The sequence below is a fragment of the Mesoplodon mirus genome (assembly GCF_964341445.2).
Source record: "Mesoplodon mirus genome assembly, chromosome: 15".
In the NCBI taxonomy this organism is placed as follows: domain Eukaryota; kingdom Metazoa; phylum Chordata; class Mammalia; order Artiodactyla; family Ziphiidae; genus Mesoplodon; species Mesoplodon mirus.
This window is the reverse complement of record NC_138991.1, coordinates 1,757,881-1,862,335: the sequence shown is the minus strand read 5'-3', so window position 1 is coordinate 1,862,335 and position 104,455 is coordinate 1,757,881. Positions and strand designations below refer to the sequence as shown.

At 57.2% G+C, this 104,455-nt stretch overlaps 5 protein-coding genes and 1 long non-coding RNA gene across 16 annotated transcripts; 3 read left to right on the top strand and 3 right to left on the bottom strand.

Moving 5' to 3' along the window:
* The first annotated feature begins 10,058 nt into the window (after positions 1 to 10,058).
* Positions 10,059 to 21,762, top strand: LSM14B (LSM family member 14B). Of its 4 annotated transcripts, XM_082644794.1 has the most exons (10): positions 10,060 to 10,406; positions 12,262 to 12,425; positions 13,515 to 13,650; positions 14,417 to 14,533; positions 16,717 to 16,884; positions 17,078 to 17,155; positions 17,353 to 17,514; positions 17,873 to 18,023; positions 19,734 to 19,919; positions 20,513 to 21,762. In XM_082644794.1, exons 1-9 carry the CDS (start codon positions 10,280 to 10,282, stop codon positions 19,903 to 19,905), a joined length of 1,275 nt encoding a protein of 424 aa, XP_082500920.1. In that variant the 5' UTR covers positions 10,060 to 10,279; the 3' UTR covers positions 19,906 to 19,919; positions 20,513 to 21,762. The 4 variants fall into 4 exon arrangements, with proteins under 4 accessions (XP_082500923.1, XP_082500920.1, XP_082500922.1 ...); XM_082644796.1 differs by lacking the exon at positions 14,417 to 14,533; XM_082644795.1 differs by lacking the exon at positions 17,078 to 17,155.
* Positions 21,763 to 23,852: 2,090 nt separating this feature from the next.
* On the bottom strand, positions 23,853 to 29,891 carry PSMA7 (proteasome 20S subunit alpha 7). The gene is made up of 7 exons (XM_082644798.1): positions 29,663 to 29,891; positions 27,501 to 27,627; positions 26,491 to 26,615; positions 25,718 to 25,840; positions 25,120 to 25,239; positions 24,422 to 24,484; positions 23,853 to 24,080 (listed from the first exon to the last, which is right to left on the bottom strand). The coding sequence occupies exons 1-7, from the start codon at positions 29,756 to 29,758 to the stop codon at positions 23,988 to 23,990; spliced, it is 747 nt and encodes a 248-aa protein (XP_082500924.1). The 5' UTR covers positions 29,759 to 29,891; the 3' UTR covers positions 23,853 to 23,987.
* Positions 29,892 to 30,107: 216 nt separating this feature from the next.
* On the top strand, positions 30,108 to 57,234 carry SS18L1 (SS18L1 subunit of BAF chromatin remodeling complex). Of its 2 annotated transcripts, XM_082644616.1 has the most exons (11): positions 30,108 to 30,326; positions 43,017 to 43,093; positions 43,638 to 43,722; positions 44,307 to 44,451; positions 44,957 to 45,154; positions 45,931 to 46,092; positions 46,263 to 46,367; positions 47,182 to 47,274; positions 53,308 to 53,427; positions 54,924 to 55,051; positions 56,836 to 57,234. In XM_082644616.1, the coding sequence occupies exons 1-11, from the start codon at positions 30,258 to 30,260 to the stop codon at positions 56,860 to 56,862; spliced, it is 1,209 nt and encodes a 402-aa protein (XP_082500742.1). In that variant the 5' UTR covers positions 30,108 to 30,257; the 3' UTR covers positions 56,863 to 57,234. The 2 variants fall into 2 exon arrangements, with proteins under 2 accessions (XP_082500742.1, XP_082500741.1); XM_082644615.1 differs by lacking the exon at positions 56,836 to 57,234 and having other exon boundaries at positions 54,924 to 55,218.
* On the bottom strand, positions 55,036 to 57,353 carry LOC309816839. Its single transcript, XR_014296064.1, has 3 exons — positions 57,226 to 57,353; positions 55,212 to 55,794; positions 55,036 to 55,116 (listed from the first exon to the last, which is right to left on the bottom strand). It is a non-coding gene; the product is annotated as an uncharacterized lncRNA (long non-coding RNA).
* Positions 57,354 to 59,753: 2,400 nt separating this feature from the next.
* On the top strand, positions 59,754 to 76,233 carry MTG2 (mitochondrial ribosome associated GTPase 2). Of its 6 annotated transcripts, none has more exons than XM_082644619.1 (8): positions 59,755 to 59,951; positions 62,018 to 62,199; positions 69,515 to 69,723; positions 71,707 to 71,854; positions 72,867 to 72,982; positions 73,444 to 73,662; positions 73,840 to 73,978; positions 74,706 to 76,233. In XM_082644619.1, exons 2-8 carry the CDS (start codon positions 62,190 to 62,192, stop codon positions 75,098 to 75,100), a joined length of 1,236 nt encoding a protein of 411 aa, XP_082500745.1. In that variant the 5' UTR covers positions 59,755 to 59,951; positions 62,018 to 62,189; the 3' UTR covers positions 75,101 to 76,233. The 6 variants fall into 6 exon arrangements, with proteins under 6 accessions (XP_082500748.1, XP_082500745.1, XP_082500743.1 ...); XM_082644617.1 differs by having other exon boundaries at positions 59,755 to 60,040; XM_082644620.1 differs by having other exon boundaries at positions 59,755 to 60,040; positions 69,499 to 69,723.
* Positions 76,234 to 85,546: 9,313 nt separating this feature from the next.
* Positions 85,547 to 89,003, bottom strand: HRH3 (histamine receptor H3; the record flags this gene model as incomplete). 2 transcript variants are annotated; one of them, XM_082644925.1, is made up of 3 exons in its annotated part: positions 85,547 to 86,482; positions 87,525 to 87,691; positions 88,745 to 89,003. In XM_082644925.1, 3 exons carry the CDS (start codon positions 89,001 to 89,003, stop codon positions 85,547 to 85,549), a joined length of 1,362 nt encoding a protein of 453 aa, XP_082501051.1. The 2 variants fall into 2 exon arrangements, with proteins under 2 accessions (XP_082501051.1, XP_082501052.1); XM_082644926.1 differs by lacking the exon at positions 87,525 to 87,691 and having other exon boundaries at positions 88,749 to 89,003.
* Between the last annotated feature and the right edge of the window lie 15,452 nt (positions 89,004 to 104,455).

The window sequence follows — 104,455 nt, the reverse complement described above, 5'->3', positions numbered from 1 at the left end:
AATGACCGATAAGAACATGAAAAGATGCTCAACATCTGGGTAGGGCCCGGTTTCACAGGAAAGGGCCAGGACCATGCCAGTCTCCCAGAGGGAGTATGTTACTCTCCACAAAACAGCCCAGGGTGACAATGCTGAGGGCTCTCCGCGGAAGGGATGGATTCCACAAATACTGACACCATCTCTGTGCAGATGCGGAGGTGTGCTGCTCAGAGCCCCTCCAGGAAAGGACCGCTGCCCAGCTGCAAGAAGCAGGGTGAACTAACTGGGAGCCTCCAGCCATTAGCTTCAAGCCCAGGTCACACTCTTCTCGGGTGATCCCAGCGACTGCCAGCAAGGTGGTAGGTGGGATGAGGACACCTATTTCCACTCGGCGTGGGACCCCCCCCATGGGCAGGTGCTCCAGAGCTGCCCGCTGGGCTGGCACGTTGCGGTCCGTAGTTCCTCCTGCCCAGTCCTGCTGCCCCCCTTTTCCCCCTTGAAGGTGTTTCTTCCCAAGAAACCCCCGCCTCCGCATCTACGTCCTGGAGAACAAGCTGGGACTCGGAGTGGAGCAGTCCAACAAAGCAGGCAGCAGGATGGAATTGCAGACCAGACCACTCACCACCGGGGCAGTGAGGGAAGCCCATCCCTGGCCCGGGGCCCAGCTGCTAACACTTTCCCTGGGGATAACTTGGGGGACGGAGCTGGCGGACCGGCTGGTAACAGGGGCCGCACTGGCCAGCAGTCTGCCCAGTGTCATGATCCAAACTGATCTGGTTGCTTGAAAGGCAGAGGAGTGGGGGTGGGGGGTGGGGGGGGGAGATGGAACCGGAGGCTCGTTGACTAAGTTGCACTGACTTATAGACGATAATGACAAGCTGAGGGCACTTAAACGATTGAGAACCATGTGTGGGAGCCAGCAGTCTCATTAGCAGCTTCAAAGAAACTCAGGCAGTAAAGCAGCAAAAACTCAAGCTCACATTCAGACCTGATGGCCAGAGTGGCTGAACTTCACAGATGGTTGATTGCTCAGCCGAGGCAGGACTGCTACCGATGTCAGGACCCTGCTTGGGACCCCTGGGGACCCCGGTGGGTGGAGACCTGAGTGTGTGCATGCAGAATTTGATTCCTCAGAGGCCTTCAGCCACCTGAGCCTGCAGACGTGGCCCCCCTCCCCAGCTACAGCCAGCCGGCCCCGGGGGAGACGATACAGAAGTCTCTTCCCCATAAGGCAACAGGTGACTGTCCCCACACCCTCTCTGGGCCACCAGGCCTGTCAGAATTAAGTTCCAGTGTAGCTGGGACGATACTGCAGGAAAAGGGCTGCAAGGCTCGGCCAGCACATATTGCCAAGACCGGTGGGGCTGGCTTCTGAGGGTGCTCCTGGCGCTGTGGTGACTTACCGTGAATGGACAGAGCAGCACCCCAGCCTGAGACGGTTCAGCAACCAGGGGCTCAGACCCTCCTGGATGAGGACATGGCTCACACTCCCAGGAAGGCCCCCAAGATCTGCAGAGGTGACAGCTGAGGAGGGCTGTAGGCTGGAGAGTGGAGGGGCCCCGAGACCCGCTGCAGCGGCGGGGCCTCGCCCACCTTCCTCCCTCCCTCTTCTAAGTCTCCCCCAGGAAGAGAGGCTGGGGTACCCCTGGAGGAGCCCCCCATGTGCAAGGGAGGGAACCTGTGGGCACAAGGGGTGGACTGTGGTCACACAGATCTCCCTTCCAAAAGAGACTCACTGCCTAACACAGGAGCAGGGCTAGCGGACTGCCCGCAGCCATTAGAGGCTTAGGGTCCACCTCAGATTTCACTGAGGTGGTGCCCTTCTCAGGGTGGCCCCAGTCAGCCCGAGCAAGGCCGTGGTCCGAAGGCCTGGCCATTTCTGCCCCACATGAGACTCCTCCCCTGGACTCCAGAGCTCCTGCTCGGCAGGCAGACTTGGTCAGGTCCCAGCCCAAGCTGACTTCCTCCACTTTTCCCCTCACAGGTGTTAGCCCCCTTAAACCCTTTGTACCCTTACTTGTCTCAGCACTTTCTTCCCGGAGACCCTCACACTTGGCCTTTATGTGATGACAAGCAGGACGGCCAGGGAGGGCTGGTTTATTAGCTCAGCAAATATTTGGGGAGGATGTGTAATAGCATGCTGGGGGCCAGGGCGTCCCCAACCTGCGTTTGCACCTGGCTCTGCTAGGATGGTAGGTACGTTCCTCAACTGCCCTCATCCTCGTCCTCCTGTCTGTAAAATGGGATGATTATAGAGCCCCACTCAGAGCGCTGCTTCAAACATCAGATGTGTGCGTGTAAACTGCTCAGCACGATGCCCAGCACACACTCAACTGTGAATTTCAATTGCTGTTCTTCTTTTTTCTCTGAGCACTCCTTCAAGGTGTTTGCTGCATGGGCCTTATTTTTCTCTGCAGAAATTAGAATGCATAGCCCGCATTCTACAAGCATACGTTGTTTTATTATGCTTTGCTTTATTGCACTTCCCAGTATTGCATTTTTCACAAACATGTTTTGTGGGAACCCTGCGTTTAGCAAGTCTATCAGCACCATTTTTCCAACAGCATTATTTTAAAATTAAGGTACGTACAATGTTTTCCAGACACAATGCTACTGCACACTTAATAGACTACAGCGTAAAAATAACTTTTATACACACTGGGAAACCAAAAAAATTCATGACTCACTTTATTGTGATATCCGCTTTATTGCGGTGGCCTGGAACGGAGGAGCGGCAGATGAAGCTTGGCTCACTCGCCCACGGCTCACCTCCTGCTGTGCGGCCTGGTTCCTAACCGGCGCGGACCGTTACTGGTCCGAGGCCGGGGAGTTGGGGACCCCTGTGCTACATGACTGACTGGGATAAAAGGCTGCCTGCTTGTGCAGCAGCCCCAGTGCAGCTTTCCCAGGAGCAGCCCGCCAGTCCTCTCCCAAGTCCTGTGGTAAAAGAAACCTCTACCTGCCCTGCTCATCTGAGTATGGAAGCCGGCTCCTTGGGTGACTGCTGACAGCGCATGTGGACGCCTGGTGCCAAGGCACTCCTCGGAGCAGGGAAATGCCTTTCATCCCCAAATGAAGGAACAGCCCTGCTGAGACATGGACACCCTGCCCCCAGAGAGCATCAAATGAGGACCAGGCTCCCGTCACACGCTGCTGTGGGAATATAAAGACGTGCAGCCACTTTGGAAAACCGTCTGGTGGTTTTTCACAATGTTAAACATAGACTCACCATATGAGCAGGCAATTCTACTCCGAGGTATATACCGGGGGAAATGAAAACATACATCCACACAAAGCCTTGTACACAGTGTTTACAGCAGCATTATTCATAGTAGCTGAAAGGTGGAAACAAACCAAATGTCCATCAACTGATGAACACGTAAACACCAGCATACAACAGAATGTTATTCAGCTACAGAAAGAAACAAAGTACTCATACGTGCTGCAACCTGGATGAGCCTTGAAAACATTCCTAAACGTACGCATAGTGAAAGGAGCCAGTCACAAAAGACCACATAGTGTATGATTCCATGAATGGGAAATGTCCAGAACAGGCAAATCCATAGTGGTTACCTGGGCCTTGGGGGACAGGGTGGTGGGGAGCGACCGCTAGTGGCTATAGGGTTTGGGGAGTTGTGATTGGAATGTTCTGGAATTACACAGTGGTGATGGCTGCACAATTCTGTGACTATACTAAATACCACTGAGCTGAACACCTTAAATGGGTGAATGTTATGGTATGTAAATAATACCTCAGTAATGTTGCTAAGCAAACAAATAAATGAATAAGTGTGAGTTCAGTCCAGCCCAGCGTGGAGAGAGATCAGACTCGGGACCACTGGCCCCGAGATTCCAGGGAGCATGGTAAACGCCACTTGTGAAAACACTTCCATGAACCCAGGGAGACTCCCAAGGCAAACGTCGTTCTCATGTTTGTTCCTTGGGAAAGACAAATATATACTTCTGGAGGTCTGTGATCGCTTGTATGAGCAACATGAGCCATGGCAATGTGTTTTTGGTGCCGTCCGCCCCGTCCAGCTGCTGAAACCTCCTGGAAAATCTGGAAGCAGCTCTGGACCGAGGCACCTTCCTGGAGGAGAACTCGCTTCTCAGCCCGGCCCGCATGCTGCCCCTTCTGTCACACATGCCCCCGCCCGTCCGAGGGTGTCCGCATCACGACAAGCGTCTGCCTCGGTGCCCAGGCTTGGCCACCAAGCCTTTGCGTTCAGGGGGTTAAGGCAGCCACAGAAGGGAAGGTGTATGGTGTTCACAGGGTGGACCTTCACACTTGCAAAAACACCCATGTGCCCGGCGGGATGCTTTCCATCCACACTCTAGCCTCTCGCCAGGTAAGAATGTCAGTACACAGACGAGGGGTCCTCACGTTGGCTCCCGAGCACTGCCAGGTGACCACAGGCTTTGGGAGGGCTGGATTGTCTCCACCACTTCTTTATTTTATTTTTTAATTTTAATATTTAAAATAGTAAATATTTAAAATATTCAATATTTAATTTTTAATATTTAATATGCAGATCTTTGTTGCCGCGTGCAGGATCTTTTAGTTGCAGCAGGCGGACTTTTAGTTGTGACATGCGGATCTAGTTCCCTGACCAGGGATCGAACCTGGGCCCCCTGCGTTGGGAATGTGGAGTCTTAGCCACTGGACCACCAGGAAAGTCCCCCACCCCTTTATTTACACGACTTCATTCCTGGGGCTGCGGTTTTGCCAGGCCGGTGCTCGTGCACCATCAGGCAGGTGCAAAGACCAGCGCCCAGCCTCGGAGCTGACTTGGAGCTCACAGCCTAGGACGCTCCCCGGGTAGGCCTTTGGGTTACTGTGGCAACTCCCTGGGATGCCTCCTGCATCCTTTGCAGGGGGTCAAGAGAGGACAAGGTGAAGAAACTCTCCCCGCAGTGCCCAGCTGCGGCCTCAGGACAGTCCGCAACCGGGGCACCTGTACAGCGTGCGTTCCTGGAATGAAGAAGCCGCATCTGGCATCTCCCCCGCGGCTGAGCAGGGAGCGCCATGAGGCAGGGTGTCCGGGTCAGCAGCCTGAGACTCACATCAGAATCCCAGGTTGGCCACTCAGTGGCCGTGTGACCCCGGCTGAGCATCTAGCCCAGGCTGGTCTCTTCACCATTAGGCCCCGGGGGGCCGCCATCCTGACCTCTAACAACCTGTGTACGTTGCGGGGGCCGGTGACTCTGTACAGGGCATATACTCTCTGTTTATCTTTCCCTCGTGGCCCTGTCTGTGCGGCCAGGGTCTGCTCATGTGCGGTGCCCAGACTGACCCAGTCTCCTGCTAGAGGTCATGGGTCGTGGGGGTCTCCAGCTCTGCTGTGAAAACGCTCCAGTGAGTGTCTGCTGCCAAAGAGACACACGCATCACCATTGGGCCCTTAGAGGGATCTTCTGTCGATAAATATAAACGACCCTGACTGTGCAGGTAATGCGTTCAGGGGAACACAGGGGACCCTACAGTCCCCTTCCCCCCTGCCCACACCCCTTTTCCGACCTCCTCTCGGGACCCACCAGGAGGCAAGGTGCAGGCGGCTGGCACGGAACGCTGGCAGAGCCCCTGTCTAGGGCTCTCTCGTGGCCCCCTTCAAGGTGAGCCAAACAGCGATGGTGCACCTGCCTCGTGCCAAGCTCTGCGCTAGAACCCGAGGCCAGCGTGGAAGCTCTTAGGGTGTGAGGGCAGGTCACCCTGAGCCGCTGGCCTCCCTGTCACCGTGGCTGCTGGCACCTTGCCCCAGGAGAAGCTGGGCCGGAGGAGACGCCCGAGGCACACAGCAGAGGGGGAGGCGGGAGGAACCAGGAGCGGCCCCGCATACTCTGCCTCTGGGCAATGTCCTTCTCCCGCTTGAAACCTGTCTTCGTCCCACTCCGGCTCCCAGCAGCCACCCCTGCCGGTCTGGCGGGCTGGGGGGAGCCAACCCCTCCCCACTGACTCTCTGACCTGGACACCTCTTCTTCCCTAAACGAGGTGGTGACGGAACCCAGGCAGCGGGAAGGGGTGAGGAGGGCCTTGTGGGGTGGGTGAGGGTGGGCCCAGCTGGGGATGCTGAGGGCCCAAGGGACCTCAGCCTCCCTCAACCCTCCCTGTGTGCGTGGTAGGCCCCGGTCGCTAACTACCTTTCCTATCATTCGGCTCAGGGAGGCCCCACACATGCAAGCGGACGCTGGTGACCCAGGATGAGGGGTTATGAGGGTCCCTCCCACACGCTGGCCTGGTGCAAACAGCTCGCTTGCACTGTCCATCCTCACAGCACGAAGCACAACCTGGGTCTCACTTTTCATGCTGGAGGCACAGCCAGGAGGCTCTGGGGCCAGGGTGCCAGCCAGGTCTGCCTGACCGGCCCTGGGTGGTGAAGGTGGCTAAGGGGTCCCAGGAATGTGCACCCTAAGCTGTTCCTGAGCTCTTAAAGCCCTCAGCATCGAGGGGCTTTCCAGGAGAGGAAAGCCGACTGGCCTGTCCATCTTCCTGTTCCCAGGATGTTCTCTAAGTGTTTTCTCTCTGTATTTCTGAAGGGCCGCCGTGTTAGAATCTGACTCTCGGGGACCTAGTGTCTGGGGCTGCCAGAGTCCCATCAACTTTGCTTACCTCTCCCACCCAGCTGGGCCTGGAAAGGTGGGCCGAGGCTGCTCAGCTGGGTCTGGGTCCTAACACACTTCTGCTTACTTCCCACAGCACGCCTCATCACCAGAAGGCTCAGCTGGGTGGGCGGCCGGGGGTGGGGGGGGGAGACGAGGAGTGGAGGTAGGGAAGGGGGAGGGGGAGGAGGGGGAGATGGAAGAGGAAGGAGGGGTAAAGGAGAAGGGCGAGGAGACGAGGGGGTCCAAAGAGGGGGAACCTCACGCCACCAGTGCTCACGGAGCCTCCAGGGAAAACAGCCCTGCAGGCCCCGGGGACGGGGATGGATTCCCACCGGATTCACAGAGAGCAGAGACCTCGGGGAGAATTCCTGGCCGTGTGGGATCAACCCTGCTTTTCTTGTCTTTACTCCCTGACCACAGAGGCCCTGAACACAGCCGCCCGGGCCTCCCAGCCCTGTGACCTGCCTGAAAGGCTCCTGGTACGAGTCACCTTCAAAGCCAGCCGTGCCCTTGGTCCCCCTCCCGCCTGCAACCCTCAGCTTCCTCCTGGCTCCTGGCTCTCTCCGGGCAAAGGCTCCCTCCTAGCGGGTGGACGTCTGCCCCTCTCGTGCGTTAGGTCCCGAAGGAGAGGAGGGGACAGGCAAGGTCACACCCTGCTGGCACGTCCCCTGCTTCAGACCCCAGACTCGATTTCTGTTTTATCTGTGTCCACCTATTACTAATACGTCTTTGAATCAACTCACCTGTTTTGTTTGGCTCCTGCTAAGCAATGATGCCTGTGAGATCAGGGGCTGGGCCCGTCGTTCTTTCTCAGGTTCACATCAGTCACAGAGTGGCCTTCTGTGGCCACGTGCCCCTCACCTGCTACAGGACAGGGGCTGCGATGGAACCCTGGGCCGGGTCCTGGGTCCTTATCTTCACACGCATCCTTAATAAGGGACGCTGTCCTCCAAACACACAGGGCTTGGTACGTGGCTCGTGGGTGCAGTGGAAACCCAGCCAGCCGCTTCTGTGGTCCTCTGCAGGGACCACCGTCTCCCATGCACAGGCCCCTAGCGCCTCTCAAAAGCCCGTCACAGGCATTATTTTCTGGGGTCCTCACATCCAGCAGTGAGATGGGCAGGACAGCTGTCTTCTCAACCTGGCAAAAGGAGAAACTGAGGCAGGGAGTCCAACCTGCCCAGGGTTTTTCGGCTTCTCAGCTCCCCTCTCTACATCCCCAGGCTCAGGAGTCTAAGGCTTGGTGATGACCGAGCGGGTGGGCACTGTGGACAGCTGTTGAGGGTGGAGGTGATGTTCAGGGAGGGGTGTGCCCTCGCATGGAAAACAGACACCAATGGACTCCCGGGCCAAGTTGAGGCTCCACACAACTGCTCCCCCTCTCAGACCTTTCACAAGTGCCCTCCACTTTGGGCAGGACACCAAGGAATGAGTGGCAGGGCCAGCCTTCCTGGACCTGTGCGCCACATATATTTTTAGCCTCTGCCCTGCCCGGGCATTTGCAGTGACCGATGTCCTCAGGGAACCACCCAGCTGTACACCCAGGGGCCCGGTGGGCTCTCAGAGGTCCCCGGGAACTGCCCCCTGCCCTGATCCTGGAGCTCAGGATCCAGCTTCCCCTTCCAAGGTAGAATCGGCTCCAATTGGGGAGGAATGCGTCCCCACCTCCAGTACACGCAGAAGATTGTGGAGAGAGTTCGGAGGCACAGAACCTGTTGCCTTAGGCAAGTCGTGTTCTGGACCTGGGAAGTGGGGGACAGGAGGACCTCTGCTGTGCAGGGGGACCACCAGGCCAGATGGTCGCTGAGGTGGTCAGGAGACCTGGGGTTGCACCAACGCCACACAGGTGCACCCTGGGGAAGACTGTGTTGTGCTGAGAGAGAGTCCTGTCTCCTGACCAAGGGCAGGATGCCCCGATGCCTGGAGACCTCTCTTACTGGAGCTGGGCTAACCCGGGGGCCACGCTGTCCACCCTCTCCTCACCAGCGCAATTCTCCAGGAGCAGAGATGCACTGGTAAATCTTGGCAGATCTATTTAGAAGACTTTTCCATCTTCTTTTCTGCTCCTCTGTGCTTCCTTTTCTCCAACCCAATACTGTTCTCTTACTGTTGCCGGGTGCTGGTGGAATGGGGTGATTCACAAAGGGCAGGCGGGGCAACTGTCCTGTGCTGGGTCTCAGTTTCCTCTGTAAAATGGGGAGTCAGAGCCTATGTGCAGGTTGCCGTAAGGTGTTCTCCGCAGCGGCTTTCATTTTTCGTTTGGCACTTATTGTAAGAAATACACTTTACATCTTGATCAAGTACCCACTTAAATACGTGTAAGTGAAATAAATGCTTCAAAGAGCAAGAGCACTCTGTGAGATGCTCTCTATCTCATTCTGTTTAATTTCTATAAAATGCTGGTCACCACTCACCAAGTTTTTTTCAGGACCTAATACTAGTCGCTAATCTGAGGTCAAGAGGGAGAGACAGGCAGAAAGCAAGCGCAGACACAATCACCAACCGAGCAAAGGGCTGTGCAGGCAAGAAGCGGGTCTGGCGAACAGGAGGGGGCGGCCCGTTTCTCCACTTCACAGCGAGGCCTCCGAGCCGGAGCCAGGCAAAGCGGCAAGCAGGCCAGGTCAGGCGGGTCTCGGAGGCCCTGGTGGCCGGCTGGGATTTATTTTAAGGGACGCGGAACGCCACCGCAGGTTTGGGGGGAGGGGAGGGATTAAAAGAGAAGATGCGCTCAGCACCTTATATTTAGCGGCTGACGCGCCGGAAGCGCTCGTTACCCGCAGTTACTACTGCGCCCCACGCGCGGAGCGCGGCCCCCACCTTCACCTCCTGGGCAGTGACCCTGGTCCCCGCCTTCGCCCCCGGGGAAGAGACCACCCCCCACCCTCCGTCTTCACTCCGCGGGCAATGACCCCGGCCCGGACCCCTGCCTTCTACCCCGGGGAAGAGACCTCCCGGCCCCAAACCTTCACCCCACGGGCAGTGACCCCGGCCCCCGTCACTCTCCGGGGAAGGGACCCCCAGCCTTTGCCCCTGGGGAAGGTGACAGTGGGGCGCATCCCAGCCTTCCGGCCCGGGACGGGGGAAAGCGTCTGTCACGCTGCTGTAGCGGGGAAACTGAAACCGGGAAACACGATCCACAGGTTCCCCGCACCCGGGTCCTAAGAAGGGCGGCACGCGCGGCGGGCGGAGCTTTGGCGCCCCGCCCCCTCCCTCACACGTGCGCCCCCGCCCTCCCGCGCACGCGCGCTCCGCCCCGGTCGATTCCCACCCCTCCTCCAGGCCCGCCCGCCGGGTCTCGTGCTCCCACCCCGCGCGGGGCCCGCCGGGAGCCAGCCGAGAAGTGGGGCGGAGAGCAGGGGAAAGCCCGCTAGGTCAGGCGGCGCTTGATACGCAGGCGCGGAGCGCGGGCCCGCCCCCAGGCCGACAGCGCGGCCATATTTAAAGGGAGGCCGGCGGGGCGAGCCAATGGGTGGTGAGCGTGCGGGGGCGGGGCGTGGCGGCGCAGGACCCGGATGTGGCTGCTGCTGCGACCCCCTCCTCCCCCGCGGTCCCCTTAGAGACCCCCGGCCGTGCGCGTTGCTCGCTCTCTGGTCCCCGCGCAGGCCCTCGAGCGGCGGTGAGGCGGCGCAGAGGCGGAGGAGCGGGCGGCGAGGCGACCGCGCGGAGGCGAGCGGGCCAGGCCCGGCCGGGCGGCCGCCGCCATGAGCGGCTCCTCGGGCACCCCGTACTTGGGCAGCAAGATCAGCCTCATTTCCAAGGCGCAGATCCGCTACGAGGGCATTCTCTACACCATCGACACGGACAACTCCACGGTGGCGCTCGCCAAAGGTAGCGCCCCGCGGCCGCCCCAACCTCCTCGCCCCCGCCAACAGCCGGGCCCGCGCCGCCTCCGCCCTACCCGCCCCGGGCGCCCCTCCGCAGTCCCGCCTCGCCCCCCGGGGCGCCCCCCACATCCTGCCCGCGCCCCCCACATCCTGCCCGCGCCCCCAGGGGCGCCCTGGGCCTCCGCGCCGCTCCCGCCCCTGTCCTCCGGGGCTCGGCTTGCACAATGGGCTCCCCGCGCCCCGGCGGCAGCGTAATTGTGCGCGGCCGGCCCGCCCTGCCCGAGGTGGGGGCGGGTCCAGTTCCCGCGGTGCCGCACCCCCCACCTCTGCGGCGTAGCCCACCTCTGCAGGTGGGGGGTCGGCGTTGCTAGGCTGTTTCCTCCCCAGCTGCCCGAGGGCGGAGGGGGCGGCTGACGCCGAGAACCCAGTCCCTGTGGGGGAGGGGTGGGGCTAGGGGCCCGGAGTCTCCCCGGGGCCTCCCCAGAAGTCTGGAGAGCGAGAAAACGCGACTCTTGCAAGCCCTTCTGGAACCTATTAAGCAGCTGGGGCCTTGAGCCTGAACAAATAACCACGTTTTAATGGATTCTCCTGTCGGGGTAGGAGCATCGGTTGGCGGCTCCATGCTCCCGTTTAAAGCGTCTTCCTACTCTTAATTCAGACGTTTCAGTCCGTGGGTTTGCCCTTTTGTGACAGACCCCTCCGTGCGGGCGCTGGTAGCCACACTGAAGTCCCTGGGAGACCTAGAGAAAGATGGCTGTACTGTGGCTCTGCCGGAGTCCAGAGCCTTTTCTGAGCGTGTTGAGGCAGGAGGTGGGCCCAAAGTTTCTTTGTCTTCGTCCTCCAGGGACGATGACTAGTGTCCTTCCCCTGCCTCTTGGAAGTGCTGAGTGCAGCCAGGTCTGCAGAAACCCTGTTTGTTTGATTGGTCTTGTTAGGCTGGAGACACTGGGCTGGGCCTCTAAGGGTCAAGGCGCAGCTACGTGCTCCTGTGTTAGAGGGAGCCCCCTCCATCCAGGTCGCAGTCAGTTCCCAGCTCTGGGAGTAGCTCCTTTGAAAGCCTAGTATTTAAGTTTTCCGATAGATGTGTTGCTCCAGGACATAGTTTGGTACTGTAAGATTTTGTGGTCATTTGTACTCTTGGCTTTTGGCTACATTTGGCCTGAGACCCCCCTTGGAAAAACTGAGGCCCAGCGTAGTCCCTGGTCCTCAGCGGGAGTTGTGCTAGGATTAGATAGAGGCTGCTTCAAGCCCAGGCCTGCCTCAGAGACCTGAGAAGGAGGCACTTGCTTGGGTGGGCTCCTTGAGCCCTGCCGGTAGGGGTTAATCCCCTAGGAAACCCCTCCGGGAGACACAGACGCTCGTGGTGTGGGTCCACGTTCTGGGCCGCTTTCTCCCATTGTTTCTCTACCAGCAGCTCCTCCCAGGCTGGTCGTGGGCAGAAGGGTGGGGATGACACTCAACCTGCTGGCTTTTCTCAGAAGAAAACAGACTCCCCAGGGGTGGAGTGTTGCGAGGCTTCAATCAAAAAGCAGCTTTGGGGCTGTTTAATCTGCGAAGTCAGATGTGAACGGGGCGGGGGGGCGGGGGGGATTTGCAAAGCAGACGTCGTTTTGTGGGAGCGCTGGCCTTCCGTGTTTGGAAGGGAGACTGTCAAGCTCTGAATCGTTCGTGGTCGTCTTGTGACCTAGAACTTTTTGGAGCTTTGCCAGCTGGAGTCTTGCAGGTATTGTCCGTTGATAATCAGGGGTGGAGCAGTTGAGACTGGAAACTGCATGCTGTGGATGGCCCCTACGGGAGGACTGATTGAATGCACTTGGCTGAGGATGACAACATAACCCTTCTTTTTCTCAACCCCTGAGTGAGGTCCTTTGGTACTGAAGACCGTCCCACAGATAGGCCTGCCCCCCCTAGAGAGGAAGTTTACGAGTACATCATCTTCCGGGGAAGTGACATCAAAGACATTACCGTGTGCGAACCTCCGAAAGCTCAGCACGCGCTCCCTCAGGACCCTGCTATTGTGCAAGTAAGTGCGCTGCCCCGTTTCTGCCGTGGGCACCGTCTCTAAGAGGCGCTGGCTTCCAGAGGGAGCCGGGTGTCATCTGGCCAGAGCGCTCAACTCGAGGAATAGCCTTTTCATGAAAAGCAGTTTAACTTTGTTTAGCTATTGGCGTTCTGTGGGAGGCCTCATCTGTAGAGTGAGGCCGGCCCCGCGTGTTGGGCGGTGCAGGGGGCGGTGCTCTTAGTCTTGCCGGCACCTGGCGTTTGTCCTTTGTCTCGGGTGGGTAAGCCTGAAGCCCCGGTGGCACGCCGTGAGTGAGAGAGGTGCTAGTAGGGACTTGGGACCGCAGGGCTCGCTCTCCCGGCACTGTCCCGACGATAAATTCAGCGTTGTGAGATGCTGAAGTTGCAGGTGGCACGCCGTGCGCCTGCCTGCTGTGTTATGGCGTGTTCTGCCCAGGATTACTAGGGAGTCCAGGCTAATATCTTCTTGGCTTGTAAACCTCGACTTTCACCGACTCCTGCGGGGCTCACGCTGCAGGAGGCGCCGGGACAGAATGTGCTCCCTGCGGGGTGGGGCTTGCACGCTGGGCTGTGTGGGCACGTGGAGAAGCCCCGGGCCGGACTTCTGAAAGGTTTGAGGTGAGCGGCCTTGGGAACTCCAGAAGAGGGAAGTGCTCGAGGCAGGCCTTGAGGGACGAAGGGGCCTCCCGGTAGCACGGGGAGCTGGAGAGAGGACGCCGCATGGAGGTAGTTCCATGGCTACACAGCCATGCCCCAGCGTGTTGGGGCCAGGGCCCAGGTGAGGACGCCATCCTCGTCCCTGGCAGAGCCTGGACTCCCTGACTACCGGCAGTGGGGCCACTAGAGGGGTTCATGGAGTTAGGAGAAGGTCGTGTTAGAATTACCTGGCAGGTGGAGCTGGGGGTGAACGTGGAAAAGGCAGCTCTGAGCCCCTTAGGCCACCCTGGGGGCTCATGCGCCCCCCAGTGCCGCCTCAGCCTCCCGGAGCAGGCTGACGAATCGGGCTGCCTTTCCCGATCTGCACGGTGCTCTCCAGGCAGGGTGACAGGAGGGCCTTGAGCTGCTCTCACCTGTGTGTCTCATTGCTCAGTCTTCCCTGGGCTCGGGCTCGGCCTCCTCCTTCCAGCCACACGTGCCTTACAGCCCTTTCCGAGGGATGCCGCCCTACAGCCAGCTGGCCACCAGCTCCCTGCTCAGCCAGCAGTATGCCGCTTCCTTGGGTTTAGGTGAGTAACCCTTTTTCTACCTGGTAAAGTGCTTGTGCCGTGACATCCAGGAGCGGGGCCAGACCCTGGTGGTGGGGACGCTGTGTTCGTGTCACGTTCAGCTGGCAGTGCACGCTGAGCACCTTCTTCGGTGGCCCTTCAACTAGTTAGAACGCTTAGTAACTCCGCAGTTGAGTGGAAGCAGCAGCAGGGTGAGTTTTGGAACAGATGTATCGACTCAGAATTCATTTAAAGCGTCAGCCTGTGTCTGGGTGGAAGTTGTGATGAGTCTGCTTCAAAGAAGATATAACCGATGTGTGTAATGACAGATGAGTTCTAATCATTTGCACATTTGTCAGCCTATAAATATAAAAGTTATATGCAACGCCCACCTATCCTATCCTTTTACCATTCTCGTGTCAGTGCTTTGCTCAAAAATGAAGTTTCCCCTAAGGCCGAGTAAGGTTCGCTTCTACACGCATGGAGTGCGGGTCCCCCTGGCCATAGGTTGCGGCGCGTTCAAACCGCAGAGTCGCAGGCGTCACTCCCTTCACTCACATGAGTCACGTGCTTCTAATAGAAGAACTTGTCTTGATTGCTGCTCCTGGGGTTCAGGAGCCCTTCTCAGCTTGGCTCCCCAGTTCTAGATTAGGCTTGTGTGAGCAGTGTGTCCCGTGAGATGGCTGGGCTCTTTCCAAGCCTGCTCTACACAAGACGAGTTTCTCGTTACTTATTTGTGCGCCTTTTTTTTTTTTTTTTTGCTCTTCTCTCCTTTGTCTTCCTTTAGAGAAGTTGGGAAGCCCTCCAGCCTCGGCCGCGGCTTCCAGCCCTAGCTCTTCTCCATCTCCACAGCCCGTTTCAGAGCTTGACATGTCCTCAGAGTCACATCAGCTCACTTCCAAGGGTAACAGCAGTTTTGCAGAACTGCATGCTGTCTTGCGAGCCATCCTAAGAGCGATGGGGTAAACCGGTAGACCAGAATGACAGTAGCTGTAGCAGATAATTTGCCAAGCCCGTGGATCGGTTAAACTGCGTCTGTGTGTTTCTGCACGTAATCCTGGCTTAACTCTCAGGCTTTAAAGAGGGTGTTAGAAAGAGCCAGCAGTTGCACTTTGTTCGCTCTCCTGGGTCCAGGGTCTGTTTTGACCTGTACTGTGATTGCCACGTATGGGAAACGTCCCTCTGCACAGAAGGCCACTTCCCGGGGTTTCTGCTGGTCCTAAATGCAGTGCAGGTGGCTGGGTAAGACTGCAGGGCAATCCCCCAAGTAACAGGCATGCTGCTCCAGGATCCGTGTGGCACATTCCTCACCCATCCAGGGCATTCAGCATCGGGGGCCTCGGGTGTCTTTGTATAATGAAGCACCGTTAAAATTGGGTGGCTAGCCTGAGTTGTGGACCGGGTGAGCAGTGGGCCTGATGACCGGCTTGGTAACACTGGTTTGTCCCACCTGTCTGCTGGGTGCCGCACCTGTGGGCGGTTTCTTTGCCCTTTCTGGGCCTTCTCCTTTCACCAGAGGTCTGAGGTGAGAGCGCCGTGTGCGCCGCCCTCACCTTTGCAGAGACTCTGTCCAGCATGGTACCTGGGGCTTTCGTTATGGCACACAACTGCTGTCAGTCTGTTCCTTTGCATGTGTTGCTTTCCTGCACGGATGCCAGTGGATCTGAGTTACAGCGGTAGTGAAGTTTTCTCCCCACTTAAAAATTGCACAAGACAGTTCATCGTCCTTAGGATCATTTACATAAAACTGCTCTTAGAGCAAGATAGTTTGACTGATCTTTTTTTATGAAAAGCAAACGAGTCCAAGATTCTTGCCCCATCCAGTTACAGCGTGAGCAGGAAGCAGCGGTCTCGCTCAGGGAGGGCTGTGCTGAGTGAGGCGCTAGGCTGCAGAGAGTGGTCTAGGTCAATGAATGCCCATCGCAGAGGACGCTTAAAAGTGCCAGTAGGGGGGGCTTCCCTGGTGGTCCAGTGGTTAAGAATCCATGCTTCCACTGCAAGGGGCACGGGTTCAATCCCTGGTCGGGGAGAACTAAGATCCCACATGCCGCACGGCCAAAAGAGAAAAAAAAAAAAAAAAGTATCAGTATGTAGGGCTTGCCCTTTGAGTACTTTTGATCCGGTTGTGAGGAATTTCTCAGAGTAATTTCTGACAATAGTTTCTGTTCCATGTTTAAAAACAAAGGTAGGCTGTCCAGTCTTCACTGTGTTGGGCTGCCCCTCCGATAATAGTGACTCCGTGGCTAGGGCTCATTTTTTTCTGTCTCAAAAGTCTGTGCACGTCCACCCAGTCCTCAGCTGTCCTGTTTAAACAGCGCCCACCGGAACGTGGGAGAGGGAAGGGAGGAGACGACCTGGCGTGTGCGGCACACCCTTCTCTGTCCTCTTCCTGCGGCAGAGGCCCCTCTCGTGAGGGGGACCTCCACCGAGGCAGGTTCTGAGCACTCCTGCGCTCAGGCGTGATGATGCCGTGTGGTGGGAACAGACCCAGTGCAGCGCCGTGTCCAGGGGCAGCCGGGGAATCCTTCGTTTCTTATGATGAGCCTTCACCCAGAGGAATGCAGGCTGTTATTTCTCTGTAGTCAGCTCTCATCACTTCATCCTTTTTGGTTTTATTGTTTCTTAAGCAAAACAACAGTGTTCTAGAATTTTAACTTCAAAGGCTGAGCACTGCGTTTTGTGGAAGATGCCAGACTGGGATGGTTCTTGTCCAGCATGGCCCAGAGCGAAACACATTCTCAGACTGTGAATTCACCGGCATCTCGGGACTGTCGAGCCCCCTTGGGGTTAGAGCTTGTGTGGTTTGGGGGAAGCTTTTTCTAAGCCGCTTGAGAGGTGCTTATTGTGCTGGGGTGTTTTTCCCTCCTCCGGATGCCCTAACTGGGGGAGCCTGCTGGCTTTTTTGCTGCCTGGGCTAGACGCAGAGGGGATGGTGTGGGGTGGGGGCTTTGCCTGGGTTCGGTGGAACCTCTCCAGGCGGTTGCCTTCCTCCTGCCGCACAGCCAGCTGGACGAGGCGGGGGTGGTGGTGGTGGTGTGTGGCCTTCTCCTTGTCTCCATTATTAACCTCTCCTCCTCCTCAACTCAGGAACTGGCTTTCCGGCTGTCTCAGTCAGCAAGAGCCCCATGGTGGAGCAGGCTGTCCAGACTGGTTCTCTTGATAACCTGAACACCAAAAAGCTGTTACCCGGCAAGGGCACCGCGGGGATGCAGCTCAACGGGCGCCCAGCCCCGCCAAGCAGCAAGGCTGCCAGCGGTACTTAAATACTCACTCCCCTGGGGTTTGTTCATGTTCTCAGTGGCACAGCGCTTCCTGGGGTTCTTTTTTTATCCTTTAATTAGACACCCCCACCCCCCGCCCTGTGGGCTTTTGCAGGGCCGGCTCTGGCGCAGTCCCCGGGCTCTGCTTTTGCGGGCGCTTTGCCTTACTCTTCCTTTTTGCGCCTTAGATGTAGCTCAGCCGGCAGCTGGGCAGACTCAAGGGCAGGTGAATGACGAGAACAGAAGACCTCAGAGGAGGCGATCAGGTAACGGCTGTTGCCACTTGAGTTCTGGGGAGCCAAGAGCCACCCAGTCGCACTCTGCTTACCGCTCCTGCCTGCTGCTCCGTGGGTGACGGTCTCAGGGCGCTGGGCTCAGCGGCAGCTTCAGGGCGCTGTCTCACGCCGAGTCATGCGGAGTTAGCGGCTTACCAGCCAGGGCCGTCCTTTCCTTCTTCTCACAGGGAACAGACGAACAAGGAATCGCTCCAGAGGGCAAAGCCGTCCAACTAACGTCAAGGAAAACACAATCAAGTTTGAAGGCGACTTTGATTTTGAGAGTGCAAATGCCCAGTTCAACCGAGAGGAGCTGGACAAAGAATTTAAGAAGAAACTGAATTTTAAAGGTTTGAAAATCTGCCCCACCCCAGGAGTGTCCACAGCACAGGTCGAGGAGAGCCGGGCAGGGGCGGGGGCAGCTGGGATGGTGGTCAGCGGGGAAACCACACAGTCTGAGGAGTTCCCAGAAGGGAGAGGAGTCTGGGGGGAGGCCCGTGCTCGGGGGATGAGGAGCGGATTGCAGGGCCCAGGGGGGGGACGAGGCAAGCGGCGAGCAGCCGGAAGAGCTCTCCGCTTAGTGCGGGGCGCTCCCGGCCGCTTCCCTGAGGCCCGAGGACGGTCCCTGAGTGGCCCAGCGAGGACCTGTCCTGGTGGGAGGTGCTGTGTTCGCTCCTTGGCATCTCAGAGCTCTGCTGCTCTGTGTAGACGACAAAGCTGAGAAAGGGGAGGAGAAGGACCTGGCGGTGGTGGCCCAGAGTGACGAGGCCCCTGCTGAGGAGGACCACCTGGGGCCCAACTGCTACTACGACAAGTCCAAGTCCTTCTTTGACAACATTTCCTCTGAACTCAAGACCAGGTCAGGGGGCTGGGGGGCTGGGCAGGGCCTGGGGAGCTGCGGGAAGACACTCCGCCCCCAAACGCTGAGACTGGGGCACGCCCTCTTGGAGACCAAACCCAGATCTTAGGTTCAAGGCAGATCTCTCAGGCTCACGTTTTTACCGCAATAGGTACGTCAGGCCCGGTGGTGCCAGCGGTAGGTGGTGGTGTGGGAAGCCCTGGCAGTCACAGGCACCTGAGGGATCTGACCCAGGTCCCGGCCCCGCTCTGCTCAGCTGCCCCTTTCTCATCAAGGTTGGGCTGGACCTCCCTCCCCACCGCGTCGATGTTCCCGTCCTATACCACCTCGCCTGGGCCTGCTTCTTGGTCTGACCTTGGTGGCCTGAGGCCCTTGCTACCTGAGGCAGCTGGCAGAGGTGTCCACAGTATTCTTTCACCCACCTGATTGCTTGAGGCCGGGGACTCTGTCACGTGCTTTGTTTTTAGCAGCCAACAGCTGGTGCTCAGATGTTGCCCGAGAACCAGCTAGACAGTAAACGAAGTCTACAGAACGGGCATGGTGTGGAAACTCAGATCCATTCGTTTGCAAATGGAGTAGCAGACACATTGCGGGCACTGGGTGAACAGCAGAAAGCAAGCCGGGAGGTCCCTATTCCCGCCCCCCCCACACCCCTCTTACGTTTTGGCAGGGGAAAGATAACAAAAAACAGGCGCACGAGATAACACCTAGCGGTGAGGCGGGAGAGGTTGGGGCGTGTGTTGGGTGTGAGGGGAGTGGATCGGCCAGTGGGAGGGTGAACGCAGGACGGGGTGCAAGGCAGGCACGTGCAGCTGCTGTGTGGCTGGAGCGGAGCCTGGGGGCGGTCAGGGAGGAGCGATGAAGATGGGATGGTCCCTGCCGGGCTTTGTAGGTCACGGTGACAGCTGGCTTGGGGAGAGCAGTGCTGTCTGAGGTTTCACTGCTGCTTTGTGGAGAGTGGGCGGAGGTGGGGCAGGCATGGAAGCTGAGTGGTCACGTCGGAGGCTCTGGGGTCGTGGGCAGTGCTGGAGGAGGGGAGAGAGGCTTGGCCTCTGACGTGCCCTGAAGGTTTGCTGATGGGCTGTGAGGAGAGCCTGGCTGGCTGAAGGCTGCGGTTGCTGCTGCTTGGAGTGAGGAGGTCTGAGGGGGCAGCGGAGCGGGGGGCCGGGCTGGGTGTGTTGCGTGTGAGCTGCCTATAAGCAGCCTCGTGGCACGCAGTTGGACACGGGGGGGTGCTTGCTGGAGGTGCAGAAACGAGTGTTGGCTGCGTTGTTGCAGCGTCCGCACCTCCCCCAAAGCGTACGTGTCATAGCCTTGGGGACCCTGCTCCGTTTAGCCCAGTCCCCTCCTCATCTCTGGAGACTCGTCTGGAGGGGTCCGTGATCTGCACGGGCCCTGGGCCTGGCAAGCAGGGAGGGCTTTCTTCGTCGCACGCTGCTGTCGCGTGCCGGCCTTCGATGACGCGGGTGTAAGAGCCCCGTCCAGTGGGAGACAGGCCTGGGTGGAAGTTGGGCTGGGAGCCCCTGCAATGTTGAGTCTCAGGCTCCAGGGTCCTGATGGGATTGCCCTCCCAGTGGCTCCAGTGACGGGTCACCATCCGTCCGTCTGTGCTTTCTCCCTCCCCCCGGCTGTGTGAGGCTGGGGCCTGGCTCAGAAGGCTGTGAGGAGGTGCCCGCTGTAGTCGGTCTCATGTTCCTTGTCTTGGTTCAGTTCCAGGCGGACGACGTGGGCTGAAGAGAGGAAGCTCAACACCGAGACCTTCGGGGTGTCGGGAAGGTTTCTCCGTGGCCGTAGTTTCCGGGGTGGATTTCGAGGGGGCAGGGGCAACGGTGCAACCCGTCGTAACCCGACGTCCCACAGAGCTGGGACCGGCAGGGTGTAAGGAGGCAGCTGAAGGTGAGTGAGGGGAGCTCTGGGGTCATTAAGTGGGAGGGCATCCGGACGGGGCTGCCCAGGTAGGAGAAGCCTCTTCAGGAGGAGCTTAGAAGCCAGTGAGCGTCGGTATCGAGGCCAAACTGAGGCCCCGACCCTCTGAGTGAATCCCCCGGGGGCTCTTGGGGACGGTGGGACCCAGGCCCCGGGGCTGTCAAAGTGAGGGTCCAGGTGCAGGAGGGCTGGGTGCTCCCCACTCCGGTGTAGTCAGGGAGGAGAGATGGTTACAAGCCAGGCCTCAGCTCCAGCCTGGCCTTGCACTGACCTTGAGTCTGCATTTTTAACTAGGTCGAGGGTGACGTGCGTGCCCCTTAGGGGCTGGGCGTGAGTGGGCTTCGGCTGGGACCTGGAGCTGCCCCCGCCCCCCACCCCCCACCCCCCACCCCCCGTGTGAACAAAAATGATGACTCGGGTTGTGACGGGGGAAGGTCTGGGAAGCCCCAGCCTGACTCGGGGCGGGAGGGAGGCTGAGCAGCCCCCGGTCTTCATTCACGGTGCTGGGCTCGGGCTGGGAGCTGCCTGGATGTGCTCACAGGTGTTGTGTCTCCTCCTCGCAGGCTCTTGCTGAAGCGGCACAGATGCCAGACTGTGTCTACGAGGATGTTGGAAAACGCTGCACTTACTGCGGGAGACGTGGGTCACTTTGTTTACTGAGTTTGGAAAATTCCCATGCTACTGCTTATGTTTTGGACTGAACTGAACTTGGACACTGTCTGAGTTAGAACCACTTTTTGGGGGGGACGTGTATATGGGAAACCTCTTTGAGGTATCTTGGCCTATTTTTCCTTTTTAGTTGTGCACAGCCTGATTCTAAGGTTTTGGTATTTTGCAGAAAGGTTTCTAGAGCGAAAGCGTGATTCTCACTTTGTGACCTTTTTTGGACAGCTTTGATTTTTAACGTGGAACCAAATCCCATTTGGCAAATGCAGCAGCCAAGCACATCTCTGTAATCCAACTGGCCGCTGGTGCTGCTGGCCTGGCATCCACTGCCACAGGTGGGGCCTAGGAGCCAGGCGTGGCCAGCATGGGGGCATGGGGGGGCCTAGGGCATGGAAAGTGGGGTGTCCCACGGATCATGTTGTAGAAGCAAACCAGACGACCCTGACATCCCGAGCTGCGATGTCAAGGTAGAGGGCTGGCGGGGTCAGGGGTCAGGGGTGCTGGAGGCTTAGGATGGGGCCCTGAACGGGAGGGAGCTGGGAGCTGTCACCTGGAGTGTGGCTTCCATAGGAATCCAGGCTGGGGGTGAGCGCCCAGGACAGGCTCCTCTGCGGCGTCCCTCTCCCTCCTGCCCTCTCCCTGCCAGTCCCTGGCCCAGGCCAGTCAGCGGTGGGCTCCGGCCGGACACTGTTCCGTGTCTCATCCACTTGGAAATGAGCCAGTCTTTTTTTTTTTTTTTTTTTGCAAGGTCGGTTGACCAAGAGCATATTTCCTCTCAATTGTAAATAGTTCTGTGTTTTTGTTTTACTGGTGGGTGGAGGGAGGGTGGGAAATATAAATTTGTTGCATGAATAAAGGGATCAGACCTTCAGTAGAAGCATGCGTCCCTCTGACAGGGCATCGTGGTGAGCATAAGCACCTTGGTAACTAAATCCCTTTAAGTAGGCGTAACGGTTTTAGTTCTGTATCGATTTAAGTTACTGTAAAAGCTTAGGTTTATTTTTGTAGGAATTAATGGCTAAGAATTAGAACATAGCAATGCGGCTGCTCTGTTGGAGCAATGTAAACTTGTAATTATAAACAAACATGCAAACCTTTAAAACTCTCTTCTTCTCTGCTCTGAAAATAAATCATCCTGTTGACTCTGTTGCCCGAGTTACATCATGGCTCACATGCCTGTCCCAAGGTAGGTGTTGTGTGCTGTTCAGATTTGGGGGACATCTGGCACTCTGGAGTGAGACCTGGCCAGTCTGGGTACAGGGCAGTGAGCCAGGGCCTAGGTTACTGAGAGCCACCCTCCCGGGGCGAGTGGTGCTGCTTTCCGGATACTCTGGACACTAGTTTAGAGAACCTGCTTCAGAAGTGGCCCCTTTGCTGCCATAATACAGCGTCCAAGCTCCCCAGAACTTTCATGTTGTTGATGCCTTAGAACCTGTTACAGGGCTGGACCCTGGGACTACAGAGAAAAGCCAAGACTTGGCTGGTCTCAGACTGAAAGCATGTAATTTCACTGCAGTCGGTTTCCAGGCGATTTTTTTTAATATAAATTCATTCATTTATTTTTGGCTGCGTTGGGTCTTTGTTGCTGTGCGCGGGCTCTCTCTAGTTGCACTGAGCGGGGGCCACTCCTCGTTGCGGTGCGCGGACCTCTCGTTGTGGTAGCCTCTTCTGCTGCGGAGCACGGGCTCCAGTAGTTGTGGCATGTGGGCTCAGCAGTTGTGGCACACGGGCCCAGTTGCTCTGCGGCTTGTGGGATCCTCCCGGACCAGGGCTCAAACCCATGTCCCCTGCATTGGCAGGCAGATTCTTAACCACTGCGCCACCAGGGAAGTCCTCCAGGTGATTTTTAAAAAGCAAGCTCAGGACTAAGGCCCACCTGGCCATCTGTGAGTGATTCAGGCTGAGAGGAGGACCAGACAGCAGGCCAAGTTGGCCTGTGACATCTGGATGCAGCCTTGTGTTCTGGCCAGCTTCCTTTTCCCGGCTGTCTACCACTCTCCAACAGATCCTGAGCACTGCTGGTAACAAACTCTTAGCAACTTTCCATTTTTTTGCTAACATCTTTGACCAATTAAAAATAAAAACCTTTCATAGCTGACCTGCCACATGCAACTGGCCTTAGCACTAATTCTAAACTAGGTAGGTGACACAGCACTCAGGCTAAACAGGTATTTCTCTGCTAGAGATTCTAAATATAGTTGTCACAGTTTACCACCTATGACTAACCTTGCTATTAAAACTTTAAACTGAGTCATTGTGACGATTAGACACTTTAGGCTAAGTTTAAAACGTATCTGGGCCTCTTTACCCCTATTTATTTTGGCCGCGCTGCGCGCCGTGTGGTTTATGAGATCTTAGCTTCCCTACCAGGGATTGAAGCTGGACCCTCAGCAGTGAAAGCACCCAAGTCCTAACCACTGGACCGCCAGGGATACGCTTTAGTCCTCTTCAGAAGCCTAACATATATATGCCATTGAATGCGAACCCAGTACAAGAGAAGCTGTAGACAGAGAGCAGAGCCCTGGCGTTGGAGTCCTACCAACCACTGTGGTTGGAAGAGACAACCAGCCCAAGGACTCTTCTAAGAAGCCTTTTGTGATTTCTCCTGGGGCAAAGGAAGCCAAAAAGCAATGCCATCACCAGGGCTGGCGGCAGGGCCTCATGAGAAGCAGCAGAGTTGTGCAGGAGAAGGGTGGTTAGGATTTTTCTGTAAAGGCAAATCTTAGGACCATGACTCACCCTGCTGTGGACCGGAAGCTAAAAGAAGGGTAATCTTTCTGGCTAAAGTGTGAGGGAGGGTAGGAAATAGCCAGCACCAGAAGCCTTAAGGTTAGAGACAGGAGGAGTGTTGACTTGATCTACTAGAACCAGAAATTCAAGACAAGTTCCACAGCTACTGCTCTGCAAAATGAGCTCAAGATGTAAACTGAGCAGTTTGTCCTCGCGTCCTGACATCATACATTCATTAAGGACTCGAACAAAGGCCTAAGAAGAAAGTCATTCTGTTCAGAACTCCTGAATGGGAGAAACCCTGAGTTTCTACAACCACAGCACCTGTCTACAGCAGTGTGGACCCCGTAAAGCCTTCCCACAAACCCCAAGGGAGGAGCCCCACTCGGCCGTTGCCTTGTCTTAGAGCCTGGCGAGGGGCTGGAAGGAATTGCTCCAGAGACCCAAGGCGAGCAAGCTTTCTAAAGAGCTATCAGTACAGCTAAAGGATACATTAACCCCTAAAAGAAAGATTAAAAAACAGGGAAGTTTATTGTAGGACACTTGGACAGTATGGATAAATGGGATAGAAATGCCTACGTGTCATTTGGAAAATCAGCCATGATTTGAATTTAAAAATCGCTACAGGCAAAATTTCATTCATCATGATGCTTTCTTTTGTTTCTTCTTTTCATTTTCTTCTTTTTCTTTTTCAATCTCAGCAACATATTTCTCAATTTCTTCAGGATTTAAAATCTATCAAAGGAACAGTGTATGGTTAGCCACACAAGGGCCCCCGAACATAGGCCCCAGATGCCCCTTCCAGCTGCTTCTACAGGAAAGCAAGGCCACATGTGCCTGACCCAGGGAACAAGCTGGAACTGATGTGTACGTGATAATTATAAAGCAGAAGCAAACGTGTACAGCTGAGGTTTTCAGCACGCGAATGCTTTCTTTTCGACTCATTTGTGGAGATCCTTGGAAAGAACCTTTCTCGGGGCTAAAGCCACAGCAGAATGGTCCTGAACGTGCACTACCCCTGCCCTGACCACTGGGAAACTCCATAGGTAAGGACAGCAAACCAACTCGGTGATTACCTTGAGGGGCTGATCTCGTCTCATGACAGCAAGTTCTATGTTTTTGCCGCCTGACTGAACCACCTGGGAGGGGAGAGAAGAGCATTAGATGCCTCACCCACCTCAAGACCAAACAGCGCCCTTATGTGCCCTGTGAGCCTGAACCCAGCACTGCCACACCAAGGGGAGGCGGTGCGACACTGGGGTCCCAGTACCCAAAGCGTGTGTCCTAGCTGCACACTGATGTGGCCAGTCCTCTGCGATACCCTCCTGTCTTGAGGCACCTGGATTTGGGCGGGGTTGCTGGTCCCTCCTCCTGCACAGCAGGTATGCTCACGGCCCTCCCATCTGTTCACAGCCTTTCCCACCACTAAGCCCGGACGTCTGGACCCCCTCTGCCTCTTTGGCTTCACCCCCTAGCACCCCTAAGGATGGCTTCCACCCATTATTCCCAGCGCTTCTTAAGTCCCTGACTCTATAGCAGTAGCTCAAGCCTCAGAAAGGCTGAGCGCTTGGGCAAGCCACCTAGCCTCTCAGTGCCTGGACTGCCCAGACGTATGAGGAGCTGATACAGCCCCAGAGCAGTGCCTGGTGCTACGGTTGGCACCCTCACCAGCTCGTTGCCCACACATCAGCGGCTCCATTCTGCCCAGCCCAAGTACCACCACCACGGCGTGCGCGTCTTCAACATATCGCCCATATTTCAAACACAGACTTACTTCCAGGAGGGCCTTGATAACCAGCTTAATAGTCAGGTCGTCTGTTTCAATGGCTTCGTCAGTATAATTCTTCTCTAGAAATTCACGCACTGACTTGGCACCCCTGCCTATAGCGTTGGCCTGAAACAGGGATGGGTGTTACACGGCACAGAGTATGACAATCCAGAGCCAGCCCAAGAAAACGACCCCCCACCGCCACTCCCGTGGCCCAGCCAGTGCCACCCTGCTCCCATGTGCTATGGTGAGTGGCAGCCTGGTGGGAGGCGGGCCTGTACTCCAGGCCCTGCCCCAAGGCTTCTTTTTGCAAAGGGCTATTTGGAGTTGGTGCTGATTCCTACCAAGAAAGGGATTCTACTGAAAGAAACGCGGGCAACTTGACTATGCCGCGTATCCTTACACCTCGCTGTCCTTTCCTCCCAAAAAGCAACGCTTAACGACTTCTCAGGTCCCATGTGACAAGTGTGTCGCGGACACACTTGTGTATGTGTACACAGCTATCTATAGGATTAGGCCAGCTCAAGGTCCCAATGGCCTCCAAAGCTGCTTCTACTGGCAAGATGGCCCAAAACAAAGCCCCTCTGTTTTGACAGGGACTCACCTTCCAGGCATGGTACGTGCCCGAGGGGTCAGTCTGATAGAGTCGGGGGGTACCATCAAAGTCAAAACCCACAATGAGGGCAGAGATGCCAAACGGCCTGCGCCCGTTGCTCTGTGTGTAGCGCTAGTGGAAAAAGAGACACGGTGACACTGCTGCCTTGGCACGAAGGCCCCCCAGAACCTGCCGTGAGTAAAATGCACATGTCCCAAGCAGCTGTTAATGAAGGGATGAAAATAAACTAAGCCCACGTTCAGGTTATTTGCAGTTCCGGTGAGAAATGAAAGGAGCCCGTGGTTTTCAGCGTTCCTCCTCCTCTTGCTGCGTTTCCATTCTCAGACCAGAATCGCATCATGAAGCACAGCTAAGGGCTACTTGGAATTACTCTGACAGCAGAGGCGACCTGGCCACACGTTTTGGTTCACAGGTGACTAAGACTTCACCAGAGTGGGCATGGCCTTCAGCCCCCTCCCAGCTGCTTGGTGACTGATCGTTCAAAATGACAAGACAAGAACTACATCATTTCCCTCTGGAAATACGAATCTGGACTGCCCCATGCCACTAAATAAGAACACAACAAATGCCACTTAAAAGGATAAATGATGGTAAAATTACACACAGAAGTCAAGGCTAGGACCACGTGCGTGGAACAGGTATGGTCTCCTAATCTCCCCACTGTGATGTGTGCGGCCACGTGAGGTAATGCGGCAGGACACGCCACGACAGAGCAGCGACTGCTCCTAACTAGCCGAGCCACGGCAGGCAGACACACCCACCTGCTTCAGACTGGCGATGTACCGTGTGATGTACTCCACGGTGACCGGGTCCTCCACGGTCAGCCGGTGGCTCTGGCACTCCACCCGCGCCCTATTGATGACTATCCTTGCGTCAGCAGTGAGGCCTGCAACGAACACAAAGAGAGCTCCCCCTGAGCCACCCCTCGTCCGGCCAATCGTCGAGGCCAGCGCAAATCACATGAGTGGACAGCAATTACCCTTGGCCGGTCCTCTGATACCCAGCACCGAGACCATTCTGAGTGACCAACAGCGGAACCAGCAGCCTCTGTGAGCTTCTCTGAGAAAGCTGCGTGTACGAGGAGCTGTGTGTATTTACACAGGCTGTAAACACGCTAATTTTTTGACAACGCAAGTCCATCTCTAGTTTAGGTAAACTGACCTCCCCGCTGAGGAAGGAAATGAATGAAAACCCAGAAGTGCAAGAACGTACGGCGCGTCCCGAGAGCAGGGTGCTGCCAGCGCTCCCCACTTGCCGGGCGCACAGTCAGCCGTGACAGCTGACCTTTCTCCTGCCAGCAGCAATGGAGGCGGCGGCACGGCGCCTCATCCCGGGGTGTTTAATCATTTGGCCCCTATGCTTCAGCCTCCTGGGGAGGACCTCCCCCTGCAACTGTGGCCAGCCCTCTTCTTGAAGGCCAGCCCTTTCTTTCTTTCTTTTTTTCTTTTTTTTTTTGTAGTACGCGGGCCTCTCACTGTTGTGGCCTCTCCCGTGGCGGAGCACAGGCTCTGGACGCGCAGGCTCAGCGGCCATGGCTCACGGGCCCAGCCGCTCCGCGGCATGTGGGATCCTCCCAGACCGGGGCACGAACCCGTGTCCCCTGCATCGGCAGGCGGACTCAACCAGTGAGCCACCAGGAAAGCCCCAGCCCTTTCTTTTGAATGATTTCAGGTTACCCAACTTTCACGTCCCTCAATAGCCCTTCCCCCAGATTAACCTCCAGAGCACTGTCCCAGGAGACCAAGAAATACAGCACGGGCCCCAGACTTACCCGCGAATGCCATGCAGACATTCTCGTCCAGAGCACAGATCTTCCGCACTGTTCTTTCATCCTGCAGTTTGGCCACTGACTTCTTCTCCACACCAAGAACAACAATGTCTCTTCCTCGGACACCAACCTTCAATAAATGGCAACACTGCACTTGAGGAGCTGGCACGAGGTTCTGCCACCAGGCACAGGGCACTAACAGCAGATGCTAACGTGGTCCTGTGAACACCCTCGGGGTGGCGCGCACACCCTGCACACCGTGGGTCTCGACCCACTTTTGGCAGAGCTAGTCCAGGTATCACAATCTAGGTGCCTTGTCTTGTGCCTTAAAATACTGACACGTAGTTTCAGTTACAGCACAACTAAGGAATAATTGTTATCACTGTGTATGCGTACACGTGTCATTTCAACCCAGTGAATCAAAGAGTCTCTGGAAGGCTTGAGTGTGAGTCCCTAACAATGAAGTCAGGTGTCCTGAAAGCAGTGTTGATGTGGTTGTAAAACTATACCAAAACATTCCCCTCTCTTGTGCACTTTTTTTTTTTTTTGGCCACGAGGCTCGTGGGATCCTAGTTCTCCAATGAGGGACTGAATCCAGGCCATGCAGTGAAAGCGCCGAGTCCGAACCACTGGACCGCCAAGGCACTCCCCCCTCCTGCACTTCTGAAACCAATGTGCACAGCGGTGGGGAAGTGCCTGATATGGCATCAGGTGGACAACGTGTCAAGTATTACTGGGAGGCCCATGGCTCTCTGTTTACGGCTGACACTAGCACGGAGAAAAATGTATTAAAAACATGGGGGGGAAAAGTCACTGACTGCCAGTTAAACCCCTCAATCGAAGCAGCAGCAGACACAGATGAGACAATCACTTGGAAAAGCAACCTCTTCTCTTAGTTTAGAGCAGGGTCTCTCAGCCTCTGCCCTACAGGAACCTGGACCAGCTAATTCGTCAATGTGAGGGGCTGTCCCTGCGCACTGTGGGATGTTTAGCATCGCCCCAGCCTCTACCTCTATAAGTCTCCACGTGGGGTGCAGAGAAGCACTGGTTGGCAGTGCTTCAGATTTCAAGGAGCTTTCTCGTGAATTGTCTTCCACGGTCTTCAAACTTCCCAAGGGAAAGAAGGCCAGGCCCAGAGACAGTCAGGTTAACCCTGGCTGACCCACGGTAGTATGGGGATGGGGGTGTCAGCTGACCCCAACAGTCTTTAAGCTGAGGCAGGTCACAAGATGTATTTGGGGCCTTAATTTCAAAAAAGATTCAAGAAACGAAAAACACTTCAAAATTTACAGAATCGTGTGTGCTTTCTCTCTGCCCACTCAAACCTCTAAAACACCAGATAAAAGATAAACCATCATCCATTTTGACCAATCAGCAAACTGACATGTGTCTTGAGGACAGCATGTATTTATTATATCTGAAGCACTGGTCTAAATGAGAGGCGCGCTCGGGTGCAACGGGACATGGGTCTGGCGCAGTGACCAAAGGGGTGGAGGACTCAGCAGTTGGACCCAAGACGGAGCCTGCCCGCCGCGCCGGCGGCCCGGGAACTGCAGGGTTGATGCCGACACCGGCCGCCCTTTGTTCTCGAGGCCGACCCGGACTTTGAGGGCAACTGCTTTCCGCGGGGGTTGGGGGGTAGTTGGCTACCTGGGAGCTGTCCAGACACAGTTCGCGGAGTCACTTACTCCCTTAAGCAGCTTTCCTGAGCGGGCAAGGGGCGGGCCCCGCCTCTCGGAGTCCCGCGCCCCGGCCCCGCCCGGCCCCCAGCCCCCCAGGTCCACGCGAGGGCCCCCGCCAAGATGGCGTCGGCGCCAGGCGCGCGCACGGCTCCGGACACGGACGCGGGGCACCGAAGCCAGCGGCCTGCAGAACGCCTGCCGAGCCACGAGCCGCCCCGCTCGCCCGGACGTGGAAGCCGGCGCCCGGAGAGCCGCCCCGCCTGTCCTCACGTCTCCCGCACGCGGCTCGCAGCGCCCCTTCCCCGCAGAGACGCCCACGTCGCGGCTTCCGAGTGCGCCCCACACCATCGTGCCGCCCCAAGCCCCGCACCACCTCGCGCCCGTCAGCGCGGATCCCAGGGAAGCTGGTCGGCAAGACGCGCCCGGGCCCCACCCAGCCGCCCGGGCCTCCGCCTGCCCCCGGAGCTCGGCCTCCCCGCTCACCGCGGTCGAGCCCTTTTTCACGGCCTCCTGCGCGTACTCCACTTGGAAGAGGTGGCCGTCGGGCGAGAAGACGGTGATGGCGCGGTCGTAGCTCATGCCGGCGGGCAGACGCGATCAGGACCGGGAAAAGCGCACACTCACGGCCGCGCAGGCCGCGATTCACAACGACCCTCCGCCCGCACCGCGCGCCCGCCCCCAGCGCCGGCGACTGCGCTGCCAGCGTAAGGCGGTGTCCGGAGGCGTCAGGCGGCGTCAGGAGGCGTCGAGCGGACGTGCGCGCGCGCCGGGGCGGGGCCGGGCGGAACCACTGGCGGCCGGGTGCGGGGGGCGGCAGGGTGGCGGCGGGCCGGGAGCGGGGCGCAGAGCGGCCGCCCGGGGGCGCCGTGTGGGGCTCGTCCTCGGGCTGAGGCGGTGGGCGGGGCGGCGGCGTGGCGGGCCCGAGGGCGACGCGGCGGCGCAGGGGCGGGCGAGCCCACGGCGCGGCGCCCCCCTGCCCCCCGCCCCCCAGCGACTGCGGAGAATGAGCGCCTCTGGCCGCCGAGAGCAGCCGGAGAATAAACCCCGATGATCTCGGGCTGATCCCGCACCCACGACCATGTCGGTGGCCTTCGCGTCCGCCCGGCCGAGAGGCAAAGGGGAGGTCACGCAGCAAACCATCCAGAAGGTGGGATGGGGGCCGCGGGCCGGGGCTGCGGGGCCGCGGGGTGCGGGCGGGTGCCGGGCCGGGTCGAGGGCAGCCGGCGGGCGCGGGGCTCGAACAAAGCCGGGGCGCAGCCGACCGCCGCGACCCCGCCGTGGCCCGGCGCGCGCTTCGCGGCCGGTGTGCGCCAGCCTGGGCGGGGGCGTGGGGCGGCCCTCGGGGTGGTGTCGGCGGAGCCAAGCCGTGAACGACCCCGGGCCGCGCCGGGCACAGTGGGGACCCGCCGCTTTCGGGACCAGGGTCTGCGGGCAGGGGCGCAAGGCGGCGGGACCGGGTGCCCGCGGGGTGGTGTCCGCTGGCTGCTCGGCGCGCTAAGGGGACCCGGCTGGCTGGCGAAAGCCGTGGCTCTGCGAGGTGGGCGTCCCCGGTCCCTGCGCGCAGCTTGACTGGTGGAGGCGCCACGGGGCGCATGGGGAGACGGGGACCCGGCCACGCCCGCCGCCTTAGGTGTTGGCAGTCCGAGGCACAAAGGGGCGCATCCAGAGTGTGGGACGACGTTCCAGCAGACACGCAGCCCTTTAAGGAGCGCGCGACACCTCGGGGCTGACCTGCTGGCCAAGCTTCGCCGCCCTTATTCGCGTGTCAAATTGTTTTTCAGCATGACACCTGGCCAGCCTTCTCACCTAACAGAAACTTTACAGATTCGCTTTACAGCCTTGCCCGCGTTCTGTAAGTTTGGCCTCGTGGTTTTCTAGAGATAACCTTCTCCTGGGTTTGGGGGCACCTTTAACAAAGTCTTAAGTTTTGAAATTGAGATTTAAATTTTCCTACTGTTTGTGTTTAAAAGATAAGCTCAGAAGAAAGGGGGTGTTAGTCGTTCCCGTTTGAATTTTCTCAGTGTCTTTGGTAGCTAAGTTGTTTTCTTTTCTAATCTGGGGTCCTTGGCAGTATCCCTTGGTTTCCATGAGCCTCCTTTTTCCCCAAGGGACTCACCTTGATGGTCATAGCCCTTCTTCCTTGATGACGTGACAGGACCTGGGGGACTTGTTCTCAGCCTCTTGGCTATTTTGAGACTACTTTTGCTGTGACTGGTTTTGACAAATGAGAAGCCTCAGTAAACGCTAAATAGGAAAGAGATGACTTGAGGAGCAGGAGAAATACAGGTTTAAAAGTGGGGTGTTTTTATTTGTTTAGTCAACACTTATGGGGTGCTTACTGTATACCAGGCCTTATTCTGAGGGCTTTGCAGGTCTTAGTTCATTTACTTGCTTGTGGTGGTTATCGTCATGCGCATTTTATCAATCAGGGAACAGGTATAGGGAGGCTGAGTGCCCACTGCCAAGTGGTGGAGCAGGAGTCAAACCCAGACAGCGGCTCTAGGGTCTCTGCCCCGACAGTGACTTCCGTGTGGGACAATGGGCTGGGCGGAGTCAAGCATTGTGGCTCAGATGCACACGCTGGCAGCCCGAGGGCCTCTGCGAACCCTGGTTTTTGGAGCTTAAGTGTGATGAGTGTAGTCACTGTTCCTGAAGGTGCCTTGGCGTCAACATTCATCCAGTTATTTGCACTTTGCTCTTTGCACCCAGCCCCTATTAAAGCTCCCCGAAGTCTCCAGGCAAAAGTGTGTGTTGGAGCACTGCTTCCAAACCTCAGATCAGAAAGACTGCATCCCGGGGCAGAAAATCTGCCTGCTGACCTTTGGAGATGGGTCTTCACCTTAGGCTATCACCTGATTTGACCTGATAGGGCTCGCAGTCTGTGTACTCACCTTGGTGTTTTGTCCGTAAATATACAGACCAGGGGCTCTTTTAGTGGTGTCCTGAGAGGGCATGAGAGGTCCGTGTTCTACACTCTGTGTCCACAGCACGTGCTCATGCTCAGAGCATGGAGAAAAGCCAGGGGTTCCTTGGAAGCACGCAAGGTAGTAAGAGAGCAAGAAGTATACTCATGTCCTTAGAGTATGTTTGGATAGGAGCCTGCCCGGCAAACTCCTACTCAGCCTTCAAGGCCCCACTGAAATGTCCCCTCCTCATGCCCCCTTGGCAGTCATGTGGTGAGTACAGCACTTTGACACATCACTTGGGCTCCCAGGTTTTCCTGTCGCTGACCTGTTCTTGTTGTGTCCCCAGGTTGGCACAGTGTCCGGCATAGTCAGTGTCTGGTACGTGCTGGAGCATCTGTGACACTGGTTCCATTAGTGCAAGTGTTTGGGATAGGCAGTTGTATTCGCTTCCTGTGGCTGCCGTAACAGATGACCACAAACGGGGTAGTTTAAAACAGCAGAAATTAATTTTCTTACAGTTCCAGGGGCCAGAAGTCCGAAGTCATGGTGTTGGCAGGGTTGGTTCCTTTCTGGGGTTCTGAGGGAGGATCTGTTCCAGGCTTTCCTCTGAGCTTCTGGGGTTTGCTGGCCGCCCTTGGAGCTCCTCGTCTCGCAGATGCGTCCCCCCCACCTCTGCCTCCATCTTCGTGTGGCCCCTCTTCCTGTGTGTGTCTCTGTGTCCAATTTCCCTTTTCTCATAAGGACACCAGTCACAAGATTGAGGGCCCACCCGAATCCGTGTGACCTCAAATGTAAGTTGATTACATTTGCAAAGACCCTATTTCCAAATAAGGCCCTGATCACAGACACTGGGAGTTAGGACTTGAACGTATCATTTTGAGAGACACAGTTCACTCGTAAAAGAGGATGCGTGGGGGAGGGGTGTGCCAGACAAGGAGAACCAAGGAGCAGGGGTAGGAAGGGTCCCAAAGATTGAGGAAGTCTTGGGTGGTCCTGCTTTTGGTCTGCAAGGAGCAGGTACAGGCGCCAAAACTGGGGGGGCTGGGAGAGCCAGCCTGATCTGGGGCGCCTGGGCTGCGTGCTCAGGTGGTTTTGCTTGTGGTGACCAAGCATAGCATTAGTGCAGGTGCGACGCAGGTGAGAACCACAGGGGATGTGACTTTGCCAGAGGTCCTGAGGTGGAGGTGAGCCGTGTCTCAGCAAACTAACTCCAGTGGCCCTGTAGCTGGCCAGCTGGCCTGCAGGCTGGAACCTGCCCTGCGCTGCTCGCCCTGGTTTGGGACCAGAGGCCGTGCTCCAGACACCACCGGTGGGGGTGGGGCTGCCGCCGTCTCCGCGGGCCGCACAGCTGGGCTGGGGCACGTTGGAGGGGCCCCCGGGAGTGGGCCTCGGCTGCCATGGGGGGGCCTTGTTGCCGCGTAGCACATAGTATTTGCTTAATAAATGTAAGTTTTGTCATTACTGTTTGTATTGGTTTCCTTAATTTGTTTCCTTGGCCGGAGAGCGGGAATGGTGGCTTGTCCCTCTGTACCCACAGCACCTCGTGCAGGGAGAGACAGGCTCCACGGGAGCTGCGGGACAGGTGGGCAGCTGGTATGGGTCTGGCACGGGAGAGTGAGACCAACAGGGCGGCGGCCTGGCCCCCGCGTCCTCTGTGCCCAGGGGCAGGGGTGGGCGCACAGGGGTAAGGGATGGCCATCTGGGTTGCAGGGGGATGCCCTGTGCTCTCTCAGACCTGAAACTTCTCTTAGAGAATGTGGGACAGGGGCTTCCCTGGCGGCGCAGTGGTTAAGATTCCTCGCTCCCGGTGCGGGGGGCCCGGCTTTGAGCCCTGGTCAGGGAACTAGACCCCGCATGCATGCTGCAACTAAGGAGCCCACGTGCTGAGACTGAGGAGCCTGCCTGCCGCAGCTAAGACCTGGAGCGACCAAATAAATATTAAAAAAAAAAAAAAAAAGAATGTGTAGGCTAATTCGTAAGGGAGGTAAATTAACCATTTAAAATATTCGAGCTGGGCCTCCCTGGTGGCGCAGTGGTTGAGAGTCCGCCTGCCGATGCAGGGGACGTGGGTTCGTGCCCCGGTCCGGGAAGATCCCACATGCCGCGGAGCAGCTGGGCCCATGAGCCATGGCCGCTGAGCCTGCGCGTCCGGAGCCTGTGCTCTGCAACGGGAGAGGCCACAACAGTGAGAGGCCCGCGTACTGAAAATAAATAAATAAATAAATAAATAAATAAATAAATAAATAAAATATAATATTCGAGCTGCTTTCACAGTTGAGGATGGCCTGGGGACTCTGAGAGTCCCACGAACTTGGCTAATTAATCATTTCTGAAAGCGCTTTCTCCCCAGTGAGCAGAACCTGGGAAGGGTCTTCAGGGATGGCAGTGATGGTGTCCCTTCACTCTGGTCCTTGGGCCCAGCCCTGGGGAGGGGCGGGGACCCGGGCCAGGGCGCTGCCCCTGAGCACACTTGAACCTGCCCCGAGGGCTCTGAGTGCAGCCCCTGCGGGTGGGGAAGTGTATCCTCCGGGAGGGAACAGCCACCGCCAGGCCTCTGTCCCCTCTGCCCAGTGAAACCTGGCACAGAGCCCTCCTGCAGGTGCTGCTCCAACACAGGTGTTGCCCTGGGTGCCCTCTGGTGGACAATGGAAGCACCTGGGTAAAGTCCACCCATCCCTTCCTAAAGCAGTCGCCTGCCTCTTCCAGGGCTGTGTCTGTGTTCCAGAGTCTGGAGGCGGAGGGAGGGGCCGCAGTCAGGGGCCCTGTGACACTCACTCGAGGTGTCCCCACTGCCCGGCCCTGTGCCCCTAGCCTGTTCCCTGGGCCAGTGGTCAGGGCCTGGGCACCGGCCTCTGTGCTGGGAGTCACCTGCGATCCCCGGGCTGCGAGTAGGAGCTGCCGTCCCACCCCCGGAGCGAGGGGGGCCTGGTGCCGATGTCCCCAAGTTGCAGGACCTGGGCAGAGTCGGGCCAGCCTGGACCTCCTGATCTGTGGCGGGCACCACGACTGCACACCCTGCCGCGTGAACGTGACAGGAGTCAAAAGGCTCCAGGGAGAAGGTGCTAGATGTGATGTTTGTGCAGCAAAGGCTCCTGAAACGTGGTCCCGGTCCTGAGCAGATGGGCGATTGCACCGGGGCTGCTCAGGGTTCTTTCTGTTGCAGGGGTGGAGGATGGGCAGTGGGCCGTGGGCCCTTGGGATGGGGTGAGGGTGGAGTCCCGTGGAGCTGGGGGGGCGTGGTTTCCTGGGTTCAGACTCTCATTCAGCTGTAACAGTGCACAGCCCAGCCCCTTCTGGGCCTCAGGTTCCTTGTTTTAAGGAGGATGATGTCGTCGTCGTCATCATCGTCGTCGCGCTTGCGGTTAGACGTGATCACTTGGCACAGGATGGCACATGACCTTGCAAGTGACAGTCTCAGCCTTTTGATTGGACCCTTGACTGGAAGTGATGAGTGGATTCTGAAGGGGAGGAGATTCCAAACCACAGGAAACCACATGGAGTCCAGGGTCGTGTGAGGAGGCGGAGGAGCCGCACTCTCGGGGGCGGAGCGGTGGTGACCGAGACAGGAGGTGGCCCCGAGTCGCTTGAGGAAGGTGGACATGTGTTTGCAGTTGTGTCCACGTTAACGTGTCTTAGAGTCTTTGGAAGTTGAACACGTGTGTCAGACACAGGTAGGACCACGAGGCGGGGGCCAGCCCCTTCCAAGGACACCACGGGAGTAACGTTTGGGGTTTTTTGAAACCCACACACCTGCTTTACGGATTCTCCAATCAGGTAAATGTTCGAAGGGGTCCTGTCAATGTCCATTGCTGAGTCTGCGGCGCAGCTCGTACGTCCCCTGCGGTGGTGGCTGCCCGTGTGCTGGGGAGAAGAAGCCGTGATCGACTAGCAACGTCGGCCCTGAGAGCTGCGGTGGGAAGAAGGGTTGAGCCACCTGGTGACGCTCACCCCACTCTCCAGCTGGCCCCGGGCTTGTCCCTGTCATGCCTCGGGTGGTTCCCAGGAATGATCTCACGTGGAGTCCACCCCGTGTGGGGGGGGGCATGCACTGTGGCCTTGTTTGTAGCTACAGAAGCCGGAGACCGACTGAGTACCACGTGTTTGTCTGTTCCGTGGAATTCTCTGGAGCCTCGGAAACAACGAGGGGGGCATCTTTGTGGCTGAAACGGGACAGTCTCCAAGATATCAGGGAGGATGGGAGACCAGCAGGACGGGGATGTTCCCTGTGTGCACACAGCGGGGGCGGGGGGCAGGGGATGCTTCCAGAACTATCCGAGGTTGGCTGGAATGGCAGCCGAGGGTGGGAGGTGCAAGGCCCACCCTTCCCTTGGGGCTGCTTGGACTGCGGCCAGTCCTGAACCTCTTCCCGCTTAAAGGACAGCAACCTTTGTTAATTACAAAAACAGCCACAGGGAGGTTGTCAAGGGTCTTTCTGCCCACTGTGGGGTGACCTGAGCCCCCCTCAGCAGCAAGCCTCAGGGCTTCCAGGCCCCTCTGTGGCCCCTATTCCAGGGTTGTCATGAGGGGCCACTCCCCCTTCAGAGGTCGTCACCCAGGTTCCCCCGGTGGCCCCAGCCCAGCTCTTTGTGGTCTCTGGGACCCCCAGTCCCTCGCCCTCCCAGTTCCCTGTCATCCTCACTCCCTCACCCACCCAGTCTGGACCCCACATGTGGCGCCCGCAGCCCCAGACATGTCCCCTGAGCCGGGCCCTGCGTCCTCGCCTGCGTGTCCTCACGGCCAGGCAGGCCCATGGGCAGCGGAGCTCTCACGTTGGTCATCAGTTCCCTCACAGCCGAGTCCAGTCCCTTGTAAAGCCTGTGGTCGATTGTCACAGAAACAGCAGCCAAGGAAGGACACCCCCCGGGTCTGCACCCGTGTTCCCGCCCCCATGGGGACACCGGGCTTGGCTTCGTGATGCTCTGACCACTGAGATGTCCGCCAGCACGACGGAGGCTTGGTGTGAGGCCTGTGCTTTCGGGTGCCCTCTCGGAGTCCTGAGACCACCAGGATGGCCGCGTGCAGAAGGAGCCCCGAACTGACCCCAGTGCTGAGCCCGTGTGAGACCCGCAGCAGACCCGCCCTGACAGCCCAGAATCACGAGAACTAAGGAACTGTTGCTTTCACCACAGCACATGGGGATGTTTGTAATGCAGTAGCGGGTAACGGATGCGCCCATGTGTGTTGTGACCTTGGGCCTATCAGCCTCTGCAGTCAGCCCAGGCTGAGGTTCAGAAAGTCACCCTCTTTGCTGGGCACAGGACTCCCTGTCCCCCAGCTGCCCCACCGTTCCCCGTCTCCGACGTGCCACACCCTCTTCTCCAGGTTCCTGGAACTTTGTCTCCGTTTTTGGACGCGCCCTGCTCCACCAGGCCTCTTACCTGTGCTGTCCCCTCCACCTGGGCTGCGCTTCCTCTCACCTCCACCGGCGCATTCCCAGTCAGCTTTCCAGCCACGGCCCAGATGCCGTCCCTGGGTGCCCACCGGGGTGTCCGCTGCTAAAATCATGATCGACACGCTGCCGCCTGTGGCACCAAGCAGACGTGTGCCCACGGCCATCTCTCCCCAGCTCCGGCCGCCTGCCACCTGCTCCGCTGTGAGCGTGAACGGGGTCGGGCCGCCTCTCTGCCATGCTTGCCTGGGCCTAGGACGGGCCTTCAGAGATGGGGATCTCACCACCACTCGGCAGCTGTGGCCCTCGATGCTGAGCTCCAGCTCTTCCAGATGGTGTGGCCACCGTCTCTACTCTCTGCCCCCAGCATCCTCGCCTCCGGAGGCCCTGGGCCACGCCTGGCGCTTGGGTTTCAGCCCTCAGGCTTCAGAGCCTTTCTCTGCGACATCACCTGCCCCGTCACCCCCTGAATCTATAGAAAATCAGGCTTCCCCAAGAGGGCAGAGAGTGAGGGACGTGCCTTCTGGTGCAGGAATACACAGAATCACCTGTGAGAAAGCTCAGGAGACAGCAATAAGTACATGAAGAAGTAGATTGTTACTCTTCCCGTCAGTGTAAGCGGTGTCTTTATTTTTCAGCTATGTACGAGGGATACACATTTTTAGACACACACCAGGTAGAGAGAAGAGTAGGTAAGCCCTTGGACCCACCCAGCCCCGGCAATCCCAGACACTTTGAAATCACCTTTTACACAATATTGTAAATCAGCTATACTCCAATATTAAAGAAATAGAAAAAAGGAAAAAAATTTTAAAGATCAAAAAAAGAAACTTTAAAAAAATAATAATAATAAAATCACCTTTTAAATGATAACAGTAACAAATGCCTCTCTTAGAAATTTCAGTGAACACAAATGCATATAAGAAGTAAAATCTGTATTTGTAATCTCCAATCTGGAGAGAGCCAGGGTTTCCCTCCTGTCACGTATTTCTTGTTTTTAGGTTAGATGAGGTTACTCATCAAAACCCTGCCTGCACATACAGAATCAAATAGTGCTGTGGAGCTTGTATTACAAATTAGGGTCATTCTTCCACCCCTGTGCTGTTCCCCACCTCCCAGCAGCACCCTCTGGCTCTCATCATTACTAAACCAAGTGGCTACTTCTTGAATGCTTTTAGCTTTAAGCATTGTCTGTTGACTTAATCCACTCAGGCTATGATAACAGAATACCATGGACATTCATTAGTCACAGCCAGGCGGCTGGAAGTCCGAGACCAAGGTGGTGGCAGAGTTGATTCCCAGCGAGGACCTGCTCCCTGGCTTGCAGACCGTCATCTTCTCGCTGTCTTCACACAGCAGACAGAGGAGGCTCTGGTGTTGTCTCCTTCTCACAAGGGCAGTGACCTCCTGATGGGGGCTCCACCCCCGTGACCTCATCTGAACCTAATGACCTCCCAAAATCCATAACATTTGTTGGCCTCACATAATGATGTTGGAAAAGGGGGCCTTGGCTCATTAGCATGCCCCCCCCACCACACACCTGTGCTCCCATTGCCCCAGTATGACTTCCTGGTGGTTGGGATTAGATTCACCTCTGGCTCTGATGATAAAACTGTTGTTCCAGGGCTTCCCTGGTGGCGCAGTGGTTGAGAGTCCACCTGCTGATTCAGGGGACACGGGTTCGTGCCCTGGTCCGGGAAGATCCCATATGCCGTGGAGCGGCTGGGCCCATGAGCGCTGAGCCTGCGCGTCTGTAGCCTGTGCTCCGCAACGGGAGAGGCCACAACAGTGAGAGGCCTGCGTACCGCAAAAAAACCCCAAAAAACTGTTGTTCCATGCGGGATCACATAATCATTTTTCCTGCCCAGTCTTTTCTTTTCCCTGCAGTTGGCAATCTCACTTTTTTAAAAAAAATTATTTATTTATTTTTATTTATGTATCTTTGGCTGCTTTGTTTCTTCATTGCTGCGCACGGGCTTTCTCTAGTTGCAGCGAGCGGGGGCTACTCTTCGTTGTGGTGCACAGGCTTCTCATTGCAGTGGCTTCTCTTGTTGCGGAGCAGGGTCTCTAGGCGCGCAGGCTCAGTAGTTGTGGCACGCGGGCTCAGGAGTTGTGGTGCACGGGCTTAGTTGCCCTGCGGCATGTGGGATCTTCCTGGACCAGGGCTCGAACCCATGTCCCCTGCACTGGCAGGGATTCTTAACCCCTGCGCCACCAGGGAAGCCCCCTCACTTTCTTTTGAATCACTTCTCGCTAGTTTATCCCAGACTTTCTTCCAGCCATGGAAGCCTCCTCAGCTCAGGTAGTCTGTCAGTCTTTCTCCTCTGAAAGACACCTTTAGTCAGGTTATCCTTTTCAGAAAGTCCCTGTCAGAATTGGCTAATCCTTCCTCAGGAAAGCTCTCTCAGGATGGGGTCATCCCTCCTCAGAACCTCCCCCACAGGATCGGGTCATGACTTTTCCGAAAGTCTCCCTCAGTGTCAGGTCATTGTCTTCAGGAAGTCTCCCTGGGGATTGGGTCGGGTCATCCCTCTCAGAAAGTCTCTCCAAGGATAGGGGTGTCCCTCCTTAGGAAGCCTCTGACTGATTCGGGCCATCCGTCTTCAGGAAGTCTCCCCCAGGATCGGTTCATCCCTCCTCAGCTTTGCACCATCCCTCCTCCGGGGTCTCTCTCGGGATCAGGTCACCCCTCCTCCGAAAGTCTCCTTCAGGACCAGCCATCTCCCCCGTGAGGTCTCTCTCAAGTCCTGTCATCCCTCCTCTGGAAGTCTCTCGAGGGTTTGGTCATCACTCGGGTTCCTGCTTTTGATCCTGCTGTCACTCCTGTAGAGTCTCCCTCGCAGTTGGGTCACTGCTCCTTGGCTGCCCGAAGCTTCTGTCCTGTGTGGAGGCGCTCAGTACTGTGCTTTTCACTCCACTCATTTTTAGGACCTTTCTGTGACCCAGTGTGTCTGTCAGGCTGGGCCCTTTGAGAACCTTTCCATCTGGACGCTCACATCCTTCAAGTTCTGAGGAAAAGTCGTGAACAATTATTTTTGATTTTTATACATTTTATTTATTTATTTTATTTTTTTGGCTGCATCGGGTCTTAGTTGCGGCATGCGGGACCTTTCATTGTGGCGCGGATTCTTCGTTGTGGCGCACGGGCTGCTCTCTAGTTGTGGTGTGCAGATTTTTTCTCTCTCTAGTTGTAGCATGCGGATTTTCTCTTCTCTGGTTATGGTGCACGGGCTCCAGAGGGCATGGACTCTGTAGTTTGCGGCCCGCAGGCTCTCTAGTTGAGGCGTGCGGGCTTAGTTGCCCCATGGCATGTGGGATCTTAGTTCCCAGACCAGGGGTCGAACCCGCGTCTCCTGCATTGGAAGGCGGATTCTTTACCACTGGACCACCAGGGAAGTCCCTTGAGCAATTATTTTTGGATGACTTTCTTCCTTCCTGTCTTTCTGAAAGTCCTAGAAGAATTGTTTTTGGCCATTTGGATTGTTCTTCAACTTCATTACCCTTTCTGTTTTCTACATCGGTCTTTTGCTCCGCTGTCTAGGAGTTTTCTACTACTTCATGTTCCAACTCTTCTGTCGACTTTTTTGCTGTGGTCGATTTATTTTAAATACCCCAGAGCTCATTTTGTTCTCTGTTCTGTTTAATAGCATTTTTTTAAAATAGATCCAATAACTTCTTTTATCTTTGAGGACGTTAATAGTGGTTGGGTTTTCTTTCTTTTTGTACTTTAAGTTTCCTTCTTGCATAATCTTCGTCTCCCCCAGCTTTTGGCCTCTGTCGCTGGTTTTGCTGGATCTAATTTGCAGGCTTCCGGGAAACGCTGGTGCGGGTCATCCATCTGAGGTCTTGGCTAGGGGTGTCCCCCTGCTCTCGATGTCTGGCACTTTCCTCCCGGGCTGGTCATTTTCCCTGAATCCCCCCTTGGGGACTCCTGCCAAGTAGCTGTGGGGAAGGTCCCAGAGTCTCAACCCTCCCAAGCCTGGTGGGTCCCCAGTGTGGGTCTGTGTCCCATCCGGCGCCCTGGGTCCTGCTAATTCAGTTCTTGCTCTTCCAGTTGCTTCCGCTTCTAGAATCCTGCTGCCTGCGGTGCTACCTCAGCTGTGTTCACTTTGTCCTGCTGAAGGGTTACTGTCTTCATCCCTTTCCCACCACCCAGGTCTGGGAGGGTTTGGACCTCAGCGCACACCCAGCCCGCCATCCTCCCCGCAGCGTGTCCTGGTCTTTTTTCCATAACTTCACCTCAGTGAAGTTATGGAAAACTTCATCTCAGTGAAGTTAGTACCTTGCTTAAAAAAAAAAAAATCCTAACAGTGTAACATTTTCTCCTGCTTGTAAAAACTACAAAGACTTTCGTAATGTCTGGTTAACAACTCATCCTGTGGTTTCCTGTCATTGCTTAAGTCATCCCGTCATTGAGCATTTGGCGTCCCCCCTTTTTCGAGCTGACACGAATGACGCTGAAATGGACATCCGTGCGTGCCGAGTGTGTGGCCTTGGGAGAGGATTCCTGCCAGGCATCGTGAGGCCAGGAGGTAGAGCCCGTGGAGCCTTTTAAGGGTGGCTCTGAGAGGGAGAGGGCATGGCCTTTGGTGGTGGTTTTCCTTTCTTAATTCATCTGGGGAAGTCTTCCTGGACAAACGGCCGGGATGCCCAGTCCCCCTGGGTTTGATCGCCTGCCTATGGGTGGGCTCCACCGGCAGCCCCAGCCCAGAGCGCCCTCTGGTGGTTCCGTCTTGGGCCGGCTCCTTGGCCAGGGTGGGGAATGGCTGAATTTGGGCATCCATCTCCACAGTGGGGAGAAAACACTCAAGCATAGAGGAGGAGGTTATAACTAAAAAAACCCGAACAAGGGAAATCAACCCTGAAGGCTCAGGGGCTGAGCGGGGAGGGAGAGGCGAGCAGGGCCGTGACAGGGCAGGCCCTTGGCGCTTGGGTCCCCCCACCCCCTCCCGCGTCCAGGTGGGGAGTGTCCACGCCAGGCCTCCTGGCCGGCCATGTGCGGCCCCTCCCATGCTCCCACGCGACCTTCCTCCCTCTTCTGCAGCTTCTGTCCCCTCCTGGTCTCCGTGGGCCACCCAGGTGCTGTCGCCAAGTGGCCGTCCTGGAGCAGCAGCTTTGTGGGTCTAGGAGATGCTCGCAGGGGTGCAGGCTGCCCCCCCCCCCGGAGTCCCCACCGTGTGGCCGTGATTTGTGGGCCTCACACTCCAGACTCCGGGTCCACCCTTGCTGGACAGAAGCACCGGGGCCAAGGGCCCTAGAAAACGGGTCCTGCAGGCTGTGGGTTTCCTGTGCGGAGTGAGAACCTGGACTGAGGGCGCAGGGCGGGGGTGGGGGGGAGGGATGGGCCCTGGCGCCTGCAGGGCTGCGTGCTTGGCACAGGGATGTGGAAAGTGCTCGGCCCTGCTGGCTGGGGCCGTGAGGGGGCAGTTCTGCTGACGGGCACCGCTGGGCCTCGTGAGCCGTGAGCCGAGGCTCACGAGCCCCGCAACGGGCCGCCCGCGGACGCACCGTGTTCCCCCGCTCACGTCTGCTTCTCCTTCAGATGCTGGATGAGAACCACCACCTGATCCAGTGTATCCTGGACTATCAGAGCAAGGGCAAGACGGCTGAGTGCACCCAGTGAGTGGCCGTGGCTGCCCGTGCCCCTCCCGGCTGCCTCTGGGGCTTGGTGGCCTGAGCGAGTGGGGCCTCGGGGTCAGCTAAGCTGCTGGGTCAGCTCCCCTGGGTGGCTCCTCAGGGAGAGGTGGGCAGGTTTGGAGGGAAGTGGGAGTGTGGGGGAGAGGGGACCACTGGGGGGGCCCAGGCCAGCCGCACCAGGGGACAGCAAGCTCCTCCAGGTGGGACCTCGTGTGATCCCAGGGCCGGGCACTGAGTGCCTCTGCAGGGGCTGGGGTATCCAGTTAGCTCAGTGCCGGGTCCGCCCGAGGAGGCTCGTGCCCTGGCAGCCCCTCCTGTGTCCCCTGGGCCCGCCCCCCCGACCCGCCCCCCATTCTCTGAAAAGACCCGGTAGCCACTCCCCCTTGGCCACCAGGTTGGGGGTCTCCCCCCACCATCCTGGACCGCAGAGCACTGTGCCACCTGCCCACGCACCCCCCTCCCCGGGGAGGGGCTTGGCTGCAGGGCAGGGCAGCCTCCTCCCCCTCAACTGCGCCTTCGCCTGCAGGTACCAGCAGATCCTGCACCGGAACCTGGTCTACCTGGCCACGATTGCGGATTCTAACCAGAACATGCAGTCCCTGCTGCCCGCCGTGAGTGCCTGCCACGGGGTGGGGGGCCCAGGTGTAGACAGTATTGTCCAGACCTTCGGGGCTGCTCTTTGGTCCAGATCTGGGAGATGAGGTTGCCAGGGGTCACTGGTAAGCTCCATCTCCCGTCTGCCTCCTGTGATCAGAGGTGGGCTTGGGGGTGGGGGGGGTAGCACCCTGGAACCTGGTGCTGAGGTACAGGACAGGCCGTGCAAGTGCCCTGGTGCACAGCGGGTGTGAGGGCCAGAGACGGCTGGCCAGCTGAGACCAAGAGGGGTGGGGACGGGTGTGGGCAAGGTGAGGTGGACGCAGCTCCCTGAGTCCCAGGAAAGGGGGGCCCGGCTTTGAACCTCCAAGTGTGTGTTGATAGCCCGGGGAACGCTTGGCATAGCATTTCCGTCTTGGCCTGAGGTGTCCGGGCCGGCCGTCGGTGGCGTCCAGCCGCGTGAGGGTGGCGTCCCACCCTGGAGGTGCTGGCCGGCGGCCGTGGAGTACGGCTGTGGGTCTCAGGGTGGCTGAGCCCCTGGAGCGGCTCCTGGTGGCCACTCTCCACGCTAACCCTCTCGGTGCCCTTCCCGCTGCCACAGCCGCCAACCCAGAGCCTGGCACTGGGCCCCGGAGGGCTGTCCCAGAGCGGCTCGGGCCAGGGCCTGCACTCCCAGGGCAGCCTCAGCGACGCCATCGGCGCGGGCCTGCCACCATCCTCCCTCATGCAGGCCCAGATCGGCAACGGTGAGCGGCCCTGGGTGCGCTGGGCTCTGGGTTGGTTCCGGGGAACAATGGGGTCACCGACTGGGCTCCCGGGCGGCCGGCCGCCGCGGTGGGGACCCTCTCCTCCCGGAGGCCCTGCTGCAGGCGCACGTGCTCGGGGTGACACGCGGAGGGATAAGGCCCCTATTCCAGGTCCCCTGCGAACTGGGGCTGCGTCACCTCAGAGCGCGGGCTTCCGTGTGGGGCTCCTGTCCTTGGGTGGAGAACCGCCACTAGCCGTCGGGAACCATTGATAAGGTAACGGGGAGGAGGCGGCCCCTCTGCGCGCTCAGCACATGTGTGCGTTTCCTGGTCACGTGCCCGTGTCCCTCGCCCGTTGCGCCCTTGACTGTGGTCAGCCTCCCTCCCCACAGCCGCGTGAAGGAAGCTGGCCCGGGGGGGCGGGGGGGGCACCCTCGCGCGAGGCCAGGGCTGCCGTCAGAGGTGGTCTTTGGTGGGTTTCAGCACCCCCCCCCCGCCCTGGCAGGTCCGAACCACGTGACCCTGCAGCAGACGGCGCAGAGCACGCTGCCCACCACCTCCATGAGCATGTCCGGCAGCGGCCACGGCTCGGGGCCCGGCTACAGCCACTCGGGACCGGCCTCGCAGACCATCCCCCTGCAGGGCCAGGGCGCCATCAGCAGCTACGTGTCCCGGGCCAGCATCAACATGCAGTCCAACCCAGGTACTGCCCCCAGAGGCCCCGCCCCCTCCAGCGCAGGCCAGTGTGGTCCCCAGGGCCACCCTCCTCCGGCAGCTCCCGAGCGAGGGGCGAGGCGGGGGCTGGGCGGCTTCAGGGGAGGCTCTGAGGAGGGGCGGCAGCCGCCCCGCTGGGAGGACTGGGTGGCGGCCAGCGCACAGGAGTGGGAGGCTATGGGGCAGGTGGGGCTGTGGGGCCTTGAGCACTTGGGAAGCGTCAGGTCCCAACCGGGGTGTCCCACGAGAGTCAGGCGCACCGGGGTTCAAAGGCTTAGAACAGAAAAAGAGAATGTGAAGTGTCTCCTTAGCTCTCGCTACGTTAATTACATATTGAAAACAATCTAGTTTGGATATATTGAGTCAAATAAAACGTCCCTGAAATAGATTTTCCCCTGTTTCTTCTCATTCTCTGACGTGGCTCACGTCCCCCTGTGCTGGACGGTGCTGCCCTGGAGGGTCCCGAGCAGGGGTGGCAGGAAAGGACAGGCAGGCGGGGCCCCCACCGGAGCCGGAGCCTTCGACACCCGAGGCTCGGGGGAGGGCGAGGCGATAGGCTCCTCTGGTACTAGCCTTGGGGAGTTAGGGGCGTGGGGGCCGGCCTTTCACATTTTATGAGTTGCCCAAAGGCGCGTTGGCAGGAAGGGTGGCGTGGCCTCGCGGGGCGGAGCTGCACAGGCCCAGCCCGGGAGGAGGGCTCAGGCGGGTCTGCGGGGTGCCGCCCGGGAGCTTCTTGGGTTACGCGGGGTCTGTCGTGTCCCCCAGTGTCCATGATGCACCAGCAGGCAGCCTCGTCCCACTACAGCGCGGCACAGGGCGGGAGCCAGCACTACCAGGGCCAGTCCATGGCCATGATGGGCCAGAGCGGGCAGGCGGGCAGCATGATGGGGCAGCGGCCCATGGCGCCCTACCGGCCCTCCCAGCAAGGTGAGGCCCCGCCCCCGGTGCAGGGAACCGGTGGGGAGGGGCGGTGTGTGCAGTGCGTGGGGCAGGCCTCCCTGTGTCCCCTGGCGGGCCTGGTGGAGTGTCCTCTGATCGGGGGGCCTGTTGGGGAGGTTCTGGGGCTCGGGGAGGTGACGTCCGGCGCTGTCCCCTAGGCTCGTCCCAGCAGTACCTGGGCCAGGAGGAGTACTACGGCGGCGAGCAGTATGGCCACGGCCAGGCCGCCTCGGAGCCCATGAACCAGCAGTACTACCCTGACGGTGAGGCTGCAGTGGCTTCCGTCCGCTGCTCGCTGGTCGTTCCCAGTTCAGACCCCAGAGCCCCCGACGTCCGCCGGCAAGGCACCCAGAGTCCCCTTTGGGGGGGGTGGCTGGTCTCTGCTGAGAGAAGCTTCCGGCACTGGCCCCCCTGGGGCTGGGTGCGCGGTCCTGAGGATGGACACGAGCTCATTGTGAGATGCTTTCAGGAAGGTGACAAACATGAGCTGACTGTCTCGTAACACTCTCCTCCTGGCTGCTCAGTTACAACTCCTGCAGCTTATTTTCCTTTTCCGTGTCACCTTTCAGGCATCTCTAAATGGCCCCAGGGTTTGTGGAGGTGGCGTTTAACATGGCCACAGAGGACGGGTGGGATTTGGGGAGGACCCCCCAGGCAGGGGTGAGTGAGCAGGTCTGGCGCTGGGGAGGTGGCCAAGACCAGGGCAGGGCAAGCCGTGACCCCTCTGTGGAATGGTGGCCGGGCCTCACGAGGTGTCACGCACTCCGAAGGGAGCCGGCGCGGGGATGGTGACCGTGTAGCGACATTAAGAGCTGACGTCCACGTGCGTGTCACGCGTCGGGCACCGAGTACACTCTGTAAACCGTGGCTAGTTGATCCTCACACCGCCCCGAGGAGCAGGCGGCCGTCTGCACTTTAAAGGAAGGGAACCGGGGCAGGAAGTGCCCCCATGGGTTCCGTCTAGGGAAACTGGACCGCGCCGGGGTCTCCTGACCCGACGGCTGAGTTCACGCGGTCTCTCCTGGGTCTGGGCAGCCGGGGCCTCCGCTGACTGCAGGGCACCCTGTTTGCTTGCAGGACATGGCGATTATGCCTACCAGCCGGCGTCCTACACAGAGCAGAGTTACGACCGGTCGTTTGAGGAGTCCACGCAGCACTACTACGAGGGCGGTAAGGCGACCGGGCCTCTGGTTCCGGGTCCGACGGGCGTGGGGCGTATGGAGATGGGGGCGGGCGCCGATAAAGCCGCCGAGGTGACGTCACCAAACACGGATTTGGGAAGAAACAGGCATAGTCGTTTCTCACACGGTTCTCGGGTTTGGGGACTTCCCACCGCCCCAGGGGCCCCGAGAGGATAGGAGCCATTAAGCTCACAGGGTGGCGTGGTCCTGGGCCTTGGTCTGGACGTCAGGACTGGGGACAATGGCAAGGCTGCCAGGGGCCCGGAGAGGAAAAGACAGATGATACGTACAGAACAGATGACTCGAAAATGTGACTTTTGGGGTGACTTTTTAAGTTGTAAAAAACGTAAAATTTACCATTTTAACCATTTTTAAGTGCACAGTTCAGCGGCACTAAGCACATTCACACTCTTGTGCGACCACCATCATCACCGCGTCATCTCAGAGCCTTCTCGCCTTCCCAAAGGGACACCCTGTCCCCAGTAAACACCAACTCCCCACTTCCCCTCCCCTTCCAGGAGAGCGGGGCTCAGCCTCCTCCACGGGAGGGGCCCCCGCCTGCCTCGCGTGCTGCTCCCTGGGACAAGCTTGTTGAAGTCTGAAGTGCAGAGTTCTGTACCCTCGCTTTGGGTTACGTACGCTTGTCTTTCATAATTGATGAGGAGTTTGCTAAAACATTCAGTGACTTCTTTTAAGGCGAGTGTGGCACATGACACAGTTTCCTCCTGGACCTGGAAGCATTGTGTTCCACCTTGTTAATGACCCCTGCACGTGTTAACACGGTACCGGCCATTCCACAGCCGGTGGCCTGCCGGGTCTTGTTTAGGGTGAGAGGTGCGGGGGGCAGTTTGCTCCGAGAGGACTGGGCGCTAAGTGGCCTGTGGCCCTGAGAGGGGCAGGGTGTTGGGTGGGAGCAATAACGGGGTCGCCTGAAGCCAACAGAAAGAACTTTCTAGTCATTAGACTTGTCCCCCAGCGGGATGGGGAACCTCGAGGGGCACGGGTGGCTGGTCCTGGGGTTGTGCACAGGAGGTGGTATCTGGCAGGAGCCCTGTGGGGTCCCCGGAATAAGAGGACCAGTGTCAGGAAGGGGCCAGGGCATGGCCGACCCAGCCGAGCGGGACACTGTTGCTGTCGGGGCCACTACAGAGGAAACCTGGAAGTCCCCATGGCATTTCCTGTCCGTGAGGTTTGCAGGAGCAAAGGCTGGATGGAGCCAGTGTCTGCTGTGACATGTCCAGGGCGCTTCTGTGGCATGTTCCCCCGGGTCATGCCAGGTGTACAGGACCAGGGTGTCTGGGTGCCACCTGCTGCGTAAAACAAAGGGCGCTAAGGGCACACACACCACAAACAGCCTCTGGAGAAATACCTGGGACAGCGATGGAGATGATGAGGCCGGGCGGGGGCGGGGGCCTTCCTCCCCGGACCTGTTGAAGACGGACTTGGTTTGTTTTTTTATTTCTGAATCGCCCACTTAGAAGTCAAACTTACTGAAAACCAAAGCACTAACCCTGTGGCCCCCCAGACCCGCCCATACCCCCCAGTCCTGGGGTTGCAGCACCGCTGTTTGGGGCGCTTCTCCCGATGGCGACGGTGACTGTGATCGGGCGTTGGGGATGGTGGGGACGGCTCCGCCCCAAACGGCTGCCACGCGGGTCCCTGAGGCTCATCTTTGCTTGGCGACGAGGTTGTGTAGACGGGTTGGTCACCCTTGTGCATTAGTGCCTGTGGCTGTTCTACGGCCACGGTCCTGCCGTGTTTAATGACAACACCAGCCTCTTCTTTCACAAGTAAGTGGTTCCTTTCTTCACGGCCACGTCACAGAATGTTGCAAGATTCTTAAAGACAGAAACAAATGAAAAGGAGACGAAAAACAAGAGAAGTCGTTGTACCTGCCGGTGGTGGAGGGAAGGCCCTGGAGCCGCCGTCACTGTCCCAGGCTGTTCTAGGAAGAGCAGTCTGGGCTCCCCCGCTCTGCTGCTCCCACGAAACCCTCCTGAGAATCGCTGAGGCTTGTTCAAAGGAGTGCTGCCTCTCTCCTTTCAGAGCTGTCCATACAGGTCCGTCTTCGACTGGGATTTGGCCCCGGGTCAGAAGGTTTTCCTGGGTGCGTGAGAGTTGCGTCGGCTTCTCACCCCCTGCATACCTGCTGTGTCTAGGCCACGGCGGCTGCTGCTGTGAATTAGCTCCTTTACCCGTTATCCTAGAAAGAGAAAAGGGGCTGTAAGACATGAGACTATGCAGACCGACCCCAAAACTCTGAAACCCTGGAGAAAACCTGCCAAGTCTCTGATGAATTTCTCCGATGCGTTTCTCACAAAGACAGTGAACCTGGGTCTCCACTGGTCACTGACGCCTCCTTGGCCATCGGCCGTCCCATCGGCCATTGTTGCTGGGACCGGTCATGGTTGTGAGGAGGGAAAAGCTGTCAAGGTGTTTCCTTAGATAGTGACCAATCAGAAAACCCAGCAGATTCCTCAGAGCCCACCTTGGAGAAGAGCTCCTGTGCTGTAGAGCGTGTGTTCCTTCATTGTTCTGCGCAGCTGGAAATTGAACTTCCTTATGGGGTTTTAAGCCTTTCTACATGAATTCGCTCTCAATAAAGCTGTTATTTTAAAATGTACGTTATCAGGACCCCAGTTTTAAAATACTTACATTTTACTGGACTTCCCTGGTTGGTGCAGTGGTTAAGAATCCGTCTGCCAGTGCAGGGGACACGGGTTCGAGCCCTGGTCTGGGAAGATCCCACATGCTGTGGAGCAACTAAGCCTGTGCGCCACAACTGTTAAGCCTGCGATCTAGAGCCCATGTGCCGCAACTACTGAGCCCACGTGCCACAACTACTGAGCCTGCACTCTAGAGCCTGTGAGCCACAACTACTGAAGCCCATATGCCTAGAGCCCGTGCTTCGCAACAAGAGAAGCCACCGCAGTAAGAAGCCCGCACACTGCAAAGAAGAGCAGCCCCTGCTCGCCGCCACTAGAGAGAGCCCGCACGCAGCAATGAGGACCCAACGCAGCCAAAAATAAATAAATAAACAATAAAGTAAAAATTTTTTAATGAAAAAAAATCTATAAAAATCTTAATTAACTAAAAACAAAGACAAGAACAAGAAAACCACAAGCAGCCCTGCTTTCCAGGCTGTCTGGCGCCACAGGGGGTAAACACCCCGGGTCCCCTCGCCCCGCCTGCTCCTGCTAGAGGATGGGGTCTCGTGCAGAGGAAGACCCACACTCTGTGGTTAAAGGCCAGACACTGTGGTTTTGAAGAAAACGATGAAACTAAACTTAAATTGGTCTTCTTATAAAGGTGTTTTGAAAATGGAATGGAATTTAGTCTCTACACCAATCTAAAACTCTTAAGACCTGCATTATGAAGACTTCGTAGCAAGATTTTTATTTATTTATTTTTAAAGTTTTATTTAAATATAGTTGATTTACAATGTTGTGTTTCAGCTGTACAGCAAAGTGATTCAGTTATACACACACACACACACAGAGAGACACACGTATATATATATTCTATTTTTAGGTTCTTTTCCATCACACGTGTAGAAAGATTTTTAAATGGTTGTTAATACTCCCTCTTTTTAAAAAAATTTATTTATTTTATGTATTTATTTTTGGCTGCACTGGGTCTTCTTTGCTGTGCACGGGCTTTCTCTAGTTGCGGCGAGTGGGGGCTACTCTTCGTTGCAGTGTGCGGGCTTCTCACTGTGGTGGCCTCTCCTGTTGCGGAGCACGGGCTCTAGGCACGCGGGCTTCAGTAGTTGTGGCACGTGGGCTCAGCAGCTGTGGCTCGCGGGCTCTAGAGCGCAGGCTCAGTAGTTGTGGCGCATGGGCTTAGTTGCTCCGCGGCATGTGGGATCTTCCCGGACCAAGGCTCGAACCCGTGTCCCCTGCATTGGCAGGCGGATTCTTAACCCCTGCACCACCAGGGAAGTCCCCAATACTCCCTCTTAACTGTTGGTAATTATTTGGTAATACATTTACTGCTCTCCCAAATTGTTTTCTTACCATGAGCTTTCTTCCAAAATGAGGCTTTTAGCACGGGTGCTGGCTGATTAGTTAGAGTTTTGAAAATGAGAATTAAGCCATTTTCTCTGGGAAAAGAAAAAGTAAGTGAACCTAAAACATCTCTGGGACTGTACCCACATATAGATGCAGAACACAGGGGCAAACGTCTGCCTCTTTTCATTCATAAAGTCACAGGAAAACACGTTATAGGTCTGAGCTGGAACCCTGGCTTGCACGTTTGCCAATAAAACGAGGGTGTCCCAAAACTTCTGGGGTCCCTTTGAACTGTGGGGATCATACGGCCTTTTCCTGTGTCTGTGTCCAGATCTCCTTCTTCTTACAAGGACATCAGTCACTGGATTAGGGCCCACCCTAACCTTGTATGCCCTCCCTTTAACTAATTACATCTGCAAAGACCCTATTTACAAATAAGGCCACAGGTTCCTGGGGTCAGGACCTCAACAGCTCTTTTGGGGGACACAGTTTACCCACAACACTGGTGTTGGTCTTTGTCTTAATTGCATTACCCTCTTCACTTTGGCAATATATTTGTATTTCTATTAAGATAGTAAGAGAAAGTATTGTGTTGGCCAAACAGTTCATTCGGTTTCCCTGTAAGACGGCTCTAGTAGCACTTAGCTGTCTTTAACTTCATTCGGAACAATTTTGTTAGACTGTGTGTGACGGCTGTCATATCTGTGCATTAAAAAAAAATCAAAACTGGTGAATTTTTGTGTAGCCATTTTAATATTGAAGATGGAAGAAAAAAAAGCGACATTTTTGGCCTATTATGCTTTATTATTTCAAGAAAGGTAAAAACGCAACCAGAATGCAAAAAAAGATTTGTGCATTGTATGGAGAAGGCGCTGTGACTGATCCAACGTGTCAAAAGTGCTTTGTGAAGTTTCATGTGGAGATTTCTCGCTGGATGATGCCCCACGGTCGGGTAGACCAGTTGAAGTTGATAGCGATCAAATCAAGACATTAATTGAGAGCAATCAACGTTGTACCACGTGGGAGATAGCCGACATACTCAAAATATCCAAATCCATCTCTGAAAATCATTTGCACCAGCTCGGTTATGTTAATCGCTTTGATGTTTGTGTTCCACATGAGTTAAGCGAAAAAAACCTCCTTGACTGTATTTCCTCTTGTGAGTCTCTACGTAAACGTAACCAAAACGTTCTGTTTTTAAAACTAATTGTGACAGGCGATGAAAAGTGGATACCGTACAGTAACGTGGAACGGAAGAAGATAAGGGGGCAAGCGAAATAAACCACCAACAACCACACCAAAGGCCGGTCTTCATTCACAGAAGGTGAAGTTGTGTATATGGTGGGACTGGAAGGGAGTCCTCTATTCTGAGCTCCTTCCAGAAAACCAAACGATTAATTCCAACAAGTACTGCTCCCAATTAGACCAACTGGAAGCGGCACTTGACGAAAAGCGCCCAGCATTAGTCAACAGAAAATGCATAATCTTCCATCAGGATAATGCAAGACCCCATGTTTCTTTGATGACCAGGCAAAAACTGTTACAGCTTGGCTGGGAAGTTCTGATTCATCTGCCGTATTCACCAGACGTTGCACCTTTGGATTTCCATTTTTTTCGGTCTTTACAGAATTCCCTTAATGGAGAAAATTTCAATTTCCTGGAAGACTGTAAAAGGCACCTGGAACAGTTCTTTGCTCAAAAGGATAAAAAGTTTTGGGAAGATGGAATTATGAAGTTACCTGGAAAATGGCAGAAGGTAGTGGAACAAAACGGTGAATACGTTGTTCTATGAAGTTCTTGGTGAAATTGAAAACTGTGTTTTAGTTTTACTTAAAAACTGAATGAGCTTTTTGGCCAACCCAATAAAACAAAATAATTTGAATTGTTGTGGAAAAGAAGAGGTACTGGAGCAGTGGACTCGGTCTAGGGAACCCAAAGCTGCCCATGCCTTGAGGGACAGCGGAGCTGCCATTGCTCTCTGGAAATGAGCTCATGTCTCCTTCCCTCTGCAGGAAACTCACAGTACAGCCAGCAGCAGGCGGGGTACCAGCAGGGCACAGCCCAGCAGCAGACATACTCCCAGCAGCAGTACCCCAACCAGCAGAGCTACCCCGGGCAGCAGCAAGGCTATGGTAAGCGGTGGGGGGGTCCATCACAGGAACGTGGTCATTCGGTGGGCGCCCAGCAGGCTTCTTACTTTGGAACAGTTGTAGATTTCTGGAAAAGCTGTTAGGAAAGCTGAGAGTCCCCCCATGGTTAACCTCATCCATTACCGGGGCCCTGTGGTCACAGCTAAGAAACCAAGGTTGGTGCTTGGCCGTGGACTGAACCAGTTTCTTCGGATCTCACTGGCTCTCCCGCATCTCCTTCTCTGTCCGGGACCAGTCCAGGATCCCACATGACATCAGCCCCACAGCTCCTTGGGCTGCGAACGTTCCTCAGACTTTCCTCGTCCCTCTTGACCTTGGCACTTTTGAGGAGGGCTGGCCGGGCACTTCCTAGACGCCCCCCTCAGGTTGGGTTTGTCTGGCCTGGGTTCTGAGTTTTGGAAAGAAGACCACGGCCAAGTGCCTTTGCGTCCCCTCCTGTGGGCATGACTTGCCTCCGTTGAGTCTGGCCTTGGTCACATGGTCAAGGGCGTCTGCCAGGCCTCCCCAGTGTTGGGCTTCCTTCCCTCTCCTCCTCCAGACTCTGGCGTCACTGGGTCCAGCCCCACTCAAGGGGGCACTGTGTACATCACGGGTCCCCAACTCCCGGGCCTCGGACCAGTACCGGTCCGCGCCAGTTAGGAACCAGGCCGCACAGCAGGAGGTGAGCCGTGGGCGAGTGAGTGAAGCTTCATCTGCCGCTCCTCATCGCTCCGCGTCGCTTGCATTATGGCCTGAGCCATCGCCATCTCCCCCTCCCCCGTCCGTGGAAAAATTGTCTTCCGTGAAACCAGTCCCTGGTGCCAAAAAGGTTGGGGACCGCTGGTCTACATAGATTGTTTGGAATTCTTCTGTAGGGAAGATGGGTCTCTTCTCCCCCATTCACTTAGTTATTGATCGTTTATTTATATTGGTAGGTGCTCACGGGTATTGATTTTACACATTGAGTTACAATCCAAACTTCTTTCTTTTATTGTTCAAACCATCTCAGCCCTGCCTCTTGGGAGCTCAGGTTGGGCCTGTGGCCCTTGGACGTGCCCCATCTTTTTGGTTTAGAGCACTTTCTTCTTTCTGGGACCACAGTGTTTCCCCTGCCCCAGCCCTAGAAACAACCAGTTTTGGAAAAAACACTCGGCCTTTGTCAGTTTCTCCTAAACCATCTACTTAGGCTCTGGAGGCACGATTACCATCTCGCGCGTGTTTTCACCATTTGCTGTGTGTTTGACTCTCGTGTTTACAGTGACCACCGTGACTGGTGTAAGCTGGTCCCAGGAAGCAGGCCCGGGGTGCTGAGAGTGGCCCCCAGGCTCCATCCGGGTGGGGGTGGGAGCACAGCTGCGAACCGCGCGGGACTCCGCGCAGCCGCCAGCTGTGGCGCTTTCACTGCATGGGCTTAATGTGGAGGGAGAACGGGTGCCAGCATCAGGGGCTCGAGCGGACGGGGGCATGGGGTGGTCTCACGGCTCCCGCATGTGTTCTAGGGCCTGCCCAGGGCGCCCCCTCGCAGTACTCCAGCTACCAGCAGGGACAAGGCCAGCAGTACGGAAGCTACCGAGCGTCTCAGACGGGCCCGTCCGCCCAGCAGCAGCGGCCTTACGGCTACGAGCAGGCAAGCCTTCTGCCCGTTTCCAGACTTGCAGCCCCTGCGTGCGTCAGACGTGACGAAGGTTTCCCCTGTGGTCAAGAGAAACAATAACACAGGGTGAACTGGCACCCGGGGTCCCTCCAGAACGTTAATTCTCTGAGCCTGTAAGGTTTTTAAAAATTACCTCTTCGGTCAGACACAGCTGGCTCTGTGTCCTTGTCCTTTCACACCTCGGGTGTTTCCTGCGTGCCTAGCAGCGTCGGGTGTCTGGTGCGCGCTTGGGGGCCACGGCGACTAGGCAGATTCTAGAGCTTGCATCTCACCTGACACAGCCGGGCGCTGTTGGCGCCGGGATGGAGCAGCGGCAGGTAGTTCTGGGAAGAGGACCCAGAGGGCAAAGGGACGGAATGACGGGTGGCAGGGCTGGCACAGACCAGGTCGGGGAGGCCCTCTCGGGCGACAGCGAGGCCATCAGACCTGAGCAGAGCTGCTCAGGCTCCCAGGACGGCAGGGAGGCCTCACCCACCTGACGAGGATCTGCTCTGCGTGGGGTGGGGCCCTGGAGGCTGTCAGGGCCTTCGGTGAAAGCACAGTGGCTGCTGGAGAGAGGTGAGAGTCTCCGGGACTCTAGGTGCTCTCAGAGGTGGTGCCAGCGGGATTTGCTGGTGGACTGGACTTGGGGCATGCGGGAGAGGCGGGTCGGGGAGGCCCCAGGGATTTCGGCCTGGGCTGCTTGAGGTAGTTGTCATTTCTCGGGGTGCAGAGGGCTGTGGAGAGAAAATCAAGCTTAAGTTCAGATGCCTCTGACTTCCACCTGGAGGCGTGGGGGAGAAGGGCGGTCAATGATGGATGTCGGCCCCTCCTGGTGGGAGAGAAACCCATGACTGGTGAATGTAAGTGTCTGGGGCCTCTCAGCGGAGGTGCCATGGGGCCAGGACGTGAGGATGAGAGTGAGCCAGCCACGGGACGCAGCCGTGCAGAGGTCCTGAGGTGGCCAGGTGTGTCTCAGGTGAGTCAGTCAGGAGGAGCCTTGGCGTCTGCAGCTCAGGCCAGGAGCAGGGCAGTGGGGCGGGAGGAGACTTATCCTGGGCATATTCGGAACCTCCTTTGAAGAGAGCCCCTTGCAAGGGGTGATTGTCCATCGGTGGCCTTTTGTGCTGGGTCACAGGCACTAATGGCCGTTTACACGGCTAATGAAATCTCAAGGCACCACGTGGAAGACGGATGTTTTCCTCAGGCACCTGAATAGGTAAGGTCTGTATTTTATTTTTTTAAATGCTTCTCACCCTGCTCCCTGAAGAGAGAGAATGGACCAGTCCTACTTGGACGATGAGTTTTCAACACGAGTACACAAGCCCAGGGCAGGGCAGTGAAGGAGAAAACCTTTCTGACCTCGAAGAGAGCAGTTTGGAATGTTCCCGAGCGTGCCGGAAGCGGTGCCAGTGTCGTCTGTGGCTGGGGGAGCCCGTCACAGACCTGTTCACGGCAGGCTCAGGGTGGGGCCGCGACTTGAGGCACCGGGACCAGGCCCAGCACAGTGAGCTGCTGTGTGACTGGGTGAACCAGCCTCTTCCGCCCTCTGACCTAAATCAGTAGCTGCCGCCTGGAGAGTGGCTTCTGGAAGGCCGCTTATCTGCCTGCCTCGTGGAGACAGGCAGAGGCTGTTTGGTCGCTTGCCTTTTATTTTCCCTCCACCTCTCATCCTGGGTGTTGGCGGGTGTGTTGGGGGGGGAGTCTGTCTTACCCCTGGGTGTGGACCCTCTTACGCAGGACTGTTGGGGTGTAATCTGTGTCTTGGTCTCTTGCAGGGCCAGTACGGAAATTACCAGCAGTAAAGGACATCCTTCCGGAGCCTTGCAGCGGCACGTCCGTGTGGCATGGACAGGCCAGCGACAGTCTTGCGGAGCTGTGACCTGCGGGCTGCCCCTTCAGCCCACGCGGCGTCTGCACGTGAAGCGTGCACATTTCACGTGGGGTAGGACACCGAGCGTGTACTGCCGCTGCAAGACAGCGCTTTGATGGTGTGACATACTTGGTGCTGTGCACACCATTGTATGTCCATACAACGGACAGGTTGTCCCTTTTTGTCCGCCCCCCCGCCCCGCAGTGTTTCTAGCTAGCTTTAGGGGCTCTTCTGTCATCAGAGCGTTCTGTGCCCAGTGATGGGACATACCTACAAGAGGCCATAGTCCACGTACTTGTATAAACAGACCTCAGGTCTGACGCTCCTCACGCGCTGTCGTACTGTGCGTTGTAAACTTGTCTTTCACTGGCAGCACCGCAGCTGGACACGTGTGCACAGCCCCTGGATGGCAGCCTCTTCCTGGGCCTCGATGGGGGGGTGGGGGAGGCATCTTCTGTGATTTGCGTCAGTTTCTGTTACACGATGGAAAGGATTACTAAGCCTCATTTGGAGACGCTGTGAACCGTTATTTTCAGAGCTCACTTGTTACCTGTGTCTCTCACCACTTGTGTTTATCCAAAAAGTTATATGTTTTTGTATTAAAAAGTAAAGAGGGATCAATGACTATGTTCTAAATAAATAGGAATCCATGAAGGCAATGAATGATGAGCCTTACCCAGGGAGAGTGGTATTGCTGAAGGAAAGAGAAGGTAGTCTCTGGAATTACTTTGGCTTTGGCCCTTGTTTATCTGATGGTCATTTCTGGGATTTTAATATTTAATATGCCCAACTCCAAAGTTATAATTTAAAATATTGACACCAAATTTTCCAAACTGTTGCCAAGTTGTTTATTTTATACTGCTTCTTCCAGGACCTACTTATTCAGATCTCCAAGCAAGCGTTCCTTTTCTTTTAGGGATATCTGAAATTCACATCTTATTTTTAAAAAGAACACCACTGATTCTACTGTGTTCCTCCCAATGAGAAGGAAAGCTCTTATGGAGAGAAACGAGTAATTTTTACATTCCTAGGACATTAAATGCCATTTAAATTCTGTGCAGACATTAAAGACAGCTCATGTGGAAAAGCCAGGTCAAAGGAAAAATTCTACATTTCACTAATAAGTCGTAGGGACATTTTATCAACCCTTACCTGGATAACAATATCCATATTTATTATGACCCCTTTAAAAACATCTTTGGACAAATGCTGACATATTTCCAAGACAACCAAGAAAATAAAAATATATCCAATTCTTCATAGATCAGGTCTACTGAAGGTGATGTTTTATTAAGTTTTAAATTTAAAGTAGTTCTTTATCGAGAATTGAATACTTTACAAGTTTATAAGACGTTTTCGATGTGTTTTTGCTGGAATGAATTCCTACAGTCCACACTGGGAATATGGTGGCAATGACTTGTTGCTGTTTTACAGATGAAGCACTAAGGCTCAGAGAAAAGAAAGGGCGGGTCGAGTAGGAGTCCTGTTCTAGGACCTTCTCCCCTCCTCTGCGGAGACAGAATCTCCCGTGTTTATGTTGTAGACATACGGGTTTTCAGAAACCCTTAACGCTGGTAAGGGCTTGAAAACACACCTCTGTATTACAGTATTGAGATGCGAGTCCGTAACTGCTGAGTGACGCAGACATCAGTCATTTCATTTAGGGAGTCATTGCCCTTGCCTTCGTCCTGTTCTGTCCTGACAACTGTCATAGAACTAATTTGCAAACTCAGTCCGGGATTCACTTTTCCCGTTGAAAATGTGAACCATTTCAGAGACCTGTGAACGTAGTTTATTTTTATTCCTCGCCAATCTGGGAATATGCCGCGTGTGTGCGTGTGTGTGCGTGAGTGTGTGTGCGTGTGCGTGTGTTAAGTGCTGTATTCGTACTTTGTGAAGGAAAAGGACACTTAGCAACGCGTGTCCCGAAACTTCCACCTGAAATGTCTTACATTAAGAACGGCTTGAATGTTGTATCTCTCTAACAGCACTCTGTGAAGCAGTTTGTACATCTCTCTCCTAACTTACCCCCGACTGTCGGTGTCCATATATTTAATAACACGACGCTGCTTTCACGTGCTGTCCGTGTTTGTGTAATATGGTGCGGAGTGACGCCAGCAACTCGTTTTCGTTCACTGTTTCGTGTCTCCTCTTCCGCAACACCCATGTCTGCAGACGCTTAGGCCCGAGAGTCGCTCGCGCGGTGCGGTCGGTGCCGCCGAGTTGCCACGGCCGAGGCCCCGGCGCGGCCCCCGGAGGTGCCGACAGCGCCCAGGCCGCCGGCGGGCCCCGCCGCCCCCGGCCCGAGCATCCCTCGCGCGCCCGCAGCCGGGCCTCGGCGGTCCGTGCAGGGCGGCCGCTCACACTCGGACCGAGAGGAGGGCGTTTCCGTGTGACTTCCCGGCCCCGATCAGATCACGCCGTCTCGTCCGTGAGCACAGCCCGTTCCCGGACAACCATCCTCACCCGTCCGTTTCTCTCCTCAGCCGGACTTTGGCGTCTAAGTTGTTTATACCTTTGTTGTAATTAATAAACTGGCTCTTCGAGAACCGTCCTGGAGACTGAGTTTCCGTGAGGTGATTGGGAACCGGAAGCCCCGGCGGGGAGACGGCTACCGGGCCCGGGGTCCCTGCGTCCCCGGGTCCCCCGGGTTCCGAGGCGCCCCCGCTCCACACGCCGGAGACCCCGCTCGCCTCTGCGCAGACGCGAGCAGCTCCGTTTTTCCCCTCCCAACCCCGCCCCGCGCCGCACATGCGCGGGGAGGAGCCTGCGCAGGCGGGGCCCGCCCCGGAAGTGGCCCCTGGAGCCAGCCCCGGAAGTGGCGTGCCGTCTCAAGTGGTGAGTGCGAATAGCGGCCGGGGGCGCTCTCGGGTCCCCGGCCCGGGCTTCCGGCTTCTCCTCAGCGCGCGTGGGCGCGCTCGGGTGGCCCGGAGACGCCGTCGGGCCGAGGTCCTGAGTGTGAAACGCTTCCTCCCGGACGTTGCTCTGTACCTGCTGTGGCGCGCGGTTGCACCGAACAGCGTGAGCGTGCGCGCGCGTGAGAAACACTTGGTCCCACAGGAGCGGCGTCCTCCTGCGAGGGCGCTCTGGGCGGGCTGGGCCGGCACCGGGTACGCCGTCCGCGCCGCTGTGGACACCGGGGTCTGTCCTGCTCGCGGGCCTGTCGGGAGGAGGGAGGCGTGTCCTTCGGGCCACTTCCCTGGAGGGGGCTTCCTTCTGTAGAGGGCCCTTCTCACGACACGAGCGGAAAGGAGATCACGCTTTTCAACGCAAGTCGGTTCCCAGGCAGATACGCTTTAGCAGAGAAAACGTGTCCACAGTTAAGGAGCGCAAAACTGATTCTTTTAAAATGACCCTTGCCTCGGTTCCCTTGCATGGTGGTCGCGTACACATCCCTGATTTGAAGAACCCTGCTGTGAAATACAGGCAGCGAGGACACTGTTGGGCACGCGAGAGCCTCTCTGAGTCTCAGCCTCCGCTGCTTTAGAGCGGGCGTAAAGGGGCTTCTTCCCTGGCGGTCCAGCCGTCAAGACTCCGCGCTTCCACTGCAGGGGGCACCGTTCGATGCCCGGTCGGGGAGCTGAGACCCCGCATGCCAGGCAGCGTGGTAGACAAAACAAAACGGCATAAAAAACGTAAGGGTCAGAAGTTACGGCACCATCACTTCAGGATGCTTTAAGGAGGGTTTGTAAAGGCCCCGTTTAAGGCGGAGTGTGCAGGGAAACAGCAGAGTTAGTGTTTGTATCAGGCACTAGTAACAGTGGAGCCGCTGCTGCTCCTGGACACCCGCAGGGTAAGGGGAGGGCCAGTGACCGGGACCAGCAGAGAGCAGTGTAGACGGGGCTTCCTTGGCTGGAAGTCGACCTTCAGTCAGGATCCAGCCCTCCTGCTCCTCCCTGCACTCTCCGCCCCACGGCAAGGTAGTCATGCAGGGTAGGCTTCTGAAACGCAGCAGGGTGGAAAAGGGGTCTAGAAAAGCAGATGGAAAAACCCAGCACGCACTGTTACTCCTCGTAGGGTGGTTGTAAGGGATTTCTGTTTGTTTGTTTGTGGCCGAGCAGCTTGGGGGATCTTAGTTCCCTGACCAGGGATTGAACCTGGGCCCTCGGCAGTGACAGCGCAGAGTCCTGACCACTGGACCACCGGGGAATTCCCATGGAATAAAATTTAAAGTTTCCGTGGGAGGATCTTAGAGGCTCCTGGCAGATAATAACATGTATGGGCCAGTAGAACTGATCTTAACGCTTTACAGGACAAAGTGGAGCCCTTGCCGTGTATTGAGCGCCTTCCCAGCATTTTTAAAAGCCCCCACCCTGTGATCATGAAGTCTGATTGACTCTGGGCCCTCAGCTTTCACCACCGTCCCGCCTTTTGTACTCTGCTCTGCTGGGCCCAGGAAAAGGGATGCTCCGAGGAGGAATCTGAGTTCCCATTGCACAATATAGACCAGCGCTGTCCAGTAGAACTTTCTGTAATGGTGGAAATGTGCCCATGGGTGCTGGCCATTGTGGTACCCACTGGCCACATGTGGCTGTGAGCACTTGAATGTGGCTTGTGTGACTGAGGGACTGAATTTTTACGTTTAAAATTTTTTTAGTTAATTTAAACTTAATAGCCGGGCTTCCCTGGTGGCGCAGTGGTTGAGAGTCCGCCTGCCGATGCAGGAGACATGGGTTCGTGCCCCGATCTGCGAAGAACCCACATGCCGCGGAGCATCGGGGCCCGTGAGCCATGGCCGTTGAGCCTGCTCGTCTGGAGCCTGTGCTCCGCAATGGTAGAGGCCACAACGGTGAGAGGCCCGCATAACGCAAAAAAAAAAAAAAAAAAAAAAAGTCTTTAAACTTAATAGCCACACGGGGCTATTGGCCAGAGCAGGTGAAGCATTAGAAGGAAAGCAAAGACCAAATAGTCATGTGAAACCAAAGTGAACTTGTTCACGTGGCTAGGGAGAGCCACGGCATGCATTCAGCAGATTTTTCCAAACACACTGAAAAGGTAAAAAGGAGGAGTACTCCACGTTAGGCAAGATTCGGAGTTCAGGTCTCTGGTTGGCTTTCCAATCGTCACCTCTGATTGATCGCTTTCAGGTTTCGTGTTACCAGGGCCCAGAAGCTTGGTTTTCAACCCGGCCGGGACGGATGGCGTAGCTCTCCAACAGACTTAGCTGTGGGTGTGCTTCTTTGATGATCAGGTGGTTGTTTTTGCCCCTTGACAACCTGCTTTCACACTCCACTCCCACTCCTCCCATCTGAGAGATCTATGACCTTGGGTAAGTCACTTCACCTCTCTTTGCCTCAGTGTCCTCATCTGTACTTTCTTTACAGGGCTGTTATGAGAGCTAAATGCATTAATCCCTGGAAAACACTTAGAACAGTATCTTGCCAGTAGTGAGGTAGAGATCTTAAATGTTTATTGTTAAACTTATTTCTAGATGCTTTTGTAATTGGTGTCACTATAAATGGGATTGTTGTCTTAATTTCATTTTATAGTTTGCTGCTAGTGTAGAAGAACACAGTTGGCTTTTGCACATTAACCTTGTAACCAATAACCTTGCTTCTTCCTGCGCACTGCAACGAGGAGCGGCCCCCTCTCGCCACAGCTAGAGAAAGCCTGTGCGCAGCATCGAAGGTCCAGCGCAGCCAAAAATAAATTAATTAAATTTATAAATTTATAAAAAACAAAAACTTTGTTTCTTTGTATATTCTAACCTTTGTTTTATAGATTTCACTGGAATTTGCTGTGGAGACAGTCATATTTTCTGCAGTTTTACCTCTTCTTTTTTATTTTTTAATTCTTTATTGCAGTGTCTAAAAGACAGTGTTCCACCGACGTGTTGAACATGGGCACCCTTGTTTTCTCTGTCTCAAAGGGTGACAGTTCTGTCTTTCTCCTGTCAGTGTGGTGTTAGCTGTAGGCCTTCTGTAGATGCCTTTGATCAGGCTGAAGATGTTCCCTTCTGTTCCTAGTTTGCTGTGTCCTTTCATTTTCCTAATCATGAGTGGGTACTGACTTTTGTCAGGTGTATGTCGTTGTCACCGTGAGCTGGGTGACTGGGTCTGACTGTTGGTGAAGCCTGGGGCTCCAGAGATCACCCTGCTTGGTCCTGGTGTGGGATCCTTTCTCTACTGCTGGGCTCAGTTGGGTGCTTTGTTAAGGATTCTTCACTTCTTATTCGTGAAGGGTGTTGGGCTGTCATTTTCTTTTTTCGTAATGTCAGGTTTTGGTACTGGGCTCTCGCTGCCCTCAGTAAATGAGTTGGGTAGTGATCTCACTTCCTGTATTTTCTGAAAAAGTTTTTGTAAGATTGCTGTTATTTCTTCCTTGAATGTTTGATAGAATTTACCAGTAAAACAGTCTGAGTCTGGAGTCTTCTTTCTGGGAATGTTCTTTTATAACAAATTCAACTTCTTTAGTAGATACAGGGCTGTTGGGATTTTCTGTTTTTCTTGGGTTTATTTGGTAGTTGTGTTTTTCAAGAAATTTGTCCATTTCACATAAGTTGTTGAATATGTTGGCAAAAGGTTGTTCATGGTGTTCTTTTACCCTTTCAATGCCTGTAAGGTTTGTATTGATAACCCTGACATTGGTGATTTGTGTTCTCTACTTTTCTTATCAGTCTAGCTATTGGTTTGTCAGTTCTGTTTATCTTTTCAATGAGCTAGTTTTTAAGCTGTGGTAGTTTTTCAGTTGTCAGTTTTCAGTTTCATTTATTTCTGCTCTTTATCATTTCCTTCTTTCCATTTACTTTGCTCTTCTCTCTGGTTTCTTTTTTTCTTTTTTTTTTTAATACTTAACGAATTTATTTGGCTGTGCCGAATCTTAGTAGCAGCATCCGGGATCTTTAGTTGTGGCATGCAAACTCTTAGTTGTGGCATGTGGGATCTAGTTCCCTGACCAGGAATGGAACCCGGGCCTCCTGCATTGGGAGCATGGAGTCTTAGCCACTGGACCACCAGGGAAGTCCCCTCTTTCTGGTTTCTTGATTTGAAACCTTAAGTCACTGATTTTAGATCTTTCTTCTCTCTTTTTTTTTAAATTAATAATTTAAAGTATATTTAGGAAGGATGAAGCCTAGAAGGTTAAAAATTAGAAACTCTAGAATTAGAAAAGAAAAAAATAATACAGTTCAACACAGTTGAAAGCACATACAGAAGGAAGTTAATACATTGTTTATTAAAAAATTAAGTGGAGGGCTTCCCTGGTGGCGCAGTGGTTGAGAGTCCGCCTGCCGACGCAGGGGACACGGGTTCGTGCCCCGGTCCAGGAAGATCCCACATGCCGCGGAGTGGCTGGGCCCGTGAGCCATGGCCGCTGAGCCTGTGCATCCAGAGCCTGTGCTCCGCAACGGGAGAGGCCACAACAGTGAGAGGCCCGCGTACCGCAAAAAAAATAAAAATAAAATAAAATAAAATAAAAAATTAAGTGGAAAGACTGAAATTAGAATGCTAGTATTATTGTATCTAAAGCAGAAAATTATTGCTTTCTTCTCCAACTCTAGAGAGGAAATCAAATTCTCTAATGCCACCAAGAACAGGATAGGGAGAAATGTTTGCAATTAAAGAGTTACAGTATATAAAAAAGCTAGTCATTCAAAGTAAGCCAGATTGGTTTGTGTGGTACTGGTTTCCAAGGTGACCCCCTATGTAGACCTTTCTTCTCTTTACTAATAGAAGCATTTAGAGCTAAAAGTTCCCCTCTAAGCACTACGTTAGCTGCATCCCATGAATTTTGGTATGTCATACCTTCATTCAGTTCAAAATATTTTTTGATTTCTTCTTTTGCCTATTGGATTATTTAGAAGAGTGTTGTTTAATTTCCAGATAGTTAGGGTTTTCCTAGGTATTTTATATTTATTGACTTCAATTCTGTTGTGTTTAGAGAATACACTTGATATGATTTCTATCCTTTTAAATTTGTTTATTTATTAAAAGAAAAAAAAATTTTTTTGATGTGGACCATTTTTAAAGTCTATTGAATTTTGTTACAATATTGTTTCTGTTTTATGTTTTGGTTTTTTGGCTGCCAGGCATGTGGGATCTTAGCTCCCCAACCAGGGATCAGACCTGCACCCCCTGCATTGGAAGGCAAAAAAGTCTTAACCACTGGGCTGCCAGGGAAGTCCCCGCTCCTTTTAAATTTATTGAGACTCCTCTTATGACCTGTGGTGAGGTCTGTCTTAGTGAATGTTTCACATGAAGCTACAGATAACGTATATTCTCCAGTTGTTGGATGTACTGTTGTATAAATGTCAATTAGTCCATATTGTTGATAGCACTGTTCAGATTTTCTATGTCTTTACTGTTTTTGATTGTTTCCTTTTTCAACTACTCATTTCATCACTTCTTGAGAGAGTGTTGTTAAAATTTTTTGCTATCATTGTGGAATGGTCTGTTTCTCCCTTTAATTCTGTCCAACTTTGCTGTCTGTATTTTGCATCTGTTATTAGGCTCACGCACATTTTTTTTTTTTTTTTTTTTTTTGTGGTACGCGGGCTTCTCACTGCTGTGGCCTCTCCCGTTGCGGAGCACAGGCTCCGGATGCGCAGGCTCAGCAGTCATGGCTCACGGGCCCAGCCACTCCGTGGCACGTGGGATCCTCCCGGACCGGGGCACGAACCCGTGTCCCCTGCATCGGCCGGTGGACTTTCAACCATTGCGCCACCAGGGAAACCCTATCATGCACATTTTTAATTGTTAGGCCTTCCTGATGACTAATTCCATTTGTCATTATCAGATGCCTTTGTTCATCTCAGGTAATGCTCTTTTTCTGAAAGTCTGTTTTGTCTGAGTTACGTGTATGGTTAGGTTTAGGGTACCAATTTTTTTTTTTTTTTTTTTTTTTTTGTGGTATGCGGGCCTCTCACTGTTGTGGCCTCTCCCGTTGCGGAGCACAGGCTCCGGACGCGCAGGCTCAGTGGCCATGGCTCACGGGCCCAGCCGCTCCGCGGCACGTGGAATCCTCCCGGACCGGGGCACGAACCCGTATCCCCTGCATCGGCAGGCGGACTTTCAACCACTGCGCCACCAGGGAAGCCCTAGGGTACCATTTTATTATTTGTTTTCCCTTTGTCCCTCTTCTTTATTCTCTGTCCCCTTTCTTTTGAGTTATCGGAAAGGCTTTTAGCATTCCATTTCATCTACTTATTGGCCTTTGGATATATCTCTGAAATACATTTTAGTGGTTGCTCCGGAGATTACAATGCACATACCTAACCTTTCATGATCCACTTAGACTTAAGACTTGTGCCACTTCACAGAAATGTGGAAACCTTGCAATCACCTCTGTATGCATGGGAAACCCACTGGACAGTGTTATAATTTTCTTTCTACAGTCATACATATTTTAAAACTCTTATAAGGAAAAAAATAGTCTTTTTTTTTTTTTAAAGGATAGGTACTTTTATTCACTTATTTATTTATTGGCTGCGTGGGGTCTTCGTTGCTGCATGCGGGCTTTTCTCTAGTTGCGGCGAGCGGGGGCTACTCTTCATTGTGGTGCATGGGCTTCTCATTGCTGTGGCTTCTCTGGTTGTGGAGCACAGGCTCTAGGCGCGCGGGCTTCAGTAGCTGTGGTGCATGGGCTCAGTAGTTGTGGCACACAGGCTTAGTTGCTCCACGGCATGTGGGATTGTCCCGGACCAGGGATTGATCCCGTGTCCCCTGCACTGGCAGGTGGATTCTTAACCACTGCGCCACCAGGAAAGTCCCCCCAAAATACTCTTTTATACTTACCATCTCTGTTGCTCTCTCCTCGTTCCTAAGGGTTGGGGTTTCCCTGTGGCGTCATTTTCTTTCTGGGGTACTGCTTGTGGAGACAGTGTCTCCCACCACCCAGCATGTCTTACTTCACTTCCCTCCCTGAAGGATATTTTCACGGGCTGTGTAATAATGCTTGGTGGGGCTTTTTTTCTTTTAGCACTTAAAAAATATCTTTTAAGAGGGCTTAATGCAGTGTGGGATCCGGGAACAGAAAAAGGATATTCATGGGGAAACGTGAAATCCAAATGCCATCCTGAGTTTAATTAATAATAACATAGCAGGGTTAGTTTCTTAGTTTTGACAAGTGTACCCTGGTCATGTAAGATGCTAATATTAGGGGAAACTGGATAAGATGTATATGGGAATATCACCTTTTCTGTAAATCTAAAATCATTCCGAAATAAAGGTGTATTTAGGAGAATACATTAACAGGAAGATAACAGGAGGAGGGTGTCCCCATGGAGGGGCGGCCCAGTGGAAGGGGAGAGCACCTACGTCAGGAGGTGAGGGTTTGGTTACTGTCGAGGTGGGGTGAGTAAACATACTGAGGGTAACGGAGCCAGGACTCTGACAGTCAGAGGATGGACTTGCAAAGACAGGAGGAGAAAATTAGAACCTTGTGGTGTTGAATTGGAATCGGGATTATAGGTGTGAACCCATGGTTTCCAAAAGATGCTGCTCCAAAACCGGGTGGATCGGTGTAGCAGTGACTACAGATGTGAGTGTTGTGTGTGGATGCGTTTACCTTCGTCTGCTCTGTCCACGGAGGGGACCCACGAGCAGCACCACCCCAGGACCCCTGAGCACCCCTAGCACACAGGTGGCCTTCTAAATAGCATTCTCCACTAAAAGAGCCAGGGCTCCTTGGAGTAAAGGCTGATTTCAGGGTCAACCAGGGAAAGTACCCGGTGAGCCTGGAACATTTTGTGCCAGGAAGCAGGGAGTGCTCACAGGTTGAGGGGCACGTGTCAGAAGGACACCAAAGCCAAGGGATGGGCTGCCACTGCCCAAACCAGAGACAATTTGAGCATCGAAGTAAATGATAGTAACAGTGTAGCTAACTGAATAAAACAGGAACCCGAGCCCCTAGAAACGAGTACCTGGGTGGTTTAGGGGATCGGGATTTGCACAGTCTCAGACCACCTCCCCCGAGGTCCTCTTAACTACACAGGGAGGGAGGGGCGCCCCGACAGCAGGGAAGCTGGGCAGGGCCCCCCTGCGCTGGAGCTCCGTGTGCAGGGTGAGCAAGGCCCCGTGACTCGTGTGAAATTCCTGCCAAAGGTGCATTGCCCGCGTCTCGTCACAAAGGGACGTCCGTCAGAGGGAAAACGGGGACGTGCTGTAGAACAGCTGCCCTGTGACCTTTGAGGTGTCAGGGGCACGAGAGTCAGGGAGGGGCTGCAGAGACGTGACAGCAAAACGCAGCTCGTGGTTCTGAGCTGGACCCTTTGCTGTGGGAGACGCTATAGGGACCGTTAGCCAAACCTGGGGGTCTGGGTGTGGCTGGTGGCCTGGTCTCTGTCCACAGGGAGCCACACTGCCGTGTCCCGGGAGGTGGGTGTCAGGTCGGCCGCTCACCCTTAGGTGATTCACGGACTTTCCTTTGAACTTTTCTATACCTGATTGTTTCCAAACAAAAAGCAAAGCTTTTCGGTGCCATGCAGAGGGAATAGCTCCCACCAAGGAAGTATTTCCTTTTCAGAAGGGGCAAGAGGTGTGGAGCGGGAGGCACAGGAGGGGCTTCAGTGGAAAAGGCGTACCCTGTGTCCTCGCCTGCTGCACTGTGCGCGTGGTTGCTTTATGATTATTTTTAAAATAGTGCGTGTACATTTATATCCCTTCTGTACGTCTAGTTCGTACTTAGCAATGGGAGGAAAGCCTCAGTGGTTTCCTTTTATGTGGCACATGTGTGCCTGGGAAGCGGCGACATTGGAAGTGGGTGATGTTCAGAACAGTGGAGGGGGGGCGCTGTCGTCTCCTAGAGGGCTGGGCCTGAGACTCCCCGCGTTGACCCTCAGCACCTGCAAGATATATACTTGTCACGAGCTGTTTAATGAACGAGCAGTGGTGTAAACAGCTCTTAGTTAATGAAAAGTAGCTCACGCTTACTGAGTTTTCATATGGGCCAGGTACTGCTGTCGTGCATCCTGTCCCTCCCAGCCTGGTCCGTCGTCAGATTAGTGAACTGTCCTAGGTCACCCTGGGGAAAAGGGGCAGAGGTCCTTGTGCAGAGTCTGGCGGCTTACCCACTGCACCCATAGGGAATATCCCACTGTGTTCCAGTTGGACCATTTTAAACTGTGCAGGGTAACACCATAGCATCTGAGTAAATGGGTGTTTTTATTTTTAAGAAATTTTGATTTGAGGCTGAGATTTCCTTTTTAATATTTTCATTTAGCAGGTATTTGATATTCTATAGGGAGTATATTCCAGAGTTGCAAGGGATTTAATGATTTAAATCCTTTGTACACAGATCTTTCCCCCAAGTAGCATATAGGCTAAGGAGACTTTTCTCGCTGCGCTGTGCAGCTTGCGGGATCTCAGTTCCCTGACCAGGGATCGAACCCGGACCCCCGGCAGTGAAAGCCCAGAGTCCCAACTGCTAGGCCGCCAGGGAACTCCCTCCAAGTAGCATATAGGCTAATAGGGCATGACTCGGGGTGGAAAGTGGTAAGCGAGGTAAGAAAGTCATTCACTGGTTCATTTATTTGTTTCAGAAACACGCACCAGCATTCTCCTGTGCCAGATGCTCACACTTCTTTAGTTTCGGTTTCATGTTCAGGTTTAAACCAGATGTCTTATTTTGCCAGTTTGCCTTTTGTTAAGGAGCCATGATACGTTCGAGGCTTTTCTCAGCGAGATCCTGGCCGGTGTTGGAGGGCATGGGGTGCTGGACACCATTGGCACGAGTGTTTCCCAGGCCCGGGTGGCTCCTTCCCCAGCACGCGTCTCCCAGGCTGCTCTCGGTCAGCTGTGCGGACTTCACCAAGCACCAGGAACCCCCCAGGAAGAAGCTGCTCTCAGAGAAAAAACTGGTGAGGCTTCTAACCTTGAAGGAATTTGACTGCCGTTTCCCCTCTGAAGGCACAGGGCGTTGTTTTGAGCTCTTGTTGTCTTGTCTTCGTTTATCCTTGGAAATGAGGACGCGAGATGAAGGCCTGCGGGTACCAAACACTGGGCTGGCCTAAAACTGCGGCGGACCCAGGGCAGTGCCCAGCGCACCAGAAGTGATGACCGTGTTCGCTCCCTTCGCCAGGAGGGAGCCTGGGGCTTATGTATCATTAGCCTGTGTGTCTGAGATATGTACTATATATATTCTTAGGTACATGTGAATAGTTCTTCATTTATGGCATGGCGGGGTGGGGACCGGGACATACACCTTTAGTTTTATAGTTCTCAAAGGCTTACAAGTTTTTTTATTCTGTTTACCAAAACCTGTTTAAAACATGAATGATCTTTAATTAAATTCAAGAATACACATGTTTATAATCCACTTTGTTTCCTCCTAAGTGCGGGTTCCAATTAAGGCTCATTAGGGCAAACTACTTCATGTGGAAAAATTACTTTGGCAGTCAGCGTGTGCACTCAGATATATCAAGTTTTCACATGGTTTTGTCTCCTCCCCAGAATGTAAACATTGACTCTTAAGTTTTATCTTCTGTATGATGCTCCTTTGTTGTGCTTTTTTCCCATCGGGTTGATTTCCATTCTGTTCAAAATTGTACATTGTGTTTTTGAAACAGTAATTCATGGTTTTTCCATGTGGTGGTGCCAGAGCATCATAAAGTATTTCTGTATTTTCCTTTAAAAAAAGATCTGCTTATGGAGTAGCGGATGGAAATGCAGATGCCCTGGTCCCCATGGAAGGGCCTTGTGGGCGGCCACGTCAGCCTGTGTGCGTGTGTGGGGAGCAGGTGGGCTCCTCGGGACAGGACGGCTGGGCTGGGAGTGGCGTCCTCAACACTGTACCCTGGCACCTCGGGCAGCTGGACATCTTGTCCTGTGAGCAAACGTTTATTAAATATTAACCTGGTTAGGGGACTTCCCTGGTGGTCCAGGGGTTAAAGCTCTGCGCTCCCAATGCAGGGCCTCAGTTTTGATCCCTGGTCAGGGAACTAGATCCCTCACGCCGCAACAAAGATCCCGTGTGCCACAACTAAGACCCGGCGCAGCCGAATAAATAAATGTTAAAATATATATATATATATGTTAACCTGGTTAGTTAGTTCTGATTCTTTAGGTAGGTTGTGTCTCCCTTAGGGACCTAGAGAAAAACTTGCTCTCAGGTAAGGGCTCTGCATCACCACATTTAAAAAAGGAGCCCTGGGCTTCCCTGGTGGCGCAGTGGTTGAGAGTCCGCCTGCCGATGCAGGGGACATGGGTTTGTGCCCGGGTCCGGGAAGATCCCGCATGCCGCGGAGCAGCTGGGCCCGTGAGCCATGGCCGCTGAGCCTGCGCGTCCGGAGCCTGTGCTCCGCAACAGGAGAGGCCACAGCAGTGAGAGGCCCGCGTACTGCAAAAAACAAACAAACGAACAAAAAAGGAGCCCTGTTCAGTCAGCCACAGAAGACTTCTGTTCTTAGTTGGAAGCCTGATAACAGCCCAGGGACTGTCACTCTCATTCTCTTGTCCTGAGGAGCAGAACTCCCCATTAGTAAAGACCTGTTATTTCAATAACGTGTTTCTATTTGAAAAAGCTGGGAAGACGCTTTATTTAAGGAGTACCTCCTAAACTGCGTTTTATTTAGGTTTTTAGCATGGAGTTCACGACTAGGGTGTGTATTCCACGCTGAGCACTTTTTACATCTGCGTTGTTGGTTTACATTTGCCTACAAATAGCAGTGACTTGTGGGAACTCTTTCTTATATTTGCATCTTAGGAGTGATTAGCAATATTAATATCATTAGCTTCTAATTTTAAAGACTGTCATGGGTAGAAAAGGTACATTACAAATGACTGCTTGGTCCTTGGGAGGACCGCAGAGTTAATAACGACAGGCCACTGTGTGCTCTCTGCAGAAAAGGCATTTTGTGGACCATCGCCGAGTGCTTGTCCGAGGGGGACGCGGAGGTGACGGGGTGAGCTGCTTCCACAGTGAGCCCCGGAAGGAGTTTGGAGGCCCCGATGGTGGCGACGGAGGCTACGGCGGCCACGTCATCCTGAGAGGCAGGTGTCCCGAGGGGCGGCCCGGGGAAACGCGCTGTGTTTGCGCGCCTCCGGGGTGGGGAGTTTTCACCTTCTTATCCTAACAGGAAGTTGGATTCAGAAATTGGCCTGTGGACATCATTTTATTAAATTATGTGGATGTTCACATTTAGATAATCCACCCAAAACCAATGTTGATGGTTTTGGTTTTTTTTATTTCAGGAACACAAAGACAGTTCACTGTCAGGGAATCTAACATTCCGGTACAGTCTGTCAGAGGGTTAAATCTGTTACTATCTCAGTCAAGTGCTGAAAGGATACTGATTGCCCTGACACACATGGAGCACAAATATTAGCAAACTAGTCCCCTCAGTAACAATTCACAGCATAGTAAGTACAGCTGTTTTCAAGATGATGATGACATTATGGGTAATTTTTGAATTGTTTGAAAATTGTATTTTTTGAAAGAAATAAGAAATTAAAATTTTCAAAAAATCACATTTCTAGTTTAGCGACTTTTGCCACAACTTTATTCCATGGTCCCAGGTGCATTCTTTAGATTTTTTTTTCATTTTTATTTTATTATTTATTTATTTATTTTTGGCAGTGTTGGGTCTTTGTGGTTGCACGTGGGTTTTCTCTAGTTGCGGCAAGCGGGGGCTACTCTTTGTTGTGGTGCACAGGCTTCTCATTGCGGTGGCTTCTCTTGTTGCGGAGCACGGGCTCTAGGCACCTGGGCTTCAGTAGTTGTGGCGCATGGGCTCAGTAGTTGTGGCTTAGGGGCTCTAGAGCGCAGGCTCAGTAGTTGTGGCGCACGGGCTTAATGCTCCACAGCATGTGGGATCTTCCCGGACCAGGGTTCGAACCCATGTCCCCTGCATTGGCAGGTGGATTCTTAACCACTGTGCCACCAAGGAAGTCCCAGCCCAGGTGCATTCTTAACGTTCTTAATCTGAACCAAAGAAACTTAACAACATGAGATGGGTCTGCCTTTGACACAGAGGGAGATGACGTTTCTTGCTCTGACTTCCAGTTGACCGGCAAGTCAAGTCCCTGTCCTCAGTCCTGTCTCAGTACCAGGGCTTTGATGGAGGAGCCGGCGGCAGTAAGAACTGCTTTGGACGAAACGGCGCCGTCCTCTACATCCGGGTAGGCCATCTGGGCCATCAAGCTCCCAGGTCCTGCCGAGTGGTCCAGAGGGGCCCCGTCCTCCACGAAGCAACCCTGGACTGGGACTCTGTGCTGATTTCATACCGTGTGAATGTGTCACCTGTTGAGAAAGTCGTGAGACGATTATATTTACGGCGAGGGGCCCGCAGGTCTCCCCCGCTGTCTCCAGCCCCGCGCTCTGCCCCCCCCACCCTCTCGGGCACCTCCCTGTGAGCGGAGAGTTTGTGCTCTCAGCATCACTCTCATTTTCCAGATGCTTTTGTTCACCCTGATGCTTTAGGCACGCTGTTGGGAAAAGCCATTTATGCAGTTTGCCTGCAGTGCAGTCAGCCTCTCAAGCCCTTTAGGACTGGGCCCTTTCCCAGGTCCTTTGTCCCTCCGTGGAGCTTAGTTGTGCCCCACTTCTCATGCTGCCCCTATAAGCGCTTGTTATTTTTCAGGTCCCCGTGGGCACTTTGGTGAAGGAGGGAAACAAAGTCCTGGCTGACCTCTCGCACCCGGGTGATGAGTTCATCGCAGCACTGGGCGGGGCAGGCGGGAAAGGCAACCGCTTTTTCCTGGCCAACAGCAACCGAGCGCCCACGACTTGTACCCCCGGACAGCCGGGTCAGGAGCGGGTCCTCTTCCTGGAGCTCAAAACGGTGGCACACGCTGGGCTGGTGGGTGTCACCTGAAGCCCCGGCGGGAGGATGGTGGGGGACACGCTAGGAGGGCGACGGCCGGGCAGCCCACTTTCTCCCATCAGAGCCTATTGGCTTTGTCAGGAGCCCTGCTGTCCCTCGTCCCCGGTTCCTGACCCAAGACCCCCGACCTTGGGCGTCCCCACTCTCTTCCAGGTCGGATTCCCCAACGCAGGGAAATCCTCACTTCTCCGGGCCATTTCCAACGCAAGGCCCACTGTGGCCTCATACCCGTTCACCACCCTGAACCCCCATGTGGGGGTCGTTCACTGCGAGGATCACCAGCAAATAGCAGGTAGGACGCCAGGGTCTCTCAGAGGGTCAGGGTGACGATGGGATTCAGAGCAGTGCTTATGTGACTCTTACGCTTAGCGTTGTTTTCTTCATTTAAAAACTGCAGTTCTCTGTCAGAATCAGGTGTTAGGTTTGCTTCCCACCCTCTCCCCCAGGCATCTGTTGGTGGCAGTGCAGGAATTGGAGTTTAAATTTCAAACCTGAGAGGATTATTCCTTTTCACCGCCTCTACTCTTTCATCTTCGGGGAACTCGGCAACGTCAGTCACGTGGACAACATGTGATTTTAAAAGCTTTCCCTGTACCATTTTGAGAGAAGAAAACCTTTCCCAGAAGATAACGTACCCATTAAAAATAGGAAGCCTGCTGGCGATGCGGTTTGTATAGCACTTTAGATTTGCAGAAGACTCTATCATTCCTATCGGTAATCAAATTATTAATATGGTACAGGAAGCCGTTTTCCCCTTTTTTGAATCATTTTTGAAGCCAGAAAGACTGGACTGTGTTAAGTAGTTCTTGTTAGACTGATCTGTCATCATGCCTGTCGACCACATATTTCAAAGCATTAGCAGAACTGAAAGCCGAAACGCCTCGGGTGGCAATTGGCCCGATGCATCACTGAGGCAGTAAACTGAACGACTTCACTTGCAAGGTGCTCCTTGGAAGGAGAGGGTCAGAGCTCAGAGGTCCCAGGTCCCCTCCTGGACCGCCTGCTCTTGTCCTCCGCAGTGGCTGACATCCCGGGCATTGTCCGTGGGGCGCACCGGAACCGGGGCCTGGGCCTGGCCTTCCTGCGGCACATAGAGCGCTGCCCCTTCCTCCTGTTCGTGCTGGACCTCTCGGTGCCGGAGCCGTGGACGCAGCTGGATGACCTGAAGGACGAGCTAGAACAGTACAGGGAAGGCCTGTCCGAGAGACCCCATGCCGTCGTGGCAAACAAGGTCGACCTCCCTCAGGCCAGAGCCCAGCTGCCCCAGCTGCAGGCCCGCCTAGGCCGAGAGGCCATCGCCCTGTCGGCGGCCACCGGGGAGAACCTGGAGGAGCTGCTGCTGCGTCTGAAGGAGCTGCACGATGATCACGTGGCCGCGGAGCTGGAGCATGGCCGCCAGCCTCTCCGGTGGTAGCGGAGGTGGTAGGCCAGGAGGTGGCGTGGGCAGTGCCCGGGCAGGCTGACTGTGACCAGAGATGAGGAAGGAGCCCCGAAGAATCGGAGGCCTTGGTGCAGCAGCCTTCCCGCCAGCCCAGGGCTCCCCACCAATGCGCCCCCCTGCCCTAGGCCTAGGGCCTTGGGGCGGCGGATGCTCATGCATCCACCGGTCTGTTCCCAGTGCTTCCCGCGCCCCCCTGCGTGCGACTGACGTGCTACGATGGGCTTGTCTGTGTTAATTGGCCCCTGATTAGCAGGGACCACACTCTGCCTGACGTCACCAAATGCTGCCAAGTGCACACAGTGGATGGGAGCCAGTGTCGCCTGCTGACCCTCGGGTGGTGGCAGCTGTCGCAGAGGTGGGCCCTCGATTCCATGGCTGTCGACACGCCCCGCAAGCGCAGTTTTGCGGGGATGCTCTGTGTGCTGCGCGAGGGCCGGGGGAGGGAAAGCACTTGCAGGCGCCCAGTGGTGAAGGAGCAGGTGCGATCCTCTTCTCAGATGCCGCCGTCTGAGGGAAGCAGTGAGGTTGATACCCGCCCGGTTGTCCCGGACGGTGCCGTGCTCTTCGGGAGCCGGGCTTCACGACTGAACGCTCCCAGCATCCGACCCAGGGACGCGCGGCTTCTGACCCGCTTAGTACACGCGAACGGGTTATTAACTGTGGACTGCGGGCGGGGCATGGCAGCGCCGTCCCCCAGGGTAGCCAGTGGCTCAGGTTTGTGCTTCTAGGCGTCGATGGGAGCTGCGCCCTCGCCCCAGCGTCCCCTGACTGCAGGTGCCCCGTGAGGACGGTGCAGCTGCTCCTAGCCTGCTCATCCGGCAAAATGGTCTAGAACTTTTGTTTCCCCCAAATAAAGTCTGATGCATCTCATGTGTCCCTCAGGGCCCAAGGGACGAGTGAAGAAGGGACCCGGGGCCCTTTGGGGATCGGCCTCAGGGTCCCGAGGCAGCTGGGCCGCTGGGTGCACTTAGGCCAGTGTCTTTTCCACACGTGGGGGTTGGGCAAACCTCGAATAATAAGCCAGCGCCTGAGCTTTCAGGAGCAATTCCGTTTTGATCTCACGTCAAATGTGAAAGTAGAACAAGAGTCCTTTACCTGAAGCTTTATTTTAATGTCTTGTAATTTCAGAGGTCCTTGTGTTCTGGAAACCAGAGGTGGGTTTTGCATGTATTTGCCCTCTCAGGCCACCGCGAAGAGCAGCGTTAATTATCCCTGGCCTTTCATCTTGCTCTCTGGGTGCCCACCATGTGTGCTCTTCAGAGGGGAGACACTCAAGATGCCTCCCGTGGCTGACCCAGAAGGGGTGCCCAAGAGGGCAGGGGCTCTGTCCTGTTCTCGACTGTGCCCCCAGCAGCCTCAGGACCTGGCCCCAAGGGGGCACCGGCACCCATCTGTGGAATGAGCGAGTGCGTGGGGGCTGATGTTGGGTGATTGAGGTTTCTTTTAGTTTGAAGACTATTTAGCAGGTGGGTGGATGCCGAGCGAGAGCCGTGTCCCGCTCCCCCAGCTCAGCCTCAGCCGGGCCACCTCTTCTGGCCGTTCCCGCTGACTGATCTGCTCCAAAGTCTGAGCAACTCTTGCTTCCTTGATCAGCCCGGGGCCCCACCTGTTGACCTCTGGCCCCTGGATGGGGACTTTGCTTTCTCATGTCACCCTCCCTGTGCCCTCCCCACGGCTGCACCGGGTGGCCTGGGTCTGCGTCAGGCCAGTGGGGCGTGGGCTGTAGGGCCAGGCACTTGACCGTCTCCGTGGGGCCCTCGTTCTCTGGGGGCTGGCACAGCCCTGGGTTGTTTCCTTGCCTGGCTTTCTCTCTACCTCTGCGTGGTGTTTCTGTCCCAGCGTCGTCCCTCCCCTACTGGTTTCATCTCCCAGAAGCTCCAGCCACCAGCCTTTCCCTGAGATTTCTTCTCTGTGTCCTTGGCCCTCTGTTCCCATGCAGGCGGTGGGCTCAGCGCCTGGCAGGGCCTCCTGGGGCGGGGTGGCCGTCTCCTCCCTGGTCTCCTCTCCCTCCCGCTTTACTCTCTAATTCATTGGCAAAGACCCTATTTCCAGATAAGGTCACATTGCAAGTTCCCAGTGCTTGTGAATTTGAGGGTGCCCCTCAACCCGGTCAGCACTCTATTTTAATACCCTGCTCAGGCCCCTTCGTCTCCCCGCACGGCGGCCCAGGTGCCATGATCCCTGTATGCACGGGTCCTTCCTCCACCCCATCTGGGCCGCCCTCTCCCTCCAGCAAAGCCCCAGCCCTTGCCAGGCCTGACCTGGCCTGCCCTCCCCTGCTGCCCACCCCCCTCCCCTGCTGTCCTCTGCTCCAGCTGTTTCTTGGCTACACTGAGGACCCTCCAGGACAGCGGGCTTTTGTGCTGCTGGGGTCCCTGTGACGCAAATGCCCTTCCTCGGACACCCTATGAGTGCCCCCCAGCTGCGGGCCTCTGACCACCTGATCAAACAGCCCCACCCGCAAGGGCCCTGCCCTGCGCCTTGCCAGCCGCTGTCGGGCGCGTGGCCCCCTGGCCTGGCCTTGCGCATCAGCCCCTACCGCCACGAGGTTCCTGGTCTGGGCTGCGTCGCAGGGCCGGGACAGTGCCGGCACCGGAGGCATAACAGACGTGCCGGGCAGATCGTAGTTCGGGTGAATACATGCACGTGTGTGGGGATACATGCCAGCATGTTTATGGACAGGGCACACGTTCCAAGACCACAGAGTGGAGAGCACCGCCCAGCGACGGGCAGCAGATGGCTGCTTCACGTGGCTGCCTGTGGATTCCATTCAGATGGTCGGAGCGGGGCCGGCCTGGGGTGGGGAGATGGCTGTGGCTCTAAAAGGGCAGCACAAGGGAGCACGAGGGGCCTGGCGGTGTCGTGCGCCGTGATGAAGTCGCACTGAGTGTTTGATGGGTAGACTTCCAGTTTGGGAAAACGAGAAAGTTCCGGAGGTGGGTGGTGGGGATGGCCGCACGACAGCATGAGTGTGCCCCACGCCTCTGAGCTGTGCGCTAAAATAGCGGAAAGGGCAAATTTTAGATGTATTTGACCGCAGTGAAAGCACGCACAGAACTAAGCACACACACTCACGCACATGTAGTTACGCAGGCACACGCGTGCAGGTGAGCACACGCTGGGCGCTGTCTGCTGTTGATGTTCCTCTTGTTGCCAGGGCGGCTCTAGTGCTTGGACCCACCAAGGCCAGAGTGTTGCCTCTCCGGGAAGGGCAAAAGGCCGAACAGAGCAGAGGAGACCCACAGGCCTCTGGGGCGGGTCTGTGCGTGCCCGAGGAGGGGCCCCTGGGCGGTCTCTTTCTGTCTTGCAGTCCTTTGATTCTTGAGAGGAAAAAATCTTTCCTTGCAAGGAATCGGTGCGCACCAGGGGGTTGATGTTTTCCCAGAGCCAGGAAGTCCCTCCAGCTTCCGCTGTGGCCTTGGGGTGGGCAGGTTGCCCAGCCCAGCCCACTGAACCTGTCACGCTCGGCACTGGGGGTATCGCGGGGACACCCACGCTTGTCACCCCACCCCAGCTGCCTGGTTTTCATCATCTGTACAGCGGGGACACTAAGGCCCAGCAGAGTAGCTTAAGACCCACGGCCTGGCTTGCTCACTTCAGCCCCACCCAGGGTACGCAGCCCCTTCCCTGTGTGGGGTCTTGTGGGAGCCACGAGTAAGGACAGAGCAAGCTTCAGGGTTGAGAGGGCCGTGCCCCCAGGATGCCAGCACGCCGCCCCTGGCCAGGCCCCGGACTCCAGGCCATAGGCAGCCACCCACCCACCCTCCCACCAGCCCAGCCCTGGTCCCTTCCCGTGGCTTCCAAAGACCTGGATGGATCCTTAGAGCCCAGCCCGGCCCCTGCAGTGTCTGTGAACACAGGGAGGGTCACCGGCTCTGTTAGGTTTGAATTTCAGGTTCACAACAAAGAATGCAATACTTAGCTAACAGATTATTTGTTGTGACTCTGAAATCCAGACTGCACTGAGCTCATGTGTTTTACCTGATGGCGGAAGTGAAGGGGTGAGGTGCGGGGGAGGTCGTGGAAACAGCCCTCATTGATGCTGGGCCTGCAGGGAGGGCTGGGGGGCTGGGCCAACTTGGGCGAGGCTGTACCTCTGCGAGGGGCCCTGCCTTCATCCCGTCCCTGGAGGGGGCCTTGGGGAGCCGAGGCCTCCCCCTGCTGGCCTGTGCCAGGGCAGGCCCAGCTGGTCACCTCCAGCCAGCTGCCCCTGCTGTCCTTGGGGTGGGCCCAGCAGCAGCCACCCCTGCCTACGATGGTGGGCACCTGTCCGGCTGTCTGCTTTCCAGCTGGCTCTCAGGGACCCCGGAGGAACGTCTGGGGTCCACGGCTGATTAAAGGGGGCATCTTCAAGCACCCGGCACTGGTCCCATGAAATATTCGTGTGGCCCACAGAGCTGCTGGCCCACCACGGGGGTTCCGTCCAGGATCTCCGAGCAAGGGACCCTGACGTCCCAGCTGCACGGATCTGGAATCCTTGTTGAAGTCAGCGTCTGGCTCAGGGCCCAGCAGGTAGCAGGAGCTCAAGACAGTGTGCAGACACCATCCACCCCCAGCCCTTCACCCACTTGGTGTGCCTTACGGTCTGAAATACCTGCATTAGAATTTGCCTCCTTTGATTTAAAGATCCAGATCGTCCTCTGTTACAATGCACATCTCCCCCGTCCCTGGAAGAACCAGTCCATCACACTTCAGTATGAGTTAATGGATTGGAGGGGCCGGGACAGAGCCGTGCCTCGGCTGTCAGAGGAAGCCCCAGGCCGGGAGGGGCGCCCGGGAGGGGACAGCGAGCAATGGTCTACCCCCTGCGCCCTCCTGGCTTCTCGGGAGTGTGTGGTCCTGCTAAGCCGGGGCCCAGGTAGGAGGGCAGGAGGCAGCCCGTTCCCCGTCCACTGAGCTGCCCCGACTCCTACACCTCTGCTCAGAACCAGGCTTTGCTGGACTCTTTAAAGATCGTCCAGCATTTAAAGTGGAAGCATTTAAAGATCATCAAATTTGTCACGTTTGAATTTGGAAACTGGTGACTTCGGAGTGTCACGGATGCATTTATAGCGCAGTTCCCACAGCGCTACCACCCCCTCCTCCCCTTACATCCAAAACCCTCCTCTCCTCTCTCCCTTCTCCCCTTCTCTCTCTTTCGAAGGATATTTTTGCGCCCCTCTGAGATTTGTGTCTGACAAACTCCAGAGCAAGGTGCCTCCTCTGGACACAGCACCTGTCACCCTGGGAGCAGGATGCCGCGTGCTGTCTGGGATGCTCTGCTTAATGGACAAGGAATCTAAGGCCAAGGCACTCGCCTGGCCGAGGTCCCCCTGTGGACAGGAAGGATGTCACAGACAAATGGCCTGGCATCCTGACCTTTCACCCTTAGAGCCAGTATGTTACCTAATATACCAAAAATCATTATTTTCCTACCAACAATCATTACTAAAGAATTGACTCACTTCCCTATTTCCCTATTTTTTATTAGAGTCAGACCTCCCATGGGCAGAAGTGTTCTGTTCCCCTCCCCCACCCCAAGACAGAGGGATGCCAGCTTGGGCCATCGCGTTACAGAACGTCATTTCATTGCCGGCTTTAGGAAGGAAGGGGCATTTGGTGACTCATGAAACCAAAAGGTCCAGGTTCTAGCTTCAGGCCAGGCTGGATCCAGGCGCTCAGACAACAGCACATGGAAGCCGTCTCCGTCCAACTCTCGGTGTGGCTTTCCTACACCTTGGCTGCACCAGGTGTACCCCCTCCACGGGGTGGCCTCTATGAGGATAATGTTGGAGGCCGCCAGGCCGGCAACCCCAGCTGCCGTGTCGTGCGCCGTGAGGGGAAGGGGAACACAGGCCTCCCAGGGCATCAGACAAGGTCCGAGGACTGCTGCTCTCTGGCCTCACTGGAGACGTGCACCACCCCAACCTTTCCCGGTGATTCTGACCAGCCACGCCTGGGATCCACACCCATCCTGGAGCCACTGAAGTAACCGGGGGATGGTTCCCAAAGGAGAGACGGGCTGCCGTCACCAGAAGAATGGGTGCAGCGAGAGGCCTTGGGCACACTCGGGAGCGTGTGTGCGTCCCCTGAGCCTGCTCCGGGTGCCTGGGGGTCAGGCTCGGGAGAGGAAAGAGAAGGTGGCCCTGAGAGCCGAGGGCCTTGGGAAAATGGTCATGGAAGGAGAGTCATTAGCTGTGTGACCTTGAGCAGTTCATTTAAGCTTTCTGTGCCTTTGTTTCCTCATCTGTAAAATGGGAATAATAGTACCTACTGTGTTTGGGAACTAGATGAGTTTACATAAGAAGAGGGCTCAGAATGGTGCCCGGAACATAGTAGGTCTGTTCATTATAATTGTAGTGTAAGCACGTTCCCTGTGCCAGGCGCCATGGCCGTCCTTCCTGGGCAGCACCAGGGACCCCCAGCCTCAGGCCCTGCATGCTCCAGGACCCCCAGCCCTGACCTGCTGGAGCCAGCGTCCCTCCCCAGATGCGCCATCAGGCAGGTCTCCCTGGTGTGCTTGCCATCCCAGGGATGCAGTTGGGCCCCCAGGAAGGTGCAGCGTGGCAGGGACCCGCTCACACACCACCGTCCCTGGCGGTGCCTGGGGAGAACCCAGGGACGAGTGAGGATGGGGTCCTGGCCCCCGCCAACTGCTGAGTGCGGGATATGGGGCGAGTCGCCCAGCCTCCAGGGCCCTGGCTCGGGGGGGTCTGCAGACTGGAGAGTTGAGCGACGCCCCCGTGGGGTGGCCACGAGGCTGCCGGGCTGCAGGAAGTGTTCGTGGAAATGTCCTTTGCAGCCCCGAGTCCAGCCCCAAGTGTCAGGGTGGGGGGCGGGGAGGAAGAGGCCAGACAGCGTGTGGCTCCCCACGTCTCAGGCCTCCAGAAGCCCTGCCGGCTGACCCCAGGCTTCCATTTTCATGGCCCTGATGCCCCCAAAAGAGCGTTGAGTAATTTGTCCTTTTGTAGAAGGATGGGGACTGCCCGCTGGGTTCCTGAGAATGTAGGGTCTTCACCCCAGGCTGGGAAGGACCCTCACCCAGCATGTGCACAGAAGCTGTTCTCAGGGGGCGCCCCAGAGCCAGCACCGGGGCGGGAGCGGCAGCCGGACATACGTAGCCGGTGCCAGACCGAGGGGCCCTGTAGATGTGCTGGCCCCTGAGGGCTGACAGCTGGCCCCGATGGGAGGAGCCAGGTCATCCACGGGCACCCAGAGCAGAACCCTGCGTCGGGCCGTTGCCCAGTTCCTCAGTGCCACTGCCCCCCAGCCTCATGCCCCTGCCAGTCTCTGCACCCACTGTTAGGACTGCGCCGACACTTACAGCCGGGCCACCCAGGCTGTGCTCCATCCTAGGGCCTAAGGCTCACTCTCTGGATGCCTCATTGTCCTCAGAAGCAAGGCCGCTCTCCTTACCTTGGCCTCCAGGCCCTGAAACATCACTGCCCCTCTGCCCCCGTCACCTGCGGGCCCTTCCTTCAGCCACAGGCTCGGCCTCTGCCACCTCTCGGGGCTCCCACCACTGGGCTCAGTGGAAGTTTGTGGAATGAATGAGAGAAACGTCACCTCCTCAGACAGGCTCCCTGTCCCCCCAGCTGATGAGCCAGGCCACCCACCTCCTGGTCCCCCCACAGTCCTCAGCCCCCACGGGAATGGCCCTGCTGATGCTCCAGCCCGTTGTCCAGCACAGAGCCCGGCACACAGTAGGTGCTCAATAAACAGCAGCTGCCAACGTGGGTGGTGCCTGTAGAGGTGGCTGCTCCTGCCTTGGGGCTCAGCTTGTCTCTGCTCCCAGCGGTCGGATCCAAAGAGAAAGACCCCCCTGGCGTGTTTGTTTGCTGCTGGACACGGGCCGAATAGACTCCGTGTCTTTCTTCTCTCCTCCTCCATCCTTGCGCAGTAGCTCGGGAAGCGGCAGTTTGCAGAGACTGAAGGCAAAATTTCTTGAAAGTCTGCACTTTTATCCTCCAATTTGTAGCCACTTAGCAGGGCCGGGCCAAGGGGCAGCGAGGGCTCTGGCTGTGCAAGCAGCACGGAGGTGCCCACCGCTGCAGAGAATGGGTTCTTTGTCTTTCCCCAGACAGCTCTGGGCTGCGGGACGGACGCCCACTCTCTGGGGGCCAGGCAAGTCTGCAGGGCTGGAGGGAAGGCCAATGGCTAGCCCGCCAGCCTCACCACGGGCCCCAGAGCTGCGAGGGCTTCCCCAAGCTCTGGGCCCACAAACGGTGGGCGACCTCCCTGTCACCGCCTTTCCCGGCTGCTCCCAGCACCCTGAGGGGAGCTAAGGCTTGCCCCTCCCTCGGGCCACTAAAGAGGGGGCCCAAGAAGACCGTCCTGCCTTGACCAAGGGGGCCCTTCCGGTGGAGGGAAAGTGCAGAGGGGAAGGAGTCACAGCTGGGGTTCTGGAGGAAGACTTCTGGGTGCTTGGGAAAACAAAGTGCAGGTGCAGCTGTGGGGTGAGGAAATGTCTGGAAGAGGAAGGTTGTGGGTTTCAGATGTTGCTGTGAACAACTTCGCCCCCTGTAGTGGTGAGACTCAGAGCTGGCGGGCACCTCACTGCTGGAGATGGGACCCACGGCACCCAGCTGTAAGGGAGGGACGTGAGGCAGCCAAATGTCTCTCTGCCTTGGGAAGAAAGACTGTGGACACTGGGCCAGCACGGTGGGGAGGGGACGAGAGGCTGTGTCCGTGAGGTCAGGGGAGGGAGGGCCCTCGTGGCTGGAAAGAAAGGGAGGCTTCCTGGAGGAGGTGACATCCGACCCACCCAAGTATCTATTGCCCCTAAGTTGGGCTGGTCTTGCCCCCTTTCCGAGTGGACTCTGGCACCTGGGGTGAGGGCCAGTGTCTGCCCCCTCTGTGGAGCCCAGTGGGCCCAGGATCACCCAGCATCTTCCTGTCAGATCCTTCTCGCTGCCCCCATCCATCACCCTCAGTCCCGCCTCCAAGCCTTTGCCCAGGAAGCCCCCTCCCCTCCCTTGGCCCAGCCCCTCAAGCTCAGCTCCAGTCCCCACGCCCCTGGAAGCTCCCCAGGGGGAAGATCATGGCTGAGAGCGGTGAGAACTCGTGTCCTGTGGGCAGGCAGGCTGCAGCAGGTGGAGGGCTGTGGCGCGTGTTTTCAAGACTGGAGTGGGGAGTGGGCGGGGCACTGCCGGGGCGCACGTCGCTTGTTAGGATTAAAGCCTGGAATGACCGCCGGGCTCGTCCACTTGAAGAGGACACTGAGGCCAGGGGGAGGGGCAGGCCTGTGCCTCATGCCCACCTGGGTGCTCTTGTGCCCCCCTGGGTCCCCGACTGGAGTACGGGCGCTCAGCCACCCCCCACGAACTCCTCAGGAATCAGCACCAATAAAAAAATACACTTTACTGTGGACTTTGGGGTCTGCAGGGGCAGTGCAGCAGGTGCGCGGGGAACGGAGCATGCAGAGTGCCAACCGGGTGCACGGGTTATGGCGAAGCGGCCCCTCTGCTGGGCACCCGGCCCCTGGTCTCCTCCGACTGCCCCTGGGAGCCCCAGGACGCTCAGGGCACTGCTGGGTCCCCGTCGATCCCAGAAACCTCTGGTTGAGTAAATGGAGAAGGAAGGGCAACCCGCTGGACGAGCAGGCGTCCGGGGCTCTGGCCGCTCACCGCCAGTCGGGGCCCAACACCGTGAGCTGGGAGGCGGGGTGGGCAGGAGCCGCTGGCGCAGCTCAGCCGGAAGCGGCAGCGCGAGGAAGGAGGGCGTGGGAGGCCCTGAGCTCCTCAGCAGTTTTGTCTCTCTTCATTAAACATCCAAGGAACAGCGAGTTCACGGACGTGTTTTCTTCTCCGTCTTCCTGAACCACCCAGAATGGAGAAGCGGAGACCTGCTGCGAGGTTTCTGGGGAGTCCCCGGCACTTGGGGAGCAGAGAAAGTTGGAGGGAAGAGGCATGAAGGTGCCAGGTCCCAGGCTAGAGCAAGGGACAGACAGCAGCAAAGCCAGTGGCCAGGGCTTGTCTGGGACGGGGCAGGTGTGCAGGGGTGTGCAGGCGTGTGCACGTGCAGGGGCAAAGCACTGGCTCTGGAGGCCTGGAGCGCACGCCAGGCACTTGCTTTGGGAGGACACCAAGCAGTAATTGTGTGAAGCGTGGACACGACCGGCCATCCCACTGTCCTTGGGGGTGGCAGGCTGGCTGGGACCCCTGGGTTGTCCCTCCCGGGCTAGAGCAGGATTTGGGTGGCCACATTCCAGTTCGGGCAGCAGGGGCCTGTCCAGCCGCCCACCAGGCTGCATCAACTGCCAGCGGACGGTCTGAGAGGCTGCCATGGCATTTAGGGTGGGCCGAAGACAAGGCAGGGCTCATGCCTGCGGGGCAGCCAGGTGGAGGGTGGCGAGGCCCAGCTGCCTGGGAACCCAGAACCTCGAGGCGGGTGGCAGTGGAGGGCTTTGCCCCTCCATCCCAGGTGCCTATGGAGGCCGGCTCACTTCCAGCAGTGCTCCAGGGAGCTGGGCGGCTGCATCTTGAGCTTCTGCGGGCAGAGCAGCTTGGTAAAGGCCCGGCGGAAGCTGTAGTGGCACAGCGGGTAGAGGACAGGGTTGATGGCCGAGTTGGCCCACAGCAGCCAAAAGGACGTCTCGTACCAGTAGTCGGGGACGCAGGGGCCGTGGCAGGCGGCCCGGATGATCATGAGGAGTGTGTATGGGGCCCAGCAGAGCCCAAAGATGCTCACGATGACGGCCAGCGACTTGGCCACCTTCTTGTCCCGCGAGAGCCTGAAGCGCTGGGCGATGCTCTGGGACACCATCTTCATGCGCTTCTCCAGGGACGCCGAGGATGTGGACGGCTTGGAGCCCCGCTTGAATGAGCGCGGCTGCTCGGCGCCCCTCGAGGAGCTGCCAGAGCTGGAGGTGGGCGAGGCCGCGGCACCTCCACCGCTGCCGCCCCCGAGGGCCGCGTCCCCAGCCTCGGCCCCGGTGCCTGGGGCTGCCTTGCCGCCCCCCACCCCGCACCTGTGCAGCGGCACGGCCTCCCCACACCCCTTCTGCCAGCAATCCCAGCAGCTGGGCGCGGCCGGCGGCGGGGAGGGCCGGGCCTCGTGGGGAAGCTCCGAGGCAGCCGCCTCGCGTGCCCCGTCCAGCCGGACACGGGTGCGTCTCTGGATGTTCAGGTAGATGCTGAGGTTGAAGAAGGTGACGCTGAGGAAGGGCGTGAAGAACTCGAGGGTGGAGGCCGTGATGAGGAAGTACCAGTTGTAGAAGAACTCGGCGTAGCAGTGGCCCTCGGGGATGGAGCTGCCCCCCGACAGGTACTCCCAGCTGAGGATGGCGGGTCCGTAGAGCAGGAAGGCCAGCACCCACACCAGCCCCATCTTCCTCACGGCCCGCCGCGTGTCGCCCTGCTGGGCCCGGTAGGAGACCTGTGGTGGGGCACGCTGGGTCAGGAGGCAAGGGGACTGAGCCCAGGTCGGCCGCTGCCGCTCGCAGCTCCCAGCAGCCTCTGGGCCTCTGTGCACGCCTTCCCCGGCAGTGATGCTTTTCCCTTTTCCTCCCCTCGCCCCATGAATCCCGGGCAGGCTGGGGCCCTGTCACACTCCCCTATGGCCTCGGAACCTCCCCCAGAATCCTAACTTTGTGTCGGGCTGCCTGTCTGCCGTCGCCCCATCAGCTGTGCACTCCCCCGGAGGGCCACGTCACTGTCCGATCTACTGAGCACCTGCCGTGTGCCGGGCTCTCTGCTCGGCACCTTTCGATACCATCTTATTTAATCTTCACAACTGCTCCAGCATGATCCCCACTTTCTTGGTGGCTCAGGCAGGGCAGGGAGGAACACAGGTGGGTCGGCTCAGGGGGCAGAGCTGCCTCGAAACCCATGCTCCCTGCACTCTGTCCCGCTGCCTTCCTGGACTAGGACACACGTGGTCCCCAGCGGAGGGCCCTGGGGTGTCTGATGGAGCCATCAGGGAGGAAATGAGATTGCACTGGAGTGACCTCTGCTTCAGTGCCGCCAGCCCAATGCCCACAGGACACCGACGTGGGGAGTCCAGGCAGCCCAGGGCCCCTAACTCATGGTGGCCACCACGCCCAGGGAAGCTCGTGGAGCCTGTCTTCCCGAGGCACGCACACCTGTGGGGAGGTACCACCAAGGGCCCCTGGCCCAGAGCCTCCCTTAGTTCCAGGGACTTTGGACCTGCTCCAGGGTGGAGGCTGAAGTGACCCCCTTCCTTCAGGTCCACACTGTGCCTCCTGCCTGAACCAGGACCAGTCCTACTGGCAGCAAATGGCTACCGTGTGGGCGGCTGGCCATAGAGTGCCCGATGTGTCAGGTGAGAGGCCAGTGGGGATCAAGCCCATCCAGCACTGCCCACTCAGAAGTGGCCGTAACCCCTGCCGGTGCGTCTCCTGGCTGCTCCTGACCCCCCCCCCCAGGAGTGAACATGAGCACCCACGTCCCAGACTCACGGCTCGGGTGACTGACAGGAAGCGGTCATAGCTGATGAGCACGATATTGAAGACAGAGGAGGTGCACAGCAGGTAGTCCACCACCAGCCACAGCTTGCAGAGGCCCCGGCCAAAGGGCCAGCGGCCAGTCAGCACGTAGGGCACGTACAGTGGGATGCAGAATGCCCCTGTGGGAGAGGAGGGCCGTGGTGGGCCGTGGCTGGGCAGGGGTCAGACAGCCCCCCTCAGCCGAGAGACAGGCAGGACCTAGGGTCACTGGGTGGCCCTTCTGGGGCCAGCAATCCTCCCTCCGCCTCATTCGCAGGCACACTCTTCGCAGGCACACTCTTCGCACTGCACCTGGCCTTCAACCCCGGCCTGCCCCCAGTCCCACTGGGTCCCCTGGACTTGGGGGCAGGAGGAAGATCCAGGTGTGGGGACCGCTGGGAGCGACGAGCCCCAGAGCCTTGGTCTGGTCATTCCTGGGCTTCTGCCCAGCCCTCCCAGTGCCCAGAGGAAGGAAGGAGAATTTCCTCCCTCTCTGGCCCCGCTGGATCCCAAGCTCCTATTCTGGCTCTTCCTCATCAGCCTCAGAAGCCGAGAAAGCCTTCCTCCGGACTCAGAGGGCACTTGACTGCTGCCACGCGGCCGCGGGCGGCTCCCACGGCCAACCCCGCTCTGAGCGTCTGGCAGACGCCTGTCTCAGCCCCAACAGGTGTCTGGTCCTCCGGCCCCCTCCTTGCGCCCCGCCTCACAGCCGGCAGCAGCGCACGGACACGTGAGAGCGCACTCCTCAGAGCCTCTCCACCCAACCCCGCCCGCCTTCCCCATGGCCTACTCCCCCAACGTGGCTCTAAAAATCTCCCCTCCATGTCCCCTCCCCCAAACCTCCCCCCCAGCGCCCTCCCCGTGTCCTGAGTCCTCTGCAGCCTTTGTTTAGATACGGCGCAGGAGCCCGCGCTGCACCGCGGCCCGGCCGCAGCGCCTTGCGCCTGGGCGAGCGCCCACCGGCTAGGACCCCTTCCCCGGGGACATCCTTCCCCAGCCCGAGTCCCGCGGCCGGGGAGGCAAGGAACTTCGCCTGCGCCCACCTCCCCACGAGTCCCGGATGCCCCTCCCCAGGCCGGACCCCTTAGCGGGGCGTGTCCCCGAGGCAAAGGCACCCTAGGTCCGCGTTCCAATCCCCGCTGGCCCGACCCGGTAGGGCGCCCCTGGGCTCGGGCGGGGGCTGGGGGCTTTACCCACGAGGAAGTCGGAGATGGCGAGGTTGAGCAGAAAGAAGTTGTTCTGCGTGCGGAGGCTCGAATCGGCCACGAAGGCGAGCATGACCAGCGCGTTGCCCAGCACCGTGGCCACGATGAGCAGCGCCATGAGCGCCGCCAGCACCGCGGTCCAGGCGGCGGAGAAGCCGCGCGCTCCGCCCGCCGCCGCCGCCGCCGCCGCCTCGCCTGCCAGCGCCCCCGACGCGTTCAGCGGTCCGTCGGGCGGGGAGCGCTCCATGGCCCCGCCGGCTCACGCGGCGCCGGGGCGCAGGGCAGGGCGCGGACCGCCGGCCGGGCAGCCGGGAGGGATCCCGGCCCGGGAGCCTGGTCTCTGCGAGCTCTCGGCCCGGCCGGGCTCCCCGGGGGGTACCCGGCGCATGGTCCGCGGGCGCCGAGACCGCGGCCGGGGCGGGCGGCGCCGAGGGGGCCCGGCCCGGAATCTGAGCCGAATCGGGCCAGCGGCACGACCGCTGCAGCACGAGCGGACCCGGAGCGGAGTTGGAGCCCGAGCCGCTGGCGGAGCGTCCGTGCGTCCCGAGTGCCGAGAGCAGCAGAGTGAGCCCCGGGCCCAGCCCGCGGCCCCACGCGCCCCGCTCAGCGCCCCCGTCATTGGCTGCCGCCCTGGCCCCGCCCCCGCCCCGCCCGGCGCCGGCAGCACCACGGACAGCGCCGCGTGCCCGCCGGGCAGCCGGAGCCCCGGCCCGAGTGTGCACGGCGGCTGGCGGGGAGCCCGGCACAGCGGGCGCCGGAGCTGGGGGCTCGCCTGCGTTCAGCCTGCGCTCGCACACAGGAGCCAGCCTCTGGACCGCGCGGCCTGCCCCGTGCCCTCGGCCCCGGGGACCCCTGGCCGGCCCTCGTCGGGAGCCGGGGCGCCTGTGGGGATCTGGAGTGCGGGTGAGGGGAAACACCTGCGCCCGCGCTCGGGGGAACTTGCCCCACGGGACCCCTCCTCGTTTCACGCTTCGGGCAAGCAGTTCTCGGAAGAAAGGAACGTCCCGAGGAGAAAGGATGGGAGGGGTCTCCGACAGCCGTGCCCGAGCCAGGGGTTCTCTCCGCCCCCCGTATGCGTGGGACTCGACCCTGAATCTGAGTCTCCCCGTGGGCAGGACCCAACGCAGCGTCCAGGGTGACCTGCAAGGAGCAGACAGATGTGGAGTTACATAAGGGAAAATGGGGAACCAGCGGGCCCAGCTGGGAGGGGAGCGTGCCCACCATGGGCTCAGGCGGCCCTAGTTTGAAGGGAGAGCGACCATCGGCTCGGAACCCAGCCACGGGTCCCCCCGGTGGACAGCGCAGTGGGGCGGTCAGTGCTTCAGGGACCGACGAGGTCACTGCGCTCGGGGCGCAGCCGGGGCGGCGCGCTGCGTTAGCGCCTGCGGGAGGGTTTGGGGGCAGGAGAGGCGGGCGGGAGGGAGCGCCCCCTCCGCCCAGGCACAAGCGCTCGGATAGACTGGGTCAAGGGCGAGACACACAGCGAGACAGACAGACACGCCCACATGCAGCCACACAGACTCCCACAGACCAGGGAAACAGCCGCCCAGCGTCAGGCTGGGGACCCACGAACGGCAGTTCGACGCGCACACGTCAGACCCAGACAGCGAGGGAACAGCGCCCGAGGGAGAGGGAAGCAGCGGCGCACATCTGCCGAAGCCTCAAAGAGGAGAGAAAAGTGCGCGTCTGCGTGCGGGGGTGGGGGCTGCAGGGGGACCCCAGGCGCTGGCACACAGGCACCCGCACTTCCAGCAGCTTCGTGATCACGCTGGGACCCACCGCTCCCCCTAGCCTCGAGGTGCTTTAGAAACTTCGGGGAGTGAGGGAGGGGTGCTGGGTTCCCCTACCCCCTCCTCAGGGCTGATTGCAGGGAGGAGACCCCAGCCCCTCACCCCAGCCCCAGGAGATCCACGGTTCTATGGCTTCTCGTGGCTTGTGCTGGGGGAGAGGTGTGGGGCTCCAGCTCCCCCTCCCAGAAGCCCTCTCTCAGTAGCTGGCTGTACCCCTTCCGCCAGCAAACCCTGCTCCTCGTACAGCCTCCCCCAGCTCCCCAACTTGCATGGTGGGCAGGGCTGTGCCAGGACCAGGCACCAGTTGGTGGTTAGATGAGCCAAGGTGGAGAGCTGCTGGAGTCCAGCACGGTGCCGCTGGACCCCATCGCTCCCACCATCCAAGCCTTCCTGCATCTCTGGTGCTGGGTAAGGACTGGCCGTCCTCTGTGCTCGCCAGCAGCTCCCTGCCGCCTGGACCCCGCCAGAGCCTGCTCCTCCACAAGCACCCCCAGGCCGGCTCTGGCCAGTCAGTGCTTCAAGGGGGCACCCGCACCCCATCCCAGGCCTCCGGAGATGGGGCTGGATGGGGAGTGAGGGGGGGCCCTGGCTCTCTCCTCGCTGGCTGGGAGCCCCCTCCCATCCTCAGTTCCTGTCCAGGGTGGAGGGAAGTCTGAGCAGAGGGCAGACCCTTTAAAGTCTCAGTCAAGCTGGGGCCCGGTTGTCCTTGTGGCCTTTAGTGTTCATGAGCTTTCCATGGCAGTCTCTCACCCCACAGCAGCTAGAGCGGGGGATGCAGGGGATGGAGTCAGTTCAGACCCTGGCACTTGGGTGACTTGGGGGAGTTACCAAATTTCTCTGAGTGTGGAGACCTTCCTCTTGAAATGGAGGGCATCAGGAGGAGGGCCACAGCTGGCCCAGAGGTTTGAGGATGGCCATGGCCAAGGGTGGTGAGCGCCCCCTGTTGGCACTTACACGCATGACCTCATCAGCCCCCCACCCCGACCCCGAATTCAGCATACAATGTGGGTAGGACCAGCAGCCCTCACAGAGCCCAGGAAGCTACCTGCCCAAGGTCACACAAGGCCAGAGGCCCCTCTCTTAATGGTTACACTCCTGGCCCAGCCCTGAGATCAAGGCCCCTGACCTTGCAAACATACTAACTCTTGGGGCCTTGACCTTGTCGGGACAGGAGCCTAGAGTCCTCTGGACTGGGCCCAACTTGGCTAAGGCAGTTTGGGGTGAATGAGGCAGGTCCCCATGTGACTGTCCACAGGGCATCTTGCCCTGAGGTCTCTGTCTCAAGGAGTGGGTATTCAGGCCCCAGGATGGCAGGGAATGCCCCAAGACCCTAGGAAAGGCTGGCTGAGCGTTGGGGGACATGGGCCCCTATTCTCAGCTCACCTGGACGCCCCCAAAGAGCGTGGCCTGGGGGCCGAGTTTCTCCATTTGTCAAAACAGCCAACATTTGGGGTTCAAAATGTCCAGTCCCAGAAGAAAGCAATGCCCCAAAAATGTAAGCCCTGGGTTAGTGAAATCAGATCCCCTGCAAACCCCTCACACAGGAGATAGCTCATCCACTGATTGATCAGTTGATTCGTTCATTCAAGATCTGCAGAGGTGACAGCTGAGGAGCGCTGTAGGCTGGAGAGTGGAGGGGCCCCGAGACCCGCTGCAGCGGCGGGGCCTCGCCCACCTTCCTCCTGCCGCATGGAGCAGAGAACCTGCTGCACAGACGTGTGCTGCTCAGAGGCCCCTCCACAGGGAACTTGCAGGCAGGAGGGCCGGTGACCGCCCCAGCTGAGAGCAGCCTCTGCCCAGGCATCTGGTCAGCAGCTGTCGTGTGGGACTCCTCTGTGTGCAGTGTCTGCTCTGGGGCCCCCGGGGGGCGCTGAGACTTTCCCGGGGGGCTCCCCCTTCCTACCTACCTTCTCCCTGCGCACGTGTCAGACCCGCACTGCGGTCTGGACGCTCCTCACCTGCTCCCTTTGTCCTTCACAGGTGTCCCCAGCAACCTCTCAACCTTGGACCCTGTCTCCGCGTCTGCTTCCTGGAGGACCCAAGTTGACACAGGCTGCGTTCCGGTTCTGGAAGGATGGCCAGGGAGTCGAGCCAAGACCTCCAGGAGGCAGCCGGGTGGAGATCTGGAGGGAGCAGCGTTCCAGGCAGAGGGGACCACGGGAGCAAAGGACAAGATGGAGGGGGCGGGGCGCGTGCGTCTGTGGCGGCCGCGGGGGCGGGTCGTGGGGAGGGCAGATGCGATGCCTCACGCCCTGTGCAGACGCTGAGGGAGGCCCAGGAGGGTTTTGAGAGACGGTGAGACAGACCTCCCTGCTTCAGGGCAGAACAGTCTCCAACAGGGTGAAGGCAGAGCCGAGAGGCCGGTGGGGAGGCTGCTGCTAGGCTCCAGGCGAGGACGACGGTGGCAGTGGGGGAGGGGAGACCCGGGCAGATTCTGGGTCGAAGCCGACAGGAGCTGTGTGAGAGAAAGACGGGGTCAGGGCTGACTCCAGGGTTTTGGCTCAAATGCCTCTAGGGTGGCGTGGACACGAATGAGCTGAGGGTCTGTGGGAGGAGCAGGTTGGGGGACAAGGGGGTGCTCAGATTTGAGCGTGTTGAGATAGATGATGGGGCCCATTGGACCTCCTGGGGGAGAGGTCATCAGGCCCCCAGGCCCAGCCCCGGCTCTGGAGTCCGAGGCCTGGCCCAGGAGCAGCCCGCTCACCTCTTCTGGGTCTGGGGCCAGAGGAGCCCTGGGCTGGGGAGATGCAGCTGTGTGTGCCGGCGTCTGAGCAGCAGGACGCTGTCCTGGTCGCCCGTGGTCACGGTCACGGTCATGGGGCAGCGGGCTCCACCTCCAGCTGCCCCACTGAGCTGGGAAACCTCTCCTTCATCGGAGCACCTGTCCTGCGCCGGCGCCCACGGAGCCCTACCCTGCTGCACGGAACGCGGCCCCCTAACGAGAAATAACGAGGGGAGTGGAGCCGCGGTGGCCCGCTGCCGGGCGACTGTCCTGCTCTCGTGGCCAAGGCACATTTGCTGGAGCGCTTGTCAGCATTCTGGGTCTGGTGCCATGACACCTCTTTAGAGGAACCTCTATTTGCCTTCTCTCTTTCTGCAACAGATCACTGGAATATGGGAATGCAGATTTTTCTTTTTTTGTTCCTTGTCTTCTTTTTTTTCTTTTCCTGGTGACATTCTGAGCCAGCTCCGGGTGCATCCTGATGAGCTCAGGGCCCGGGTGTGATCAGCATGTCTCCCAAGGTCACCGCTTTGGAATAAAAGCTGTCTGATTTCCCTGCCTTTAGGGACAAGGCTGAATTGGGCCCATGGCCCAGGTGGCAGGAAGGAGAGAGAGGACAGGAGAACCAGGGATGCAGTTGCTGTGGTTTGGCCTCAAATGACGAAAACCAACTCAAAAAAGCCTAAGGAAAAGGAGTGTTTATTGTTGCCCATGGCTGAAAAGTCCAGGAGGTGGGCTTCAGATACAGCTGCATCCAGGAGCTCAAAGAACAACTTCTCTTTCCACCTGTCTTTTCCCTGTGTCCACCTCATTCCCAGAAGGGAGTGTCCCCCTCAGATCTCTTTCCTGAAGCTCCAGGCTGCTCTCCTATGCTCCTGTCCACTCCCCAGGAGGAAGACAGGGTGACCAACAGCACCCAAAATTAGCCCCATTGGCCTGGCTTGGACAGTCATGGTGGCCAGCTGGGGCAGCTTTGCTTGAGCTTACAGCAATGTGGTCAATGTCACTTGAACCCCACCCTGGGCAGTCGTCCCCTGTGGGCCCAGTGTGCCTGTGCCGCTTCCCCTGGCAGTGCCTTTCTTTGTTGGCAGTGTCCAGGGCGCCCCTGCCTGGTCCTGGGGGGACAGCGGGCCTGGGCACTGAGAGCTTGGTTGGAGGCCCCCAAGATGAAGCTCATGGGTTGGGGGCAGGCGGGGCAGTGGGACTGGGGACTGCGGAGACGGCCTTCTTCCTGGGCATCTGTGTCTTCTGCTGCCTGGCTGCTGTGAGCACAGGGCCCAGCGTGAGAATGAGGGAGAGAGAGTGAGGGACGAGGGGCAGCCCTCCGCACACCAGACACGTCCGACCAGAGGCTGGGCCAGAAGGCTCTGGAGTCCTCCCCAGTGGCAACCTGCAGGAAGGAAGCTGGCAGCCCTCCCTCCTGGCCTGAGCCCCCCTCTCCTGGAGCCAGTGCTGCCAGCTTAGAGGCAAGGTCACCCCCATCCCACAGCCTGCGTCAGTGGCCCTCAGAAAAAAGAGCTCTGGGGCCTTGGTGTCCACGCGGGGGGAGCAGAGAGACTCAGGTGCAGGGACTCAGAGGCTGTATAGAGCACAGTTTGGAGAGCTGACGGGAGGGGGACTTGACCCTGGGTCTGAATTTCCTCACCTATTGCCCTTTCCTCCTAAGGACGGCGCCAGTGGAGATATTAACCAGGAGAAAAGGGGCTCTCGGGAGGGCTCCCTGCAGGAGGTCTGATCTAAGGGCATGCAAACAGCTGCCAGGGAGGTACAGGGGCAACTGGGGTGGGGACCAGAGGTAATAAATGCTCTTCTCTAAGGAAAGAGGCGCCCTCACCCCCAGAAAGTCCCTCTGCATGACTCAGGTGTGGTTCTGGATGTGCCCACTTCCCAGGGTTGGCAGTTAGGTATCGATATTTGCTGAATGAATGAGTGAAACTGCTTGCATCTCTGCAGGTTCTCTCCATGCGCTAAGAATGCATAAGTCAGACTTCCCTGGCAGTCCAGTGGTTAGGACTCCACGCTTCCACTACAGGGGGTGCGGATTCGATCCCTGGTCAGGGAACTAAGATCCCTCATGCTGGGTGGTGCGGCCCCCCCCCCACCCAAAAAAAGCATAAGCCATGGAGAAGCAGGAAAGAAGGGTGAAGGTGGACCTTCGTCCAGGGCGCCTTCTCCAGAGCCCTGGGTGGGGCTAGGTGTCAGCTGGCATGGGGCTTCAGAAGGGCCCTCAAATCCAGCTATGGGGGGCTGGCCCCAGCCTGGGAACCTCCCTTGCATCCCCAAGAGTGTTTGGTGGGGCTTTCCGGGGCTGTGACCCAGCAGTGTCATGTGTCAGCAGGGCTGGGGACCTGAGCCAAGCTCAGACCATGAGTCCCGGCCGGGACTCTCCAGGGCCTGTGGAATAGACCCTGATCAGACCCTGGATAGTAAGCGTCAAACCCCTCGGGGTGGTCGAGCCTGGCCATGGGTGGAGACAGGCTGCTCTGATGAGGGCCCAGCCTTGGGGCTCGTGGAAGTGGGTGAGGGGGGAGTGTGGGCCCGCGTGTGTGAGCGGGGGAAGGGATGGTGCCCAGCTCTGCCCAGCCCGGCCCCAGGGTCCTCGTCTGTGCTGCAGCTGCCCCTGACCCCGGAGCTTCCTGCTGTGGACTCAGCCCCTCAGCCTTTGCTGCAGGGTGAGGGGTGGGGACTGAGCCGCGGCTTTGTCTGGAGTCCTGCTGTCCGTGGCTGGCTGCCATCTGAGCCCTTGGAGGCCCTGCCCCCCAGAGCCTGTCCGTCCTCCGCGCCCTGTGCCCAGCAACGCCACTGTCGCAGCAGATCGGAGCCCGTGTACACCGGCCCTGTCCGCCCTCCCTCAGGCCTCCTGTCCCCTGCTGGGCCCCTCTCGTGGTGAACAGGTCAGTGGCCCTGGTGACAGTGCTGACGAGGCAGATGGGGCCTGGTGACCCCAGTCCGTTCTGCAGACCCCAGGCCTGGGGTTGAGGCTGGGCAGGCCGGGATGGGGGCAGCACGCTCCATACATGGGCCAGAGATGCCCTCCCCGTGGATGGAGCAGCTGAGGTCACAGTACGGGTAGGGTCGTCCGTCTGGGACAGGGGACGTGGGGGCCGCTGGGCTGGGCATGCTGGGGGCCACCCTGGGGCTCTGACTCCTGTGCACGAGCCCCCTTTCTGGCTGCTGCCCTGCTCTGCTCAGGGGGTGAGGCTGAGAGGCTGACAGCCCCCTCCCCAGACCCCGTCAGGGTCCCCAAGGCCCAGTGCCGGCCCTGGAACCACAGCCCACCTCCCTCTCTTCCCAGCAAACACACCCCTGCCCCACACCGCCCTCACCTGCCAGCCCTCAGGGGTACTCCAGGTCTCCCGACCTGGCCTGTGCTATTCTGTGCTGGGGTCCAGAGAGCGCGTGTGCATGTGTGTGCACACGTGTGCAGGTGTGTGTGTGCCAGGCATGCACGGTGCCAGCCCCGGGCAAACTCGCAGGGCCCTCACCCTGCATGGGGCCCTGACCCCCTGCTTCGGGGGGTCGGAAGGAGGGGCCCACTCTGGGAGCTGCCTTCTGCAGGAGAGGCCAGGCCCCAGCGTTGCACCTCTGTTTACTCCCCGAGTCCCCCGGGACTCAGGCGGCCCCTTGGGGGCCTGTGTCTGTCAGGAAAATAACGAAAGAGCTGACTGTCTCCGTGCTGGGGCACAGGGTCCAGTTGATGAAGACGTCCCCCGAGTCCTCGAGGAGGAAGCAGGGGGCCTGGGGCAACTCCCAAGGTGTGTCTGTGTGCACGTGTGTCTGTGTGTGTGCCGTTAAGTACATATGTGTATGCCTGTGTGTGTGTGTGCACGTATGTGTATGTGTCTCTGTACATGTGTGTCTCTTGTGTTTTTTAGTGTGTCTATGTATGTGTGCATGTGGGCCTGGCTGTGTGTCTATGAGTCTTTGTGTGGGTGTGGGTGTGGCCGAGTGCACATGTGCGTACGTGTGTGTCTGTGGGTGTGCTCTGACTTGAGCTGGGGGTAGGGCTCCTGAAGGAAGCTGGGAAGTGGCCCTCGCCCTCCTTCCCACCCTGTAGGGACAGGTCAGGTCACAGAAATGTCCCCTCCCTCCGCGGGTGGCCCTGACTGCAGGACCAGGTCCTGGGCCAGGGCCGGGGTCAAGAGATTGCTCTCGAGTAGCCCCCCTGCCCCCAGTCTGGGCACAAATCTAAGTCACTCGGCTGCACAGGCACACACAGCTGGAAATCACAACACGGAAACAAGTGGGCAGCCCCCAGGCCCGGGGGCAGGGGCGCGGCTGCGGGGCAGCAGGCTGGGGTCCCGGGAGCAGCACCTCTTGGGCCTTGCCCTGGGGGCTGGGGGAGCTTTGCTTGGGAAGCCGTTTGCTTTTCTTAGGACACGCTGGCCAGGTGGTTGTGCTGGAAGACTGGCCTAAGGCCACAAGCAGAAAGTGGCAGCGCTGGGCTGTGACTAAGAACCATGAAGTCCCTGCCCCCCGTCCCTGACCAGAGCCCTGCCTTCTGCAGGGGCACAGCGGGGCCACCTGGGTTCTCCCACGGCCCTGGGTGCTGGTTACCCCAGTGAGACCCCTGCCCACTTCCCCATGTCCCTGCCAGACCTCAGTTTGGGTCCACCTTTTCCTGGCACTGCATAATCCCCTCACATTTTCTAAATTTGCTCAGCTGATTCATGCAGAGCTGGAAACGCTCATGTAACAAGTAACAAAGTTCGCTGGAAGGTTCTTCAGTAGGAAGCTCTGATGGACAGAAGAGGGGTCCAGAGGCCTGTCCTGATAGGTAGCCATCCTCCCCACACGTGGAGAAGTGGGCACGGAAATCTTGGCTCCACAGGGCATGCATCTGACGGTTCACTGGCGGTGGACCTCCTTCAGGCATGGCTGGATCCAGGATCCCGACTGCTCCTGTCAGAGCCTGTGTCTCCCAGCCCTGCTCTCCTCTCAGGCAGCCACTCCCCTTGGTGTGGCCCCTCCAGGCTGACAGCCCACAGCTCACAGCCCTGACAGCAGATGCAGGGGCCCTTGCCCAAGCCCATGGCCTTATCTCAATGCTTATCTCAAATTTGAGGTAGTGATGTCCCAGGTTCCAGTCACGTGCGTGCCAGAGGTGGGGTCAGCCTGTGAGCGGGGGTCCCCACAGGAAGATTTGGGGCTGTTCCTAGAAGACAGGGGTGGATGCTGTTCAGAGCAACTGGATGCTCGTCACGGGGGGCCACGCCCGTGCCCTCCAAGGGCCCCACCACTGGGGAACCTGAGGCTCAGAGAGATGCTCTGTTAGCAAGTGGCAGAGCCTGGACTTGAGTGGGGCTGCAGCTTCCTCCCCCACCCCAGCCCACCCCCACCCACCTCCCGCTGGCCTCCAGGGGCGTTCACCGAGCACCTACTATGTGCTGATCGGCTAGGAGCCCAGAAGGCGTGTCGTTCCCGAGGCCGGCGAGTGGATGGAGGTGCCAGGCCAGCTCTGTCTCCAGGGGTGCCTCAGAGAGGACCAGCCCTGAGGGCCCGAGCCCCGGGCTGTGGGACTCCTGGGCAGACTGCCTTCCCTTGGTGGGGGCAGGGCTGGCCAAGTGCCCAGCACAAGGCCTCTTCTTATCAGCCCCTTTGCCTCTTGCCCAGAGCAAACCTGGCCCATTGGCCCGGTCTGCCCCCTACCTGGAGGGGATGGAGCCATCCGGCCGGCTGTATGCGTCGCCTGTGGCCCCGGAAGCGGAGGGGCAGCACCCCTGGGGCCCCGGTTCCTGCGCTGACCCCTCCTCAGACAGCTACAGAATTGTGGGTCCCCGCGCAAGACAAAACTGTGGGCCCCTCCTCAGAAATGAAGAATTGCAAGATGGCAACAGCCGAGCAGTAAACTGAGCACGGAGCCCCACGTGACTGCAGGCTGCACTCCTGCCCCTGCCACTGTGGCCACCTCTCACCCCCCAAGTGGGACCCTCCAGGGCAGACCCCCCAACCCCGCTGTGACTGCCTGGCACAGATTGCTAGCTGCCCCCTCCTCTCCCCTTCCCTGCCTTCCTCTCCGGGGATGGGATGGGGGGAGCATGACTATCCTCCAAAAGACCCCAAATGCCAGGCTCTCTCTTATGCAAGCCCCCACCACCACCCGCGGGAGCCAGCTTGCTTCTGCCCAGAATGGAGGTGAGGCCGCTACCACCAGCCCCTCCCCGCTGGCCTAGACCGCTCCCAGGGAGAGGAATGAATCACACTGCTTTGGGCCACCCCCATCCCTGATCCCTGGGCATGTTTCAGCTTTGCCCCTTCCCACCCCCATGCCTGGCAGCTCCCCTGGCCAGGCCGGCAGCTCTGACAAATTAAATTTAACCCAGCCCGAGCTGTCTTCCTCCCGTTCCCACCTGCCCCACTGGTCCCTTGTGCACAGATGCGCCCACACCCCTCCCACTGCACATGAGACCCTGGGAAGGGTGGGGAGAGAAGGACCTGCCTGCCGGGGCTCCCCCGTGGCCTCCTGAACCCGTATGCGTGCTCATGACAGCACCTGGCCCCTCCCCGTGGCCTCCTGAACCCGTATGCGTGCTCATGACAGCACCTGGCCCCTCCCCGTGGCCTCCTGAACCCGTATGCGTGCTCATGACAGCACCTGGCCCCTCCCCGTGGCCTCCTGAACCCGTATGCGTGCTCATGACAGCACCTGGCCCCCTGCAGCAGGTGCTCAGCAGTCAGGGCACAGCCAGGAGGAGAGAAACCAAGCCTTCTGTCCAGGGACAACACTGAGGCTCCCTGCCTGGTACTACAGTGGGCACACAGTAGGCACACAGGCTGTGAGCTGAGAGTGCTGCTGCTCTGCATCTGGCACTGCCCCTTCTTTCTGGGCAGCTATTGTGAGCCCACGCCTCACCAGGTGTCTTCATCTCTGGGCCTGCCAGAGGATGCTGGGGGAGGCCTGGGGGTCACAGTCAGGCCTAGGCACACATAATCTTCTTCCCTGGGCCCTCTGTTTTATTCAGGCTGGAGATGCACCCAGCTAAAATGCTACTGTTCCACTGAGAGTGGCATGGGATAAAGTTTTGGCTAGTGAGATGTGAGCAGAAGTGTCTGGTATACCTTCAGGGACAGATTCTCAAAGGGAGCTGATTCACCTGGTGGGGCAGCACCTCTCAACACCTCTGCTCTTGTTCTTTCCCTTACTCCTTCTTCCTGGTCAAATATGCATGTGATGGCTGGAGCACCAGCAGCCATTTTGGGTTGTGAGGTGACACTGAGGATGGACGCTAGTATTAGAAGAGTGATACAATAAGGTAGGAGCTGGGTACCCTGCCAACCCTGGACAGCCTGGGCTTGTGCCATGTGAGAAAGACGGACATTTCTGTTTTGCTGATGCCTCTGTTATTCTGGGTTTTTTCACGTATGCAGCTCTAACTAATCCTAAAAAGCAGGAAGCTAAGTGGGCCCAAATGTCCCCCCGGCAAGGTAGGAGGCCAATTCAGAGTCATACAAGACATTCCATAGGGAAAAGAAAAAGTTGTCCAGCTCCAATAAATCCTGGGTCTGCAGCAGGCCCTTCTGTGTCTTGGAGGATCCCACACATACCAGAGTGGGAAGTGCCCTGAGAAGGGGGACACTTGTTGGCTTTGTTTAAACAGCATTCCCAAACCTGCTTGACCGTGGAACCCTTTCCTCTAGAAACACCTAATAGCAGCCAGAAAGGCCTTGGGATTCCAAGGCACCTCATTTGGGAAACTCTTCAGAGGGTGATTCGGGCATTTAGCTGAGACAATATACCTAAAGGTACTCAGCCCAGGGCTGGACACACAGTAAGTGCTCAATAAATTCCAGGGCTGCTACTGAAGCTAGAAGCGGGGCCCATGTCAGTCAACTCTGAGCATGGAAGTCACCCCCACCCAGCCCCTCATTCCTGCCTGTTCTGGGGCTGCAGCCCCCACCCTGCTCTTTCTCTCTGCTTCCATGGGTCAGCTTGCTCCTGTGGTCCCTTCGTGGGGCACAGTGGTCTCCTGCAGAGGCTAGGGGGCTGGGGGCGGAGTGCTGCTGAGTTGGGTGGGATCCACCCGGGAAGAGTTGGTTTGCAAAGCTGCAGCAGTGTGGAAGGCACGGGGTAAAAAGTTTATAACAGGAATACATTTTTTTCTCTTTTGGCAGAATTTAATGGGTGCAGATTGCTCAGGTCCCAAAGCCATGGGGAAAAAAAAGAAAAAGCCCTTTGCCGCTGCTATTGATAACTTGTCTCTCTCACATGGTGGGTTCAAAACTAAAAATACTCTTCTCCGACGGCAGGGAAGCCGAGCGCTGTCACATTGCAGAGGAGACTTGAAAGCTGTGTGGGGAAGGCTCAGCTTGGGCCACGTGAGGGCCGGGGCCCCGCCTCAGTGGCCAGCCACCCTCTGCCCACCCAGATTGCATCCAGATAGAAGATTCCCCAGCATTCCACAGAAGGGAGCAGGGAAATGTCCTCTCCATGGACCCGGGAGGCGGCAGGGAGAGGAGTGAGCCTCAGGCCGGGCCTCCCTAGGGGCAAAGGCCAGGTCAGCAACACCAGGTACCCGGCATCCTTGGATGCCCAGCTCTGCTGCAACTCTGGCCGCACGCTGAGATACAGAGACCCATCCAGGCTCAGAAACCTGCTGGGGAAGGAGGAGTGAAGCCAGGGAAAGAGCAGTAGGCCAAGGGCAGGGCTGGCACCGCGCCGCTGGCCCGCGCTGCAGTATGACCCTGGGCCAGGTCCTCTGTTCTCTGAGCCTCAGTTTCACCACTGAAGGGGGAGCAATAGTCTCTGCTGTGCCTTCTGATGTGATGGAAGGAAGGAGGGCGGTGCACGTGAATGTGCCTCCTGAGGGCAAAGTGAGGGTACGTGCTCCCATGCGGCTGGGGCCTCCAGAGCCCAGGACTCCCGGCTTCGCGCCACAGGCTCAGCCGCTGCCCAGGGGGCTTGTGGGTCATGCTATCACCTGATTCTGATTCAGAAGGAGTTGGGACAGGGAGGCTCCAGCCATCCTCGCCTGGGGTGGAGGGAAGGTCACAGGCAGACATGACCGCCAGGTTGGCCTGATCTGGGAGCAGCTCTGGTGAGACCAGTCACCCCAAAAGTTATCTTCTAGCCCAGCACTTCTCAAACTCTGAGCGTGCACACACGGATGGACCCCTGGGGTCCTGAGCAGACTCTGGGGCCAAGCCAGGCCCGAGTGCTCAGGATGGAGGGGGACACTACGATGACCCGCCCCCTCCCGACCATGGGGCAGGGATCAGCTGATATCATGGCCATGAGCTGCGCATCCCCCTCCACTGGTCCCAGGAACACCTGGGCACCTATTTCAGATGCAGATACTGGTCCGGGAGGTGTGGGCAGGGCTCTGCCTTTCTGACAAGCTCCTGGGCTGTGCCAGGCTGCTGGGTGGCAGGAACGCACTGGGTCTGGGCCACTTCCTCATTGCAGGTCCTGGGTGAGTCACTTCCCCTGCTGAGGCTCAGTTTGCTCATCTGTACAGTGGGAATGATGATACAGAGTGTTTATTTGATTGGCGGTTGTAAACATGAAACTGGATGAGGCATGTAAATCATGGGGCACTGGCTAATGTCAGCTGTCATCACCATTGTCATCATTATTGCCTGGTCCCAAACCCTCTGTGTCTGCTTTTCTGCTCCCATCTTTCATCCCATTCCTGGAGAATTTTGCTGGACTTGGCCTCCTGACCTAGTGAAGGTCATGAAAAATGCTCCTGATTGGTCCCAAGGCACCCTCCTTCCAGCCTCTAACTGAAGGACGATTCCGGCCCAATTCACAGGGACCAGGAAAGAGGAAGCAACAGCTGACCCTTGGAGCCCAGTTTATTGCATCTGGTTAACGGGGATAAGCCGACATCCCAGCCACAGGACCCATCTGGGATCAGAGCCCACTCCTACCCCTCAGGCCAGGGCAGAGATGGCCGTGCTCAGCCCTCAGTGATCCGTGGGCAGGTGGGAGGCTCATTCATCCCCACCTCTCCTCTGGCCTGAGCTCTCTGATGCTGCATTCACCCCTGGAGTTCATGGCCGAGAGCTGGGCTGGTGCATGGGGCTCAGAGTCTTAAGAGGCTTGTCAGAGTGAGGGACCTGCGCTGGACTCAGGCCAGGCGCACGAGGGAAGCTGTGGAGCATCTCCGTGGCAACCGGCCTTGTCCTTGTCCTGGCTTGGGAGACTGCACGCTGCACCCTTCCCTCTCTAGCCGGTGTCAGTTTCTTCAGAAGTAACCATGGCAATGCCTTTGTTTCCGAGGCCTGGCCCCGCCTCCCTCCCGGCTTTTCTCTCCAACAGTGGCTGGGAGAGCTCCTTCTCAGTCCCTGCACGTCTCCGGGCTCCCGCTGACAGTGGGCCCACCAGTGAGCTGGGGCCAGACCCTGGCATGGGGATGACTGGCTTTCTGGGCCCAAAAACGCAGCCTGGGCCGCAGCCCTGCCGCACGTGCTTCTGCCCCGCTGTTTACAGGAGGCAGCTTCATCCGCACGGGGGCTGCAGAGGCAGCCGCAGTCCAGTCCCGCGCGCCCCCGCTGGTAATGAGGAAATGTTCTGAGGAGGCAGCGCAGAGGCCCAACTGGGGCCAGCTTTGTGGCAGACGTGGTGAGGGGCAGGAGCCTCAGAAAGCGCTACACGATCAGGGGTGGTCTATCAGCACTCTGTGGCTCCAGGGTCCCAGCGATTCTTTGGTACCACCTCCAACTGGCTTAAGCAGAAGGGAAAACGTGGTCACTCACATTACTGAAAAGTCTAGGGTACAGCTTGCTGAGGCTGCAGCTGGTTCCAGGTGACCCAGGGGTATTTGCTCTTGCTTTCCTCTGGGTTGGTTTCATTCCCAGGTGCCCCCTCCCCTCGTGGAGACAAGATGCCCATCAGTAGCCCCAGACTTATCGATACATCTTCCTGTCACCTAGCCCAGCTCTGTGGAGGTCTGTGGGCAGATGGGAGAGACTTTTGAACTCAGCTTTCCCTCTGGCCTGAGCTCTCTGACCCCCAGCAAAAGTCCCAGGACTGACCTTCACTGGCCAGGACAGGGTCACCTGTTCACCCCTGAACCACTCGCTGTGACTCTCAGCAGCCAGCCTGATTCATGTTACTCCACCCACCCCAAACCAGACCCAAGATTTAGATGGGATTGGGTGGGAGAAACCTGGTTTGCAAAGGAAAACCTTGGTACTCATAGGCTCAAAGAGGTTAGTTTACTTGCCCACGGCCACACAGCTGGT

Bases quoted from the DNA above. Each gene is read 5' to 3' on its own strand.
- MTG2 (XM_082644619.1), top strand. The intron at 72,983-73,443 runs GTAGGCCATCTG...GTTATTTTTCAG, and splicing joins GCGCCGTCCTCTACATCCGG to GTCCCCGTGGGCACTTTGGT. The intron at 73,979-74,705 runs GTAGGACGCCAG...TGTCCTCCGCAG, and splicing joins GGATCACCAGCAAATAGCAG to TGGCTGACATCCCGGGCATT.
- PSMA7 (XM_082644798.1), bottom strand. From the start codon at position 29,758: ATGAGCTACGACCGCGCCATCACCGTCTTCTCGCCCGACGGCCACCTC. The intron at 25,841-26,490 runs GTGGGTGTGTCT...TTTTTCCACTAG, and splicing joins ACATCGCCAGTCTGAAGCAG to CGCTACACACAGAGCAACGG. The intron at 24,485-25,119 runs GTAAGTCTGTGT...CTCCCCTCCCAG, and splicing joins TTATCAAGGCCCTCCTGGAA to GTGGTTCAGTCAGGCGGCAA.
- LSM14B (XM_082644794.1), top strand. From the start codon at position 10,280: ATGAGCGGCTCCTCGGGCACCCCGTACTTGGGCAGCAAGATCAGCCTC. The intron at 14,534-16,716 runs GTAACAGCAGTT...TCCTCAACTCAG, and splicing joins ACATCAGCTCACTTCCAAGG to GAACTGGCTTTCCGGCTGTC. The intron at 16,885-17,077 runs GTACTTAAATAC...TTTGCGCCTTAG, and splicing joins AAGCAGCAAGGCTGCCAGCG to ATGTAGCTCAGCCGGCAGCT.
- SS18L1 (XM_082644615.1), top strand. From the start codon at position 30,258: ATGTCGGTGGCCTTCGCGTCCGCCCGGCCGAGAGGCAAAGGGGAGGTC. The intron at 43,723-44,306 runs GTGAGTGCCTGC...CCGCTGCCACAG, and splicing joins TGCAGTCCCTGCTGCCCGCC to CCGCCAACCCAGAGCCTGGC. The intron at 53,428-54,923 runs GTAAGCGGTGGG...CATGTGTTCTAG, and splicing joins CGGGCAGCAGCAAGGCTATG to GGCCTGCCCAGGGCGCCCCC.